General features: G+C 39.0%; 2 protein-coding genes, 1 long non-coding RNA gene and 2 pseudogenes across 3 annotated transcripts; 4 read left to right on the forward strand and 1 right to left on the reverse strand.

The window, feature by feature from the left end:
* Nucleotides 1–2,323: 2,323 nt before the first annotated feature.
* LOC138878756 (uncharacterized) lies at nucleotides 2,324–2,849 on the forward strand. The gene is made up of 2 exons (XM_070158449.1): nucleotides 2,324–2,456; nucleotides 2,506–2,849. Exons 1-2 carry the CDS (start codon nucleotides 2,324–2,326, stop codon nucleotides 2,847–2,849), a joined length of 477 nt encoding a protein of 158 aa, XP_070014550.1.
* A 36,616-nt stretch (nucleotides 2,850–39,465) lies between these two features.
* LOC138878757 (terpene synthase 9-like) lies at nucleotides 39,466–75,776 on the forward strand (annotated as a pseudogene).
* A 2,609-nt stretch (nucleotides 75,777–78,385) lies between these two features.
* LOC104245992 (transcription factor UNE12-like) lies at nucleotides 78,386–115,270 on the reverse strand (annotated as a pseudogene).
* A 10,154-nt stretch (nucleotides 115,271–125,424) lies between these two features.
* On the forward strand, nucleotides 125,425–126,081 carry LOC138878758 (zinc finger BED domain-containing protein RICESLEEPER 2-like). Its single transcript, XM_070158450.1, has one exon. It carries the CDS (start codon nucleotides 125,425–125,427, stop codon nucleotides 126,079–126,081), a length of 657 nt encoding a protein of 218 aa, XP_070014551.1.
* Nucleotides 126,082–126,130: 49 nt separating this feature from the next.
* LOC104225774 (uncharacterized) lies at nucleotides 126,131–126,445 on the forward strand. The gene is made up of 2 exons (XR_011402514.1): nucleotides 126,131–126,197; nucleotides 126,310–126,445. It is a non-coding gene; the product is annotated as an uncharacterized lncRNA (long non-coding RNA).
* Nucleotides 126,446–144,179: the final 17,734 nt, after the last annotated feature.

Raw genomic sequence — 144,179 nt, forward strand, 5'->3', positions numbered from 1 at the left:
AGCAACAAGCTAAATGATTACATGTTTATAGTGTGCAAAATTCAGAACAGGTAGAGGATTAACAAGTAATACATGAAACAAGTTAAACCTTAGGCTAACTCATGGGAGGATTCATATTATTCGAAACAAATTAGTCATAAGTTAACAGTGTTACTAAACGGAATCACATAATCATGTGAAGGACAAAATCATGCTGAGAATTGAAACAGGCTAGTCAAGCAAAGCATAGAGAATGAAATTGCAAAGGTTGGGGCATACCAGTTAAGTAAGAAAACCAGTAAGCCACGACAGTTAAGTCCTAAAATGATTTGGCCTTGGCCTTCAGCAGGCCAAACCAGTGATAACTTAGTGCAGAAATTAGAACAAGAGAGAACAAGAGAGAGCTTAAGTCTTTAGTTTTTAGTGAGAATCAGAGAGTTTGAGTCTTCTTTTTTAGGGGAAGTAGGGAAGGGGTTTAAATATTACTCAATGAAATAGACAAATAAGGTAATAGGTCAATCATAGACAAATAAGGATTGAGAATAATTCCAGAATCACTTTAAAGTCGGCTTCAATCAATTAACAGAACATAATAGCATAAAATCAGGCAAGTATTACTTAGATTGGGGATGGTATTATACAGAATCATTCAATATTAAAAAATGCCGGATCAAATAAGGTAGGGAGTAATGAGAACATGTAAATCAAACCAAATAAGGGAGTATCAGTATCGTACAGGAAAGGAAAGGTTGGAAACATAGCAAAGATTTCCAAACCCTAATTTGGGGTAAGTAAAATTAATCAACAATTAATGCCAGATTTTAAAATACATAGACAGAAACATTAAGAGAAATAATTAAATAATCGAAACCCTAAAATATAGCATAAATACAAAGACATATAGATGGAAATAATTAGGGTATGTGAAATCAGTCAAAAGTAATAACGGAAACCGTAATAGATACACAGAGATGAAACAACATATTTGGTTCGTTTTTGAAAATCAAAACCCTAATTTTAGGGTAAATAAAATTGGTCAGAAATAGTATAGAGACTATAGAACACAAATATAGAGATACCGAAACATTAAAGGAAAAATACTAAAAAAATAAAAATTGTTTTAGATCTAGAAAGATATAAACCCTAATTTTAGGGTAAGTAAAAGATTCAACCAAAAATAGATAGATTCAACGAGTAACAAGGTAAATAATAACATTAAAGTGAACCAAAAAATGAACCAAAATCTAGTTTGAACCAGAGATCCAAAAACCTAACTGAGGGATATGAAAAATATTCGTACTCACAGATATTGGGATGAACACGGATGAAAATAACCAAAAATATAAGAGATTTTGAACCAGATCTTGTTCAAATCACTCGAGATCAACTTGCTATTTGAGGGAAACCAGTCAAGTAACATAAAAATGAGTGGCTAGTAAAGAGGTAAGACCAGATATGGTAAGGAATCAAGGAATGATTCCATTTCTGGATCGGAATCACAGGGAAATAGTGACGGCGGGTTAGGGTTTGAGAGGGTGAGGGGTGAGAATATGAAAGGATTAGAGGACGACGGATGTGGGGAAATTATTTAGGGTTAGGGGTGTTTGGTATAATTAAAAAGGGTTGGGCAATTGGGAGTCGTTGATCTTCTGAGATCAATGGCTAGGATTGGAGATTATGGTCGGGTGGGTCTGGTTGGACGGGTATGGGTCTGGGGTAATTGGGTTAGGGTAATTGGGCTAGGTAAGTCCAAAATTAATTAGAAAAAGGGCTAGATTTTAAATACCCAATTAAATTAGTAAAATAATTAATAAATAATAATTACTTAACATTATAAAAATATAGAAAGTCATTTTTAATTAAATAATGTAATTCTGCATATATATGGGCTATTATTGCAAAATGTGCAATTCTAGCCATGAAAATGCAAATGTAATTATAAAAAATATGATTAAAATATTGAAGTACTATATGGGCGTAAATTATGAATTTAGATGATTAAATCATCATAAAAATAATATGAGGGATAATTGGGTATCAACAGGCGCCGGTATTGACCCTACCAGGGGGTACATATGAGTTTGTGGTATATTGCGATGCTTCAAGGAGTGGGCTTGGGTGTGTATTAATGTAACATGGAAAGGTTATAGCTTATGCTTCTAAGTAACTCAAGAATCATGAAAAGAACTATCTAACACACGACTTAGAACTTGCGGCGGTGGTTTTTGCATTGAAGATTTGGCGTCATTATTTGTATGGGATCCATGTGGATGTATTCATGGACCAAAAGAGCCTTCAATAAATTTTAAAATAGAAGTAATTGAATTTGAGGCAAAGACGATGGATGGAGTTACTCAAAGATTACGACATTGATATCCAATATCACCCGGGAAATGCCAGTGTTGTGGCGGATGCTCTTCGCAAGAAATTTATGGATAGTTTTGGTCACTTAGAGTCATGTCAAAGGCCGTTGGAAGGTTCATCAGTTGGCTAGTTTTGGAGTTCATCTTGCGGACTCTAGTGAAGGTGGGTTGATTGTGCAAAATAGGGCTGAATCATTGCTTGTGGGGGAGGTCAAGGAGAAGCAATACGACGACCCATTGTTGGTACAATTGAAGGAGGGGATTCATAAACATAAGACTACAGCTTTTTATCTTGGCATGGATGATGGTACACTATGGTACCAAGGGAAACTATGTGTCCCAAATGTAGATGGTCTTCGGGAAAGAATCATGGCTGAAGCTCACACTTCTAGGTATTTCGTGTACCCAGGTTCTACAAAGATGTATCATAATCTCAAGGAAGTCTATTGGTGGAATGAAATGAAGAGGAATGTAGAGGACTTTGTGGAAAAATGTCCAAATTATTAGCAAGTGAAGGTCGAGCATTAGATGCCTAGTGGATTTGCACAAAATATAGAAATTTGAATGTGGAAGTGGGAAATGATTAAGATGGACTTTGTGGTAGGTCTATCATGCACTCCGTGCAAGTTTGACTCAATTTGGGTGATTGTGGACCGACTCACAAAATTAGCACACTTCTTGCCAGTTAAATATACCGACACAGCGTAACATCATGCTCAGTTGTATATAAAGGAGATAGTCAGGTTACATGGAACTCTAGTTTCTATCATTTCTTCTCGAGGGGCACAGTTCACAGCTAACTTTTGGAAGAAATTTCAGCAAGGTTTGGGTACACAGGTGTATCTTAGTACAACCTTTCATCCTCATACTGACGGGAAAGCAGAGCGTTTTATTCAGACATTTGAGGATATGATGCGTGTTTGTGTTCTTGACTTCAAAGGTAGCTGGGATGACCATTTGTCACTCATAGAATTTGCCTACAACAATAGCTATCATGCTAGTATTCAGATGACACCATTTGAGGCATTATACGGTAAGTGATATAGATCTCCAATTGGGTGGTTTGAGATTGGGGAAGCTGAGTTGATAGGACCAGACCTCATGCATCAAGCTATGGAAAAGGTTAAGATCATTAAGGAGCGGTTGAAAGCTGCTCAAAGTCATCAAAAGTCTTATTCAAATGTTCGTCGCAGAGAGTTGGAGTTCAAAGAAGATGATTAGATATTCTTGAAGGTTTCCCCCATGAAGGGTATAATGTGGTTTAGAAAGAACGGGAAATTGAGTCCGAGGTATGTTGGGCCATACAGAATCATTTAGAGGATCGGTCAGGTGGCATACAAGCTTGATCTACCACCTGAGATGTCATTAGTGCACCCGGCATTTCATGTGTCTATGTTGAAAAAGGTAATCGGAGATCCGCCACTTATCGTACTAATCGAGATGATAGAGACTAATGAAGAATTGTCATATGAAGAAATTCCAGTTGTCATTCTTGATAGGCAAGTTTGAATGTTGACGAATAAAGAAATTGCTTCTGTGAAAGTGCTATGGCAAAACCAACAGATTGAAGAGGCTACCTGGGAGGCCGAGGAAGAGATGAAGAAGAAGAAGTATTCTTACTTGTTTGAATAGCTATGTAATCTTTTTATGCAATTGTCGCATATGAATTTTGTATCACTTGTTCAGTTGATGTAAAGGTGTTCCTTTTTTATTACATGTTGCTTATGAGGCCACAGTTGGTGTTATGTTTTGTTGAGTTACGTCATTGGATTATGGATATGTTGTTAGGATGTGTTTCTGGGGTTCTCTGATTGGTGGATAATCCCAGTTACAAAGGAAACTATAGCGAATATTTTGAAAATTTAGGGAGTTAGTCAAAATTTGGGACTGCTGGTGTGTAGTATGGCAGTTGAGTTGCATCGGATGCTAATAGTGAACTTTGACCCTCATTCAAGGACGAATGATCTTTAAGTAGGGGAAGATGTAAGGCCCCATAAAATTTTACCTAGAAACCTAGAATTTCGTGGTGCCGATATAGGATTAGGTGTTAAGAATAGTAGAGAATCTTTGCGTCTCGCAAGCTCACCGCGGTACGGACTTTTTGGGTTAAACAGTGAGCTGGGAAGTTGAAGGAAAATGTTTTGTAGAATTGGGCATTTCTGCGGCCCATTATGCGGTCGCATAATCACTCTGCGGGCCCCAGAATGGTCGTAGAGTGAGCCAGTCTTTTGGTCTATTTATGATGTCATTTTCGCGACCTATTATGCGGCCGCAAAACCATTTCGTGGGCTGCACTCTAATCGCATATCCAGCTTTGAAATGTTTTGGATAGAGGTTCTGCGGCGCATTATATGACCGCAGAACAGGTCTATGGGCCGCATAACGGCCACAGAGTGGGGCAGACTAGCCCAGTTCCGAAGGGCCATTTCGCGGCCAATTTCACGCATATGTGACCGCAGATTCTGTTCCAGGGCTTTATTTTTAGATTTTTATACCTGACCCTACTTCGTTAAAATAGATGCCATGGTCCATCTTGAGATAAAATCGGATACATTTAGAGTGAAAGAGAGTTCTTAGAATGAGGGAGTGATCTTCAACCAATTATCCATCAATTCTTGCTCAAATTGTTGAAGAATAACAAGGAAAAATTCACTAAGTCTTCATCCTAGAGGTAAGAATCTATACCTTAGCCCTTAATTTCGAAAATTAACTAAAAATGAGTAATTACCAAGACAATTCTTGGGTAGGGGAGATTTTTTTATCTTTCATGCATGTGTTATCAAAGAGTGTAGGAAGATTGTGAGATGAAAATGGTAAAGAATGGGTTGTGGGATGATGAAGTCTTTCATAAACGGACCTTAAAACCTTGATGCTCACCTAGTGGTTGATAAAATGCTCAAATGAGCTAGAATCATGATCACCTTCCTAATTTTTGTTCAATTTGTAATATTTCTATAATAGATTGATGTTTCTAAGAATTCCAGAATTTCTTAGAGTTAAAGAAGCTCAATTGAGGTATGTTGGATAAACCCCTTCTTCTTAGAATTGAATCCCACGGTGTTCATATAATTGGTGTAAGAACCAAATTGATCATTATAAAATTAGTTATTCCAAATATGCTTGTGTTGAAAGATATATGTCATTATGTATTCCAAATTATTTCATCATGTTATCTTATATTTTGAGGATGTGTTCAAAATATTGAAAATGCATTAAAAATGTTAAGACTTCAAGTCAAGTTCGAATGAAGGTTGTTATGCCAAATTGTATGAAAAGTCTCTATGTGCCTAAGATTCCCAATTTCTCATATGTGTATTTAAAGTCTTGAATGGAAAGCCTTATTGTTGTTGTTGATGATAATGATGTTTGAATGTGGAAAAGGCAACTTGAATTATGAAATACGGCCAAGAGCCAAGAATGACTTTAAAATTCTGGCCACTAGTCCCAATGAATTGAAAAGATGTGAAAGAAGTATGAAGTGAAATGATTGATAGAAAAAGGTAATGTCTCGGGTGAGACGGCCTAGCCGATCGGCCCGTGATCGGACCCATGCCACACACATGGTGGTGATTGTGCTGGAAATTGTAACTAAAATTGTGATTGCGGTTGATGTCTCAAATGAGATGGCCAAGCCGATTGGGTCGTGATCGGACTCCGTATAATAGTATGGTGGAATTGTGAATGATGGTATATTGGTACTAAAGATCTCCAAACCTAAAAACAAGGAAATTTACTAGAAAACTTATGTGGTTCTTAACATGATATTTTGGTATTGCTTGAGGCTTCTATTGATTCCATGAATGTTTCCGCCTGCATTATTATTCATTCTATTGAGATGGTGTTTAGTTATACATACTAACACTATTTGACAGTACTAACGTCCCTTTTGCCGGGGGCGCTGCATCTTTTAATGGATGCAGGTGGTTTTATAGCAGACAACATTGATCAGTGATAATAGCACATCCTCCTCCCAGCAGACTTGGTGAGCCCCACTTCATTCCGGGGTCATGTATTTTTTGTTCATTATATTATCACGTTTTGAGGTCTAGCCGGAGTCTGACTCTATCATTATACTCTTTTGTATCTATTAGAGGCTCCATAGACATATTGTGGGTTGGATGTCGGTGTTGGGAAGAGTCAAAAAATTCATGTTATGTGTAAATCACTTGTTCCACTTTGCACTATGAAAGTGTGTATTTTGAGGCATTAAAAATGAAGTAGATAATGAAAATGACTTGGTGTTGTATACTCGATCTCCCTATTGTCTAATTAATGAAAATATGTCTTCTCTTTGTTCATAAGTGAGTTTGGGTAGAAAGTATCTAACAGGCTTGCCTGGCCAGGTTTACTCGGTTGACCGTCAGTCGCGCTCCCCGAGTTTGGGGTGTGATACCATAACTAAGGAAAATCAACCATTCCACACCCCAATAACCATCTCGCTCGAATTTTGCTGTAAGGCCCAAATAGAACTGCACCGTCTGTACATATAACCAACGAATCACAACCCTTCATAGCATGGAAGATTAACACATAGAACATATCCAATACAAATAAAATCAAATCTAACCGAATGGCTCATCCCTCAACAATAGCAGTTCAGACTCAACAAATCCGACCCGATATAGAATACACATCCTCGTTAGACCTACCAATGAGCCCCCAAATCAACCCTAGTCATCCATAACTAGATAAATAACCCTTCTAAGGTCCGCAATGACCTAACCATAACACACTATCATCTGGCTAGCTTTCGCCGCATCTTCATAGTCCACAACCACGAAACAACCTGCTTTTGAGAACTCCCAGTCTCCAAATCCATAGAATGCATGAATCACCATATCTGATCCCAACTCCATCGCCCGGATTCCTAACACATCTCTCATGAATGATTATCCCATGAGGAATACTTATCTAATTCTACCGTGCCATATAGAAATATCTGAAAATCAACAATGGATCTACCAGGAGAGTTCCACAATACCAATGAAGTATCTATAAATCAAAATATGTGCACCTTTTAAAATACGCACCCTTCTTAGGCAATACCAAGTAGTAATATCATTCATCTAATCATCTGCAATCATCCATATTGCCTAATAATTCATGATCTTCCCTTCAAAACTGACCTGTGACCTTGCACATGCAAATATCGATTCCACACAACACACCACATCTACCACCATCATATGAAAACTATGAAAATCTCATAATCCACGCTGATTCATAGTGAACTACATACTCAATCAGTCAAAAACCTTCCATTTGATCTCATCTAGGAGAAAATCCCAATATGTAACATGTTACACACACCAGTAGGAAATATACATCTCGAACCGTGGTGGAAACCATTGAGAACACTTTGGAACCCATTTGTACATAGCCAAGTCATCAAAACTAAATCTCCCTAACTCAACCAAGCCATGCAGGTCACCAACTACCCAATGGCATTGTCACAAACTACCTATAGAGAATCACCACATCATAAGAACCAAAAGAGCCAATCACATCCATTACCATGCTGATCCAACCCATTACCAAGATGTCCTAATTCTCCGAATTCCTCCCGAATTGCCTTCAAATTGACACTTCTCCTTGCTAGAACACTACGATCCTTAACCAAAACTCGCCCCACATAATCTAGCATAGAACCACACCACCCTAAGGTTCAGAAGACCTCTTAAGCACCCCAAAAGTACCACAGCCGAGATACCCACTCTAAAAAGACCTTCCGTGAATCTAAAGTCGCTTTCTTCCCCTTCCTGATACTGAAATGTAGAAGCTATAATGATATAGAAATACCGCGAGTCTCGACACCCTCCAATGAAAATCTCAGTTTCTAGCCATATACAAATTCCCAATTGCTACATTTAAATCTTACATCCATTAGAACCATTATCGAGAGTCTTCCACTACGATCAAATCTCAATTAAACCGACCAAACAGACCGAACGACCTATGCCCCATTAGCACACCAACACCCAAAGAAGTAACCCAGCTTTAATGTAACCAAACAAATTCCTACTACATGCACACTACATCCTTCACGAATAACCACTCAATTTTCATATACCCCTAGAGTGTAATACAACCTGTATCCAAAAATTCCTTTACTCGAGTCATCCTCGACCTCAACCTCTGCAAGTCATAATTGATTCATAAGTATACCTCAAACCGAAACTAATACAACATAAAACCATGGAATCAACTCCCCGATAAAAGACTCCCCCACTTGGCTCAATGCCATGGAATAAAACATCTGATAACTTACAATAACCATACCTCATTACTGCTATAATACCGCAGTGAGATTCAACTATAATCCTTCTTAAGCTTATGTAACACAAACCATCTAATACCTCAAATCATCTGTAAATCTCACATTCATCCTCATGACAGTTAAGCCAACTTCCACAAGCGGACCAAACTCAAATTGGAACATATATACATCTCTGGCAAAGGATAACTCCCTACAAAAACAACATAGGGATCACGCAAACTCAGGACATCCCGCATGAGATAATCCACCTATTTTGTCTCAAACTGACATCTCTCTAATAACCTTCCACAGCCACAACTACTATGTCATCACTTAATCTTCCTGAGTTTGAACTCATAACACAACATAAAAATATACTTCACTCCACAATTAAACAACATGAAATATCCTTCAGCACACCCATAACTCGAGACTATACATCAAATCAAGACAGAAATCAAACACCCAATAGCCTTTTCTACATCTCAAGCAAACTCTTCTCGTAACATTAAATCCATCTAAAAACTTCCTGCAATCATAATATACTCACCATATAGCCATCAAACCACTCATCGAGCCATAAATTCCACTTGTAAGGTCACTATCGAACTAATAAGTCCAAAAGCACATCCTCACACAACCGAAATACCTGTGCTCAAGCTACAACCAAAACCCGACCTCAATTCCTCCAGACTAGCCCATTATCAGCACAGAGAAATCACATCTCGCACCTTATCCATGGAATCACAAGACGTCGAAGCACAGCTGATACCGCAAGGAGTTATGCTTCAAGCTGAATCAATACCGCAAGATAAGGAAAGAAAAATGGGTAGTTCATCCTAAATTCCCTGTAGCCTCTCGAAGATAGGTATGGACACCATCATACCGATCTGCAAGACTCTACTAGACACTTGTTCATGACTTGTAGAACCTATGAACCTAGAGCTCTGATACCAACTTATCACGACTGTGAGCACGTGATTTTGCCCTATGAGAACAACTCCCAAAAATTCAAAATAAAATGGTTTTGTGTTGTTTGTGATTTATTTGTATTTTTGTCTGTGCATGTTTATTTCTACTTTAGTTAAGAAAAATACAAAAATATGTGTTGCATGTGCATTTAGGATTTAGTGTTACAATTAGGAATTAATTAAAACTATTTTGTCTTTGCAAGAACGAAAATCACAAAATGATGTACTGTGCATTTTTAGCATATGATGTCCAATTGTGCGATTTTGTTTTCCCATTTGTTAGTCAATTATGTATGATAATTAATTAGCATTTTTTTTAAGTTAATTTGATTTATAAATCAATGTAGGATTTTTAATTTGGAAAATTAGTTTAAGAAGAAAAAGAAACAAATAAAACCAGAAAAAGAAAAAAAAGTCGGATTGGGCTTAGGCCCACCCTGTTTTACCCGTTCAAACAGGCCCAAACGCCCCGATCTAGTCCATCTCAAAGACACCCCAAACGACATCGTTTTGGGGAAGCCCTGATCAGGGTCGTTGATCTCACTTGATCAACAGTCCAGATCACCCCTTTCATAACCCGTTTTTGACCCATTCTCTATACCCGTTTTAACCCGACCCCAACACTAAACCAAACGACACCGTATTTGGTTAGCTCCTGGATCCTAGTCGTTGATCTTAATTGATCTAACGGCTGGGATTAAACTCCTCACATCGTATATATTCCTAAATCCTACCCAGCCCCCCCAAACGAAACCCCACCCTTCTTTGTCTCTGAGCTTCAAAGACCAAACAGATCCCCCGCCTTTTGCCACCGTGCACCGCCCACCGAAAATCGCCTCATGGCGGTTCCGGTGGTCCAAACGACCCCACCTTTTCACCATTGATTCCCCTTGACCTCCCCATTTCGAATCCCTAACGTTTATCCCTCGAATCCCAGCCATGTGCTTCGAATCTTAGATCGAAAATCAGGCCGGAACCCTATCTCGTCCAACAGCCTCCAATTTCACACCACAGCTTCCCCAAGACTTCCTTGTTCCAGTCTCATGCTCAGTTTCCTTCGAATCACCCCCGAGCTCCTCGAATCTTAGGTCAAAGGAATCGACCAAAACCCTAATCCATTCATATGACACCAAACTCACACCCTGCCACCCCCTGACCTCCCTCGTTCCTAAACCACCCTTAGTCTGCGTCGAATCACCCAGGGAAGTCTCGAATCAAGGGTTTCAGAATGGCGATCTGAAGCTAGTTCAGAGACTGAGGTAAAAATGGACCTTTGTCGAATGTGTTCTCGTTCAGGAACACTCGACTAGGGTCCGTCTTGGCCCCAAGTCCAAAAGGCATCGGATGTTCGAACCCAGGCCCCGTTTAATTGATAGGTTCGTTTTATTTTCTTTTTCTATTAGTTTTTGTTCAGTAAATTCATCCTCTACTCCTTTCTTATTTTTTGTTAAATTCGAATGTTTTGTGCTTACTCTGTATTTTGTTTTTTCTTTGTTTTCCTGAATGATTCGAATCCGTCAGTATTAGTAAGATTTGTATAAACTGTAGCTATTCCCGTAATTGCTCGCTATTACTATAAGTTTAAAGTATGTCATCTGTGATTGCCCATCACTTTGTATATGAATTCAGTGTTTTCATTTAATGTATTTATAGTGTTGTTCGTATTTAGGTTTAACATGGAATTATGTTTAGTTTATTCCCTGAATCACCATGTCCTTCATTTTGTTTCAATGTTGTTTTGATCTGGTTTGAATTCATTTGTTGTTTGAGTTTGCTGAGTTAAATAACAATGTTTGGAGTCTGATATGAATTGAACTTGAGTTCACCTTTGAGCCTTAGCTTAGTCAATGGTTAGGATTCTTAACTTAGTTGAATTGGTTATAACTGATGGATTTGGTACGGATTGAAAGGGGTTGGGGTAGGACAGTAATTTCAGGGCTTTAGGGGGTAATTTGGGAATTGAAAACATGAAGAAATAGGTAGTTTGAGTGTTCTGTCCACTAAGTATTAAAGTACCATTAAACTAATGAATTATTTAGTATTAGTAGGGAACAAAATATAAAAGCATGGGGGATTAATTGAATATTATGAGTTGTCCATACCTTTGGGCACATGACACTTGATAATGAGATGTAAGGGAATATCATGGGCAGAAAATCTGATAGGATAGAGGGGGCAGGGTCAGTGTTTGGTTATAAATAGAGTTACTTAGGATAGATTTAAGGGAGGATTCTAAAAAATCTGGAAAGAGGCCTGAAGCGAGGAAAAAGTGAATCTGAGCGGAATATTTTTGAGTCTTGAATTAGTTCTAGGAGAGAGTATAAGAGAAAATATACTATTCCATTGAGTTCTAGGAAGAATTTAGATTCCAAGCACTGGTTCTTGCCCTTTTTGATTGTTGAATCTATTTGGCAGTCTATTGATTCTGCTTATGAACTTATCCGAGCTCAGTTTGTTCTGTCTTGGGTGTTTGTATTGCTGTTGGTTGATAAACTCATTCTGGGTTGTGGTTGAGTGTTATTCTGGCTTTTTAAAACTGGTTTTGGAGCTGTTCTGAATCCCATTGTTGTTGTATTGTCTGCTGCTTACCTGCTGCTGACTTCTCCTTCTTCTTGTCCTCTTTTCCAATCCAGGTACATGTTGAATCTCCACATCATGTAGAGTTTGGTTGAAATAAAATGAAATGGAAACCTAACTTCATTGGAAAATTTCAGTAGCTACTATATCTTCCTTATAATTGAATGTAATGGTTTGAATTGTAATTAGGATTGTTTATTTAAGTAACTTGGAATGGCTGAATCTACAGCTTGTAATAAACTGCCTTTAAACTACTTCGAACCAATTCAAATCTGTGATTATCTACTACAATTCAGTACAATGGGTGTATGTGTGGTTTAGTGTTCATTTGTGTTTAAAAAAGAAAAGTCAGAAACAGTTGGATTTGAAATCGAGTTTGATGTCCAGTTGAGCATGTATTGTATTGCAGTAACTCATATCATGCAAATTAGTTCTTAATATATAGGTGTTAACTAGCGTTGGTATAAGTGTATGACCAATAGTCTAATTCTTGAAGGCTTGATATGCAATCTTGTTGTCGAACTCAAAGCTACCTCTTAATTTGCTCTTTTACCTTTAGTAAAAACGGACCAGTAGTTAAGTAGTTAAAATAATCTAATCTTCAAACCATGTTCTGTTCATTTGAGTAAAAGGGCGCAGTAATTTCGATGGGTACTTGATGTGATTCAACTGAAGCTGCGTCGGTCTAGTGGTCAGCCTAATTCCAGGCCATCTGAGCTTTAGCGCTTTAAGGAATGGCCCGAGTTTTACCTTATTTGTATACTCGCAGGGGCCTCAGCCGAAGATTACGTCAGGCCGGCTTTTGGTTGTGCCAATTCATATTTTTCGGGCTTATCCTCGAGCCCTAAGACATATATGGTTTGCAATTATTGTTTTAGGCCCTTGACAAAATCGATTAGGATTTTTCCATATTTTAGAGACAAATTAATTAGAAAATCTTAGTTCGCTTTAAAATGGACCTATAAATGAAATGAGAAGATCCTCGCTAAAATAGAACACATAAGTCGCGGGGCCCTCATCAAATGTATATTTGAAATACTTAGTTTTCGGGGTGAGCCGTTTAGCGAATTGCATTGTCTTCCCCAAAATAATCACGTGTTAGTCTCTTTAGGTGCGTACTTTAAAAACACTACCTTCTTAAACCCGGGTGGACATTTATGTGACCCAAATCCAAATCTCAACGAAGTCGAAATATGTCGATAATCACGGGTACATTGATTGTGACGTGGTTCGAGATGCATTTCCATGACGTTGCAATTATTTTTTTAAACAATGAATGAGACGAGCCTCAACAAACAAAATACATAAGCTGTGGGGCCCTCTATAAGTGTTTGTAAAATTCCTTAGACTTCGGGATGGGCCGTTTAGTAAAAGTTCACGGCCTTCCCCAAAATGATGATACGCTAGTCGCTTTAGGCGCGCCTTTAATAATTTACTTTCTTAAACTCGGGTGCACATTTATGTGACCCAAATCCAAATTTAAACGGAGCCGAAATCTGTCGATAACCACGGGTACATTGATGTGACGTGGTTCGAGATACATTTTCACAACGTTGTAATTCTCTGTTAAAATAATAATAATAATAAAAACGGTTAAAAGTTAAAATTTGTACATAGGTTCATAATTGTATAAAAATCAGATAATTAAGCCGAATATGACAATTGAGCGACCGTGCTAGAACCACGGAACTCGGGAATGCCTAACACCTTCTCCCGGGTTAACAGAATTCCTTATCCGGATTTCTGGTGAGTAGACTGTTAAATAGAGTTAATCTTTTCCTCGATTCGGGATTCTACCGGTGACTTGCGACACCATAAATCTCCCAAGTGGCGACTCTGAATTAAATAATAAATCTCGTTTCGATTGTCCTTTAATTGGAAAAACTCCCTTTACGTCCCTTCACGGTAGCGCGGGTGAAAAAGAAGGTGTGACAACGACCACAAAATCCAACTAATCGTGATAGCACCTAACCCAATCCGCTATGTAATCCAATTACAATGAAATTAATAAGACAATTAAATAAAAGAAAATATCTAAATCGAATACGTTCCCCAAGGACTGGTAGTACAAATCATGAGCTTCTAAAAGTAGAATTTACAAAGGCTATTATTAATAAGAGGCAGATACAACTAGATCACATGTACGTCTTCAATTCCAGCTCACGTCGATCACAACAACATCTGCATCCAACATATGCACGCAAGGTACAAAAGTGTAGTATAAGTACAATCGACCCCATGTACTCAATAAGCAACAAACCTAACCTTAGGTTGAAAGTAGTGACGAGTTGAAACATAGGCCGGAGTCCAAAACCAATAGCAAACAACAATTCAAAACCATATAACAAAAGCAGAGATAAAATGCTCAGTTGGTTCACAGTTTCAGAAAATAGGTCTACTTTTCAAGTAAATTAGTGAAAATCCAAATCTTTTATTGAAATTGTCAAAAATATGAGTAAGTTTGAAAACTGTAATTTTTCCCAAAATCTTTCAACAAGTAAATGTTTCATGTTCAAATGGCATGAGGAAATACATCTCTATGCCTATATGCCAACATGTGTTAGAAGTCAGGAAAGATGTGATACCGTACAACATGAGGAGAATGTATCTCTATTATTGTATGTCGTGTATGCATATCAATGCAATGTATCTCAAAGATGAACTCATGTACGCATACTCTTAGAGTACTCAATTTCACTATCTCACACTTCCCTCTTATCATGCTCAATCACTCAGTACTGTATATGGCCAATCCGGTCCATGGAAGATCCATCCCAGAATATATACATCAACTAACCATTAGTCACTCAGTACTGAGTAGGGCCAAATCCAGCATGTGGGGAAGATCCATCCTTAGGTATTTAAATGCTTCGAATAAGATCCATGTCTAGGGAAGATCGATCCCTCAATATAATCAATCGCGCTCACTAGGGGTGTGTGCAGGCTCCGGAGGGGCTCCTTCAGCCTATGTGCTATCATAAATCAATATAATTGTTGTAGCGTGCAGCTCGATCCCATAAATGTCACTCATAATCAAGCCCTCGGCCTCACTCAGTCATCAATTTCTCTAGTCTTTTGTGCTCACAATGCCATGAAACTTGCCCAAAATGATGATATGATGTGTCAATAAATGGTAGCAGAGACTGAGATATGATATGCATATGAATGCGTATACTAAGTATATAAAGCAATGAAAGCAGATAACTCAACAACAGAAATGATCTCAGTGGGTCCCAACAGGATAAGCATGTAGCCTAGAAATGGTTTCTAATATGGAACACAGCTCAATGGCTCAAGTACGTAGAAATTTCATGATTACAGGTAAGATCAGGTAACTACACAATACCACAGAAATAACGCAGTCACAATTCACATAGTGCACTCTCACACGACCGTCACCTACCATGTGAGTCACCTCAACACCAATCATATAGTATGTAATTCGGGGTTTCATACTCTCAGCATCAAGTTTAGAAGTGTTACTTACCTCGAACAAGCTAATTCCAATACCGAGCAAGCCAAAAATGCTACCCCACGCGTACCGACCTCTGAATGGCTCGACACTAGCCAAAAGCTACTCAAATAAATCAAATAATACCAAAGGAAACAAACTCAATCGATAAAGGTCGAATCTTTAATCAAAATTCGAAAATTGACCAAAACGTCAAACTCAGGCCCGCACCTCAGAACTCGACAAAATTCATAATATCTCATAACCCATTTAATTACGAGTCCAACCATACTAGTTTCACTCAAATATGACTCTAAATCGGTGTTCAAAATTCAAATATTCATTTTATGAATTGTTAGACAAAACCCCCAAATTTCACTTTGAAATCATCAATCAAATGCCAAAGACGAAGATGGATTCATGAAATATAACCAAAATTGAGTATCGAACACTTACCCCAATCCATATGGTAAAAATCGCCTCCAAAAATTGCCTAAATCAGAGCTTTCTAACTAAAAATATGTTAAATGAATAAAACTCTCGATTTAACATTGTTCTGCCTCGTTTATTATTCCTAACGATCCTGAAACTTGCTATTGATCCGTACAATGGATTCCTTGTAAAATTCTGGTCAAGTTAAGCTCTTGAATCGCTCCATTTGACCTTATATTGAAGGAGATATGTTGGTTTCAATATTTGGAAATGGTGCAGATTTTTAAATACGAAGTGAGTGAAAATTTTGTAATTAATCTGAAAAATCTGCCAATCCAATTCTTGGTAAAATGACCATAAAATCCTCATACAATGTTCAAATTTGACGATTCTTTTGTTATGGCTCCGTAATTACGATACAGACCTAATACTTCAATCAAAATATAAAACGGAGCTCATTTGTTCAATGTGGTACCATTTATGCTTGAAGAAACGACGTCGAAATATAAGAAAAAACGAGCGCAACACAATCCAAACCTATCCGAAACTCACCCGAGCCTCTTGGGACCGTGTACGAACATACCAATAAGTCCCATAACATAACATGGACCTACTTGATGACTCAAATCACGCATAACAACATCGAAACGATGAAACGCACCTCAAATCAACCTTAATGAATTTTCGAACTTTCAACTTCCAAAAACGCACGCCGAAACATATCAAATCAACTCGAAATGAACTCAAATATTGTAAAAAAGTTCTAATACATTATACGGAGCTACTCGTGCCCCCAAACTACCGAGCGAAGTGCAAATATTCAAAACGACCAGTCGGGTCGTTACAAGGATCTAGCACGAAAATTCCTTATCAAATTCTTTCCCACAAAGAAAACAAAGTCACTGAAAAGCCAAATCTGGGGTTTTAAGAAAAATATGCTGAGACTCCACGCCAAGCCTAGGAGAGATATAAAAAGCTACACAGATATTGCACACATCACTGTCAGACTGATGAAGTCACGGGTCATACTTTTGTTGATGGGTTAGATGAAGCATCCAAGATGAATATTGATTCAGCATATGGAGGTAGTTGAATGGCTAGGCCGTACACTGAAATCCAAATCCTGCTGAACAATTTCACAGCTAACGATAACAATTGGCAAAGAGACGGGGAACCATAGAGAGCACTTACACAGAAGGCGGCAAGTGTTATTGAGCTTGATTATCTCTCAACCATGAGAGAAGATAGAACAAAGTTAGCCAAGCAGGTAAATAAGATGATGATGAAACAAGCACAGCAAATGCAGCAGGTGCAACAAATGTATACATATTGTGAGATGTGTAGAAAAAGCCACACGAGTAACTATTGTCCATTGAATCTTGAATCCATTTATCATGTGGGGAAGCACAACAAGGGTTTGATTAACCAGAATACTCAGTATCGGGACACTTACAATTAAAACTAGGAAATCGTCCCAACTTCTCTTGGGGTTGAAATCAGGCTAGTCACAATCAATATAGACCCCCAAGGAAACTACAATCAGCCCAAAAGGCCACCACAACAGTGTCACGACCCTAAATCCGGATCCTATCGTGATGGCGCCTATCGTGAAACAAGTCCAGATGACACAAACCCCCAATATAAATTTAACAATTATAACAATAATTCAAGTCATTAACATGCTATAAAACATAAAATATAAGTGGAATAGAACAATTTGCGGAAACAACACAGTCCGACAACGGGGTGACACCAGTCATGAGCTTCTAACATAAGAGTATGAAAAAGGTTATATAGTCTATTACAAACCTAGAACAAGGAAAAGTAACATAGGAGGGAGAAACAGTAGGTTGCGAATGGTGAAGAGCTACCTAGTGGGCTCCGAATAGCCTGCTAGGAGCAATCCGCCCTCACTGGCGTGACCCAAGGCTCCTGAATCTACACACATGGTACAGAGAGTAATGTGAATATGCCAACTCGGTGAGTAATAAAAGTAAATGCAGCTGAGCAATAAGAAAATATGTAAAACACATCAAGATGCTACACATAGGCAGTATAAAATCAACATAGTACAATAAAATAGTGAAACTTGTAAGAAAATACCTTATTTCAGTGAAAACCTCTTTAAAGCATCTTTTAACAGTTAAACAAGTGAATGATAAAACAACGAGAACAAATAAACACAAAAAATCATCCCCTCGGGCACAATATAAACAGAATCAGCCCCTCGGGCAATAACACGGAACAACATCAGCCCCTCGGGCTATATCACATATCACAGTGGGTACCCGCGGTCACTGGGGGTGTATAGACTCCGGGAGGGTCCTCTTACGGTCCAAGCGCAAAATCATGCCATCTTGTGGCATAATAAAATAGGTTCTTGGCCTCATATCAAGCCACCTCGTGGCATAACAACTCAGACTCTCGTCCTCATAATCATAAATCCGTACAATACTGTTGCGGCATACAGCCCGATCCATAATAATCCTCACAACACAGTCCCTCGGCCCTACTCAGTCAGATGTCTCTAAAAGTCACTCGGCCACAGTAAAATATGATGCTTAGCCCAAAATATCATTTAAAGTATTAAAATAGAGTAAACATGGCTGAGTTATGAAAACAATAGAACATAGCATGACTAAGTACAAATATAAAAATCAAAACAGTGAGGAAATTGCAGTAAAGATCCCCTAAGGGTCTAAACAATTGGCGCGAGTCTCAAATATGGCATTCAGCCCAAAACATGATAATAACAAACAGTTTTCAATCAAATACGCAGTTAAAACAGTCATTTGGGATGGACTAAGTCATAATCCCCAACGGTGCATGACCCCACGCTCATCATCTAGCGTGTGTGTCACCTCAAAATAGCACAACGATGTGTACTCCGGGGTTTCATACCCTCGGGACAACATTTGCAATCATTACTCACCTCAATCCGGTCCAATCTCTTGCTCGCCATGCCTTTGCCCCTAGAATCGGCCTACGGGTGCTCCAAATCTAGCCAAAATTAGTACACAACCATCAAAATATGCTAAGGGAACAAAGCCCACTCAAAAGTAATCAAAATACCACGCAAATCCCAAAATTAACCAAACCCGACCCCCGGGCCCATGTCTCGGAATTTGACAAAATTTACATCAATAGATTCCTTATCTCCACGAGTTCATACATATCAAAAGTACTAAACTCCAACCACAAATGCCCCTCAAACCCTTGCTCAAAGGTCTCACATCTCAAGCCCTAGTTTTCCTAATTTTTAACCCTTAACTTCCAACAATTTTCAAGTCAAATCAATGAAATAACACCATAGAAACGAGTTTAGGGTCTAAAATCCTTACCTCAATGAAATCCCTCTTCAAATAGCTCCCTCAAGCTCAAACTCGTATGAAAATGATGAAGAATAACTCAAAAATCGCGAAGGAAATCTTATATACCTTCTGGCCCAGGCATTTCGCACCTACGGTCCCCTTACCGCTTCTGTTGTCCCGCTTCTGCGATCCAAGACACCGCATCTGCGGTTTTCACTTAATGTCCCAAGTTCCGCATCTGCGATCGAATAACCGCACATGCGCCATCGTAAGTGCGCTCTGTCTGCCGCATCTGTGGCTCTTGCCCTTCGCGCACTTGACCTTATCTGTGGTTCGTTCTTCACATCTGCGGCGTCGCACCTGCGGTCCCCAATCCGCAGGTGCAGAAATATCATTAAGCAGAAAATTCTGCAACTTCTCCAATACTCCAAACTCTCCGTCAACCATCCGAAATCATCCTGAGGCCCCCGAACCTCAACCAAATGCACAAACAAGCCATATGACACTATTCAAACTTATATCAATCCTCAAAACATCTCAAACAACATCGAATCAACCAAAACACATTGGATTCAAGCCTAAGGTTCCAAAATCTTCCGAATTACACTTTTGATCAAAAAGTCTATCAAACCACGTCTGAATGACCTGAAATTTTGCACACTCATCCCGAATGACAGAACAGACCTACTGCAACTTCCGAAATTCCATTCTGATCCATATATCAAAATCTCACCTATCAACTGGAAAGTGCCAAAATTCCAATTTCGCCAATTCAAACCTAAATCTACCACGGACCTCCAAAACATGTTCCAATCACACTCCTAAGTCTCAAATCATCTTTCGAAGCTATCCGAACCATCCGATCTCACATCCAAGCTCTCTTCCACACAAGTCAACTTCCGGTTGGCTTTTCCAACTTAAGCTTACTCAAAAAAAGACTGAGTGTCTCAAACCTTACCAAAACCATTCTGGATTCGAATCGACTAACCTGATACCACATAACATGGATAAACAAAGCATAAAGAAGCAAAATTGGGGGAAACGGAGCGGTAACTCATGAAACGACCGGTCAGGTCGTTATATCCTCCCCCTCTTAAACAAACGTTCATCCTCGAACAGTTTAAGAAACATACATGAAACCTCAAATAGGTGAGGATATCTTCTTTGTATCTCCTACTTGGTCTCCCAGGTAGCCTCCTCCATGGGCCGACCTCTTCACTGCACTTTCACTGATGCTCATATTTCACCTGCTAATAATTAAGACATCGAGCTACAAATCCCATAATGTCCTTCTTCATTCATCTCCACCAATAATGTTGTCTCAGAACCTGATACATCTTTGCCGCACCCGGATGAATGGAATACCGCGAGCTATGGGCCTCCTCCAAAATCAACTCCCGAAGCCCATCTACATTAGGCACAAATATTCGGCCATGCATCATCAATACCCCATCATCACCAACAGTCACACCTCTGGCATCATCGTGCTGAACTCTGTCCTTAAGGACAAGCAAATGAGGATCATCATACTGGCTCTCACTGATGCGATCAAATAACGAAGATCGAGAAATGACACAAGCCAATACCCGATTGGGCTCCGAAATATCTAACCTCACAAACCGATTGGCCAAGTCCTGAACATCAACTACAAGATGTCTCTCCCCAACAAGAATATATGCTGAACTCCCCATACTCACCGTCTTTTGGCTCAAAGCATCGGCCACCACATTGGCCTTCCCCGGATGGTACAAAATAGTAATACCATAATCATTTAGCAACTCCAACCATCTCCACTACGTCAAATTAAGTTCCTTCTGCTTGAATAAGTGTTGGAGGCTACGATGATCTGTAAATAACTCACAAGACACACCATACAAATAATGCCTCCAAATCTTCAACGCGTGAACAATGGCAGCCAACTCCAACTCATAAACAGGATAGTTTTTCTCATGAGGCTTCAACTGATGAGAAGCATAAGCAATAACTCTACCCTGGTGTATCAACATACACCCAATACCAACTTTTAAAGCATCACAATACACGGTATATGAACCTGAAGCTGATGGCAATACTAACATTGGAGTTGTGGTCAAGGCAGTCTTGAGCTTCTGAAAGCTCTCCTCACACTCATTCGACCACATAAAAGGAGCACCCTTCTGAGTCAACTTGGTCAAGGGCGATGCGATAGATGAAAATCCCTGAACAAACCGGCGATAATTACCCGCCAAACCAAGAAAACTGTAAATATCTGTGGCTGAGGACGATTTGGGCCAACTTTGAGCAGCCTCAATCTTCTTCGGATCAACTTGATTATCCTCGCTGGACACCACATGCCCCAAGAATGCCACTAAACTGAGCCAAAACTCACACTTGGAGAACTTTGCATAAAGCTTCTTCTCCCTCAATCTCTGCAACACAACTCTCAAATGCTCTGCATGCTCCTCCTGACTACGCGAATACACAAGAATATCATCAATGAAAACTATGACAAACGAGTCGAGATATGGCCAGATCATGTTGTTCATCAAATGCATGAATGTTGTTGGGGCATTGGTCAGCCCAAAAGACATCACCGGGAACTCATAATGACCATATCGGGTCCTGAAAGTTGTCTTAAGTATATCTGATTCCCTAATCTTCAACTAGTGATAACCTGAACGAAGATCAATCTTAGAGAACACTCTCGCTCCCTGAAGCTAGTCAAACAAATCATCAATACGAAAGGATACTTGTTCTTGATTGTTACTTTGTTCAAGTGCCTGTAATCAATGTACATCCTCATCGTGCCATCCTTCTTCTTCACAAATATAACTGGTTCACCCCAAGGCGACACACTAGGCCAAATAAACCCCTTATCAAGGAGCTCCTGAAGCTTCTCCTTCAACTCCGTTGGTGCCATACGATACGGTGAAATAGAAATAGGTTGAGTGGCCGCCACCAGGTCAATACCAAAATCAATATCCCTGTCCAGTGGCATGCCTGGCAGGTATGCAAGAAACACATTGGGAAAATCCCTCACAACTGGAACAAAAAATCAATACTGGGAGTCTCTACACCGACATCCCTCACAAATGCTAAGTATGAAATACAACCCTTCCCAACCATACCCTGGGCATCAAAAAAGAAATCACCCTACTGGGAACATAATCGGTCAAACCTCGCCACTCAATCCGTGGCACACCCGGCATAGCCAAAGTCACGGTCTTAGCATGACAGTCCAAAATAGCATGACACAGATATATCCAATCCATGCCAAATATCACATCAAAGTCTACCATACATAACAACAACAAATCCACTCGGGTCTCCAGACCCCTAATAGTCATCATACATGATCGGTACACATGGTTTACAACAATAGTATCGCCCACCAGAGTAGATACACAAACAAATGAAACAAGACACTTACAGGGCGTATCCAAATAACGAGCAACGTATGATGACACATAAGAATAAGTGGAACTGGGATCAAATAATACAGATACATCTCTGTGGCATACTAAGATAATACATGTGATCACAGCATCTGAAGCAATAGCATCGGGTCTAACTGGAAGTGCATAGAAACGGGTCTGACCGCCACTTGATCGACCCCTAGATGACTGACCTCTACCCCTAGCTGGCTAGATGGGTGGTGGTGAAGTAACTGGCGCTGAAGCCGATGGCTAACTCCTCTGCTGAGATGAACCCCCAAGATGACGAGGACACTACCTCCACATATGACCTAACTCTCCACACTTATAGCAACTCCTAGGTGCTGGACACGGGGACTGAAGGGAACCCCTAGCATCAGAATGACTAGAAAATGCACCTAGCATAGAAGAAACTTGAACTGTTGGAGCACGGGACGAACTCTACGCTAGAAAGGGCACTGAGTAATCACTGGCACTGATGAGAACTGTGAGAACCATGACCTGAAGACGCCCATTGATAACTTGGGCGAGCTGACTGAGCATGTCTAAATGGATGGACTCTATCATGCTGAAACTGACCTCTCGAAGGAGAACCACCATAACTACCAAATCCCCGAGGCCTCTTGGCCTCCGTCTCATCTCGCTCCTAGCGACGAACTGACTCAATCTCGCAAGCAATGTCAACAACCTCCTCAAAATTAGCACCAGACACCCTCACCATGGTCATGAGAATACAAAGCTGATATGTGACGCCATCAACGAACCTTCTGATCCTCTCTCTCTCCGTAGGAACCAACCAAACAGCATGACGAGCTAACTCCGAGAACCTCATCTCATACTACATCACAGTTATCTCTCCCTGTCGCAACCACTCGAACTGCCTACGCAGCTCCTCTTTACAAGACTGTGGCACATACTTCTCTAAAAAGAGAACGGATAACTGCTGCCAGGTAATGGGTGCTGCACCAACAGGCCTACACCTCTCATAAGTATCCCACCAAGTAAAGGCAGCTCCAAAAAACTAAAAAGTAGTGAAAGCGACCCCGTAGGTCTCCATAATACCCATTATACGAAGAATCCTCTGACACTTGTCCAAGAAACCCTGGGAATTCTCGGCCTCTGCACCACTGAAAGTTGAAGGTTGAAGTCTACCAAACCTCTCCAACATGCGATGCTCATCCTCTGGCATAATAGGAGCTATATAGTCCTGAACAGCTGTAACTGGTTGGGATGGATGCACCTCCAATGTCTGAAGTCTCTACATGACCTGCTCAAGTGTGTGAGCGGGGGGAGTCTGAGTGCCTCCCCCGGCCTGAGAAATAGCTATGGATGTAGTACTAAGACCGCCAGAGCTAGGCCAGTGCATACTGATAGAATCTGAGCAAAGGCCTCCTGAAGACCCAGAATCACAATGGGCACAGCTGGTGCTGCTGGATCATCCACAATAGCGACCTGATCCTGAAATGGGGCGGTTGGTAGATCTGCAAGTGCTGCACTAGCTGCTGTGTGGGACACACCCCTGCCCCTACCATGGCCTAGACCACGTCCTCGGCCTCTAGTGGCCATAGCTGGTGGTACTGGTGGTCATCCATCCTGACCGGTCGCTCGTGTCCTCACCATCTGTGAGAGAATAGAATAATAGAAGTTTAGTACTTGGATCAATAGATTTGCACGACAAGAATTTCATGAATATGAAGTTTCCTAAAGGTTCTATAGCCTCCCGAGGATAAATACAGACGTCTCCATACCGATCCACGAGACTCTACAAAACCTGGTCATGACTCGTGAGACCTATGTAACCTAGGCTTTGATACCAACTTGTCACGACCCTAAATCCGGACACGATCGTGATGGCACCTATTGTGAAACAAAGCTACCCAACACAAACCCCCAATATTAATTTAACAGCTATAATAATAATTCAAGTCATTAACATGCAATAAAACCCAAAATATACGTGGAATAGAACAATTTGCGGAAACAACACAGCCCAACATCGGGTGTCACCAGTCATGAGCTTCAAACTTAAGTCTAAGAGTATGAAAAAGGGTATACAGTCCATTACAGAACTAGAACAAGGAAAAGTAACATATAAGGGAGAAACACTGGGCTGCGAACGACGAGCAGCTACCTAGTGGGCTCCGAATAGCTTGTTGGAAGCAATCAACCCTCACTAGCGTAGCCCCAGGCTCCTGAATCTGCACACAGGGTGCAGGGAGTAATGTGAGTACACCAACTTAGTGAGTAATAAAAGTAAAGGTAGCTGAGTAATAAGAAAACACGTAAAATACAACAAGATGCTACACAGAGGTAGTATAAAATCAATACAGTACAATAAAACAGTGAAACTTGTAAGAAAACACCTTATTTTAGTGAAAACCTCTTTAAAGAATCTTTTAACAGTTAAACAAGTGAATGATAAAACAACGAGAACATATAAACACATAAAATCAGCCCATCGGGCATAATATCAATAGAATCACCCCCTCGGGCAATAACATGGAACAACATCAGCACCTCGGGCTATATCACATATCACAGTGGGTACCCGTGCTCACTAGGGGTGTACAGACTCAAGGTGGGGCCCCTTACGACCCAAGAGCAATATCAATCCATCTCGTGGTATAATTAAATAGGCTTTTGGCCTCATATCAAGCCACCTCATGGCATAACAACTCAGGCCCTTGACCTCATAATCATAAATTCATACAATATTGTTGTGGCGTACAACCCCATCCATAATAATCCTCACAACACAGGCCCTCAGCCCTACTTAGTGAGAAATCTCTAAAAGCCACTCGAGCATAGTAAAATATGATTCTAAACCCAAAATATCACTTAAGGTGTTAAAACAGAGTAAACATGGCTGAGTTATGAAAACTGTAGAACATAGCATGACTAAGTACAAATACAAAAATTAAAACAGTGAGAAAATAGCAATAAAGATCCCCTAAGGGACCAAACAGTTGGCGCGAGGCCCAAATATGGCATTCATCCCAAAACATGATGATAGCAAACAGTTTTAAATCAAATACTTAGTTAAAACAGTCATTCGGGATGGACTAAGTCACAATCCCCAACGTTGCATGACCCCACGCTCGTCATCTAGTGTGTGTGTCACCTCCAAATAGCACAACGATGTATAATCTGGGGTTTCATACTCTCTGGACAACATTTGCAACCATTACTCACCTTAATCCGGTCCAAGCTCTAGCTCGCAGCGGCTTTGCCCCTCGAATCGTCATCCAGATGCTACAAATCTAGCCAAAATTAGTACATAACCATCAAAATATCCTAAGTGAACAAATCCCACTCAAAAGTAATCAAAATACCACACAAATCCCAAAATTAACCAAACCCGACCCCCGGGCTCAAGTCTGGGAATTTGACAAAATTTACATCAATAGACTCCTTCTCTCTCCACGAGTTCATACATATCAAAAGTTTTAAAATCCAACCACAAATAACCCCCCAAACCCTTGCTCAAAGGTGTCCAATATCAAGCCCTAGTTTTACCAATATTTAACCCTTAATTTTCAAGTCAAATCAGTGAAATAACATCATACAAACGAGTTTAGGGTCCAAAATCCTTGCCTCAATAAAATCCCTCTTCAAACAACTCCCTCAAGCTCAAACACGTATGAAAATAATGAAGAATAACTAAAAAATAATGAAGGAAGTCTTTTATACCTTCTAGCCCAGGCTTTTAGCACCTGCGATCCCCTTACTGCTTCTGTGACCCAAGACACCGCATCTGCGATTTTCACTTAACGTCCCAAGTTCCGCATCTGCGATCGAATAACCGCACTTGCGCCATCGCATGTGCACTTAGCCTGCCGCATCTGCGGCTCCTGCCCTTTGAGTCCTTGACCTTATCTGCGGTCCTTTATTCGCATCTGCGGTATCGCACTTGCGGTCCCCAATCCGCAGGTGCGGAAATATCAGAATCAAAAAATTCTGCAACTTCTCCAAAACTTCAAACTCTCCGTCAACCATCCGAAATCACCCCGAGGCCCCCGGGACCTCAATCAAAAGTATAAACAAGCCATATACTACTATTCAAACTTATACCAACCCTCCAAACACCTCAAACAACACCGAATCAACCAAAACACATCGGATTCAAGCCTAAGGTTCCAAAATCTTCCGAATTACACTTTTGATCAAAAAGTCTATCAAACCACGTCTGAATGACCTGAAATTTTGCACACGCATCCTAGATGACACAACGTACCTACTACAACATTCGAAATTCTATTCCGACCCATATATCAAAATCTCACCTATCAACCAGAAAATGTCAAAATTCTAATTTCGTCAATTCAAGCCTAAATCTACTACGGACCTCCAAAACACGTTCTGATCACACTCCTAAGTCCCAAATCATCTCCTGAAGCTATCTGAACCATCGTATCTCTCATCCGAGCCCTCCTCCACACAAGTTAACTTCCGGTTGACTTTCCAACTTAAGCTTACTCAAAAGAGACTAAGTGTCTCAAACCTTACCAAAATCATTCCGGATTTGAATCGACTAACCCTATACCACATAACACGGATAAACAAAGAATAAAGAAGCAGAATTAGGGGAAATGGAGCATTAACTCATGAAACGACCGGTTGGGTCGTTACATATGTTGAAAAAGTCGTTACTTGATAATCAACAACTTCGAATAGATAATCAGTAATTGAGGACTGAATTTTGAAATATATTGAGGCAGATTGGGCAGTTGGTTGCGCAACAAAATACTTCACCTATAGGTTCCCTTCCTAGCGATACAGACAATAATCCTCAGGTAAATATTATAACTTTGAGAAATGACAGAAAATTAGAAAAAAGTGCCAAAAAGAAAGAAAGAAAAAGTCACTTGTAAGGGTGAACTGCTCCCCAAAACAATGGGAGAAGCTGAGAAAGAAATTGAAGAAAGTGAAAAGACTCTAATTGCAAGGCCACTACCTCCTCTCCCACAAATATTAAAGAAGAAAAGTGATGACTGGATGTTCAACAAATTTCTTGATATGCTGAGCCAAAGTCAATTGAATCCCCCATTGGTTGATGTGTTACGTGAAATCGCAAAATATGCTAAGTAAATCAAAGATATTGTGGATAACAAAGAGGTTGACAGAGTTTAAGACAATGACACTTATTAAGGAGTATAGTGCTAGGGTACAGAATAAGCTCCCGCCTAAGTTAAAGGATCTCAGTTGTTTTACAATCCCCTTAGAGATTGGAAAACATGAGGTCAGTAGAGCCTTGTGCGATTTGGGAGCAAGCATTAATTTGATGTCACTATCAATGTTATCCCCCACACCTACTACTATAACTCTAAAGCTAGCATATCGGTCATTAGTAGTGCCTTAAGAAATTATTGAAGATGTTCTGGTGCGAGTAGGGAAGTTCATCTTTCCCGCAGATTTCATTATTCTTGACTACATGGCCGATGAGGAGGTTCCAATTATTTTGGGGTGGCCATTATTGGCCATTGGAGGAGCAATTATTGATGTAAGGGAGGGCAAGCTAAAGATGAGAGTGCGTGATGAAGAAATCACATTTAATGTGTACAAGGAGCTCAACCTTCCTAAGCATTATAAGGATTTGTGCATGATCTCCATGGTAGAATCAAAGTTGATAGAGCAAGGTTCTTATATGGATCCTACTGGCATGGAAAAGAATATCGAGTTAGAAGAGGTGGTCTTGCAAGCTGAATGTGTAAAGGTAAAAGAGAAATGGATAATAGAGGAAAGAGGAGATCCTCCTAGATCCCGCAAGAAGGCAAAACTCCATGGAAAGATAAGGAAGCAAAAGCGCCCAGTCTGAGAAGAGTAGCAGAGTCATTCCACGACTATAAATAAGATTCTTGTTAGGAGGCAACCTAGCATGCATTAATTTTAGTGTTGTGTTTTGTTTGTTTTTATTATGCAGATTAGGGGAAATCTGAGTACTGGAAGTTGAAGCTGAGGAGCAAGTTGAGCTTAAGTGTGGGGTCATCCTGACCCTTAATATTCAGGATCATGTTCTAGCTAGGCCCTAGAGGGTCTCATGGAGTATTTTTTATCCTTGTTTTAATATTTTTCTATGTGATCATGCATCGAGGACTATGCATATCATAATTGTGGGTGGGTTTCTGACTAGTAATTGTATAAAACTGTTTTTTATTAGTTTTATTTTAGAACCCATAGTTAGAAATAGTCTAGTTTAGAGTAGAAGACATAAAAACGAAAATAAAATAAAAAAATCAGAAAAAGCTCAGACTTTTTCCGATGATGGATCTTTTGGATAGTTTTCTTGAGGGATTAAAGTCCGATTAGAAATACCAAAAAGATTTTCTTTTATTTTTTTGGATAGTTAGGTAGTATCCCTTGGTTTTTCTTTGGACGTCAGCTCTTTTCCAATGGTGTAGCTTGAATTGGATATTTTCTTTTTGGGAGTAGGATAGGAAGAAAATGGAGTTTCTCTGAGATACATGTTGACATATTTGGTGTTGGTACATTAGGCTATGGCATGTGCTCTGTTTTCCTGTTATATTTGATTTGAATTGTGATGCTTAAGTAAAACAAATAGCCTACTTTGTGATACCTTTTTTCTCAGTTGTTTCACTTATATGTCACTTAGTTCATTATTGCTTAAAAGTTATCAACTATATGTGCTTACTTGACTTGAGATTTGAATAGAACCGTCTTGATTGAGTCATATGCAATGTGTGTGTGTGAGAGAGAATTTGTGTTGTTCTGTACTATTCTATGTAGTCTAGAACTTGCCCTATGTGCTAATCGTAGTGAAATCGTTAATTTGTGTTAGTCTAGGAGATGACGTAGGCATTTCTTGCTTGATCGTAGATGTTCTTATCACTTACAAATAAAATTTTCCCGTTTCTAGCCCCTTTGAGCCTATAGACCTTTTCTTTGGCACCCATACACAAGTCGTATCCCTATTTTATTCTTAATTTGAGATTGTTGAACCTTTACCTCCGAAGGGACTTAGGCGCTAAAAGAAGTAAGGTGAGAAATTTGGGAAATAGCTTTTGAGTGGAACCATGGAAGCGCCCATAAGGTACACTAAAGTTGTAAAAAAATATCACTAGTCGATGAACCTTAATGTATGGAGTGTGTGTAGAAAAAAAGAGAGAAAAAAAATTACTAGAAAAAAAAATAGACAAATAATGTTGATAGTCAAAAAGAAGAAAAACGCATACCTCCTAATCTTACTAATTTGTGCCAATGGGGATGTAGAAGTGCTTAATTGAAGAAAGGACTATATTTTGTATGGTTTGTGGCGAATGAATTGATTGAGAAGAATACGTGTTCGATTATTGACTGTAGTGTATTAAAGTTCTTAGGAGGGTTAGTCATTATTCCTAATTGTGTCTAACTCATCCCTTAGCCTACATTACAACCCAAAAAAGTCCTAATTGATTCTAGACTTGGCTAGCTTAGATTAGTAGAGATGTACGCTATGGGAAAGCTTATGGTACGACCACGGAAGCGCACGCTTTTTTTGTGAGAGTGAGCGACTTTTGTTCAATTGTGTGATGTCCTTAATTTATGTTCAAAGTCATATTTGAGTGTGTTGACTATTTCTATATTCACTCTCTTGTTTGTTGGTGAGGTAACATGATCTCATGACGGATTGGTAATGTTGTGAACTTCTCTTGTTTGGTGAGTGCGTGAATTGAGGGTGTTTAGTAGTACAAGTCGGCTCTTGAGGTAGGGTGGTTGTGGATAGGTTGTTTGAATTGTTTAAATTGCATTGTGTATACTTGGGCATGTTTAAAATGGGAAGAATGTGAATTTTGTGTGCCCATGCTTTATTGTCGATATCGATTATCGTCAAAGGTAGAGTGTATGATTGAAAAATTGAATTGCTATTCCCTAGTTGAGATGTACGTTGTTTGGGCATAGCTTATAGTTTCATTTCTCGAGGGCGAGCAAGTTAAGTGTGGGGTGTTAATATTCGGCTTAAAATATGTATATTTATGTGTATATTGCCTCATATTTTACTCGTGTTTCGTAAAACTAGAATGTGTATTGTAATAATTTGTGCTAATTCATGGTATTTTTATGTGTAGGAATCATCCGGAGGTAATGTGGGACAGAAGTACATGATTTGAAGCAAAAAGGGAACAAAATAGAAAATTGGCACATTGTAGCGCCCAGGCTAGCATGGGGCGCTAACTATGGCCCAAATTCCAGCATCTCAAAATTCCCAGCACCAAGGCTAGCGCCTCATGTTACCCTGGGCGCTGGTAATGGGAACTTGTCCTATTTCACCCGGGACTTGGTTATTTTGACCCAAGACGGTTTCAACTCATATAAAAGGGGTGCTAAACCTATTTTTGGGGGAGAGGACGTTTTTAAGAGTAACTTTTGACGAGAAGAGAATACGAAGCCGCCGTGGAGGCCGGAATTCATCAGATTCTATCTTTACTCCACCAATCTTAGTAATTTTTATATTTATTTGTATGATTTGTTGTTTGGCTAGCCTGTCTATGTGAAGTTAAACTTGACGTACTAGGGTTGTGGTTCTTTCATGACTATTTTATTTGTATATTGATTTTGATTTATCATATTAGGTTTAATATAATCAGATTAGAGCCATATATTTCTAGGTTTAATTCTTGCTTATCTAATTTAGTTAATAGTTAGTCACAAGTCCTCATATGTTCGACATTCAACTTTTAGTCACTTTATTACTTGACGACTGTGTATACTTGTGTGTGCGTTTGGACCCAACACAACTTTCAGGGAACGGTAGAAATTTGGGGGGAATGAGGTCTTCGGTGTTACATATTGCGTTTTCGTACGTTAAAAGTTTCATCTTCACTTAATTAATGTAGACTCAGGTATGAGATTATCTTGATGTTAACGCATTTACGCTATTTATAACAAGTGATAAAGAAGTGTTATGAAGGATAAAGGGGTACACGAATTTAAAAAATGAGTTTCGTTGAAAGTGACAAATTTCAGATAAAATACGAGTCGAGTGATATACCCGATAATTATGGACTAGCATCATGCAAGGTACTATATGACCACGGTAGTATGATGTATAAAGTATATTAAAAATAAATAGAATTTTAAGTAATTTGACATAATTTTTAAATTATGCGGGTAATTGATTAATTACCGGGTAACAAGATATTATCTCGTTAACTAAAAAGTGGATAAAAATTTATAAAATATACTAATCTAAAATGTGGCAAAAAGCCACCATGACAAAAAATGACTGATTAGTCATTATGCCATGTGGCCATGTAAGGAGTCATTAAAAACCCAACCAAGCAAGACTTGATTATAAGTCTTACTAGTTAAGATAAGAACGTGGATAACATTGGTGATATATCATTTCTCTTCAAAAACGTTCATTTCAAAAAAGGCTTCATCAGAAGCAATTTCGTTCAAATTTCAAAGAATCAAAAGCAAGATTTCGTTCATCAATTTCAAAATACAGAAGCTTAATCTGATTTTTGGGTTCTAAGTTCAATCCACGAAGGTTTCTAACGGAATATTATACGAAGTTTTCCCTACTCGGGGTATGTTAAGGCCATCCTTTTTTTCTTTTAGCATGGTCCAAAATATACTGAAGAAACGAGCAAACGCATAGTTTTCATAAAGTACTTTATTCATAGAGATATTAGGGTTGTATATATTCTTGATTTCCCAGGAGAATTTTTATTATCTTCTGTTTATGGGTCTCAAAATAATACGCAATTGAAAAAGTTTATCTGAAAGGAATATTGGGATTATTACATATTTTTCATGCATTTCACCCATTTATACATATGCAATGACCTATGACCAGATGGCATTATATTCGCGTATATATGTAAATATATGTATATGGGATATGGTAAAAGGTTACGCGTTAAATACGCACCACTACCTGATCAGTTGGTATATGTTGATGATGTTACCCATAGTGACTGAGACGATATGATGGGAAGCCCTCAGTGGCTTGATGATGTTATGTTCACCCATACCTATGCATGGCACGACATTTATACGCACGTGCATGACATTATAAATGTTTCAGAATTTACAAAGTTATTCAGATTTAAATACGTGTTTCTTTATTCTATGTTTCATCTATGTCTTTTACGTACTAATTTTCGTGCCTTACATACTCAATACATTTTTTGTACTGATGTCCTATTTCACAGGGCCTGCATTTCGTGCCCGCAGGTGCAGGTAGGCAAGCTGATGGTCCCCCTTCTTAGGATCCCTGATCAGCGAGAGTTGGCGTGCTCTACTTGATCTGGGGCTGCTTTTGATTTTGGTACAATATGTTTATATATATATATATATATATATATATATATATGGCTGAGTCTCGCCTTTGTACAATGATGTTTCTATTAGAGGTCTGTAGACATTATGTCTAGTTGGATAGTATATGGCCTTGCCGGCTTCCAGTTTTGAGATGTATAATTGTCTATAGCAGCCTTGTCGGCTCGCCCTACGTATGTTGTATGTATATGTATGTATGCCTTTTGGGCAGATTTCCTTTATGTACATTATTATGGTAATTCAACAGATGTTATTCAGGTTTATATCTTAGACGCATGCTTAAGAGTATTTGACAGGTAGCACTCGGGCACCCGTCGTGGTCCACCGATTTGGATCATGACAAAAGTCGTATCAGAGCAGTTCTATTCTAGGGATGTCTACAAACCGTGTCTAGTAGAGTCTTATTTATGGGTGTGTAGTGCACCACACTTATAGATAAGAGGCTACAAGACATATAGGATATTATCCTATCTTTTTATCTCAGATCGTGAGATACAAGAATTGATGTTCCAAACGATATGTTATATTTTCAGCGATGCCTCCAAAGAGTACGACCGCCCAGAAGGGAAAGTCCGTGGCTGGTGAGACTACTAGTCGAGCGCCACGAGTTACTAGGCCTTTCAGAGAGTCTCATGTTGAGGTTCTATCTCAGACTTCACATACCCCACCTTTTCCAGAAGAGCTCCGAGGGGCACCAGCTCCAGCGCCCGCTCATGTACATTCAGCACCTCAGCCGGATGCACTGGGTCAGGAGATGATAGTTGTTATTCAGCTATTAACCCGATTAGTAGTCGAGCAGGCTCGGTATCAAGAAATAGGTATTGGTCATGCAGATAGGTCCTTCAGTGCGAAGATTTATGACTTCATTATTTAGACCCCCCAGTATTCACTGGGGAAGATCCGAACGAGGACCCTCAAGTATTTGTTGATAGAGTGCAGAGGACGTTAATGAAGGACACTATGACTGAGTCGGTTGAGCTAGCTTCCTATAAACTCCGAGATGTTGCAGTTAATTGGTACGAGTCTTGGGAATTGTCCAGAGGTGAGGATGCCCTCCAGTAGTATGGCAAGAGTTTACAAAAGCATTTCTTCGTAATTATCTACCCCCAAAGCTTAGACGGGCCAGAGTTTATAGGTTCTTGATCCTTTGGCAGGGTAACATGAGTGTTCGGGAGTATAGTCTTCAGTTTGATTCGTTGGTTAGGTATGTACCCACTAATGTATCTAAGATGGATAATCGGGTTCACCGGTTCGTGATGGGATTAGAGCCTCACTTGCTTAACAATTGTATGTCAGTCTCACTTTAGCCAGACATGGATATTTCTCGTATTCAGGCATACGCTTAGGGTGTAGAGGAGCATAAACAGAAATAGAGGGTCGATCGTGAGCATGATAGGGCCCAGAATAAGAGAGCGAGGTCTTCGGGTTTTTCTGGTGAATTTCGAGGTGGTCAGAGGCAGCAGTACCCGAGGTATCCAGCCCATCCATTCGCTAGCTCACCCCCTTAGTTTGGCAGTAAGAGATTTGATCGTTCCACATATTCAGGGTCTGGTCAGAATTTCAGGGTCTCAGGTTCTCAGTATAGGGGTGAGTCAAATCAGATGAGGTCGCCCTTGCCATGATGTGCTCAATGTGGTAAGCAGAATACCGGGCAATTCCATATGGGATTAGGTGTTTGTTATACTTGTGGTTACCCACGCCACGTGATGAGGGATTGTCCGATGAGAGGTGATGCAAGCATAGCTCAGCCAGCGGGATCTGCAGCTGGTTCGTCATCATCAATATGCCCCCCAGGGCAAGGTCCACAAGCATCAATGAGTCGTGATAGAGGTAGAGGCGGAGCATCTAGCTCGAGCAATCCTCAGAATCGATGTTGTTACAGGTATATTATCCGTCTCCTTATATGATGTATATGCATTGATTGACCCAGGTTCCACATTATCATACATTACTCCGTTAGTTGCTCGTAAGTTTGAAATAAACTTGAATTGGTTAAACCTTTTGAGGTGTCTACTCTTGTGGGGGACTAAGTGATAGCTAAACAAGTATATAGGGGTTGTATAATAGTAGTTCATGATCGATCTACCGTAGAAGAATTAATCGAGTTAGATATGGTAAAATTTGATGTTATAATGGGTATGTATTGGTTGGCTTCTTGTCATGCCAACATTGATTGTAGATCAAAGATAGTCCGATTTCAATTTCCAGGGGAGCCACTTTTGGAGTGGAAAGGTAATACGGCATCGCCGAGAGGAAGATTCATTTACCATATCAAGTCAAGAAAGATGATTAGAAAGGTCTATAGCAGATTATAAGAGGCAGATATGTCTAGCACCTGGAATTCGACGTCAAACCAAGTCGGGCCCATCTGCAGGCAGAGGCTAATATCCCTAATTGTGACCCTTTGAGACCCATCGAATGCTTTCACGTTCATACTCCCTGCTTGTATCTTATGGAAACCTTTGCCCAACCAGTTCAGAGTGGTCAGTGGACAAACATTGAGGCTTGAACCCCCTTCTATTAAGATCCTAGAAATGAATTTATCTTTAAACTGCACTGTGATGTGCAGTGCCCTATTGTGGCTTAATCCTTTAGGTGGCAGTTCATCCTCGTGGAAGGTGATTTTGTGAGACTCTAGTACCTGCCCTACCATATTGGCCATTTTTCCACTGGTGATATTGTTGGGTACATAAGCTTCGCTCAATACCTTCATCAGACCACTCATATGCATCTCAGAATTATTTAATAGTGACAGGATGGATATCTGAGTGGGAGTCTTGTTCAAATGATCGATGACATAGTATTCTCTCGCTTGTACTTTCCTCCAAAAGTCATATGGACTAGTTTCAATGACAAGCTATTTGGTAGCGGTCTCCTTGATTGATCCTCCCAAATTTTCAGGTTTATAGACCCTTCCAATTCTGGTCATCCCCTGTGCAGCATCAAATTCTTCCATCTTTGCTTTTCCCTTTCTCCTGGCTTCGGCAACATAGTTCCAGGATATGGTGTTGGACTGGAAAGAGGGTGTGGTCGCTACTGTTATTATGAAATGTGTGGCCACTTCTAACTCAAATGGAATAGGTGTGGCTGTAGGTGGTGTTACTTCTACCTCAAATGGAACCAAAGCAGTTACCTCAACCTCAGCTGGAGGATGTACCTGCACCACGATAGGATTGAGCGTGACTGTAGGTTTATGGTTGTCACCCTCTTTGATAAATCCAATTAATCCCTCGGGATCCTACTCTTCGACAGTTTCTATCACATGTACTCCTTCACCCTATGATCTAGGAGGGAGTTATTGTGTACATTGGGTATAGCTTCCTTCGCCTGAATGACCTTGTTATCAATCAATGTCAGAATCGTATCTTTCAAAGTCCGGCACACATCAACGGTGTGCTCCTTCATATCGGAATGATATGCACATGTTTGTTTGGGTTGACCCATTGTGATGGGTTTTCCATGACCACAACGATAATAGGGTTGACATAGCCACCAGCCTTTAATCTTTCGTACAACTAGTCGATGGGTTCACTAATGGCAGTGTATTTTCTGGGAGGTTTGCGATCAAAGTTGGGTCTGGGTTTCTGGTAATTTGGATGGGTTGGAGGTGAATGATAGTAGGCTAGTTGGGTGTTATAGGTGTGATAGGCGGTGGTGGGTTGAGAATGTCTGGGAGGTGAGGTTTGGTATGTTGGTGGGGGGGTTTGGTATGTGAGTGGAGATTTTGGGCATTGGGCCACCATTACTGCCCCTACGTCTTTTTTCTTTGATATACCCCCTGACTGCAATGCTTTATTCGTGGCCTGCAATGCCTCAAAATTTGTTACCATCCCACTTTTAATGCCTTTTTCAATCATTTCTTTGAGTTTAATGATGTCGGAGAACTTATGAATGTCAATAACCATTAGCCTTTCGTAATACTGTAGGTTCTATTCCTGGATGAAGAACTTAATCATCTGTTCCTTGTCTAATGTTGTTCTGACCTTGGCTGCTTCTGACCTCCATTGAGTAGCATAGTTCGGGTTCAGGGCCTTATGTGCTTATGTGGCACGCACATAACTAGTGTTCCTTCCAATAAGGTAACCCCTTTATCACTTAGTTCAGGTTCAGGGCGTGGAAGTGGAGTTACCAACCATTCAGTCCATCCTAGTGGTTAATGAGTTTCTTAATGTTTTTCCCGATGAACTTTCAGATCTTCCGCCAGAGCGAGAAATTGAGTTTGCCATTGACCTACTACTAGATACTCATCCAATATCTATTCACCCCTATAGAATGGCCCCTAAAGAGCTGAAAGAGTTAAAGGAACAACTAAGAGACTTGCTTGAAAAAGGTTTTATCAGACCTAGTACGTCACTGTGGGGAGCACCTATATTGTTTGTGAGAAAGAAAGATGGTTCCTTACGAATGTGTATTGAATATAGGCAACTAAATAAGGTGACGGTCAAGAGTAAGTACCCGCTCCCTAGAATTGATGATTTATTTGATCAGTTACAAGGTTCCAAGTGTTTTTCAAAGATAGACTTGAGGTCCGGGTACCATCATGTAAGGGTTAAGGATGAAGATATTCCGAAGACAACATTCAGGACTAGATATGGGGACTTTGAGTTTCGGGTTATGTCATTCGGTTTGACCAATGCCCCAGCGGTATTCATGGATTTGATGAACCGTGTGTTCAATCCCTTTTTAGATCTGTTCATAATTGTATTTATCGACGATATATTGGTGTATTCTCATTCAGAGGCTGAACATGCAGATCATTTGCGTACTTTGCTCACAGCTCTAAAAAAAGGGAAGTTGTATGCAAAATTCTCTAAATAAGAATTCTGGTTAAACTCTGTAGCTTTCCTTAGGCATATCATTTCGAGTGAAAGCATCTGGGTGGATACACAAAAGATTGAGGCAGTGAAGACTTGACCTAGACCCATAACACCGATGGAGATTCGTAACTTCCTCAGTTTGGCAGGTTATTACAGGAGATTTGTAGATGGATTTTCTTCCTTTTCGGCACCTTTGACAAAGTTGACTCAGAAGGGAGCAAAGTTTTAATGGACTGATTCTTGCGAACGGAGTTTCCAGGCATTAAAAGAAAGATTAATGTCAGCACCAATTCCAACGCTTCAAGAAGGGACCGATGATTACGTTATCTATTGTGATGCTTCAGGTGTTGGGTTGGGTTGTGTGCTGATGTAGCATGGTAAGGTTGTGGCTTATTCTTCTAGACAACTAAGGAAGCACGAGAAGAACTACCTGACCCACGATTTAGAGTTAGCCGCGGTAATTCATGCACTAAAGATGTGGAGGCACTACTTGTATGGAATTCATGTTGATATCTATATGGATCATAAGAGCCTCTAGTACATCTTCAAGCAAAAGGAATTGAATCTACATCAAAGCAGATGGTTGCATCTACTTAAAGACTGTGACGTTGATATTTTATACCATCCGGGGAAGGCGAATGTAGTAGCTGATGCCCTCAGCCGTAAATCTTGGGTAGCCTATCATATTTACAGCTAGAAAAGAGGGAAATATCCCATGAGGTTCACCATCTAGCTAGTCTTGGAGTTCGGTTACTGGACTCAGGTGATATGAGAATCACTATTCAGGATACGGCAACATTCGCTTTAGTAACTGAAGTAAAGGAACTCCAGTACGAGGATCTTGTATTAGTTCATTATAGGGATACCACCCTTTAGAAGGAGAAAACACCATTTAAAACTACAGAAGATGGGGTCCTTAGATATCAAGGGCGATTATATGTACCTAATGTTGTAGGGCTGCGGCGGCAGGTTATGGGAGAAACTCACTATTCTCATTATTCTATCCATCCAGGAGCAACAAAGATATATCATGATATCAGAGAAGTGTATTGGTGAGATGGAATGAAAAAGGATATAGCGGAGTTTGTTGCTCAGTGTCCTAACTATCAGCAGGTTAAGATTGAGCATCAGAAACCTGGTGGGTTATTGCAAGCTATGGAGATTCCAACTTGAAAATAGGAAGTAATCAATATGGATTTCATCATAGTCTTACCTCGTACCTAGTGTAAGTTCGATTCAATATGAGTGATTGTTGATAGGCTTACAAAGTCAGCCCATTTTCTGCCCGTTAGAACTACATATTCCTCAGAAGATTATGTAAGGCTTTATATTAAGGAGATAGTCTGACTGCATGGTGTCCCATTATCTATTATCTCGGATAAAGGAGCTCAATTTACAGCTAACTTTTGGAGGTCCTTCCAAAAAGGATTGGGGACCAAGTAAGTCTTAATACAGCATTTCATCCCCAGACAGACAGACAGACAGGCTGAGCGTACTATTCAGACACTGGAGGATATGTTACGAGCTTATGTAATAGACTTCAAAGGTAGCTAGGATGATCATCTGCCGCTTATTGAGTTTACATATAATAATAGCTACCATTCCAGCATTCAGATGGCTCCATACGAAGCTCATTATGGACGGAAGTGTAGGTCTCCTATAGGGTGGTTCGATGTTGGAGAATCTGAATTACATGGGTCAGACCTAATTCAGCGAGCCATAGAAAAAGTGAAGTTGATCCGGGATCGACTATTGACAGCTCAGAGTCGTCAGAAGTCATATTCTGATGTACGGCGACAACATTTAGAGTTTGGGGTTGATGACTGGGTATTCTTAAAGGTGTCACCTATGAAGGGTGTGATGAGATTTGGCAAGAAAGGCAAACTTAGCCCACAGTATATTAGGCCTTATAGGATCATTCGGAGAGTGGTCCAAGTAGCTTATGAGTTAGAATTTCCCTTGGAGTTGGAGTATGTCCATCCATTTTTTCACGTATCTATGTTACGAAAGCATATTGGAAATCCTACCCGAGTGGTGCCCACAGATAATGTACAGATTACAGAGGACTTGTCATATGAGGAAATTCAGGTTTCCATCATAGACCGACAAATCTGCAAGCTACGAAATAAAGAGGTAGCCTATGGAAAGTACTTTGGAGGAACAACAATGTGGAAGAAATGACTTGGGAGGCCGAGGAATACATGAGCTCTAGATATCCCTACGTATTTCCTCTTCGAGAAAAGGGTCCAACCGAGACATTATAACCATAAGGTACGTGTACAAATTCTTTTATTGTTATTGTCGTTGGTCGTGTGAGGCCATTGTCATTATTGATAATTGTGGTCCTGTATGGCGTAGGATTATTAAGCTTCTATAGGGAGAGTTAGTAGTAGTGTTGTTACAAAGGCGACCCTACCAAAGTTATATAGATCACGGGGAGTTGAACATTCGAGGACAAATGTTTCTAAAGGGGGAAGGATGTTACATCTCGCATTTTCATAAAGGGGGAAGGATGTTACCCTACCAAAAGTTTCTTCTTCAATTAATTGACGTAGACTTAGGGATGAGATTATCTTGACATTAAAACATTTACTCTATTTATAACAAGCGAAGAAGTGTCATGAAGGATAAAGGGATTAAAGAAAACGAGTTTCGTTGAAAGTGGCCAATTTGATATAAAATATGAGTTGAGCGATATATCCGATAATTATTGACTAGCACCATGCAAGGTACTATATGACCACGGTAGTATGATGTATAAAGTATATTAAAAATAAATAGAATTTTAAGTAATTTGAGACAATTTTTAAATTATGCGGGTAATTGATTAATTACCGGGTAATAAGACATTACCCAATTAACTAATAAATGGATAAAAATTTGTAAAATATACCCATCTAAAATATGGCAAAAAGCCACCATGACAAAAAAATGATTCATTAGTCATTATGCCATGTGGCCATGTAAGGGTTCATTAAAAACCCAACCAAGTAAGGCTTGATTATAAGTCTTACTAGTTAAGATAAGAACGTGGATAATATTCGTGATATATCATTTCTCTTCAAAAAACGTTTGAAGCTGAAGCAAGATTTCGTTTCACAAAAAGCTTCATCAGAAGCAATTTCGTTCAAATTTCAAAGAATCAAAAGCAAGATTTCGTTCATCAATTTCAAAACGCAGAAGCTTAATCCATTTTTTGGTTCTAAGTGCAATCCACGAAGGTTTCCAACGAAATATTGTATGGAGTTTTTCCTACTCCGGGTATGTTAAGGTCATCCCTTCTTTCTTTTGGCATGGTCAAAAATATACTGAAGAAACGAGCAAACACATAGTTTCCATAAATTACTCTACTCATAGAGATATTAGGGGTGTCTATATTCTTGATTCCCCATGAGAAGTTTTATTATCTTCTCTTCATGGGTCTCAGAATAATACGCAGTTGAAAAAGTTTATCCGAAAGAAATATTGGGATTATTACGTATTTTTCATGCATTTCACCCATTTATACATATGCATTAACCCATGACCAGATGGCGTTATATATGCGTATATATGTAAATATATGCACATGGGATATGGGAAAAGGTTACGGCGTTATATACACACCACCACCTGATCAGTTAGTATATGTTGATGATGTTGCCCACAGTGGCCGAGACGATATGATGGGAAGCCCTCAGTAGCTTGACGATGTTATGTACACCCATACCTATGCATGGCAAGACATTTATATGCACGTGCTTGACATTATAAATGTTTCAGAATTTACAAAGTTATTCAGATTTAAAGACGTGTTTCTTTATTCCATGTTTCATCTATGTCTTTTACGTACTAATTTTTGTGCTTTACATACTCAGTACATTTTTTGTACTGATGCCCTATTTCATGGGGCCTGCATTTCGTGCCTGCAGGTGCAGGTAGGCAAGATAACGATCCCCCTTGTTAGGATCCCTAATCAGTGAGAGTTGGTGTGTTCCACTTGATCTGGAGTTTTTTTTTATTTTAGTACGATATGTTTATATATGGATATTACGTGGCTCATTCCCGTCTTTGTACAGTGATGTTACTATTAGAGGTCTGTAGACATTATGTCTAGTTGGATAGTATGTGGCCTTGCCGGCTTCCAGTTTTGAGATGTATAGTTTTCTATAGCAGCCTTGTCGGCTCGCCCTACGTATGTTGTACGTATATGTATGTATGCCTTTTTGGACAGATTTCTTTCATGTACATTATTCTCGTAATTCAGTAGATGTTATTCAAGTTTATATCTTAGACGCATACTTAGGGGTGTTTGACAGGTAGGACTGGGGCACCCGTCACGGCCCACCAGTTTGGGTCGTGACATTCGGTTCTCACCCGAACAAACCTCCCCTGCCAATCTCGATCTCGATCTTCATGGATGCTCGAGAAAGGAGCTTTACTTGCTCGACGAACGAGCTTGATGAGCCCCCCTGGGAAGATTCAAGGAATGTAAAGATGAAGCTGGTGGTCAAGGGTGAACTGAGGTGCTTCGGTGTTGTTTACGAAGTGAGGGAAGAGATTTACGATCCTCCAAAAGGACGGGTGAATTTTCCAAGAAAAACATTGTACCTTTTGTAGAAGCCAAGGATTATAGGGTCCACCGGGGCGAGCGCGAAGGGATAAGTGTAAACACTTAGATGTCTTCTTTGGGTCTGGGAACGACCACCTCCTTTCCCTCCCAGTTGTAGTCCACCCAAATTGTTAGGAGTGTGTCCTCAGTAATGGAGCATATGTACCTTCATACTCCCTGGCCTCAGTCCAGTTGATTGGAGGACTTCTCGATTTTGAAGTCGTTTTCAATAGAACAGCCCCAGGGAACGAAACTCTTTAAATGAGGCTTGAGGACTACCTCAGAAGCGGTCATCTCTGCATCTGTGGCCGGGTTGGAAGTTGGATAGGCGTTTTGTTGTGGCACGAATTTGGAAGTTTTTGCCATCAGATTCTGGAAAATATGAAATTTTAATGAATAATAAGGAGGTTTGATGATGAGGATGAAGATTTTTGAAGGTGGGGATGAAGGTATGAAGGTCACATTTGAAGAAGAAATATGCAGATTTGAAGATGAAGATATGAAGATCTAGAAAGCAATGTATGAAGATTTGAAGGGGTTAGAGTTAAGTGGAGAATTCGAGGGTAAATCAAAGAGCTCTGGAGTCAGAAATTAAAATGTGAAAAAGAGGTCGGAGCTTTTATAGAGGAAAGATAATCAATACGTGACATTTTGCATTCAAGGACAGTCAATCGGCGGCTGACACGTGTCCAAAGTCAGAACAACACATCTGATGTGATGTTTCGATGACCCATCAACTGAGTTGTAACGTACGGAAGAAGAAATCGGGGTTAATTTGTCGCTTCCTGTCACTTTATAAATCTACTTTCCGAAAAATGAGAGGACTATCTGTGTACGGGTAAAATCAGGGGTAAAGTTTTTCCCGATTTTTCGATGAGAGAACGAAGAGGAAGCATGGATCGTCGTGATTATAACCGAGGCCAGGAACCCCTCATATCGAAACCCAGGAAGAAGGAAATATATATATATATATATATATATATATATATAATAATAATAATAATAATAATAATAATAATAATAATAATAATAATAATAAAGTCTGACAAAATAGGATAAATAGGTGGTACTAAATGTAATAGAATGCAAAAATAAATCAATACAAATCCCCCGGGAACTAATAAAATTAATCATGAGCTTCTAAGATAGAATAAACAATATAGTTGTCTGCATCACAATACAAATACTGTCGGAATTGAAGTAATAATAGACAAAAGATAGAGGAGACTCCATGATACTGCGAATTTACTGCATAAATATAGGATATGTGACCCATAGTCTCTCCGTTAAACTAAATATTTTATGTATATAATTAAAATTGATATATACATATTTTATAAAATTAATCTAATATTATTTGTTGGTCCTCTGCTCTAAAAAGATTGAATGGTGCACTTGGTTGAATACAAAATTGTTTACCTAGAGGAACACGGATCAATTCTCCCTTAATATTTTTTTTCTCATTTCTTCAGTGGTAAACCCATACTACAGAAATCTTAGATCGGTATTTGTCTCTGAGGCTAAGCTCCCTCCTGAATGTCGTTTGTAATAGGGTAAATCTGCAAAAAATATGTAAATATATAACAGAGAAAAAATACAAAAACAACTTTAATTATATACGGTCGAAGCAGGACTCTTCTATTGTATGGAAGATTAGGACTGAAACGTAAAGGATTGAAGATCGACCCCGAGTTCCATCGAATCAAGGTACGAGGTTAGAACATACGTCTTTAATATCATCGAGTCTGTGAATAAGGAACCGACCCTGATTCCGAATGAGCTCGAGAAAATATTGTTAGACCAAATAACGGAAGGCCGAAATATCTGTAACTGGTCGAATATCACGGAAGCACGTATCAATGAGAGACCGGCTGATTAGCTAATCATGGGATTTTCTACCTTTTATAAAATTCTACCTAAAGTAGGACTCCCCTACTATATAAAGGGGGTCTAATAATTTTCAAAACACATTGTAACACGCATCCCAAAGTATTATAATATTATTTTCTTTCTGCGGGCTACTGTTCTTCTGTATTTGACATCATTTGAATCAAATCGAGTTCGAGTGAGACTTATTTTCCAAGGTTATAACTATTTAAGTCACACAGTTTGGATTTACTTTATTATTGTTTGCTTTATTTATAATTCAATCTGTCGTTTTGTGTCAAATTAATCCACAAATCTTTAAAACCACTTATAAATTCAATTGCTATCTGATTTCGAGGGTAAACAGTTTGGCGTCCAGCGTAGGTCTAAGGATAATAGTGGTTATTTGATACAAATTTTCATAACACACACTATTTTACACTTGTTCTTTGAAGTGTTCTGATTTCAGGTTAAAGCTCAAAATGTCAAACTCACAATTTTCACTCCTACCTGTTGACAATGAGTCTGATCATTACGGTGAAAATAACAACATAGCGCCCATTAACGAGGTACTTCCCGTAGATCCCATCAGAACTCCAGTCGCAGACCTGTTGGACACCAACTCGCATATGGCTATCGATACAAACCTGGCTACCGACCCCGAGAATAGCATCTGTGGTTGAACCCAATCGACAGCGCAAAATACTCAAAACAATAGAGAAGACTGGATCAGTCTATGGATGATCTTTAAAATATTACAGGCTCAACATGCATCGTTAGCTCAGTTACAAAACCAAAATTACACACTGAGCAGAATTGAACCCAATTCATCCCGGGAAATCACCCGCAGGGAAGAACCGGTAGGGAGAGGTCGAATGGAGATGAGTCAGGGACTAACCCCGAGATTATAAAAATGCTCGATGAGTTGACGAGACAGATAGAATTAGGGGAGAAGAAAGTCGAAGCAAATGACAAAAAGGTGGAAACCTACAATTCCTGGGTCAACCAGATCCTCGGAGCATCGCCGATACGAAAAGGCTTGGATTCCAAGAAGTTAGTGCAAAAACCTTTCCCTTCAAGTGCGGCTCCAAAGTCGATCCCTAAAAGATTTTGCATGCCCGAGATCCCTAAGTACAACAAAATGACTGACCCGAACGAGCATGTCACTTCATACATATGCACCATCAAAGGAAACAATTTGGAAAATGATGAGATCAAGTCTGTCTTGCTAAAGAAATTCGAAGAAACACTGTCAAAGGGACAATGATATGGTATCACAACTTACCTCTTAATTCAATTGACTCATTTGCTATGCTTGCAAACTCTTTCATGAAAGCGCACACTGGGGCCATCAAGGTCAAGACCAGGAAGTCTGACCTCTTCAAAGTAATACAAAAGGATAATGAAATGCTCAGAGAGTTCGTGTCTCATTTTAAATGGAATGGATGGACCTACCACTGGTCGCCGATGATTAGGCTGTTCAAGTTTTCACCCAAGGACTCAATGTTCGAAGTTCGGTGGCTATGTAATAGCAGTTAAAGCAGAACCTGATAGAATATCCGGTTGTTACCTGGGTTGCTGTGCATAATCGATATCAATCGAAAATTAGAGTCGAAGATGATTAATTGGGGGCTCCTTCTAGGTTCGTTTATGCTGTTAGATCTGCCGATAGAGTCAAGAGAGATATCAACCGTGAACCAAGGTCGAACAAGTACCAGTATCAGCCTTACAATGAAGATCGAAGAAGCAATGGATCCAGGCAAAATTTTGTGTGAAGTGAAAGGAGAAGTGATCGTGGTCAAAATAGCCGGGGACTCATGAGCAATAATGGTTTTGACAGGCCTATCGGGTCTAAGGAAGCACCAAGGTTATCGGAATATAACTTTAACGTCGATGTTGCATCCATTGTATAAGCTATCGGATGCATCAAAGACACCAAATGGCCTTGACCTCTACAATCTGACCCAGCCCAAAGGGATCCGAAATGGATGTGCAAATATTATGGAACTCACGACCACAAAATCGAGGATTTTCGATAGTTAAGGGAGGAAGTATCCCGATTATTCAACAACGGGCATCTTCGAGAGTTCCTTGCTTTCATCAAAGACGAGGTATCTAAACTACTTAAAATAGGGTCCATTCGGGAGGTGAAATACCCAGAATGTTTAGCAAATGTAGTGGTAGTCCCAAAAAAGGGGAACACATTAAGAATATGCGTAGACTATCAGAATTTAAATAATGTGTGTCCCAAGAACTCTTTCCTTTTGCCCAATATCGATCGCATGATCGATGCCACGGCCGGTCACGAGATCCTCAGTTTTCTTGATTCCTACTCCGGGTAAAACCAAATACGGATGAACCCGGATGATCAGGAAAAAACCTCTTTCATCACTAAATATGGCACATACTGTTATAACATGATGCCATTTGGGTTAAAGAACGCCGCACCAGCGCCTAGTAAACCGGATGTTCAAAGAACAAATAGGGAAATCCATGGAAGTTTACATTGACGATATGTTGGTTAAGTCCTTGAGAGCAGAGGATCATTTAAAGCATTTGCAGGAAATCTTCAGTATATTGAAGAAGTACAACATGAAGTTGAATCCGGAAATATGAACCTTCGAAATCGGATTAGGTAAATTTCTTGGGTTCATGATAACCAACTGAGGAATCAAGATCAACCCCGATAAGATCAAAGCTATCGAGGATATCATGGTCGTGGACAATGTAAAGGTCATGCAAAGGCTAATCGGACGCATTACCACCTTGGGGCGATTCATCTCGAGGTCCTATTATAAGAGCCACCAATTTTTCTCGTTACTAAAAAAGAAAAACAACTTCTCATGGACCCTGGAATGCCAACGGGCCTTAGAAGGACTCAAGCAATATTTACCAAGCCTGCCCTTGCTTTACACGCCGAAGGCAGACAAACAACTATACATGTACTTGGCAGTATCGGAGATAGCGGTAAGAGGAGTCCTGGTTTGGGAAGAGCACGGTATGCAAGTTCCAATTTACTATGTTAGCAGGATCTAGGTGAGGCCGAAACTAGATACCCTCACCCAGAAAAATTAGCGCTCACTTTGCTAAGCGCCTCTAGGAAACTGAAACCATATTTTCAGTGTCATCTTATATGTGTTGTGACTACTTAACCATTGTGAAATATAACGCACAAACCTGAACTCTCAGGACAGTTAGCCAAGTAGGTCATAGAAATGAGCGGGTATGATATTGAATATCAATCCCGAACAACCAATAAATCTTAAATTTTGGAAGACTTCGTGGTTGACTTTACGTCGGTCCTAATACCCGAGGTTGAAAGAGAATTGTTGGTAAACTTGGGGACATTTTCGGGAATACAGACACTCTTTACGGAGGTACCTTGAATGCAAAAGAGTCCGGACTTGGTATCGTATTGAAACTACCCATAGGTAATATAGTTAGACAATCTATTAGAGTTGTAAAATTGACTAACGACGAGGCCGAGTATGAGGTTATGATTGCAGGTCTCGAACTAGCCAAAAGCTTGGGGGCGGAGGTCGGTACAACTCATGAGCTCAACTAAGTGTGACTCCCTCTTTGTGGTAAACCAAGTTAATGGGACATTCGAAGTCAGAGAAGAACGAATGCAAAGGTAACTAGATAACTTGCAGGTGACGTTACATCGGTTCAAGGAGTGGACTTTATAGCACGTACCTTGGGATAAAAATAGCAAGGTCGATGCCCTTGCATACTTAGGGTCATCAGTCAAATATGATGAGCTCAACTCAGGGGCAGTCGTACAACTCATGAGGTCGGTAGTGAAAGAAGGTCACGCCGAAATAAACTCTACAAGCTTGACTTGGGATTGGAGAAACAAATATGTAGAATATTTGAAGATTAGGAAACTACCCTCGGATCCAAAAGAATCGAGGACCCTGCGCACAAAGGCAGCCCGATTCAGCTTGTCCGAAGACGAAACCTTATTTAGAAGAATGTTCGATAGCCCACTAACAATATGTCTGGTGTTGATACCCAATTTTTCGTCACATATTTTAAACACATATATATACTTTCAAAATAGCACATATGCAGTTATAAGCATGCATAAGTATTTTTATAATTTTTCTCTATAGTTTTAAAAGCTCCAAATCAATTTATTTCTTCTCTTTTTATTATATAAACGTCCAATAATTATCCTTCAAATTACTTTTGTGGTGATTTAGCCATTTAAATTTATTATTTATGCCAACATAGTGCTTAAATATTTTTAGTGCATCTTTTGTAATTATATTTACATTTTTAAAGCTAAATTGTAAATCTTTGCAATAATAGCCCTTACTAATGTATAATTACATTATTTATGCACAAAATGGTATTTTATATTTTTAAAATATTAAATAACTATTTTAAATTATTTTAGTACCCAAAGATATTTTTTTTACTCATTTATTATTTTTTATAAATTATTTACTTATTAAAAGTGACTATTTAAAATCTGGCCTTATTTTATTTCAATTTTGGCCTTAATTTTGACCCAATACCCAACCCAATCTCAACCTAAACCTACCTAGCCCAAACCATAATGTCCGACCCGGCCGCAATCTCATTTAATCTTGGTCGTGATCATAGAGATCAACGGCCACAATTAGCCCCTTCCTATTTTAGTCCCAAACCCTCTCATTCCACACCATCCGCCGCCCTGAAATCCCTTTCCTCTCCAAAAGCTCTCAAGCCCTAACCATAATTTACCCCCATTGTCGGACGATTGCTGCCTTTCATGGTGTTTCCCCACCACCACCAGGCCTCTAATGGCCTCCCCCACGCTGGTATTGCCATCTCTAAGGTCCTCGAGGAACCAGGGTCAGTCCGCTTGCATCTATGGCCCTTTCTCTCCTGTTTCAGGTTGTTCTGGTTTGGTTCCGAGTAAGATCTTCCTATATCGTCATGAATCTAGGGGTTTCTAAGTTTATTTCTTCATATATGTGATTGTTCTTCTCGAAACTCTAATTTCTTCAGTCTGAACATCTTAGATCTGTACAGATCTAAGATGGTTTGGACCTATTTCGTATGAGTTTTACAATAACCTTTTGATGTTTTACGATAATCGCCTGATTTTTTAACGATCTCTCATTTTTCTCTAAACTAGGGTTTTCAGAAATTCCTTTTTCCAAAAACATTTGATGATTTGGGTGTTTAATCTTCTATTTCTATATGTTTTAACCGATTTCGTTAGGTTTGCACTAACTTCAACTCGTTAGGTTTGCCCTAACTTCAACTCGTTTATACTAAAAAACCCTGATGTTTTCGACTCTTTTGTTTGGTTTCTGAGTTACTTCTCCGTACTGCCTTTGTTCTTGCCTTGGTTCTGGTGATTTCTCTTTAGCCATTTAGATGTCTCGTGATTTTCTTATCCTAAGTTCTTGGTTCAACTTTTCTACTGATTCTATATGTTTATGTTCATTCTGCCTATTTTTTCTTGCTTTATTTAAGTTGTCTGCGATATTTGCTTACTCTTTACGTGATTTTCTCTTTAGTTAGACCCTTGATTATTCTGAAGTTCTTATTTTCGGTTTGAATTGAGCCTTTTTCCCTAACAAAGTCCTTGATTCTTACTACTTTACTCGGTTTGATTGAACTCCTTGTCTTAATTAGCTTTTCCCTTGCCTTATTTGTTATTTGTTGATTCTTATTGATTGTTTCCTTAATTGAAAATTCTGTTCATTTACCCCTAATTACCTACTCTATACCCAAACCTTACTTGATTCTTTCCCTTAAATATCTATCATGCTTTTACCATTGATTTGATTACCCCTTGATTAAGGGGAAGACTTACTGATTTTACGTATGTGACTGATTCTGTGAATTTCCCTAATTGCTACATAATTGATCCCTTGACTTATTTTGTTTAACTCTTGGTTACTATATAAACTCCCTTTTATTTTAACTGCAAGACAAGAACAATAGTTCAAAAACTATCACTTTACAAACTAAAAGGCTCTCTATTTGCTATCTCTGCTCTCTTTGCTACTTGTGATCCCTGTTATTCTAGCCGGCTTCAAGCCAAGGCTAGGAATTGCACAATACCTTGCTCACATCTTGTGTTTCTTTTTTTAAACTATGTATGCTTCTGATTAATTTTAAGAATCAAAACCTATGTGTTTACTTACTACTTTAGTTCATGTGGCCTGAGTCCATTCTTGATTTTTTATTTACAGCCTACCTAGCATGCCTAATACTGCCTATTCAAATTTGTAATTAGCATGTTTCCACTTTAATTGCATGTTTTCTATGTCTACTTATGAAACTAAGCTTGTTTGACTAACTTCTGTCTATATAACATCCCTAGACTCTGCCTTTGTGTAATTAGCATGCCTTCACCTGTTAATACTTGCCTAGCACCTAAGTCTTTGCATGTTATGCCTCACTCCTGCTAAGTTAATTACTCTCCCTAGAATGGCTTCAACATGTTTCTGTAGTGATCTTTGCTGCATGACCCGCATTCTACCTACTGGTTCTATAGAACCACCTCAAAACTCTATGTATTTTATTGTCTGTGTGCTCCAATAAGGTGTACTCTCTATGTTCCTAATCTCTCTTCCCTTGTGTGAAAGCTGCTTGCCAAAGTTACTTCCTAAAGTTTATTTGTTCTCTGTCTTGTGTTCTGATTGCAAAATTATTTCTTTACAATTTCCCTCAAACTGTTTTATCACTAATGGTTTTCAGAAGTTATTTTTAGTCCTAAGACCTTTCTATTAAACTCTTTCAAACTATCATGCACTTCTACTTACTCTTAGAATACTAGGTCCTGCCCCTTTGATATGTGTACTGCCTTGAGACCCTTGAGATCTCTCTGAACTCTGGCATGTTAGGGCAGGCATTTCCACACTGCAACTAAATCAGTTATTATTTGAGAAAGGTCTAGGTGTGAGCACTGCCTGGGATCCTTGAGGTCCTTAGGGAACTCTGACACACCTATACATAAAATTGGCTATGAACTTTGGGCATTTGAGACTAATGGAGTATTGGAAATTATTTGGGCCTACTTCAGGCTCCCTATAGATTAATTTCTGTTCGGTTTATGTAATTTTTATTCAATTCATCGATCTGTAATAATTATTATAAACAAATAATAGGGTGATTAGTGAAAAGGGGAGGGTAGTTATATATTGTAAAATTGGATAGATACCATGCCTATAGGATCCATGTTGATTCAAATGTGTTTGTTAGATAACATGCATATAGGATCTGCTTTAGTTTAAAATAAGTTCAGTTTGCTTTACTTCCACACAATTAGAAGTCATGCCTATAGGATCTAAATCAGCTTTTAATAACTAGAAATCATGCCTATAGGAGTTCAAATCAGCTTTAATAGAAATCATGCCTATAGGGGTTTCACTTTGATTAAATGAATGTTGTTTGTTCCACCTTATGCTCAAATAGATATCATGCCTATAGGAGTTAAAATCAACTTTAATAGAAATCATGCCTATAGGGGTTTCACTTTGATTAACTGAATGTTGTTTGTTTCACCTTATGCTCAATTAGAAATCATGCTGTAGGAGTTCAAATCAGCTTTAATAGAAATCATGCCTATAGGGGTTTCACTTTGATTAAATGAATATTGTTTGTTTCACCTTATTCTCAATTAGAAATCATGCATATAGGAGTTCAAATCAGCTTTAATAGAAATCATGCCTACAGGGGTTTCACTTTGATTAAATGAATGTTGTTTATTCCACCTTATGTTTATCTAGGAATCATCCCTATAGGGCTAAAATTAGTTTTGTTAAAAAATCAGTTTAATTCATGTTTATTTATTCTGAATTGGTTTAATCAACTAATCTGACCAATTCTTTAATAAGTTTCAACGTTGCCTTAAATAATATTGCTAGAAAGCATACCTATAGGACCCAAACTGCCGTCTAAAACTGTTTGTTGTTTAGTTACATTCTTAATCAATAATAGATATCATGCTTATAGGACATTACTGTTATACTCCTAGGCAAGCCTGTTGGGCAATTAAAATTTTGCAAACTATAAAACTGCACCTTGTTATTTGAGACAACTCACATTCAACAGGTTTAAAGGAATCAGTAGGCAAGTAGGATTTAGTTTTTGACACTTTGGCCTAATTCAATAATGTCTACTTTCTGTTTACCTAGATATTATGTTCTAAAGTTTTCTCTTAAATACCTAAAACTGTTGTTTGAGACATGTACTTATTTGTTCTGTTTGTGGAGGTAAAATGTGAGCCTTTAATTGTTCCCTCATTGATGCTTATACTTTTCTCCTTTAAATACCTCAGGATAGTCTAGAACTACCTAAATTGGAGGTCCTAAATACCTTCAGGACCACAAGGAAGGGATGGATAGTGCACGCATAAGATATCTTTCAAGGTTGCTAAAACGCTTTAGGCTATGACCAAGGGAGGGGATTGGATAGTAAGGAATATGATGACTACGCGCTAATGTCACGTGTAGACCCTCGTTGAGGAGTGTTTACCATACATTGTGTGGGTATGATCTTGTAGGCTAATCAACCTAAGACCCATTTTTCCCAACTCCCATTGTTTAAATGAATTTACTTTTCTTTATATATGTGAAATTTTTTCAAACCTTTTTCCTTGTTTAATTATTTGAATCATACATGTGCTTAGAATGTCAAGACATGTCTTTACTTGCTAGTATGTGTTTATTTGTTAAAATGACTAATTCACATAGTTTAAGTTTGGTCGGAACCCACCATTATGGACCGCGGGGGGTGCCTAACACCTTTCCTTCAAGGTTATTTCTAGCCCTCACCCTAGATCTCTGGTAATGCAAACTAGTCCACGAGTTAATTGCTCAAGGTGCCCTAACGCACCATAATCCGTTAGGTGGCGACTCTTTAAATACCCAATTCCCAAAAGGAAACGAGTTATTCTCCCCATGAATCGAAACCCGAAATTCCCATCAAAAAGGGTTAAAAGGGGGTGAGACATCTAGGACCAGGAGATACCGAGTACATTCTGAGGGAAGTCCATGGGGGCACCTACGGAAATCATTAAGGTGCCGAATCATTGGTTCGAAAGATAATCAGAGCCGGCTATTACTGGATTGATATGGGAAAACACGGAAAGGAGTTTGTACGTAAATGTGATGAATGCCAAAGACATGCTTCGATGATTCACCAATCCGATGAGCTACTGCATTCGGTCTTGTCACCATGGTCATTCATGAAGTGGGGAATGGACATCGTTGTCCCTCTTCCATGGGCACCCGGTAAGGCTCAATTTATATTGTTTATGATTGACTATTTTTCTAAGTGATTTGAAGCCAAGGCATATGAGAAAGTCAGGGAAAAGGAAGTCATCGACTTAATTTGGGACCACATCATATGTCGATTCGGAATGCCGTCCGAAATATTATGTGACAATGGGAAACAATTTGTCGACAGCAAAGTGACCAGACCATAATATCTAAAGGATCATGTCAATACATTATCATCCTAGTGGGAAAGAAAAAGCAAAATAGACCAACAAAACCATACTCCACAACCTCAAAAAGAGGTTAACCGACGCTAAAGGAAAATGGAAGGAAATTCTACCCGAAGTCCTATGGGCATATCGCATGACCTCAAAGTCCAGCATCGGGGCCATCCTGTTCTCGCTAGTTTACGGTGCCGAAGCTCTAATACAGGTCGAAGTCGGTGAACCAAGTATCAGACTCTAATATGCAACAAAGGAAACGAATGACGAGGCCATGAGTACGATCCTGGAGCTATTAGATGAAAGGCGTGAATCCTCCTCGTCCAGTTGGCCGCCCAAAAATACAGATCGAGCGGTATTACAATTAAAGGGCCAACCTTTGACATTTCAATATTGGGGACTTAGCACTAAGGAAGGTCACACTAAACACCCAGAACCCGAATGAAGGGAAGTTAGGGCCTAACTGTGAAGGACCGTACTAAATTCTTGAGATCGCCGAAAAAAAATCGTACAAACTCGAAGCAACGAACAGTGAAAGGCTACTGAATAACTAGAACATAAATCACTTGAAGCGATACTATTGATAAGGTACGAGCCCATTCATTTCCTTTTTACTTATTTTTAAACTAACACTTGCAGGTAACCAACAAGAAGCGGTACATATTTTTAGGTCTGAAAGCACGTGTTGCACTCTTTTTCCCTTGAACCGGTTTTGTCCCAAATGGGTTTTCTAGCAAGGTTTTTAACGAGGCAATAATGGATCGTGCTAACTTCGAATAGAAGGCCGATCATGAATCAGTGTTAAGGATCGCATCAATAGTATCTGAGGCTTCTCTCTATGATCAACCTTGAATACTGGGGGCATTACCCTCGGATATCGGCTATAGCAAGGAAAGAAACTTTGTAATGGAAGCATCTCGATAGGTAGAATATATTGTAAGGGTCAAGCGGTCAAAAGAACTGTGTCCGTGTAGATTGCTTGAGCCATAGCACAAAGCATGTACGCATGTATATCTATTTTATACAAGAATAAAAAGAAGTCTTTCCCTTGCGGATAAATGTTTTGTCCTTTTAAAATATTTTTTACATTTATCAAGGAATTTCCTATATCCAATGCCCTAAAGGTATCGAGCCCAAGGGCCACCTTAATCTGAGTTCGAACAATCACTCCCACTCAGGGACTACCGTCGGAAAACAAACTCGGATGGTCTGGGCTATCAGAGCTCGATGGCATAAGACCTATCAGGCAATGCCCGAATCTTAAAGGCCACGGCCATCCCCACTCGGGAACTTTTATCCTAGGAAATCCCGGATAACTCGTGGCAACACCGAAACTAAAAGGGCTGCAGCCAAATTATGGCTCAGAGGCGTCTGAGGACCCTTAACAAAGACAACAAGGCCTTAAAATTTCTAAATCGGTTGTAAAGTCTACCCTCGGCAGACTACGACTTAAAAAAGTCTCTGTACTTTGGGGAAAAAACTATCGGTCACACCGAACCTCCACAATGCCTTAAAACAAAATAAAGTTGAAGGCAAGGTTTCTTCGAGTCTCTGACAAAACACATCTATTTCATCTTAAGGCATTTAGATCTTTACAAATAAAAGTAAATAAGGCAAAGAGAAAATTCGAAGGTTGTTGAAGGGAAAAGGCCTTATATTCACGATCAAAAATTTCTTTTTACAAGGGCCAAACAGCTCGAAGAAAATTTTTACAAAGGCCAGAAGGCCTCAACAAAAATAGAAAAAACGAAAACACCTAAAGGCCTAAGTGTCCTGGTCTTCGTTAAGAGAAACATCATCACCTCCGAGGTCTCTACCGCCCTCGAACTCGCCCAAATCTTCGAACTCCTCGTCGTCTTTGGAATAGGCCAGTTTTTTGGCCTCGGCTTTGATCTCTTTGGCACTCTTGATCTCAACCGACAAGTCGAGACCTCGAGCGTGAATTTCCTCGAGGGACTCCCTTCCAGACTACCACTTAGCATGCTCAATGATGACCTTTGCCCGGACCTGAGCTGCCTCAGCGTCGGTCTTATAAACGGCCACCATTTCCTCAGCATCAACTTTAATAACTTTGGCCTCTAACTTGACCGTTTAGAGATCCTTGGATAGATTTTCCTGATCAGAGATGGCCGAGTTCAGCTGGGACTGGAGCTCCCCGATCTTCTTGGCCCGTGTCAAGGACTTCTCCTTTACACCTCAAGTTGAACCTCAGCCGAAGCCAGTTGTGCTCGGGCGGTCTCCTTTTCTGAGGCTATGTGGTCCATGTTCTTTTTCCATTCTTCTGCCTCATCCTTTACCGAGTCTACCTCTACCTGAATTTGTCCGATCTGGTCAAGCGTTTGTTGGACTTGTATGTTCGAGCCATTAGCCACCATATCTGACTCATCGTCACTATCCTCAAAGACTATTCATACCTACCTGACTAGGTCAGCATGCTCCTTCCGGGCCGCCTCCAGCTCAGCTTGGAGTTTCTTGACATCCCCCTCATGTTGTTTACTGAAAAGCTTGTATGTGTCCCTCTTCTTGATGAGCTCCCGAATCTTGGCCTAGTGGTGGTTTAATTTCTCTCGGTATCGAAGAAAAGGTTCATGATAGAGCATCGAGGCCTACAAGCACAAAGGAAAGGGTCATGATTCTTTATGACTTAATCTAAGTACATAATTAAAAACATCCATGTTTAACGCATGTTGGGCTTCATTAAATAGGTAGGCGCTTCCACCCCGTTCATCTTCACTTGATCCTCTTCGGTTACCAAGCACTAAAGGTAACTTGCAACCCTCACAGGGGCTGAGAGGACTCGGGCATCCTCCAGAATGGACATAATAATTGTTCACTTCCGGCCAGGGTCTGCATTGGGAGCTGGGAATCAGCTTATTAGTTTCGGACTCGGAGAAAGCCCACTGGTTCTCGAAGATGGACTCTTCTTTGGTACCGGTAAGTCCGCCAGCCCGATGTCGTCCTCCGAAGCGGTAGAGTCTACATCATTGAAAAACATTTCCACCCCATGGGGCCCATCGCTAGGGAGAGGTTTCCCTGCCTGAGCCTCGTTGATCATTGACTCAGTGAATAAAGGCGACTCGGTGATGTTTATCACACCGAGTACATCTTTCGAGGCTCTGCCCTCATCCCGAGAGGCCCCGACCCCGGCCTCCGCATCGGCCTCAATCATGGACTCAACACCGGCCTTGGCCACAATCTCCTTGTTGATGTCCCTAGCTCGAGGCAGATTGTCCCCACCTCTCTCTAACTCGGAAGCCCCTCATACCTCAAACCCTAACCGCATGCGGGCCACCAGTTTGGAGGTTTCTTCTTCTTCTAACTCATCCCTCAGCCGAAGAAGTGAGTGCTAAGAGGGTGCCCGAGCATTGGTGCTACCCTTAGATTTTCGCACCAGGCTTCTTCTTGTTCTCTTCTTTTCCGAGCTCGGGGAACTCGGGGCCCTCTTCCTTTTCTTCTCATCACCCTAACTCGGAGTAGGGGACTCGGCGGGTACGTCTTTGTCACCAAATGGAGGCCTCATAACAACATCCTTGGAAAGACCTGCAAAGAAAAAAAGTAAGAACTCAACATCATAAAGGGGACCCGAGTGTTGCTCACTCAAGAAAGTAATCTCACAGTGAGAACGGGTAATAGAAACTAAGAGTCCACTAGACTGTATAGAGAACCAGATTCTCTATCAGTTCCCGCTGTAAGCAATAGACTGTAAAACCAACCAGTATAGGGAATCAGGTTCTCTAATTGTTCTCATAGTAACTCGGCAGTAAATAAAGAACACAGAGAATTTTTACGTGGAAAAATCCCAACTCAAGGGGACAAAAACCACGACCTACACTTGTAGGCTTTCAACTTCACTAACTTGTAAACACACTATTACAAGCCAGTTTGTAATGACTCTATTAAAAAGACTTCAACTCAACTAACTTGTGATACACTTACCACAAGTCACTTTGTCACTCACTAGTTACAAAGATTTCAACTTAACTAACTTGTGATGCACTTACCACAAGCCACTTTTCACTCACTAGTTACAAAGACTTCAACTTATGACTAACTCTAGTCACAACACAAACTCAAAAAATTTATGGCTTTACAAAGGGGTTCCTACACAATGCTTCTAACTAAGCTAAGTAGGAGTTACAAATGAAGAACAAATAACAAAGACTCAACAAACTAAGGACTTAAGATATCTTCAATCTTTGGATCTGGTCCTTGAGGTTGCAACAACTTTGTTCTTGAGAGAGGTTGTGGCTAGCACTTGAGAGAATATTTTCTTTTTTTGCAAGTGTTAGAGAGATGAAATCCCTTACCTCATGTTAATAATATATGTGTGTGATGTCACAAAGGATGATGCAATAAAGGTGCCCTTTAATTTGGCCTTAGTAAGCTACAGTTGTGCTGCTGTACTACTACTGGACTGTACAATGCAGCAGTCTGCCAGAAGGTACAGTGCAACAGCTTTTACAGCTGTAGAGTTGACTGTACAATGATGAGATAAATTGATTCCTATATGGTCCCTCTGCTATTTTCTTGTCTGATTTAATTGAGAATTAAACCAGACACATCTGACTAGTTATTCGGAATGCAAGGGAACTTAATTGTATCAGATTGCTTATCTTGTTCTCTAATGAAGTAAGTTGTTTTACCTTCCTTGATTGTATTTATACATGTGTGACATCACTTACAATGATGTAGGCAAGGTAGGTAAAAAGTCTTTCACAGAAAATTGACTGCTGCATTGTTCTTGTACAGTAGTATGTACAGGCAGCAACTTTCTAGCTGGAGAGTTGACTTCATACAGTCTCCTCAGGAACTGCTAGGGACCTGTTCCCTCAGCTGTTCCTTCCACTCTTAAAAGTTGAGTTATATCCCACGCTGGATCCCAACCTGGAACTTTGTGATCTAAAGGTCCATGTAAATGTGTAACAGGATCTGTATCTAGTTCTACATGGTAAGTTTGTTAGATCATCAAAACATAAATTAAAGTACGTATACCCAAAGTACTTGTAACCTATCAACGGGCCTCCCACCGGCCCTTCGAAAGTTTATGCCAAGCATGCTCGGAATATGTTTTCTATGAAATAATGTCCTTAACACATTCCTTGAGTTGAGGAACCGTATTTGGAACCCGAGCAACAACTGTATCAACATCGAACATCGATTAGAAAGGGGAAAAGAGAGTAAAAATAAAATTCTAGGAAAAAACGGAACTTTACTTTCGTTTTGTGTTCCATTCCTCGAGGAACGACATGTCTTTGGTCGGGATCAGGTTCGAGGTCCTCGCTCGAACAAAATTGGCCTAGCCAACCTCGGTCTCGATCTTCATCGATGCTCGAGAACGGGGCTATAGAGGCCCGGTGCGCAAGCTTAATCAGTCCCCCCGGAAGAATCGGGGACTGTACATGTGCATCAGATGGTCAACCGTGAATGAGCATCCGTTGATCTTGCTCACGAAGAATCGGAGGAGAATGACTATCCTCCAAAATGAGGGGTGGATCTGAACAAGGCATATCTCATACCTTTTGCAGAACTGGATGATCACTGGGTCCAACAAGCCCAACGTAAAGGGATAAGTGTAAGCACTTAAGTATCCCTTAACGTGGGTAGTGATATCTTCTTCGATGCCGGGCACCACCACGTCTTTTCCAGCCCAGTTGCAGTCCTTTACGACTGTAGGGAGGGTCTTTTAGGTGATCGAGCAAATATATCTCGATACCTTTTCACCCCGGGCCGGAACCAGTGAAAGTTTTTCAACTTTAAAATCGGCGGTCACCGAGCACCTGCCAGGAATAAATGCCTCAAGATGAGGCTCCGCTGTTGTTCCTCAATGGCCCACCATGATGAAGAAGCAGTTTCTTTTTTGAGGAACTATTTTAGAAGTCTTCACCATTTCTTGAATATAGATAAATAAGAAGGAGTTAAAAGAGTTTGCTTAATAGTTCAAACAAAGGACAATCCTTACAAAGCTCTCATAAAATTTGGGTATAAGTACTAGAAAATGCAAAGATTCTTTAAGAGAAAGAGTAGGAAAATATTGGATGTAAAGTTTGAATGAATGAAGGAAGAGGCATCTATAATTTTCAAACGATGGTTCAAAACTTGTAGTGGCTGACTAGTAACTGACGAACATTTAATGCCATTAAGACGTGACTGGCGATATTTTGTCCATTTTGTTGTTTCCGACACGAAGCATCGCGACGAGGATCGAAGGCTCATATCATTTCTCATCGTTTACTCTCTGAAAAATAAGGGGACTATCTGTATACAGTTGAAGTCGAGCTTTTCTATTGCATAGCAGATCGGGACTGAAACGTAAAGGATTGAAGATTGACCCCGAGTTCTATCGAACCAAGGTACGAGGTTAGAACATACGTCTTCAAGATCATCGAGTCTGTGACTCCGGAATCGACCCCAATTCCAAATGAGTTCGAGGAAACATTGTAAGAAAAAATAACGGAAGGCCGAAATATTCGTAACCGGTCGGATATCACAGTAGGAATCTCGGCACATATTAATGAGAGGCCGACTCATTAGCAAATCATGGGATTTTCTTCCTTTTATAGAATTGTACCTAAAGTAGGACTCCCCTACTATATAAAGCGTCTGATAATTTGCAAAACACAATGTAACACGCATCCCAAAGCATTATAATATTATTTTCTTTCTGCAAGCTACTGCTGTATTGTATTTGACGTCATTTGAATCATACCCAGTTCGAGTGAGACTTATCCAAGGTTATAAATGTTCAAGTCACACGGTTTGGATTTACTTTATTATTGTTTGCTTTATTTATAATTCAATTTATCGCTTTGTGTCAAATTAATTTATGTATCCTAAAACCACTTATAAATTCAATTGTTATCTAATTTTGAGGGTAAACAAACATAATAGAATATGTAGAGTCTTGATAGTGGTTAATTAACAGGTTAAGGTGAAAGTGTTGAGATAGTTTAAGTTCATCAAAGTGCGAGTTTGTATTTCAATATACTTTTAACGTTCGATAAGCTAGTGTTTGGCCATAAATTCCCAAATTTTGTTTTAAAAAATTTGATTTGGGTGAAGTTTGGTTTGAAGATGAAAATGTGTTTGGACATCAGTTTTCATAACATATATCACTTTTTTTTGCTGAAAAAAGATGAAACATATGTTATACCCACAAGTGCAAAAACTATCACAAATACCCAACAGTACCTTCATCAATAACATTTAGTATATTATCGTAAACCACAGTCTTGAACATAAATAAATTTGGTACAAAATTATCATTTTTATAATAAATTACATAATGCACTATCAGATGACCAAGAAAACGAAGCAGCATTATTACAAAATAATAAATGGTGGGCTCATTTATAAAATACAAAAATTTGGAGCAATTTTTAAAAAATGTAATAGTAATATTTTGGTCCAAAACCAGTTTAAGGTTTTGGGAAATTGCCAAAATATGGATAAAATTTGTGAACAAACATGTATTTACCCAAAACAAATCCAAATATATTTTGGCAAATCTATTGCCAAATAGGTCTTAAATATTTTATTTAACTTTATACTATGTGAATATCATAGTGTATCTTTTTTTTTATTGACAATATAATTAATTAAGAATTTGAATTAATTTGTGTGACGATGTTTTAGTCAAGAACAACATTGGCTCAATATTGACTACTCAATCACAAAGAAATGAAAAGAATTGTTAGGGATGATCTATAATCTTATAAAAAATTACTATATGCTCGATTTCATTTGGTTTCAAATATTTTGGGATGATATGAAACTGAATTATAGGGAGAGGGAAAAAAATGAGCCTGCAAATATTTTTTGTATTTTTTTTAAGTTTCTTTTTGTGTATCTCTTGGATGCACTAAAATAAAACTAAAAACAATAATGGCTCACCAACCAATTGACCCCTCATTTTATGAGTATTATGTCACGTCCTTAGTTGTTAACTAAGTACATGTGTGGCACTTGGCAACTCGCTCACGATCTAGTATAATTTGCTCATATTATTGCTATATCAAGTCAGTCTTACTATACTCAAGATCGCTAAGGGAATGTTAGAAACAACACAAGAGAATTGTTAAAAGAAGCTTTGTATTAGAGAGAACTTGAATTGTTTTGCTTGATGAGTTACGAATGAACTGCCCTCTTTATATACTAGTCTCCTGGGAGTAGTGAGTAAATAATTATTATTATACAAGGCCCTTATTATTTACAAGTAAGTCCATTCTCTAGAATTTTCCATATAGGTAGAATCTTTTGAGGACTTTCCTAACAATTACATAGGGTTCAAAGGTGTTCCATTAGAAATCTCCATATTTCTCTAGAACCTTCTTAAATTGTTAGTCTATTTCATAAGTAAGCTTTCCATATGGAAAATATATATGCTAAGTGGCACCTACGTGGCATCATGATGTGAAGGGCCATGACACTTCCCCCCACCTAATTTTTTACCGCCCTTGACACAAAGCATCGACACGTATATGTGCATCTCGCCTTGACATTGTTGGAGATCTTTGTCCATTAGCCATGATGTTGTACGAAGCGATTCATCTTCTCATGTCAGAAGGTACGGGTCACATTTCTTCCCGTCCCGTTTGTACTTTAGGCAGCTAGTAATGATGGCCTTGATCCTCCGCCCATCGGATGCCTCTCCTTGCTCTTGGACTGAATCTCCCGATGAGTCGACCAAGTCTAGCAGCTTCTAAAGCATCGAGCCCATGATTCCACTCCCTATTTGGCTGCCTTCTGTGGTCCCAGCCTTGCTAGCAAACTTGACCCCTCTGCTTGGTTCGTCATCTAAGTTCGATAGCATGCGATCACTTGTAACTCGCCATCCTCTTCAACTATGTTCACGCAACTTTTCTTGTTGCCACCAACTTCATTTGCATGTCGCCAAGATAGGCTTTGTAATCCTCTACTTTCAGCATAGATTCCAAATATATTCCACCAATGCAGGTGGTCCTTCCTATGTCACCCTTGTGGGCCTGAGCAATGTTCCCAAACATTGGTGTAAGCTTCCCCAACACTGGACACTCGGACGAACCTATATCGAGACTACTGTTTCATCGAATTTTCGAATGCCACTCGTCGCCTCCCTTTCACTCCTGCTGCTTTCGCTGTTGCTGCCCTCCCGTTGCAGCTATGTACGTGTGTGTTGTAGATGGAAAGCTATAACGATGGACGGCTTTCTTGGTCAGGGAGGTGTTTTTGGTTGGTGTTGCGACTGGAACTGGGGTTGTGAAGGAGATGGAATACAGGGGGGGTCGATTTTTGGTGTTAGACAGATGAAGAGTTAACTTCTTAAATCTTCATGAAGAAGATGATCGTTCCAGGTTAAAAAAAAGGGGGCTCGGGGTCGTTATCTGAAAACTGCGCAGCTTTTGTGCGTTTTTTTAGCCTCCTTCGTTATCCTCCATGCGCAGCTTTTGCTGCTTTTCGTTCCAACTTCTTAAACGAAGATGCTTTCTTCGTTGGTGAAGAAAGAGATCCGATGGGGGGGTCCTTTTGGCGCAGCTTTTTTTAGCCTTTTTTGTCCGTTTTTTTCTCTTCTTTAGTCTTAAGCCTTCTTTTTATATTGTAGGTTTTGGTAGGGTTTTTAGGTTAAGGGGTATGGGGTATGGGCCTAAGAATTATGGGCTTGGCAATTGTGGGCTAAGTCCAAAATTAAGCCTAAAAATAGGTTGCTCGAGCCTAAAGTCTATTCTTTCGCTGCGAACGAGAATAAAAATAAGATCCCATTTATTAATTATTCCTACTATTCAAATAATTATTAAAATAAAACTAACCATCAAAACAAATTTATTTTTGGTATTTTCAAATATCATATTAAAATAAAAATACGATACTATTTTTTCATAGATTTGTTTTAGAATTTTTTTAAGATAAAAAATGACTACAAAACATTAATGAACCTATTTTTGTGATTTTTTTGTTTTCTTGTAATAAAATAAAATAAAAGAGCCAAAATTACTTGAAATATCTATATTATGCCTAAATTAAATATTTACGCGCTAAAAAATGAAAAATCTTGGGGAGGGTCAAAAATCACATGTATACAGCTGCCTCTCTTTGACTGGAAACGTACAGAGTTTTCAGACAAAAACTAGCTAGACAGGTTTTTTGACCCGACCCTTATTTGGAGAGACTAAAACTAAGAGAAAAGGGGAATGTGACTGAGCCCTGGTATTTGAGCTGGCTACATATCTTTGGCTATAAAAGAATCAGGCCATGTGTAGTTCAGAGGTGGGTGAGATGATGGAGTATGCCGAGTTGAAGAGCCGGTTGAGGTGTCGTTCCGGCGAGGTTCCGGTCCGCAGTCCCATTATTACATCAAAAAAATCAAGAATTAGAAAAGACTAGCTAAGCCTACCAACTAAGAGTTACAAGATTTCTATCTATAAGTCTTCTGAAGCTTGATCTTGAGTTTTGAATGGTTCTTCATACGGACTTTGGATTTGAACCTTGACGCTTGCTAGTTGCATGTGCTAGTTCGTTCTTCTTCAACTTTTCAGACCAAAACGGGACATGCAGAGCTTGTGACCTCAGCCCTGTCTTGAGCAGCTCACCTTTTATTAACTTCTGCATTCGGATTCACTTCTTGTCTTTCTTTATTATTATTATTATTATTTTGGATTGTGACTAACTTATGTTGATCATCTTGGATTGTTGACTCGCATTCTTGCAGCGAGCTTCTGCTACTTCTAACTTGAGTTGAATTTTGAAATAACTTCCCTTGTTTTCCAGGCGGGCGTCTGATTGCTGAACTTTAACCGTCTTTTCTTGTTACTTGACATTGTTTTCTCTTGCACCCTTGAACCATTTTCCCTTGAAACTTGAACTGTCTTCCTTCGAAACTGCTTTCCCTTGAAACTCGAGTTGTCTTCCCTTGTTCTCCAGGTGGGCGCCTGATTACAACAAAACAGACAAAACAAAAGAGATTTTTTCTGCCCTAGTTTGCACTAGGAAGATTTGTGAGTTGTTAGCAAAATTGTAAACCACTTGTACTATTGATGCAATGGTGAGAGTAAACTAAAGAATAGACAAGGAAAACTATAAACTAAGCTTGACCAAAGTAAAGACTAACCCTATTCTCCAGGCGGGGCCCCTTGATTTTAGGAAAAGTAAACATTGATATTCTTAAGAAAACTAAAAAATTGACCCATTTTTCAAATCCAAACTTCCTCTTCTTTTTTTTTTCAAAATATCCTGGGAGAAAATGCATCAGACTAGGTTTTCTATCTTAGGAGAAAGATTCATCAGACTAAGACGTTAATCATTGGAGAAAATTCATCAAACTAGGTTTTCTATCTTTTTTTATTTTTTTTATTTTTGGTATCTTAGGAGAAAGATTCATCAGGCTAAGACGTTTACCCTACGGGAAAACTCATCAGACAAGTCTTCTATCTTAGGAGAAAGATTCATTAGACTAAAACGTTTATCCTAGGAGAAAATTCATCAGACTAGGTCCCTTTTGTTATCTTAGGAGAAAAATTCATCCGACTAAGATTTTTATTTATTATCTTAGGAGAAAGATTCATCCGACTAAGATTTGATACTAGGAGAAAGATTCATCAAACTAGGTTGTTTATCTTAGGAGAAAAGTTCATCAGACTAAGATTTTTATCCTAGGAGAAAGTTCATCAGACTAGGTCTTCTATCTTAGGAGAAAAATTCATCAGACTAAGATTTTATTGGGAGAAAAATCCATTAGACTAGGACTTTTTATCCTAGCAGGCAAAATGTGACGACCAAATGACAAAATTTTATGCACATGAGCAAGATAGAAAAAGGCAAAAATTTGAGAAACTTCCCTATGTCGGCTCCTCTCGTCTTCCCTTTTCTTCTCCTTTTTTTGTTTTTTTTTCTTTTTCATTTTTTCTCTTTTTGAATCACTTTCCTTGCACCGCTTTGTTCTTGTTTCATACAAAGAAAAATTTATCAGTTTTGAAAATGGTGTTCGGTTTGTGGCCTTGAGACTTGGGCAGCTTGGCTTCTGCTCAATCAGCTTGAGTCGGCCTCAAGAGACTTTTGCTATACATCAACCCTAATTGTTTCACAACTAGTATCATTTGTACTTGCGGCTCAATCAGCCTTATGTCAACTGGAGATCTTTGCCTAGGTGATCCTTTCCGATATCTTGAATGACTTTCTGCTTTTTGAGCAATTTGTCTGTCAAAGAGAATCACTATTCATCTTTGCTTGCGTCAAGTAGGCTGACAAGAGTCTTTTTAGGGGGAACCTTTGTATGAATCCTCAAGGCTCGTAGACAGTAACAACCGAGTGTGCTGGACAAATTTACTTTGTACAACTGAAAAGTTGTTAGCAGATTTTGAAATCTTTTCTTGCTTGTTTTGACAAGGACCGTCTCGGAGTGAAGGACAAAATGATGCAAAGAAACAATTATTAACAAAAAATGCCCCTGTTGGAAGGACAGAAGGAAGAGTTTTTCTTTTTCTTTTTTTCACTTTTTTTTTCACTAACTAGCCTTAATGGTCATGACATGCATATTGGACTTAGTGGCCAATCTATCAAACTAATTCACTCTTCCCTTTTACTATTCTTATGACCTTTGAAGTCGGGCCTATCCGTGCTAATCCTTTGCATCAGCTTCACGACTCACTTTTGACTAGTGGTGCCCCGAGGGGTTTTCACCAACGAGACTCTCTCATTTATTCATCTCTGCTCACCGTCGTCTTACTGTGCCCGTGAGGGTTTTCACTAATAAGACTCTCTCATTTTTCTTTTCTTTTTCTTTCTGTTGCTTTCTTGTGTGGGCAACTTGACAGTGTTCTACGTCATGTGACAACTGTTGCTCATTGCATGCTTCTCTTGTCATTCTTGAAGGCATATTGGGGGTCTTTATTTGGAAGGTTTCTGGATAGGGTTGGACAAAAAGGACAGCATGAAGGCTCAAAATAAACTCGGAACGAGGGGGTGTAGACTAACAACTCTTGGAATCGACTCTTTCAAAAATGAAATAAAATCTTTTCCCCAGTTTTAGATACTGGGGATGTTTGGATTATTTTTTTTTGGTCTTATTTGGTTGGACCGAACCGTGAGGTTGCCTACGTATCCTTTTTTTAAAGGAATCAGGTCTAACGTAGTTCAAACATCTGACCTAAACTATTTTTCATCTTTCTTTCTGTTTCTTTTTCTTTTTTCTCTTTTTTTTTTGCCCCAGCTTCTAGTTTTGAGGGCATGAACCTTTGACAGTTCTTTTTTCTTCTTCTTTCTTCTTTTTTTTTGCACTTGTACTTTCAAAGAGTTGCCCCAGTTTGTACACTTGGGACATAGACTTTTTTCTTTTTTCTTTTTTTTGACTCTAAACTTGATTCCAAAATAAGTTAGTCGAAGAAAATAACACAGGCTCAAAAGGGGTGACAAAGGGTATAAAGTGTTTGGGTAGATGAAAAAGGGTCTCCCAGCCTTGAGAACGCTAAACATAGTATCCTTCGCTATCACAGCATTGACGAACATGTATGTCCCTTTTGTGTGTCGTGGTCACAAGACATTTCTCCATACCTTAGTGACAAACATTCCAACAAACTTCAATTGATTAAACATCCTCAAGACCGATCTTCACAATAATTTGAAGGTGAATTTTACTCGACCTTAGTTCCAAAGTATTCCAACTCTTTATTCAGCCTCAAAAGTATTATTTTTTTTAGTTATCAAATTCTAGATTAAATCAGTTCATAAGATTTGGCCAAAATTTCCGCATGCATATCATGTCATTAAGACTAGCGGGAAAAGATCTAAGCATGGAATGACACAAAAGGACAACTATATTTCATTAAGTAAACAACAAGACAAACAATCTAAAATCTGAGTTGCAACCCTAAATAACCCGACTAATGAAAATAGCAAAAGAACGGAAAGACAAGACTAACACAAACAAAATGGAGGGATAGAAGGGTTTGACTCAATAACATAAATAAAATCTGGATCACAACCCTAAAATAACCCAGATAATAGAAAAAACATCAAAACAAACTACCAAGATTCCTTCCTAGTGAGGAGAGAATGACTTTTCAATTGCTTAGCTTGACATTTAGCCACAAATTTGCTCATCAGGATCAGCATAGCCTTCTCCAATTTCAAAATCATTAACTTCAGTTAGCAAATTCCCGAGAGGATTCTCATACTCCATGTCACCGCGCATCATCCCCACAAAGTGTGCATCATCATGTGCAGGTAAAGGATTCTGCACGATATTCTGGGCGCCACTGTCTTGGATCACAATCCGTTTTTCCTGGATCATCCTTTCTATTTCTCTTTTCAAATCCCGACAGCTTTCAACATTGTGCCCCTGGGCATTGGAATAGTATTCACACCTTTTAGAAGGGTCAAAGCTTCTTGCACGTGGGTCCACATGATTTGGAGGAATAGGTGCAATCATGTCATACTACTTTAATTTCTCAAACAAGTTTGCATAGGACTCTACTATTGGTGTAAAATTATCTTTTAACCTTTGTTCCCTTCTATACCCCTGGCTTGGATGTGGGTTATAGGGCGTTTGAAAATTTTGTAGAGGCTGGTGGAGATTTTGTGATGCTCGTGCTCGCCTTCTGGGGTGTTTTGGTGGCTAGACAACATACTGATGTGGAGCGACAGAGTATCGTGGGTTCTGAGGTGGATAAAAATGCTCAGGGGAGTCATGGAAAACTTGAGGAGGTTGCTCATACCTTCGAGATGTTCTCCTGGGACCTCTTCTCGACCCTGATGTCATCATGATTTCTTCAACCTTCTCATTTGTGTCGCTAAAAATATCAGATTCAACCCGGACAGCCTGAGTTGCGGCTTTAAAAACTGCTTGACTTATAATTTTGTCTGTCTTAAGACCATTCTCTACCATTTCTCCCATTTTGATTGCTTCCGAGAAGGATTTGCCAACTGCGGACATCATGTTTTGAAAGTAATTTGGCTCTTGCGCTTGAAGGAAGACAGTGATTAGCTCGTGGTCATCCATGGATGACTTAACTCGAGTTGCTTGCTCTCTCCATTTAATGGCATATTCCCTGAAACTTTCACTTGGTTTCTTCTTCAGGTTTGAAAGGAAAATGCGGTCTGGGGCAATGTCGATGTTGTATTGGAACTGTTTGACAAAGTCATGTGCCATGTCATCCCAGACATACCAGCGAGACGTGTCTTGATCCATAAACCATTCGGAGGCTACTCCCGTAAGGCTCTCCCCAAAATAAGCCATCAACAATTCTTCATTTCTTCCCACACCTCTCAGTTGATTGCAATACCTTTTCAGGTGGGCTATGGGGTCTCCATGTCTATCATACTTTTCAAATTTGGAAGTCTTGAAACCAGGTGGCAAGTGGACATCGGGGAACATACATAGATCTTTGAAGGCAACACTCTTTTGACCTGCCAACCCTTGCATGTTTTTTAACCGTTGTTCTAAGCTTTTCACTCTTTGGGTCATTTCTTCCTGTACCATCTTTCGGGCAGGCTTCTCAATGTTTGCAGGAAGATCAAACGAGTACGAGTGGTACTCAGGAGAGTGGTACTGCTCTTGCTGTGTAGCGAATTGTGACTCATGACGAGGCTGTCCTTGACCACCGGCCCATGCTTGACACATTTCGGTCATTTGCTGTTTCAGTATTCTATTTTTCTCAAACACAGTAGACTCTTGTTGAACCCTATCACCCTGAGTCTCTTGAGCACTTGTAATAGCTTCGATGTCAGTTATCATTTTTCCTTGGATCTTGTGTTTCCGGATTACCACAAACCGACCACCTCAACTTTCTTCACAATTCAAAACAAAACATGTTAGAATGGACTCAGTCGGTCCTTATTATAATCAATATTTTTTCATTTCTTCATTTTTTCACTTCTTTTTAATGGTGATCGACCCTGATGTGGGTTGCCTACTTATCATGTTGGAACATGAATCAGATCTTGCGTAGTTCGGGAAGATCGGGAATAAAGTGAATAAACTAACTCTTTCTTTGGATCTTGGACTTTTCGAAAGAAAGACTTAAAAAGAAGAAACAAAATATTTTTGGATTTCGATTTATTTATTTATTTTGGAAAGAAAAACTTCTAAATAAGAAAGAAAATATATATATATATATATATATATATATATATATATATATTTTTGAACTTCGACTCCTCTTTTTTTTCTAGAATTTCGAAAGAAAAACTTCTATAGAAGAAAGGAAATATTTTTGGATTTTCGGACTTTTATTTTGAATTTATGAAAGAAATACTTCTAAAGAAAAAAGAAAATATTTTTGAATCTTAAAATTTCTTTTCAATTATCGAAAGAAGAATGAAAATATTTTTGGATTTTGAGAGAGATTAAATAAAAATATTTTTGTATTTTTGTTTTTTTTAAAAAATTGGGGTATTAAAGAAAGACTTTTCTAAAGAATGAAGTAAAGGAAAATATTTTTGGATATTTTTTTTTTGAAAATGGTGGGCCGGAACCGATGAGATTTGCTTACGTATCTCACATCCGGTGAGAATCAGACTCGCGTAGTTCGCCATTTTTGACATAATTGGAAAAACATGATATTGTCTCCCTTTCATTTTTTTTTGAAATACATTTTCCTTTTCTTTTTTTTCAAACAATTTGGGCAAAGTTTCAAGGCATTTTCGAATACCGGGTTTTTCAGAACCAGGTGAATTCTCTATCCTACCTCACTCTTGTTTTTTTTCTGTTGTTTTTCTTTCCTTAGTCGGTTAACATGCAAGCCGAAACAAATAAATGTTCACATAGCACATAAAATGTATCAGGATGGTCTGTTATTTTGGGCACACCTGTCCTAAACGGACCCAACCCCTGTGTTGAGTCCCTAAGTCAAATGCACATGATACAAACAAACGTTCCTACTAGTAATCCAGCATGAGGCTGTATTTTTCTAGGTTTAAATCCTAGGGTTTTGGTCTAGACTTGGGGTACCCGAGCGGACAACTGGGGCCGAGGAGGTGGCGACGTAGCGGGAGCACTGAAGTCTACCCGACCTTGTCGCTTGCCCAGCCTCGTTCTATTTGGTATAATTTCTACAGAAAAAGCGGGCTACGCGAACATATGCACCATTTCCAGAAGAGTCAGATGGGTGGCGTAAGAAGACAGTTATATACAATTCAAATAATATTAAAGTGGTAAACAGATAGCATTTAGCACAAAAACTTCACAGAATACAGAATAAATGAAGCTAAATAAAATCATATTAACAAGCTCGAATTCTGAACCCTGAACCAGAGATTCTGGGTTCGATCCCCAGCAGAGTCGCCAGAGCTGCCACACCTCCTTTTTACCACCCGAGGGGGTATAGGGGAGTTTTTCCAATTTAAGTGACAATCGAAACGAGATTATTTATTTATTATTCAGAGTCGCCACTTGAGAGATTTATGTTGTCCCAAGTCACCGGTTCAAATCCCGAATCGAGGAAAGAATGACTCTGTAATAATGTCTGCGAACACAGAAATCCGAGTAAGGAATTCTGTTAACCCGGGAGAAGGTGTTAAGCACTCCCGAGCTCCGTGGTTCTAGCAGGTCACTTTGATTATACTTGGCTTGACTAAATTGTCTAATTACTGATTTCGGAACCTATGTGCTTTTACCTTATACAACGCTTTAATAAAGAAAAATTATCTCGAAATGAGTCACGCGTATGTGTACCCATCCATTTCGCGCGTCAAAAAATCATGTCACGCGAACGTGTTCACAATTAATAACGCATTATTATTATTAAGAAAGTTTAGTCGAAGTTACACGAACGTATACTCCGATTTATTTTTAAAGAAATCATAATTGTGTCACGCGAACGTGTCCATAATTATAATAGTTTGATTAAACAACAAAAACTATAGTTCAGCCCATTTAATGCTCAAATCGGCACATCCATCACAACCCATTAACATGTGAATCAATCGGACCAAATACTTGAGGAATTAAAATTAACAAAATCGTTGAACAAGTATAAACACCTATTAAGACAAACATCAATCAAAACAGAAGGAACCAAAATGCCAAATAACTATCCAATGAAACGAAACAGAGGGAAAGAAACTTATAACTAAACTTCAATACCATACAAAGTCAATTGGAAACAGCAACTAATATCATGTATATATATCTTGCTCAATTACACGTGCCCTTTTTGATTTCAAAGGTTTTGAGCTTCAATTTAAACAAATATTCAAATTAATCCATGCCAGATTTCATTTTAGAAACAACAACAAGAAAGTATGATTATGAAACCAAAGAGAAATTTCAGCCAAAACACATGAGACTTTAAAGTCATGTAAATGAGATGAATCAAAACGGACCTTTCACGGTAGCCAAATGAAAGTGCAACGGCAAGCTCCGATGGAAATTTGTACGAAAATCGAACCATGACCGGCCCTCGATGAAACGACCTCGAGACTTCAATGACTGGCTCAGAGCAGATCTCACGAGCAAGTTCCAAAATGGACTCAAACCAACGAAATTCCAACAGCGAAACGAGGCTACGCAGCTTCGAAATCAATCTCAGATACTGAATTTTTTTTTTTCAAATTTTCTTCGAGTCTCAACACCAGAAAATACAATTGTCGAACAAATTTTATTGATGATCAAAGTCAACACGTACAAGAACAGAAAAGGATTCAACAGACCTAAAAACTGAATCTATGAGTTAGAGCTTCGACATCGAAGCCTCGCCGGAAACTTCGCCGGAAACGTGACAACATTCAGCGACGGACCTTGCATCGGCACCTCGGATTCGCAGACGGACAGCTTAGATGAACCTATATCGAGACTACTATTTCATCGAATTTTCGAACGCCACTCGTCGCCTCCCTTTCACTCCTGCTGCTTTCGCTGTTGCTGCCCTCCCGTTGCAGCTATGTGCGTGTGTGTTGTAGATGGGAAGCTACGACGATGGAGGGCTTTCTTGGTCAAGGAGGTGTTTTTGGTTGGCGTTGCGACTGGAACTAGGGTTGTGAAGGAGATGGAATACAAGGGGGGTCGTTTTTGGTGTTAGACAGATGAAGAGCTAACGTCTTCAATCTTCATGAAGAAGATGATCGTTCCAGGTTCAAAAAGGGGGCTCGGGGTTGTTCTCTGAAAACTGCGCAGCTTTTGTGCTTTTTTTTAGCCTCCTTCGTTATCCTCCATAGCAGCTTTTGCTGCTTTTCGTTCCAGCTTCTTAAACGAAGAAGCTTTCTTTGTTGGTGAAGAAAGAGATCCGATGGGGGGTCCTTTTGGCGCAGCCTTTTTTAGCCTTTTTTGTCCGTTTTTTTCTCTTCTTTAGTCTATCCTTCTTTTTATATTGTAGGTTTTGGTAGGGTTTTTAGGTTAAGGGGTATGAGCCTAGGAATTATGGGCTTGGCAATTGTGGGCTAGGTCCAAAATTAGGCCTAAAAATGGGTTGCTCGAGCCCAAGTTCTATTTTTTCGCTGCGAACAAGATTAAAAATTCGAGCACATTTATTAATTATTCCTACTATTCAAATAATTATTAAAATAAAACTAACCATCAAAACAAATATATTTTTGATATTTTCAAATATCATATTAAAATAAAAATACGATACTATTTTTGCATATATTGTTTTTAGATTTTCTTTTTAGATAAAAAATGACTACAAAACATTAATGAACCTATTTTTTGATTTTTGTTTCTTGTAATAAAATAAAGTAAAAGAGCCAAAATTACTTGAAATATCTATATTATGCCTAAATTAAATATTTACGCGCTAAAAAATGAAAAATCTTGGGGAGGGTCAAAAATCACATGTCTACATACACTATACTCCGCAGACCCACTTGTAGGATTTCATTGAATTTTTTTTTTTGTTGTTGTTGTTGTAATAACTTAGGGTTTAGTTTCTTGATGCTGATGAAATTCAGTTCTTTCAAACTATAAACATGGTGTTCAACCAGATGTGTTCAAGCAATTCACTAACCATGACGGAAAATTCAAGGAAAATCATATTAATGATATTCAAGGATTACTAAGTTTGTATGAAGCAACACATATGAGAGTGCACGACGAGGAAATTCTAGAGAAGCTCTTATCTTTACCACCACTCATCTCGAGTCCATGATCCCAAATTTGAGCAACTCGCTTAAGGTACAAGTTACTGAAGCCTTAAACCAACCTATTCGCAAAACTATACCGAGGGTGGGATCAAGGAAATACATATACATATATGAAAACATTGGAACACATAATGATTTGCTTTTGAAATTTGCAAAGTTGGACTTTAACATGTTACAAAAGCTTCATCGAAAAGAGCTTAACGAGCTAACAAGGTACATCTACTATTCTTATCATCTTCATAGTTATGGTACAGTCAGATCTCTCTATAAAATCCATCCTTTATAACAACGGTTCACCATAACGGTCATGTTTTCTTTAGAACTAATCTTTTATGTTACCAAAAAATTTCGAAACAATTGAGACTATTATAGAGATGTTTGATGGTAACTCGCGCTAATTAATAACACCTAAAGTTTAAGTATGTTAATGTTGTTGTGTTATCTATAGCTGGTGGAAAGATTTGGATTTTGCAAACAAATTTCCATATGCAAAGGGCAGATTGGTAGAAGCTTACTTTTGGATGGTGGGAATATATTTTGAACCTCAATATAGTCGTTCAAGAAGAATGATAACACAAGTAGTCAAAATGAACTCCATCATTGATGACACTTATGATGCTTTTGCAACTTTTGATGAGCTTATGCTTTTCACGGATGCGATCCAAAGGTAATCTTTCTATAACAACGTCATTTGTTCTGATAATTTTTTAAGATGCTATTTGAAGTGTTGTTATAGAGAAATATATTATGACAACTTAGACTTTGCAGATGGGATGTAGGTGCCATGGATTCATTACCGGCATATTTGAGACCTATTTATCAAGGCCTTCTCGACGTTTTCAATGAAATGGAAGAAGTAATGGCCAAAGAAGGTAAAGCAGATCGCATCTACTATGCAAAAAAAAAAAGAGGTAATCCTTGATTAAGTTACATTAATTACTACTTAATAAGTTAATTAAGTAAACCAAGTTGTAGGGAAGAATCACAATTTTGAACTATTAGTACTTTTTCTGTTACTTTTTTAGATGAAAAAGTTGGTGGCAGCCTATTTTAAGGAAGTTGAATGGTTGAATGCTAACTACATTCCAAAATGTGAGGAGTATATGAAAAATGGAGTTGTAAGTTGTACCGGTATGATGTATGGAACAATTTCTTTGGTTGTTATGGAGGAAATTATAACAAAAGAGACTTTTGAATGGTTGGCAAATGAACCTTTGATTCTTCGAGCTTCATCAACAATCCGCAGATTAATGGATGATATTGTTGATCATGAATTAAGTATAACAATATAATTTCCATTTTATATAACAATTAGTCATCCTAATTCGCAAATTTTGTCCCTAAATACAATACAAAAACAACTACAATAACAGAAACAACATATCCAGTGTATTCCTATAGTACGGGTCTGGGCAGAGAGATGTGTATGAAGATCTTACCCTATCTTGTGGAGGTAGAAAGGTTGTTCCCGATAGACCCTCGACTCAAAAAAACATTTCTCAATCTGATTTCGAGTCTAGGTGGCACTTTTGCATGATATAATAAATAGACATGCTTGATAAATTACAACTTCAATGAGCACATTTACATAAAGTGATTTATGGAACTTTAGAAACGACTGATTAAAATGGTAAAATATTGTATAATATTAATGAAGATATTGAAATATATTATGTTGTAGGTTGAACAACAAAGAGGACATGTTGCTTCATTTGTTGAGTACTACATGAAAGAATATGGAACTTCAAAGCAAGAAGCATATGTTGAGATGTGGAAAAAGATCACAAATGCGTGGAAAGACATAAATAAGGAACTCCTGCGCGCTCTACTGCAGTACCAATGTTTGTCCTCGAACGAACTTTAAATTATACAAGATTGGTTGATACATTTTTCAAAGATGATGATGGTTACACAAATCCCAAATCCAAAGTTAAAAACATGATTGCTTTGTTGTTTGTCGAATCTATCGACATATGATGATATATAACAATGCAGATGCACCTTCAACCGAGTATTCAGAGCAAATATGGAAGCATTTTGTATGGTTCTGTATGACCTATAGGTCATATGTTCGAGTCATGGAAGCATCCATTAATACTTGCATTAGGGTAGGCTGTCTATATCATACTTATTAGGGTGCGACCCTTCCCCTGACTCTGCATGAATGCAGGATGCTTTGTGCGCTCAGCTGCCTTTTTTTTACTATTTCGCTGTTAGTTATGTTGAGAAGGGACAATACTTGATTTGATTCATGAGTCTTGTTTCCAGGTTTGATTCCTATGTTATTTGACTTGACACATTTGACATTTAATTAGGCCAAAAGTGTGATTTTGAACGTTATTCTACCTACAGGGCAAGCGGGGTCAAATGTTAAAAACTACCCAAAAAGTATCATATTTCTGCAATTGTTTTGTTTTCCAAATTACACAATTGAGTTCCATCATTTTACTCAAACCTCCATGTGCTATTCGAATGCACCCGAGACAAAAAGCATAGCAGAGGCATAGATCGTACTTCATCCGATTCAAATTAGATGAGGTACTTTCCTTTTTAGTCTGGTCCATTTTTTTTGATAAGGTAAATTGTATTAATCAAAAAAGAGAAAACTTTTGTATACAGGAACAGGAAATAGGGGTGTACAAACCGAACCGGAAAACCGCACCAAACCGACTAAAAACCCGATTAGGTTTGGTCTGATTTGGTTTGGTATTGAGTAAAAAAATCTGAACCAAACTGACATATAAATATATACTTTTAAGATTTTATATAGAGTTTTCTTTAAAAAATGTCTAGAAATATTTGCAATTTTCTTGCGGGATATAATATTTAATAGTATATGAAGTGCTCCATATTTATTAACCTTAAATAATAGATTGAGTGATCACTTTCTCATCAAGTGTTACTGAAATGCGTCAATCTCTTTGTTCTTCCATATTCGTATCATATGTTAAGATCTACTAAATTGTTATATCTTTTTCGAATGTAAAATTATTATTATTATTATTATTATTATTATTATTATTATTATTATTATTATTATTATTATTATTATTATTATTATTATTATTATTATTATTATTATTATTATTATTATTATTATTATTATTATTATTATTATTATTATTATTATTATTATTATTATTATTATTATTATTATTATTATTCTTGAAAGAGTACATTAATGAAACATATTATCAGACGACTAAAAAAGATAACTAATATATGTTACTAAGAAAATTCTCTCATAAAATATTTTAATAGATAATTTTTGTCAATTTTTTATATTTTTACTAAACATATATTTACTTATCAAAAATTTAACAAAGTAAGATTGAAATAATATTTAAGTAACAAAAAATACGAAAAACTCGAAAAATTCGACAAAACCGAACCAATCCAAACCGAGATAGTTGGTTTGGTTTTGATAAAAACCGAACCAACTCGGCCCATGTACACCCCTAGCAGGAAGTATACAAAAGATGCACAATCTTCTATACAAGAAGGGACTATATGAGTGCACCAAAAAGCGATCAAAGATAAAATATTATTCTTAAGATGTGAAAAAGGAGAATCAATTGATGCTATGAAATGTTTCGCCGGGTTCAATCCTCCCGATTCATACCAGATCCTCTACCTTTACTTTTACCTTATCAGAAAAAAGGAGACTCAATCCCATCAAAAGCTCTCATATTTCTCTCCCCCCAAACTATCCACATGAAAGCTAACGGGGTGAACTTCCACGCATTTTGCTTTCTTCTTCTACGAAAACCTGCCCAGCTATATAACATCTCCTTTACAGTGCTTGGCATCACCCATTGAACACCAAAAAGATTCAGGATTGCCCTCCACAAAGCCGAGGACACAGGGCAATGCAACAAAAGATGATCAACTTCTTCCCCTGAGTTTTTACACATGTAGCACCAACTAACAAGTGTAATTCCTCTCTTTCGCAAATTTTCAGCAGTCAAAATCACTCCCCTCGCCGCTAGCCATGTAAAAAAACCACACCTTCATGGGTGCCTTAGGAATCCAGATCGAGGAGTATGGAAAAGTGGTCTCATCTCTCACCAACATACTCTGTAAAAGGACTTTACGGTGAACAAACTATCGCCACTTAGTCTGGTCCAAAATAAATGACATATTTCTAAATTTGTAAAAATAATTCAATTTTAAACTCTTCATTTTACCCTTAATGAGAAACTTTTATTATCGTGCAAATGTCATGCCCCCACAAAGCTTTTACCCCTTAAGTTTTTAAAACCACAAATTTCAAAAGTCTTTTTTTTCTTCTTAAATTCCGTGTCGAGTCAAACTACATTCGCCCTAAAATGTTACAAATGGACTGAATGCTTTCTTAAGTGCTGCCTTTGTTCAAGGTATGGCATCATGCCTTGGTTGACAAAACTCCAGAAAGTTGATAAAGGGGCCAATGGTTGAGGTAAAAGCAAAAATTGTGGCATCTGACTTTGATTTTATTTGCCATGGATTTTAGAGTGTAATACAAGAGATTATAGGTACAGATATAAAGGAGGGTTGGCCGCAAAGCCATAAGGAGTTCGCGATGGCACGTGCAATAAGTTTGGAGTCTATGGTAGGGCTGATGATTCCGGCTTGACCACTGATTGGTTATCCGTTTGCTGAGTAGGATAGATAAGTATGGCAAGTGAAATGGGCATGATGCAGAGTGATTTGGATTGAAGGTATTGCATGGCTGCTCCAACATCTTCCTCCATCAACTTTGCTACCTCTTCTTCTGTTTCGACATTGGACCACTTTTCCCAGACATGCTGGTTGGATCGACTTTCACCACTGTCCCCCATAGATATTGACGAAATAAATAAGTCTTGGAGCAAATGAAACAATCTTACAGTTGAGCTATCAGAGACTGTATAAAGGTATTTTCAATGATGTTCAGTAAGTAAGAAGCAAGAAAAAGTGATTGTGTTCACTCTGCTTCCTTCGTCATCATCACATTAAGACTCCAGAGACAATAGCAATCTTACTACAAGGGCCGATATCAAATCACCGGCAAAACTGAGTTCCATGCAAATATACTAGTGATTAATTCTTAACAGCTAATTTGGTCATTTTAACAAAAAAAATAGCTTATCAGCACTTTTCTACCAAACACATCAACTGTTTATTATCAATTTCAGCACGTCTATCCAAACACGTAAATGCTTATTTAAAAAATTAGTTTTAGCACTTAAAAATGTTTTTCACCCCTTCAAACTTATCAGTTATTTACAATCAGCTAATAATACTCTTAAACTAAAACAGTACTATTTTTTTACTGTATTTTGTTTTATTTATTTGTCGGGTGGGACTAGTGGCTTATTGTGTTTCCATGCCATTAGACCCGTTCCCATGATCCAAAACCAGAGCGGAATCACACAGGAAAGGGAAAAAAAAACTAGTTGACCGTCTTATTACCTTAACTTGAAGCCTTAGGAACTTCACATATATATCATCAAGCATCGCAGCCCTGTCGGTCTGGCAAGACAGAAAGAAATACATCAATACCGCAAGCTGCGACATGTTTTGAGTTGCATCAATTACAGAGGCATTCCTAAAAATACCAATTTCAATGAGGTTTCGTAACTACTAGTTTGAAAATCACAACTATTTCTAATAAATAGTAACTAGAATCCATTAGGCAACACTCAACTGCAACAGAAAGTTAGCATACAGAAGATTACTACTTTTTATTTTCAATTTGAAGCATTGGCATTTTAACATCATCATGAAGTGATGGGTCAGAATAAAGTTAATATTCCCATTATTTTGAGCATGCAACTTTAAGACTAATGTGCCTGAATTGTTATTTGTCGCAACAAAAAAATGAATCCTCATCAAAAGAATTTGTGGCAACAAGAAAATAGAACACACCTTATTGCAGCTGGGGACAAGTTCCTGCAAAGCCTTTATTCTTTCTGATATCCTTTCTCTTCTTAACTGTAAAAGAGACAATACATTACTCAGGCACTTGTTTCTAGAGCCTTTTCCACAGCCCTTGCATTTTACAACAGAATTTACAGTTGTCCTAACAAACTTATCTACTTATACCGATCATATTACCCGCTCAGCAATACTATGTGGATCCGTGGCCTGTCCTCTTCGTGCCCGAACCCTAGGACGAATTGCAGGTGGGTGTGGTACAGTTACCGCTGTGCTTGATGTTGGCTGGCCTTGAAATGGCTGCAAGTACCAAAGAGAAGTTAGGAGATCGATTAGTGAATAGGAGGTAGTAAATCCTTAATCTGACAAAGAGGCATTTTTTTCAAAAAAAAAAACATATCCACATAAGTTATATGAAGCCAGCGGCATGCAATTAAACTGGATTTTGAAATGATATACATAAAAATATTCAGAAACAGTATGCATTCTCAATGGGTTGATGTTAACCCATCTAACTACAGTTTTACTATGAGAGTTGGGCGAGTCAACCAATTTTGGGTTGAAGTTGCACCACTACTAAGATTATAAAAACTAGCATATGCGCAACAGCGAACAACAAAAGAATATGATAAAGGAAGGCGAAAAAAGATTCAGGAGCGAGTTGATGCTTGTTAAAGACAATTCCACCATTTCCATATTTGCCAAGTTATTATGTTGTTCAACTCACTCTGTTTCCTTCGTCATCATCGAATTAAAACGTCAGAAACAATAGTAATCTTACTACAAGGGCCTATATCAAATCACCGGCAAAACTGAGTTTCATGCAAATATACTAGGGATTAAATCTTAACAGTTACTTTAGATAAAGTATTTAAATCAAACTTATCAGGCTTGCTGGTATTATATGGAAATACTAGTGCGAGTCTAAAGGAATAACCATTATGAAACAATAGCTTAGTGAAAAAACAGGAATATGTAACCTGAACTCGGTGAACTTGGGAGACAGTGTGGCGAACTGCATGAGATTGCAAATGTTCTAGACCTGGATATAAATTTCCCATGTTCATTGCTTCTCGTTCCCGTAAATGAACATGAATACCAAAACGACCATATTACACTTCAAGCTTAGCCCCATTGACACAAATATCCAGTTCCTCGTTTCCCATCATACATACTACTCTTTCAGTCCCAATTTTGATTAGCACTTATTTCTTTTTAGTCCATCCAAAAAAATGATACTTTTCTTAAATTAGAACTATTTAGGTGACGTTTGCTTCAAAATTTGAAGAAGAGTTTCAGCCAAAAAAGTGATGCCAATTTTTTGCCAAAAACTGTTTTATAACCAAACAGTAGTTTTGCAAGAACGGAACTTCTATTCTGTTGGTTGTTGGTTGAAAAACAATTTATGTAAAAATCCCTAAATTCAGACAGAAAACTACATTCAAACTTTAGACTTGATCTCTGAAGTTAGGCAAGTTAGGCTTTGGCTGGGCGCTGTTTAACCAAAAATCTGAGTCTTTGGTCAAAACTAAAAAGAAATTCGGGTTACTGATAATCAGGAGACGAAAATAAAATAATTTTGAGAATGATGGTAAAGCAGTAAATAGTTTTGTATTTCAGTAAGATCTCAATAGTATTTCGTGTCCTTAGAGATGATGAGTTCTTCTCCTTTTATAGCTAATTCTAGGAGAAGATGTAATGTCTTTGTCTTAATGATGCAATTATGAGCAATAAATGACATTAAAAGAAACGTTACACAATCATTTCTTTTTAAATCAAATATTCTAACGTATTTGGTATTCAATGTTGTATTTAGACTCTTTTACGTCATCAGATTCATATCTTCAACTTCTTCCGATCTTTGGTCTTGGATAGGTACGAGACTCGTACCTATTTTAGTAACGGTCCGCACCTATGTTGCGTTCTTTTTCCCTTATCTGTTGTTGCCCGTGCCTCTTGGCTATGTACTATGTTTTGACCGTTTGACCAGTCCACGTGTCATGCCACGTCACCTACAATGTAAATTCAATTTTTTCCAATACAGATAGTCCCCCCACTTTCCATTTATTTATCAAGTAAATAATTGGGAAGTGGATTTTCATAAAAAGGGAATTTTGCCGTAATTAATATTATGACAAATACTGACGCTTCAATTGTCCCTTCCATTTAATGTTTTACATACGTGTCACCTTATGATTGATTCTGCAATTCTACCCCCTTTTTTGAGACTTCTTCATTTACACTATTCACGAAATGATAGTTGCCTTTATTATAAGCTTTCCTTCATTGCACTTCTAAGTTTGACGGTTGTCATTATAAGCATTTTTAACCCTCTTTCGTTTGCCTTCTTCTTCATAGAACGTCAACAAGCAATTTCTTACTTACTTGTATTTTCTCTCCCTTTTAGTACATCCTTCTTCAACAATGTCATCTCCAAACCCTAACCCTAGAAAAGTTCCAATTCTTGATCACTTCCCCAATGCCCCTACAAGACATAGGAGAGGCAGAGGAGGTAGGCTTTGGAGCTTGGGCCTAGGGTCTGCTCGTGATGGTTTATCTGGTCCTGCTTCTTCTTCTCCTAGTATCGGGAGTTCTATTCCGAAGACCCCTTCTTCTAAAGGTAAAGAAATCCTTGATTCTTCTCAAGAACCTTTAGTCGATGAAATTGTTCCTAGTGATTTATCTTTTGAGAGTGATAGAACGTCTCTTCAAAGGCAAATTGCAAATTTAGAAAAAGCTGACACTTATCCTTCATTAGTAACCGAGCTTACAATCCCTACCATCAGAAGGGATTGTAACTGGAGCAATAGTCTACGAATGTCAATTCCTTCCCCAAATCAAAGAATTTCTTCCTTTAGAAATGGTTATTCTTTCGTTTATACTTACCCATTTACTTTGGGTTTTAATCCTCCGGTTGACCCAGTCATTATTAACTTTTGCCGTTTCTTTAAAATCTGTTTGGCCCAAGTCGGTCCCCTAGTGTGGAGAGCAGTGGCTTGTCTGAGATACTTATCTGCCAAAGCCAATGTCGACTTCACCCTTTCTCACCTTATTCATTTATACCATCCCAATTTAATGCGCCATGGGGTTTTTACCTTAACTGTAAGAAGCAAAAAGGTTTTGGTAAACCCTGAAGATGACAGGGATCGTGGATGGTACACCCGTTACGTTGCTGTACGTACGGTGGACTTGCTTGGTGAAACAAATATTCCCTGAGAAGTGGAATTTTGCACGTAAGTTTCCTTTTATTTACCGCACCTATTTTTGAGAATTCTGATTCTTTTTCTCACTTCGTCTCTTTTTAGTTTTTTGTAGCAACCATGGGAGATGTGGAACTTATTCCTGGCTTCCGTGGTTGGGTAGATTCAATTTTGAAGATTGCTCCTAAGGATCAAAGAACTTGGAAATCGATTTCTTCTTTACATGGCTGGAAGGTGAAAACACATGGTATGTCCCTTTTTACATGTTTTTTTTTACATGCCAAGCACCTTTTTCTCAACGTTGATTATGTATCCTTCTTTTGATCAGGATTTGGTGTTAGAGGAATGGCAGCTGAAGTAGTTATGGCCATTCGCATGTCTGCTAATGCTGCACTTGATTTGAACAAGGCTCGAGCTTCGCTTCCCAAAAGGAAAACTATAGGAGAAAGTTCTGAGAATGAGGAAGAGGAAGATACCTCTTTAATTGCCAGGCCAAAAGTTAGGAGACGAGTCATTAATAGTGATGAAATTGAGGATACCCCTGCTCAAACTTCGTCTACCGAGCCTGTTTTGATTCATTCTGACGAGGACACTGTGCCAAAAGATACTAATGAATTAACTCAGCGTCTTTTTGATAGTGGTTTTGAGAGTGGCGAGCTCGGCCCTGTTTTTGATGAAGCTCCTCTCTCCTCATTCGTTCCTATTTCCTCCATTCCTTTGCCAGTTTCAACTGCACCTGCTTCCGTTACTGTGTCGGTTTCTTCATCTTCTCCTTCCATCCCTTCTTTGACTCCTATGGCTCCTGCTGTTGTGTTTTCCTTTTCTACTACTCCTCCTTCCATGGCTCCTCCTCCCTTCGTTCAGCATACAGAGGCGGGTTCTAGCAGTAGAACCATGGCTATGAGAAGTGTTACTCTTGAAGTTCCTGCCAACCATAGCCTTTTGAGAAAGACTGGTAGAGCTGATGTTTGGCTCGAGCCTCTAATCGGTGATATTGAGAAGAAGAAGATGGAGAGCCACAGCTGCCTGACTCTGATTAATGACATAGTTCATTCTACTTTGAAGGTATTTTTCCTTTACCAACAAGTTTTTTGTTTTTGATCTACAAATCCTCATTTCTATGAGTTGTCTTTGTAGGCTAACCTTATTGGTACCGAATTGATGGGAAGAATTTCCCTTCTGGAAAGAAAAACCCGTGAGTTTGAAATATCCATCCATGAGGCCAAGGAAATAGCCAGGGGAGCCCAGCTTGAAGCAACTAATTGGAAAGAACAGTTTGAGAATGCTCAGGGGACCATAGAGGAGTTCCAAGAAAGTAGAAATCACCTGGAGCAGAAAAAGCGTGGTTTGACTTCTGAACTAGCGACTGCCAATGCTTCTTCAAGCCAATTTAAAAGAGATAAAGAGCTTTTGGAGTGCTCAATGTCAGAACAATTATCAAAGGCTAGTGAAGAAGTCAGGGAGCTTAAGGCACTTTTAGCCAAGAAAGAAGAGTATGCAGGAGAATTAGTGCAAAGCTTGACTCAAGCTCAAGCTAACTTACAGACCTCCTCTGACGAGATTCGAGGTTTGAAGAGTTCTCATGCCTCCCTCGAAGCTTCCCTTGATTCCCATTTAGCTGAACATATAATATTGAAGAATGATATTGCTATGTGGGAAAGGGAATATGGACTTCTGGAGGTGAACTTCAACATAGAGGTAAGTTGGGCTTTCTTGAAATCTCGTCGTGATGCTTTGATGGAAGCTGCTCAGGAAAGCTTCGATTTGCAATCTGAATTAGCCAAAGTCTTAGACACTATTGAGAAAAGTCAACAACCCGTTGATACTCCTTCTCCTGCACTTGAAGCTCCTGGAACGGAAGAGCTTTTAAATGAAGAAGTGGCTACTGCAGCAATTGGAGTTGCAATTCCTGCTCCCGAGGGTGAAACTTCTATGACACAGTCCATAGAAGCTGAAGCTCCTGTGACTCTTGCGTCCCTCGGTGATTTCAACATTCCAAGCCCAATTAAAATTGTTCCTGAAAATGAAATTGCAACTTCTGATGTTCCAACCCCTTCAGTGACTAGCTAAAAATGAAATTGCTGTTTTTGTTTTTATAAATTAGTGGTTTTATCCCTTGGCAACTTTAAGGGATCTTTTGACGAAGTCCCCAGTTATCATAATAGGGCATTTGTAAAAACAAATATTTTGCTGACTAAGTTTGTACTTAGTCTTTTATACTAATAAGTTTTTATTTGTACTTCTGTATATTTTATTCTTGCCCATTTATCTAGGGCTTATAGAATAGCTTAGCATTTTTATCCTTTTAAAATGCTTTATGATTCTTCTCATGGATTATCAACATGACGCTTATAAAATAGGGCCGTTTTATTTTATCGACACTTAATGAAGAAGACGTCTCAACTTCATAATGGTGTTATAATACGATGAAAGAAATAGGAATACACATGTTTTGTATGAAACAACTTTGGCAAGTTTTTATTCATGAACTTTAACAAGTGTTTGACTATTACATGTATTACAATACATCTACAACTTTCTCGTAACTATTTTTCTTGTAACAGATTTGTACATAACATAGAATAAACAAGGTTTTTCTTCATAACTTGTTTCAGTACATAGTCATGACCCTATTTTTATATATTAAGAAGGGTTTGAGAGGTGACTTTGTTTATGAGTTTGAGAGATGACTCTGTTGTTCTCATGAATGCTGAAGACTTCGTAACTTTTTCTCAACACTTGCCTCTTTGTGGCTGACTTTTGTTCGATACTCGTATCTGTTTCTCTACACATATCTGTTTATAATATGTAGTCCCCCAAGTGTTTGAGCGATGAAGTATGAAGCCTCGAGCACTTGTTTATTTCTTTTACTTTGGCCCTTTTCCTGAAACATAAAGATATACGGGACTCGGAGGTGTGATTATAGATGAAGACTGCCTAACTCATGTGTATTTCCATCAAATTAATTGTAACCCTGGGCTAGGAAATTAAGAATACTCCATTTTGCCTTGCAGGTTGTGACTCATCATTTGGCACGAGTTAGGGTGTTTGCCTAGCATCTAAAATCATTAGTAAAACATTAATAATTCAAGAGAGAAATTTTAACATGGTGATACCTGACCGTGGGTACTTTCTCAGAAGTAATATCTTTTTAAATGGACGGCATTCCAATGTGAGGGTAAAACTTTGCCGTCCATTGTCTCCAACTCGTATGCTCCTTTTCCCGCAATGTCACAGACTTTGTATGGTCCTTCCCACATTGGACTTAGCTTTCCTGAATTAGTAGCCTTTGTCGATTGGAACACCTTTTTAAGCACGAAGTTCCCAATTTTGAAAAATCTGAGGCGTGCTTTCCTATTGTATATCGTTCAATTACTTGCTTTTGTGCTGCCATTCTTATCAATGCAGCTTCTCTTCTTCCTTCAAGCAAACCAAGGTTGACCCGCATCTCTTCATCATTAGATTCCTCCATTGCCCGATCGTACCATGTGCTTGTCTCTCCTATTTCAACTGGAATTAAGGCTTCCAGACCATAAACCATTGAAAATGGTATTTCTCCAGTGCTTGTTTTCGTCGTTGTACGATAAGCCCATAATACTTCAGGTAACACCTCAGGCCAATTACTTTTTGAATCTTGTAACCTCTTCTTAAAGTTGTTGATAATGACTTTGTTAGTGGATTCTGCTCGTCCATTACCCAATGGATGGTATGGCGTAGACGTTATCCTTTTAATCTGCCAACTTCGAAGAAATTATGTGATTTGAGCTCCAATGAATTGTCGTCCATTGTCACACACGATCTCCTTAGGTGCTCCAAAGCGGCATATTATATTTTGCCATATGAAGTCTTTAACTTCCTTCTCTCGTACCTATTTAAATGCCCCTGCTTCTACCCATTTAGTGAAATAATCTGTAAGTACAAGTAGAAACTTTACCTGACCTTTTGTTTGTGGAAGTGGACCACCGATATCCATTCCCCATTTCATAAAGGGCCACGGGGCTATAACAGGATGTAGTAACTCAGCTAGTCTGTGCATATTATTGCCGTATCTTTGACATTTATCACATTTGGACACGAAACTGGTTGCCTCTTCTTCCATCTTAGGCCAATAATATCCTGCGCGAATTAACGTTCTTACCAGTGACCTCCCCCTGCGTGATTTCCACAATGTCCTTCGTGCACTTCTCTCATCACATATTCTGTTTGAGAGGGTCCGAGACACCTTGCTAGTGGTCCACCGAACATCTTTCGATAAAGATTTCCTTGATATAAACAATATCGAGCAGCTTTTTGTGAAGCGCGTGAGCCTTTCCTTTGTCATTAGGCACGGTACCGTGCTGTAAAAAGTCAACAATTTCGTTTCTCCAATCCCATGTTAAATGATAAAAATTTACCTCGTTTTTATCAGGTTCGAGAACGGAATAAAATAAATGTATGACTGAAGCATTTGTATCGTTTGCTACGTCTGCTGCAGATGCGAGATTAGCTAAAGCATCTGCCTCTACATTCTCATCTCTTGGTATTTGTACTACTTTCCAAGTTTAGAATTGCTTTATTAACTCTCGTACCTTTGCGAGGTATTCTTGCATTCGTGTCTCCCTGCTGTATAAGTCCCCAGCATTTGATTGACCACGAGTTGAGAATCACTCTTGATTATAATCTGTATTATGCCGAGTTCTCGTGCCAATTCTAGACCTGCAATTACAGCCTCATACTCTACTTCATTTTTAGTTATAGAGTGATATTTTATAGCCTGTCTAATAGTCTCACCCGTAGGTGGTACGAGGACTATCCCTAGGTCTGCCCCTTTTACATTAGATGAACCATCAGTGAATAAAACTCAAGTCCCCGGGTTTGCACCATTAAAAACTAGTAATTCTTTTTCTGCTTCTAAATGCATCCCCTGACTAAAATCAGCCACGAAATCAGCTAGTACTTGAGATTTTATAGCGGTCCTGGGTTGATAAATGATTTCGTATTCACTTAGTTCTATAGCCCATTTTGCTAATCTTCCTGAAAGTTCATGTTTATGCAAAATATTTCGAAGCGGAAAAGCAGTAACTACAATAATGGGATGACATTGAAAATGAGGTCTTAATTTTCTATATGCCATGATCAAAGCTAATGCTAACTTTTCTAGCTGTGGGTATCGTGTCTTAGCATCCAATAAGGACTTACTTACATAATAAATAGGAGATTGTTTACCTTGGTCCTCACGGACTAAAACAGCACTCACCACGACTTCAGATACAGCCAGATAGATGAGAAGCTTTTCCCCACCTTTGGTTTTGCCAATAACGGTGGTTTTGACAAATAAGCTTTCAAATTTCTAAGGGCTTGTTAACAATATTCATTCCATTCAAAATGATCTTGCTTTTTGAGTGCAGAGAAAAACTTAAAACACTTTTCTGAGGATTTGGAAATAAATCTCCCCAAAGCTGCAATTCTTCCCGTTAATCTTTGGACTTCCTTTTTATTAGTAAGGATATCCGGGATTTCTTCTATTGCTTTGATCTGAGAAGGATTTACTTCAATACCACGGTTAGAAACAAGAAAACCTAAAAACTTACCTAATGCAACTCCAAATGCACATTTTTCTGGGTTGAGTTTCATATTAAATTTTCGCAAAATTTCAAAAGTAATAGATAGATGAGAAATATGATCATGAGATTGCTGGGTTTTGACGAGCATATCGTCTATATATACCTCCATTGTTTTCCCTAAATGTTCTTGGAACATTTTGGTGACCAACCTTTGATAGGTTGCCCCAGCATTTTTGAGACCAAAGGGCATTACTTTATAACAGTAAGTCCCCCTGTCTGTGATGAAAGAAGTTTTTTCTTCATCACCAGGATCCATTTTAATTTGATTATATCCCGAATATGCATCTAAAAAGCTTAAAAGTTCATGACCTGCGGTTGCATCAATTAGTTGGTCTATATGCGGTAAAGGAAAAGAATCTTTTGGACAGGCTTTGTTTAGATCGGTATAATCCACACAAACGCGCCACTTACCATTTTTCTTAGGTACGACCACCGTGTTAGCTAGCCAATTAGGATACTTTACCTCACGGATCGATCCGATTTTTAATAATTTTTGGACCTCATCTTGAATCACCTGGTTCTTGAAAGCACATTGCTTTCTTTTCTTTTGCTTTATTGGTGTGAAATAAGGGTCCTCATTAAGTTTGGAAGTCATCACATCCGGTGGTATCCCTGTCATATCAGCGTGGGACCAAGCAAAGCAGTTTATGTTAGCTTTTAAAAATTCAATAATCATACCTCGCATGTCTGAGCTTAAATTGGCTCCGACATAAACCTTCCGTTCAGGCCATTGCTCAAATAATATCACTGCCTCGAGCTCTTCAATTGTTGTTTTGATGCTTTCATTTTCTTCAGGTTCCTAAATTGTATCAGGCCTCGAGTCCAAATCTGTCTTTTCTTGTTCAGCTGAAGTTTGATTTTTTGCACCTTCAACTGTTTCCTATAATTGCTATTTTTCTTTATTTACGGTGCTCGTACCTGTTACAGCGTTGACACTTCTAGCCGTCTGCTGATCCCCACGAATTTGGCAAATTCCCCATGGTGATGAGAATTTAATAACTTGATATAGAGTTGATGGGACAACATCCATATCATGTATCCATGGTCTCCCCATGATCATATTGTAGGCCATTTCCATATCAACTACTTGAAATTTAGTTTCTTTAACAATACCCGTAGCAAAAGTTGTTAGAATTACCTCTCCTTTTGTTACCACACTTGAATTGTCGAAGCCTGACAAGGTGTGCGCCTTGGGTATCACTTTGTCTTCAGCTTGCATTTCACGTAATACCCTTAGTAGTATAATATTTACGGAACTCCCTGGATCAATCAAAACTCGTTTTACATTAGTATCGTGTACAAGTAAAGATATTACCAGAGCGTCATTATGTGGAGTTATCACTCCTTCGGTATCTGCATCATCGAACGAAATATTTTCATTTTTTAAGACCTGCCGCACCCGTTTCCCGTGTGTAATTGTTACCTTAGAAACCTTGTTGGAGGCTGTGTAGGTTTTGCCGTGAATATCTTCTCCCCACTTATCACATTCACTGTCCTCTTTGGTGAAGGAGGCTTTGGTGGCTCTTGCCTATTTTTCATATAGGCTTGTTTTCCTTTTTCACTAAATAACTCAGTGAGGTACCCTTGCTTCAATAGATGATCCACTTCACTCTGCAAGAATCTATATTCTGAAGTTTTGTGCCCGTGATCGTTGTGAAATTCGCACCAATAATCCGGATTGCGTCTATTTGGATTTGACCGCATCTCTTTTGGCCACCGTACCTTATCTCCCATGCTTCTTAAAACAGCCATGAGCTCGGAGGTAGAGACATTAAAATTATATCCACCGAATCGTGCCTTTAAACTTCTGTCATCATCTCGTGATTCTTGTATGTTCCGATCATTCCTGAATTTCGAAGAAGAACCAGAGTCACTGTTCCTCGATTTTTGATCATATTGCTGGCTATCTTGTTTTGACCGTGGGTCTTTTCCGGCAGGTCCCATATATGGATCGTACCTGTTTCTACCTGATCTTTTTTTCAGTTTCTAATCTTCGGGGACCACCCCTTTCTTCATGATGAAACTTAGGTACGGTATCTTCTTCAATTCGCAGCTTCGTACTATACCTGTTGTAAACATCATTCCACGTGGTTGCAGGAAATTCTCGAAGGTTTTCTTTGAGTCGTCTCGTGGCTTCAGAACTTTTGTCATTTAAATCACTTGCAAAGGCTATTGCAGCCCAGTTGTCAGGCACGCACACGTGGTAGAGTCATTCTTTCACGCTGGAATCTATCAACAAAATCTCTAAGCAACTCTGAATCCCCTTGTTTGATTTTGAAAATATCTTCCATTCTTTTTTCAACCTTTTGTGCTCCCGAATGTGGTTTAATAAAAGAAACTGCAAGCTTAGCAAAAGAATTTATAGAATTTTCAAATAAAAGAGAATACCAGGTTAATGTACCATTGGTGAGTGTTTCTCCAAATTTCTTGACCAGTACTGATTCAATTTCTTATTTGGTCAAGTCGTTGCCTTTCACGCCTGTTGTAAAGGCAGTCACGTGGTCACGTGGGTTTGTAGTACCATCATATTTCGGGATGTCAGGCATTTTGAACTTTTTCGAAATTGGAAGGGGAGCAGCACTTGGCTTCCAAGGTTGTTGTGAGTATTTGTCCATGTCTACTCCTTTTATTACAAGCGGAACTCCAGGGATTTGCTCAATACGCTCATTTTGTTCCTTAATCTGTTTCTGCAAGGTTAGTACTAATTTTTGCAAATATGAATTATTTGAATTACCTGGTCCCCCTTCCTGTGGTTCACTGGTGGTTGCTCCATTTCCAGAATTAACAAGACCAGAATGGGGATTCTCCAATGTATTATTATTAGGAGTTGGTGTGGGTGGTGCAGCAGGCAATCGACTAACTAGAGCCTGAAGAGCTTTGCCGACCTGAGCATCAATTAGCTTTTGTAAAGCTTCATTTATTCCTCCTTCAAAGTGTTCAGATTGGTCTTGTTGATCAGCAAGGGATTCAGTAACAGGAGTGCCTTCACGAGATTGACGTGGTGAATCTGGAGGGGAGTGAACCACGTCGCCTTGATTTTGATGGATTTGATTTTCATGGTTTCCCAACGTGTTATTACTATTATTGTCGGTGTTGTTGTTTGACATGGTGATAACAATGGACAAGATATAGCTTAAAAGAAAAGATTATCAGTTTTCCGGTAACGGGACCAATTTGTTTAACCAAAAATCTGAGTCTTTGGTCAAAACTAAAAAGAAATTTGGGTTACTGATAATCAGGAGACGAAAATAAAATAATTTTGAGAATGATGGAAAAGCAGTAAATAGTTTTGTATTTCAGTAAGATCTCAATAGTATTTCGTGTCCTTACAGATGGTGAGTTCTTCTCCTTTTATAGCTAATTCTAGGAGAATATGTAATGTCTTTGTCTTAATGAGGCAATTATGAGCAATAAATGACATTAAAAGAAACGTTACACAATCATTTCTTTTTAAATCAAATATTCTAACGTATTTGATATTCAATGTTGTATTTAGAATCTTCTACGTCATCAGATTCGTATCTTCAACTTCTTCCGATCTTTGGTCTTGGATAGGTACGAGACTCGTACCTATTTTAGTAACGGTCTGCACCTATGTTGCGTTATTTTTTCCTCATCTGTTGTTGCCTGTGCCTCTTGGCTATTTACTGTGTTTTGACCGTTTGACCGGTCCACATGTCATGCCACGTCACCTACAATGTAAATTCAGTTTTTTCCCAATACAGGCGCGATTTCAAATTTAGACCATCGAGTCTGAAGTTGATTATGCGGCAACTAAACTTTAAAGAATTTATAAATAAGGTTCTAAAACAGATATTTGTATACTTCACCAGACCTCAGGTCTGAAGTTAAAGTTTTATGTAGGTTCCTAAAATCAGCTAAGTACACCTGCCATACAGATTAGGATGGAAGAAGCATAAATTCTAAAACTCCACTAACAAATTAGTACTTACTACACTTACGTGCTTCACTGCAAAAGCTCCGGAGTTGATGACGTCATTGTCACACCTCCTTTTTGCGCGCCCCCACCCCGAAGGGTTAGATGCGCGGGTGGAGTTTTTCCAATTTATGTGACAATATTCGAAATGGGATTATTTATTTAATTTAGAGTCGCCACTTGGGAAAGGTTTGGCTTTTGGTGTCCCAAGTCACCGGTTTATCTTGAATCCCAAATCGAGGAAATTTTCGACTTTTCCGAATGAAGTCTGCGAACCAGAAATTCTAAGTAAGGAATTCTGTTGACCCGAGGGAAGGTGTTAGGCACCCTCGAATCCCGTGGTTCTAGCACGGTCGCTTAAATTGTTATAATGGCTAAATATCTGATTTAAATACATGTTATGACTTACGTGCTTTTATTAAGTTTAAACCGCTTTATTATTATTACTTATTTTTTATAGAATTGCAACGTCGTGAAAATGCATCTCGAACCACGTCACAATCAATGCACCCGTGATCGTCGACACATTTGGACTTCGTTGAGATTCGGATTTGGGTCACATCAATGTGCACCCGAATTTAAGAATGTGATTTAATTAAGCCGCGCCAACAGAGTCTAACGCGTTATTATCTTTGTAGAAGGCCATGAAATTTATTAAATGGCCTATCTTGAATTCTAAATAATTATCATGGTTATTTATTGAGGGCCCCACAATTTTGCATCTTTATTTGGCGAGGCTCATCTCTATTTTAGAAAAGGATATCCTAAAATGGCTACATTTCTAATGCATTTGTCTTTAAAACTAGAAGAAAAGGTGCATGCTAATTCAATTATAGGCTTTTGCCTAATCCGGATTTTTGTCAGTTTCTGATTAACTACTTATAAAGTAAAAACGCCATGCCTTGCGAGGACGTTTCAGTCGAACAAAAGACTACATATGAGATTGATGAAATGCAATACCTAATCCGAACATTTCTTGAGTTGAACTAAACTGAACTTATTTGGACTAGATTAAAGGATAACTGGCAAAGTAAAATACTTTAGTTTGGCAAGGAATCATGTACGAGCTAAACGAAATACAACACTTAATCCGAACACTTCTCGAGTTGAACTTAACTAAACTTATGTGGACTAGTCTTAACTAAACAAAAAAAAACTAAATGAAACAAGAACAGTATTGTATAAAGTCGAAATATACATGCCCCTACTGACAAACAACTACAGAGTTAAAATACAACAGGGTAAACTCAGTCAAATATCAATACATACTTTCGAACTGTTGAATCATAAACTAAATCAACTTTCACAGGCCTGCTAATGTATTATGAATATTACAACAAATACTTGAACTTCTTCAACCTTTTTTTCATTTCATGCTTTCCAACTGTTTTAATTACATCAATATGGGACTTGAAATGTGTACCTGGAAATGCTGAAAATGCAAAGGAGAAGAAGAAGAAGATGTGGAAATCAGCAGCAGAAAGAAGCAGGACTAGTAGTAGCAGCAGGACAGGGCAGCAACAACAGTGAGCAGAATAGCAACAACAATCAGAACAGCACAAAAGAAAAGGATTCTGATGCGAGGTGGAACTAGAGTTGAAGGAAAATAACAGCCAAACGCAATAGCACACAGTGTGATGGCAACAATGCTCCAGACAATCCAATTCCGGAATATACCAAATGCCACAAAACACTAACAATAATCTCGATTGAATTTGAGAAGAAGCAACACTGCCTAATGTATTGACAATAGATGAAATTCAGACAAACGAGACCAAATTTCTGATTTCCTAATATGTTTTATCTCTTTCTTGCTCTCTTTCTCTTTCTGTCAACTCTCTCTTTTCTTTTTATCCTCACAGTGTGTGTGTGTGTTTTTTTTTTAATCCCTCTGCCTCTAATTCTCTATCTCCCCTCCATTTCTCCCTCTTTATCTCCCAGGTCCTCCTCCTTTTATAAGCCTCAACACCATCTCTTTTAACAGCCTGTTTTTCAAAATGTCACAGTACCCCTCCCATGTGTCTTTTACCTTTTTAGATCCCAATTAGTTATTTAAGTATATAACTTCCATCAACATTCCCTGGAAGACTTACTTTTAAAGGGTTTAATACTTTTTAAACTTAAAGCAGGGTATGGGCAGTAGAATATGTTGACAGCATATGCTGTCAAACCATTTAAAATTAAACAAAGGACCTTTATGCAGGCCACAGGCTGTGCACAAAGCACATGAGATGCACCAATGCACATGCTGTGCACGAGTGCACATGCCTTCCAATTCAGAATCTAAACACAAACAATCCAACAGCTATAAGTGAACTAAACTGGCTCTTAATTGATTCAGGCAAATGTTCAATAGAAGCAAATCGATTTAACTTTGTTCAGACAGTTGAAACTAATTGACGACACATGTCGACTCGACTATATTAGCATTAACATACACAAACGTAGCCAAATCAGACATTCAAAAGCATGGGACACATGACTCGACTTATACTGATTAAGCAGGATTATACTTTGAGGAATCAGTTAGTCAGTACAAATTTGGAATACAACCAATACACATGTCTTATCAGAATAGGAGGGGTTCAAACAAAACACAGTGGTTCAGGCAAAGTGGTCAATCAGAAGGTGGTAAAATTTAAAGACACAAATTGAAACAAAACATGACCAGATATTTAAAACAAATCACACGGACTAAAACAAATAAAGGAAAGAAAACAAACTCACCTTAAAGCTTGCAAAGTTAAAAGTTTGAACTCGGATTTGGACAAACTTTTCTTAAGGCTGAATGGACTTTAATCGAAGTGTTTCTCAGATGAGAAACACTTTGATTAAAGTCCATTAGACCTTAATCTCTTCGGTTGAACCGGTATGAACCAGTGACGAAGGACACAAAACTTTCAAACTTAGATCTGGGATTCAGGCTTCCCTGATCAGATTCGGACCAAACCAAGTATGGTTTGGTCACGAGGGGGTCTGGGGAGTGTCTGGTGTGAAGCTTGGGTTGGTTGGTGTAGATTAGGTTCCGACTCGAATCTTCAAATGAAGATTCGAGCAGGTGGGGTAGGATTCGAAGTGTGTGGTTGGTAGATTTAGGTTCAGGATGGCATGGGGGTTCTATGGTGTTCAGGTGGAGGTCACCGGCGTTCAGGCCGCCGGGTTTCTGGTGAAGGTGTGCAGGGGCGGCTAGGGTTTGAAGGGGATGGGTTTGGTGAAGACGAAGGCGGGGGTGTTGGCTAGGGGGGCAGGGTATGGTGAATGGTTTATATAGTTAGTGGGTGGGTGAACCTCGACCGTTAGATCAATCTAGATCTACGGTCTGGATCTGAAGGCTTAAATGGAACGGTGTCGTTTTGAGGGTTGAGGGTTGGGGTCAGTCCGGGTGAGACGGGTCGGGTTTATTGGTGGGTTATAGGGAATTGATCTTGGTCGTTGATCAATCTGAGATCAACGGCCCAGATCAGGCATGACTCAAACGACGTCGTTTGGACGTCCTGGGCATCAGGTGGCCTGGACCGGGCAGGCTTGGTTTGAACGTTGTTTGTTTGGGCCAATTTATTAAAATTGGCCCAATCCGGAATAATTGCTGATTTTTTTCTTCTTTTTTTATTTTAAAAACAAAACTAAGCAAAAAATCAAAATTAAAAATTAAATACACACTCAATACAATTATTTGCACACACACTAAAATATTTCAAAACAGGTAAAATCAAACAAATCAAAATCACGGACGAAGATGCCTATTTATGATTTCTCTCTTTTTTTAACGACCGGATTACGGTTCGAATTACGCCTGACACACACATTTTGTATTTTAAATAAATAATTAAGAAAAAATAAAAATGGGTAAAAGTCATGAATAAATCAACAAAGTGCAGCACAGAAATCCGAAAATTGTACAGCAGGGCCAATTATTATTTTTTATTTCCTTTTGGAGCGATTGTCGTGCGAAACAAAAATCACGTGCTCACAGCTACCCCTCTTTGTTCGGAAAGAGCGATAAAGTGAGCGTGTATGAGCGATTTTTGCCTATAGACCACTCCGTATGAAGCATGTGTTTTTTTTTGAAAGATCTGACCGAATCTTGCTTCAAAGATTTCCTACATATCCTGGGCTAAACAGGAATCAGGTCAATGTAGTTCGAGAAGTTTTGGTAGCTGGGACTACCATGGGATTGCGATGCTTGCTGCTACTGCTGCTGCTGTTGTCACTGCTACGTTACTGACCGCCTTATTACAACCAAATGGAAATTGGAAACTGAGCTAACTACTTATGTGTATGTCAACTGCTAGTTACAAGATTCCTATCTATGATTCTTTTACGACTTGATCTTGGGTCTTAGCTGATTCTGCTTGTAGACTCCGATCTAAATCTTGATGCTTGCGAGTTGTGGTGACCTGTTTAATCTCTGGGATACTGAGTGAGGCGCGATTGGCAGGGTTCAAGACCTCAATTAAATGCTGGAGTCAATCCGCCTTCCATTTACTTCGAATCTTGGGACATTTCTTTTTCTTCTTTGATTTTGAGTTGAGACTCATCTCGTGGGTCATTTCGATCCGTGTGGCTCGAGGTTAGACCTGCGGGAAAAACAAACAAACGAACAAAATTTTCTGCCCCAGTTTCACTAGGAAAATTTCGTTAATTATTCACCAAGAAGTCCATAAAATTGATGAAAGAGGATATGCATGCTCAGTTCAGGGTTGGAGCCCTAACACCGGCTAGCTGGGGAGAGGTTCGGTTTGGGGTTTAAAACCCTAACGCCGAACAAAAGAAGAATTCAGTTTAGGGTTTAAAACCCTAATGCTGATTGCATGGAAAAGCTCAGTTTAGGGTTTAAAACCCTAATGCTGGCTGGAAGGAAAATTCAGTTTAGGGTTTAAAACCCTAATGCTGATTGCATGGAAAAGCTCAGTTTAGAGTTTAAAACTCTAATGCTGGCTGAAAGGAAAAAGTTCAGTTTAGGGTTTAAAACCCTAATGCTGATTAAAAGGAAAATTCAGTTTAGGGTTTAAAACCCTAATGCTGATTGCATGGAAAAGCTCAGTTTAGAGTTTAAAACTCTAATGCTGGCTGAAAGGAAAAAGTTCAGTTTAGGGTTTAAAACCCTAATGCTGACCAAAAGGAAAATTCAGTTTAGGGTTTAAAACCCTAATGCTGACTGCATGGAAAAGCTCAGTTTAGAGTTTAAAACTCTAATGCTGGCTGAAAAGAAAAAGTTCAGTTTAGGGTTTAAAACCCTAATGCTGACTAAAAGGAAAATTCAGTTTAGGGTTTAAAACCCTAATGCTGATTGCATGGAAAAGCTCAGTTTAGAGTTTAAAACTCTAATGCTGGCTGAAAGAAAAGAGTTCAGTTTAGGGTTTAAAACCCTAATGCTGACTGAAAGGAAAATTCAGTTTAGGGTTTAAAACCCTAATGCTGATTGCATGGAAAAGCTCAGTTTAGAGTTTAAAACTCTAATGCTGGCTGAAAAGAAAAAGTTCAGTTTAGGGTTTAAAACCCTAATGCTGACTAAAAGGAAAATTCAGTTTAGGGTTTAAAACCCTAATGCTGATTGCATGGAAAAGCTCAGTTTAGAGTTTAAAACTCTAATGCTGGCTGAAAAGAAAAAGTTCAGTTTAGGGTTTAAAACCCTAATGCTGACTAAAAGGAAAATTCAGTTTAGGGTTTAAAACCCTAATGCTGATTGCATGGAAAAGCTCAGTTTAGAGTTTAAAACTCTAATGCTGGCTGAAAAGAAAAAGTTCAGTTTAGGGTTTAAAACCCTAATGCTGACTAAAAGGAAAATTCAGTTTAGGGTTTAAAACCCTAATGCTGGTTGCATGGAAAAGCTCAGTTTAGAGTTTAAAACTCTAATGCTGGCTGAAAAGAAAAAGTTCAGTTTAGGGTTTAAAACCCTAATGCTGACTAAAAGGAAAACTCAGTTTAGGGTCTAAAACCCTAATGTTGATTGCATGGAAAAGCTCAGTTTAGAGTTTAAAACTCTAATGCTGGCTGAAAAGAAAAAGTTCAGTTTATGGTTTAAAACCCTAATGCTGACTAAAAGGAAAATTCAGTTTAGGGTTTAAAACCCTAATGCTGATTGCATGGAAAAGCTCAATTTAGAGTTTAAAACTCTAATGCTGGCTGAAAAGAAAAAGTTCAGTTTAGGGTTTAAAACCCTAATGCTGACTAAAAGGAAAATTCAGTTTAGGGTTTAAAACCCTAATGCTGGTTGCATGGAAAAGCTCAGTTTAGAGTTTAAAACTCTAATGCTGGCTGAAAAGAAAAAGTTCAGCTTAGGGTTTAAAACCCTAATGCTGACCAAAAGAAAAATTCAGTTTAGGGTTTAAAACCCTAATGCTGATTGCATGGAAAAGCTCAGTTTAGAGTTTAAAACTCTAATGCTGGCTAAAAGAAAAAAGTTCAGTTTAGGGTTTAAAACCCTAATGCTGACCAAAAGAAAAATTCAGTTTAGGGTTTAAAACCCTAATGCTGATTGGCTGGGGATAAAGCTCGAGAATACTACATGATCTATTTTTGAGTTTTCTTGTTTTAATAGAAGATAAAAGAGAGTTTTGCGGGAACTTACCTTTTGAGTGAATTCCTTATTGCCAAAATGTTTCGTATACCCGTGTACCTTCTTCTTTGGGCGACACCTGCTTCTTGCACGGTTGTCTTGGATTAAAACCTGTTTCAACTTCTCAGACAAAGAACAATTGTTAGTTCGGAAATGACGGTCGGTTCGGTGACCTTGATCGTTCCCAATTGCTTCGTTGCATCTTTACTTCTGTTGCGAAGTCCCGCCATTGATTTGATTCGAATGGTGAAACCTTTAGACTGCACAGGCTTGTATTTCCGGATTCTGTGATGACTTGCTTCGTAAGGAAGCTCTGTACAACAACGGAAGCTCTGTGGGGAATATTTTCAAAGTGGATTCTTTGTGTGGATTTTTTGTACAATGGGGCTGGGGATTTATTTCAAAAAATGAGTTTCCCAGGGTTTGTTGGGGTAAGCTTGTTGGGGAATATTTACAGAAGGACTCGCTGGGGATGTGCTGATGAAATTCCAACGGGGATTTTTATATATATATATATATATATATATATATATATATATATATATATATATATATATATATATATACCGGAGACTTTGTGGGAAATTGTACAAAAAGAGAAACTCTGTGGGGTTTTGTACAAGGGGAGACTCTGTGGGGATTTGTCCGAAGGTGGACTTGCTGGGGGAAGATTTCAAGATTCCTCTCTTTCTTCTTTACTCCGGAACACCATCAAACGTCATGATTCATCATGCTTGGGTAATCATATCAACGAGATGAGGTGCTTTCCTTCATGAGACGGGATTCCGTGCAAACAAACCTGCCACCTGTCCTTTCCGGTGTGTCCTGAACTCGGGGTTAAAATGCAAAAGGGATTCGAAAAGAAACAAAGAAAGGGGAAAACAAATCAGAAAAGGAATACCCTTTTCGGGATGAGAAAGACTTATCTGAGGAAGATAACGCTGGCTTTAAATGACATGACATGCTTTTTGGACTGGACGTCTGACCTTCTAAGAGCTTGCGTTTTCCTGAACCAGAACGGATCTGTGATTCCAAACTGGTGGCACTCTGCCGAAACTTTCTTGGGATGGCGTCATTCTTTTCGGCCAACAGCGCCCTTTGCGGGTTTTCGCTGGCTGACCTCTCTCATTTCTCTTCCTGTCATCGCTTGATAGCACTCTTTGCGAGTTTTTACTAAACAAGCTCTCTCATTTTGGTTTCTCTTCTCCCGTCGCCTCGTGGTGCCCGAAGGTTTTCACCGCCGAGACTCTCTCATTTTATCTCTCTCAATTTCAGAGTGTGATGGTCTTCGTTTGTGACGCTTATTGATTCCCCACCATATTTGGTAATTGATTTGAAGGCTTGTGCTTGGTAAAGAGAGGTAGTGATACTAACTTCTCAACTGCTCGACGTGCCCCGGTTTTCAATTTCAGGGTGGATGGGATTTTATTGTTGGTGTGACTGAACCTCAGGGAGAGGCTGCCTACGTATCCTTTCGGAATCAAGTCAAACGTAGTTCAGGCCTCAATCAAATTTTGTTTTGTTTTTGTTTTCTCTTTTTTTTTTTTTTTATATATAGAGAGGATTGGGTAGTGTTTGGAAGTAGTGGGGAATAAAACCTTCGCCATTCTCGAATGTGTCAGGACCACTCAGAGTATGATCTAGACGTAGTATCTCTTGACTGCATCTGCATTCACTGCTGTGTCGGGGTCATTTCCTTCGATATCACCTAAATACAGTGCTCCTCTCGGCAATATCTTCCTTACGATGTATGGACCTTTCCAATTTGGGGGAAACTTTCCTTTTGCTTCTTCATGATGCGGCAGAATACACCTCAGTACTAGCTGACCTACTTCGAAATTTCGGGGTCGGACTTTCTTGTTGTAAGCACGGGCCATCCTTCGTTGGTATAACTGTCCGTGACAAACTGCGGCCATTCGCTTTTCATCAATCAACGTCAATTGCTCCAGTCGAGCCTTAACCCACTCGCTGTCTTCGATTTCTGCTTCGACAATGATTCGAAGCGAAGGAATCTCTACCTCTGCCGGTATTACAGCCTCGGTCCCATAAACCAAAAGATAAGGAGTCGCTCCCACCGATGTGCGTACTGTAGTGCGGTACCCCAACAATGCAAAAGGTAACTGCTCATGCCACTGTCGGGAACTTTGGATCGTTTTCCTCAGAATCTTCTTGATGTTTTTGTTTGCCGCTTCCACGGCACCATTGGCTTTTGGCCGATAAGGAGTGGAATTCCTGTGTGTTATCTTGAATTGCTCGCACACATCTCCCATCAAGTGACTGTTCAAGTTTGCTGCGTTATCTGTAATGATAGTCGCAGGAATACCGAAGCGACATATAAGATTTGAGTGTACAAAATCCACCACAGCTTTCTTAGTGACCGACTTGAGAGTGACAGCTTCTACCCATTTTGTGAAGTAATCGATGGCAACCAGTATAAACCTGTGTCCATTCGAAGCCTTTGGTTCAATTGGTCCAATGACGTCCATGCCCCAAGCGACAAATGGCCAAGGTGCGGACATGGGATGCAGTTCCGTGGGAGGTGCATGAATCAAATTACCGTGCACCTGACACTGATGACACTTCCGGACAAAGCTAAAGCAATCCTTTTCCATGGTCATCCAGTAATAACCTGCTCTAAGGATCTTCTTCTCTAAGACATACCCGTTCATGTGAGGTCCGCACACACCTGCGTGTACTTCGTGCATGATCTTTCTTGCTTCCTCGATATCGACACATCTTAAGAGATTGAGGTCCGGAGTCCTCTTATATAACAATTCACCGCTCAAAAAGAAACCACTTGCATGTCGCCTAATGGTCCTCTTTTGATCTCCAGTAGCGTGCTCGGGGTATTCTTGCGTCTTCAGGAACCTCTTGATGTCATGGTACCAAGGCTGCGTATTTGATCCCGCCTCGATTACACTGCAGTAACCGTGTCTTTCCTTGATTTGGATTTCCAAAGGATCGACGTGGGCGTTGCCCGGGTAGGGTAGCATAGAAGCCAGAGTAGCAAGTGCATCTGCCAGTTCATTGTGACACCTCGGAATATACCTGAACTCTATTGAGGTAAAGCGCTTGCTGAGGTCCTCCACATGTTGTCGGTATGGGATAAGTTTGACATCCCGAGTTTCCCATTCACCTTGGACTTGCCGGATGATCAGGTCAGAATCTCCCATAATCAGTAAGTCTTCGACATCCTGATCGATTGCCATATGCATGCCCATAATGCAGGCTTCATACTCAGCTGTATTATTTGTGCAGAAGAAACGAAGTCTAGCTGTGGCGGGATAATGCTGACCGGCAGGTGAGATCAAAATTGCCCCAATCCCTATACCCTTGGCGTTCACGGCTCCGTCAAAGAACATCTTCCAAACATGAGCTTCCTCCGAGATCACTTCTACGGTGTTTACCTCTTCATCTGGAAAGTAGGTATCCAATGGCTGGTATTCCTCATCGACCGGGTTTTCGGCTAAATGATCTGCTAACGCCTGGGCTTTCATTGCCGTGCGAGTGACATAAACTATGTCGAATTCCGTAAGCAAGATTTGCCATTTAGCCAGTCTCCCAGTAGGCATTGGTTTCTGAAATATATACTTCAAGGGATCCAACCTGCTTATGAGGAATGTAGTGTGGGCTTGGAGATAATGTCTCAGCTTTTGAGCAACCCATGTGAGAGCGCAGCATGTCCTTTCCAGCAGAGTGTATTTGGCCTCGTAGCTGGTGAATTTCTTGCTCAGGTAGTAGATTGCTTGTTCCTTCTTTCCGGTTATGTCGTGTTGCCCGAGGACGCAACCGAAAGAGTTCTCCAAGACTGTTAGATACAAGAAAAGTGGCCTCCCTGGTTCTGGAGGGACCAAGACTGGGGGATTCGAAAGGTATTCTTTGACTTTATCAAAGGCTTCTTGACACTCAGTTGTCCATTTAATCGCCGCATCTTTCCTTAACAGCTTGAATATGGGCTCACACGTGCTTGTCAGCTGGGCAATAAACCGACTGATGTAGTTCAACCTGCCCAACAGACTCATCACGTCTTTCTTTGTTCTCGGGGGAGGCAGATCTCTGATGGATTTTATCTTAGTTGGATCTAGCTCGATACCTCTCCTGCTTACGATGAAGCCCAAAAGTTTGCCCGACGGAACTCCGAAAGCGCATTTGGCTGGATTTAGCTTCAAGTCATACTTCCTTAGCCTCTCGAAGAATTTCCTCAAGTCTTGGATGTGATTATCCTGCGTCCTGGACTTGACTATCACATCGTCCACGTACACCTCTATTTCCTGGTGCATCATGTCATGGAAAATGGCAGTCATGGCCCTCATGTAAGTAGCCCCAGCATTCTTCAGACCAAATGGCATGACCCGGTAACAGTAGGTGCCCCAAGGCGTGGTGAAGGCGGTTTTCTCGGCGTCCTCTTCATCCATCAGTACCTGATGATACCCAGCATAACAATCTACAAAAGACTGTATCTCGTGTTTGGCACAATTATCAACGAGGATGTGGATGTTGGGCAGCGGGAAATTATCTTTAGGACTTGCTCTGTTCAGATCTCGGTAATCTACGCATACTCGAGTTTTCCCGTCCTTCTTTGGTACTGGAACCACATTCGCCAACCATGTTGTGTATTGGACTACCCGGATCACTCATGTTTTCAGTTGCTTGGTGATCTCCTCTTTAATCTTGTCACTGACCTCGGTTTTGAACTTTCGTTGCTTTTGTTGAACTGGAGGACAATCAGGATGAATCGGCAATTTGTGAACCACTAGATCGACACCTAGTCCCGGCATGTCATCATATGACCAAGCAAACACGTCTTTGAATTCAAAAAGAAGTTGAATTATCGCCTCTCTCGTTTTCTTGTCCGTGTGAATGCTTATCTTGGTCTCCCGGATTTCTTCCGGGGTTCCTAAATTTACCGGTTCAGTGTCATTCAGATTTGGCTTAGGTTTATTCTCGAAATATTCCAACTCTCGGTTTATCTCCCTAAAAGCCTCTTCCGCATCATATTCTGGTTCTGGGTTCATTAATTCGCAGTTAAATAACTCATTGTGATCTGGGCGTGAAGTCCGCAAGCATGTCATATTTAAAGCCGCATTATTAGGACTGAAAAGAAAGATAAGAGGAAAAGTAATAAAAATCAGAACAAAAGAAGGAATAGGAAAGCAATGATGATTTTTTTTTGTATTTTGTATATTTTCTTTGGAAAGTTGGAAGACAACTATGTTTACAACTAGGAATTCAAAACAACAATTTAAAAAGAAGAAAACGTTCAAGTTATGTCCCGGAGATAACTTGTGATACAGGAAAGGTGGCAGGACAGGTCTACCCGGACTTCCGTCTAGTCGGGAATGGCGTGGCCTCCCAGTTTTGGAGTTTGGCGTTTGGCCCCATGTACATCATCTCAGCAGTGCTTGTGCCTTCGCCTGGTTGAACCATGTGGACCTCGTAAAGCATTTCCCTCATTGCCCCACATATTTCCTCGATTTCCTCAGCTGTGAAGACCTCATCATCTTCTTCTTCAGCGTACCTTGGCCTGACGAAAGTCGCATATAAACCCGGCAGTGGTTGAGGCAACTTCCAGCCCTCATTTCTCCTTTTCTTTGCCCATTTTTCGTCTGTCGGAGTAGGTTTGAAACCTAGTCCAAAAGGTTTCTTGACGACTGGTAAAGTAATGGGCTCTGTTATTCCCTGAAGGGTTCGTCCAAGTCCCTTCCCTGGCCTAAATCCGTGCCGGATCATCTCTTTGGCCACCATTACCGAAGCGTTAGACAAGAAAGGCTGGGGGCAAGGCATTTCCTCTTCGTGCTGCTCTGCCAGCACCACCTCGAAAGCTTGATAGACCGTATGTTCGCTCCCTTCTCTCGGTTCAAGATACGGGATGGATGGGTCCCGGTAAATGGCATGTTCGTCTTCCCCATGGACCACGATTTCTTGGTCTTCGTACTCGAATTTCACCATCTGGTGAAGAGTGGAAGGCACGGCTCCTGCCGCATGGATCCAAGGTCTGCCAAGGAGGAAATTGTAGGATGTGTCCATGTCGATCACCTGGAAGGTTACTCGAAATTCGACTGGTCCTATGACCAACAACAGGTCTATTTCTCCCATGGTATCTCTCTTGATGCCGTCGAAAGCTCTCACGCAGACGTTGTTGGGTCGGATTCTTCCTGCCCCAATTTCCATTCTTTGTAGCGTGGAGAGCGGGCAAATGTCAACACCTGATCCCCCATCCAGCATTACCCGCTTGACATAGTAGTCCTCGCATTTCACTGTTAAGTGCAAGGCCTTGTTGTGTGCTGCTCCTTCCGGGGGTAAATCGTTCTTGTTGAAAGAGATTTGGTTGACGGCGAAGAATCTTTCTGTCATCCGCTCTAGTTGCTCCACCGAGGTTTCGACCGGTACATATGCTTCATTCAGGGTTTTCAGCAGGATCTTTTGATGCTCGGTTGACTTCATTAATAACGACAGCATGGATACTTGCTCAGGGTGCTTGCGCAGCTGATCTATCACTTCGTAATCCGGCATCTTCATTTGTTGGAAGAACACTTCCGCTTCTTCAACACTCACGGGCTTCTTTGGAGGGAAGCGCCTTTGCGTGGCGTTGTTCAGTTCTTGGGTATTTGAGTACCCTCTAACGAAAGTATTTTCTGGAAGTTCTTCCATGACCTCCTTACCTTTGTACATTACCAAAGTCTTTTGATAATTCCACGGCACTGTGGACGGGTTGGTCATTGGCTTTTGTGGCACGCGTCCGATAACCACTGGCTCATTCAGCCGAGGTGGTTGAATCGTCCCCCGGACCACATAGGCCCCTTTTGGCACGTACATAGGTTTTGTCTTTTTGATCCCGAAGTTCTGCGTCTTCTTGGCTTGACCTCGCGGTATGTAAAGAATTCCACCCTTTGCTGGTACCGCTTTCTTCTCCACCTTCTTTTCAGGCTTGCTCTCTGCAACCTTGGCCTCCTCCCCCTTTTCTGATTTCTGGTCTATTTCAGGCCTCTTCCCTGTGTCGACAATGGCAATTATGGCTTTCAAAGCAGGGTCGAACTCTTTGTCTTCACAAATCATGCCGATCAGCGGCCCATTATTGTGAGCGGGCAATGGATTGTTAGTCACATTCGGGATCTCTTCGTCCCTTAGCACTATTTTCCCCTGCTCTATCAAATTTTCGACCACTCTTTTCAATGACCAGCAGTCGTTTGTATCATGTCCCTCGGCCCCTGAATGATAGGCGCATCTGACTCCGGCTTTGTAAGAAGGAGATGTCGGGTTTTGCCTCGTTTGGGGAATTGGTTGCAAGAAACCCAACTGGACTAGCTTAGGGAACAATGTAGAGTATTGTTCACCGATGGGCGTGAAAGTCCGCCGTCGAGGTGGCTCCTGGGGGCGGTAGTTATTCTGCGGGGGTTGTGGGTTATAGTGGTTGCGGTAAGGAGGCTGATTTCTGGGAGGTGGAGCTGGGCCTCGGTTGGCTTGTTGTGGTGGATGGTTATAAGGTTGGGCATTCATGACCATATAAGGTTGATGAGCATATGCCAAATTTGAGTGGGGGTAGTAGTGGCGCGGGGCTCTTTCCGGAAAATGGGGCCTGGGATGACGATACTCCCTTGCTTCAGAGGCTGCCATAGTCGTTTCTTCTTTCTTCTTCCCCTTGTCGTTCCTCCAGACCCGCTTTGGACGGCCTGAGAGGTTGCCCTTATGGCTGCTTGACTCAAAATCCTTCCCGTCTTCAAACCATTTTCCACCATCTCTCCAATCTTGATCGCTTCCGCGAATGGCTTACCCATGGCCGACATCATGTTTTGGAAATAGTCAGACTCTTGAGCTTGGAGAAAGGTAGTGACCATTTCCACTTCATCCATGGGAGGCTTCACTCTCGACGCCTGTTCACGCCACTTAATAGCATACTCTCTAAAGCTTTCCGAAGGCTTTTTCTTCAAATTCGACAGAGAGTTTCGGTCTGGCGCAATGTCGATGTTATACTGGAATTGCTTTACAAAATCTCGAGCGAGATCATCCCATATATGCCATCGGGACATTTCCTGATCCATATACCATTCCGAAGCTATCCCTACTAAGCTTTCCCCAAAATATGCCATTAGCAGTTCTTCTTTTCTGCCGGCTCCCCGCAATTGGTTGCAGTATTTCTTAAGATGTGCGATGGGGTCACCGTGCCCATCGTATTTCTCAAACTTGGGGGTCTTGAAACCCATTGGCAGGTGCACGTGAGGAAACATGCACAGGTCGGCGTAAGAGACGCTCTTTTGCCCGCTCAATCCTTGCATATTCTTCAGACTTTGTTCAAGGCTTCTCATCCTTTTGGCAATCTCATTTTGTTCTGCAAATTTGGAGTTCTGATCCTGCCCGGGTGCAAGCTCGCACTGAGGCGGTAGAGGATTAGTGTTGGTAAGGAACCTGGTTGGTTCCATTGAGAACGATGGTGCTTGGAATGTAAAAGAGGATGAGTCAAAGCTTGGCTTGTATGTGGCAGGCTGTGCCGTAGCTGGGAAAGGCGATGCAGTAAAGATGTTCATGCTTGCATCAGTGGCCGACATTCGGGGATGAGGCTCAGAAGGTGATCCTGCGGAGAAAGCGAAGGTGGTTGGGTACCCAAATGGGGTAGCAGGGTAATTTATGGGGACATTAGAAGTCCCACTTGACCTGGAGAATAATTCAGGGAATCCGGGGACGACACTTGGCGGCTCTTTCCCATTGTTCCAGTCATCCAGCATTTCCAACATGCGGAGCCGTAGGATTCTATTTTCTTCCGCAGTCGTGGATTCAGGTGTGAGGATGGCTGAGATTGAGCTTTCCTCGGAGACGGGGACTGTTTGCAATGGAATTTCCGAAGACATTTCCACACTTCCTTTTGACCTGGTGAAGTAAGTGTGAGTACTGCTTCTGGTCCTAACAACAGGTAGTTGAACACCTTTCCTTGACCTCGTGAAGTATGAGTGCGAGGCCAGACTTTCACCAAACCAACCGTCTTTTCAAAAACCCTGGAAAAATGCTCAATGACCAACGCACGGTTAATTTGCAGCAAATAACAGATAGTTAATCTCACGTTGGGCATGATGCACCTATACAGTTAAGTGAATTACTATATGTCTGCTACGAGAGCATGCGTCATTCCGGTATTTTTCCTCTTATTTCTCTCTTTTTTTTCTTTTCTTTTCTTTTTCTCTTTTGTTTTCCTTTTATTTTATTTATTATTATTTTTTTATTTTTGTAGTAAAAGAAAATGCGTCCGAATCCGATGAGGATTGCCTACGTATCACGATGCTTACGTGAATCAGATCATTACGTAGTTCGAAAAACACAAATGAGCGTAAAAGAAGCAAACTCTTTATTATTGAAGCAGTCTATTACAAACTACATTTTGCAAAAGAAAAAGTAAACTTTGAAAATAAACCTAGACTCAAAAAATAGACTAAGAATCACCCTGATGAAAAAACAGGCAGAAGATGCTAAAATACAGATTTGACCTATGAATGCATTATGGTTTTAAAAATTGGTTTCCGCGGGGCATCGTTCGGCCTCGCCGCGGTCCTAGGCGTGAGATCCCTCTCAAGTTGCTCCAGCTCGTGCATAGTCTGCTTGACATAACCCATTACTGCCGAGAGGACGGTAGCGCTGGACATGTTCTCACATCGTAGACATCGTCTGGTGATGGCATGGGCAATGGCCTTGATCCTATCTCTGGTTTGCTTCTTCTCTATGAGTAGGTGCCTTATCTGATCACTGCACGTCTTGAATACCTGTGAGTCCTGTACGTGCTGATCCCTCAGCTGCCGCACTTCTTCCTTCATTTGGGCCAACAAGTCGTAACAGTATCTACTCTCCATTTGGAGATCCCTGGCCTGCTTAACTGCTTTAAACTCAAGTGTATGCATCTCCCTCTTTATTTTGGAAACAGCCTTCTCGTGGTCACGTTTCAATTGGTTCAGACATTGGCGATGCTTATCTACTCTTGTTTCCCACCGTGCCTTGAACTCTGTCATGACCTTTTCGGATTCTTCTAACCTGTCTCGCCATTCCGTGGTCTCTCTTTTCAAACCCTTTATCAACCGCTGGTCTGATTGACTTCTGGGTTGCTCATCAAGAGACAATCTCAATTTTTGGACTTGGGCCTTAAGTTCTTCATTCTCTTGGATCAACCTATTCTTTTCGCTTCGATCCGCCGCGATTTGTACGCTGTTATCGAATTTCAAACTATCTATTTGTAGCTTCAAATCGCCAATCTCTGCTCGATAACCCTTCTCTTTTGCTAACCAGTTCCATTGCCCTTGGGATGATTCTACGAAATCTTTGAGATGCGGCCTCTTAGCCGGTCTTTCGTAAGACAGGCTACCTCTAAACCAAGCGTGATATCCTGGGGCGACTTCCCCTTTTGCCGTATCGATCACACAAGTGTTTGCTGTCAGATGTTGGCATTCACTCCAGATTTGGCGAACTTCTTCTTCAGGGAACTGGCCGTTCGGACTGATTTCAATCACCTGGGTACTCAAATCTTCATCTTTCGGTACCACTTGGTACCTCCCAAGTTGCCTCAAAACTCGATACGGTGCATAGGGTTGGATACTTTTCAGTCCCATCAACAGAAAGTGAGGCCGGGTTGCCGGCATGTATATGATTTCCTCGATAGGTGACCATCCGAGCGTCCATTGGATTTGGCTGGCGGTGAGAGTTCGGAGAAATGAGGTCCATGATGTGACTCCCTCAGGTAAATTGAGCCCTTTGATTCTCGTGTAGAATTCTCCAATACAAGTTTTCTCTGGCGAACCATAACCCAAAAGTGAGGAGCGATGACATAAATGATCGGTCATCCACACTTGCAACAGTAGGTTACATCCTTCGAAAAAGTCACCCCTGGCTCGACAAACAGTGAGAGCCCGGAAAATGTCAGCCATAATCATAGGTGCCAGAGTACTTTTATCTTGGGTAAGCAAAGTACTGACAACCCCAGTTATTCTTAGATCGATGTGGCCGTCCTTCCTTGGGAACACTATAAGACCTAAGAAGGCCGTCATGAAAGCCGACTGCCTGTGTTCGTCCCATTTTTGTCGGTTGCCTTTACTACATAGTTTGAAATCCGGCTTATTGAACCCGCCCTCATGACCGTATCTAGCATACATGAGATGGAGACTGCAGAAACCTTTGGCAAGATCTGGATGGTGAAATGTTCGGGGTATTTTCAGAAAATCCAAAAATCGGTGTACCGTGACGGCCCTAGGTGCAATCAAGTACTTGAACCTTAACGGAGCTTCATCACCCCCAATGTATCCCGCTATTTCCTCCAACGTCGGGGTGAGTTCGAAGTCTGAAAAATGGAATACATTGTGCGCCGAATCCCAGTAAGTGACCAATGATCTGATAATATCACCCCGAGGCTGAATGTCTAGTAAATCCGGGAGATTTTTCAGATATTTCCTCACTTTGCCTTGCCCTTCTTTGCCTAAGTCGTTCCACCATAATCGCAACTCAAAAGGGATCTTGGTCATTATTGAAAACGATTCATTTTGTATCGTGCTCATCCTGCACATTTATTTAAGGCGATAAACTTTATTAGACTCAAAAATTAAAATTATCTAGATATTTTTTTTTTTTTTAAAATCAAACTAAAAGACGACTTTTGGTTTTATTTTTTTTTAGTTTTTTTTTAGAAAAATTCCGACGAGGTTTCGACAACTACTTGGACATTGGTTTTATTTTTCCAAAATAAGTAATTATCTCCCTACGCTTCTATTTTTCTTTTTTTTAGAAACCGGTCAGCATGCGGAACCGAAGCAAATAAATGCGCAAAACAAATAGGATGCAGCAGGGTGGTCTTTTCATTTCAGGTTGCTTGTCCTAGACGGACCCAACCCCTGTGTTGAGCCCCCTAAGTCAAATGCAACATGATGCAAATAAGCGTTCCTACTAGGGATCCGGCATGAAGTCGAGTTATACTAGGTTTAAACCTTGGTATTTGTTCTAGACTATGTACCCGAGCGGACAACTCGAGTCGAGGAGGGGCAACTTACCGGGAACCAAAAGGCCGTCCGGCTTCGTAACTTATCCGTCCTCTTTCTTATTTCGGGCATTGACACTAACAGAATAGGGAGTCTCGACCAGCGAGCTTCTCCCCGGAGGTAAGAAGAGAAGGGTTTCGGCACAGTTTATATACAGTTCAGATAATATCAAAGCGGTAAAAGACAACATTTAGCACGTTATGCAAAAACATGTAATAAAGATCAGATAATAAAGCCAAATATAACAATTATTCTAAGCTCGAATTCTTGAACCCTGAACCAGTGGTTCTGGGTTATGAAATATCCCCAGCAGAGTCGCCAGAGCTGTCACACCTCCTTTTTGCGCGCCCCCACCCCGAAGGGTTAGATGCGCGGGTGGAGTTTTTCCAATTTAAGTGACAATATTCGAAATGGGATTATTTATTTAATTCAGAGTCGCCACTTGGGAAAGGTTTGGCTTTTGGTGTCCCAAGTCACCGGTTTATCTTGAATCCCAAATCGAGGAAATTTTCGACTTTTCCGAATGAAGTCTGCGAACCAGAAATTCTAAGTAAGGAATTCTGTTGACCCGAGGGAAGGTGTTAGGCACCCTCGAATCCCGTGGTTCTAGCACGGTCGCTTAAATTGTTATAATGGCTAAATATCTGATTTAAATACATGTTATGACTTACGTGCTTTTATTAAGTTTAAACCGCTTTATTATTATTACTTATTTTTTATAGAATTGCAACGTCGTGAAAATGCATCTCGAACCACGTCACAATCAATGCACCCGTGATCGTCGACACATTTGGACTTCGTTGAGATTCGGATTTGGGTCACATCAATGTGCACCCGAATTTAAGAATGTGATTTAATTAAGCCGCGCCAACAGAGTCTAACGCGTTATTATCTTTGTAGAAGGCCATGAAATTTATTAAATGGCCTATCTTGAATTCTAAATAATTATCATGGTTATTTATTGAGGGCCCCACAATTTTGCATCTTTATTTGGCGAGGCTCATCTCTATTTTAGAAAAGGATATCCTAAAATGGCTACATTTCTAATGCATTTGTCTTTAAAACTAGAAGAAAAGGTGCATGCTAATTCAATTATAGGCTTTTGCCTAATCCGGATTTTTGTCAGTTTCTGATTAACTACTTATAAAGTAAAAACGCCATGCCTTGCGAGGACGTTTCAGTCGAACAAAAGACTACATATGAGATTGATGAAATGCAATACCTAATCCGAACATTTCTTGAGTTGAACTAAACTGACAAACAGTATTGTATAAAGTCGAAATATACATGCCCCTACTGACAAACAACTACAGAGTTAAAATACAACAGGGTAAACTCAGTCAAATATCAATACATACTTTCGAACTGTTGAATCATAAACTAAATCAACTTTCACAGGCCTGCTAATGTATTATGAATACTACAACAAATACTTGAACTTCTTCAACCTTTTTTTCATTTCATACTTTCCAACTGTTTTAATTACATCAATATGGGACTTGAAATGTGTACCTGGAAATGCTGAAAATGCAAAGGAGAAGAAGAAGAAGATGTGGAAATCAGCAGCAGAAAGAAGCAGGACTAGTAGTAGCAGCAGGACAGGGCAGCAACAACAGTGAGCAGAATAGCAACAACAATCAGAACAGCACAAAAGAAAAGGATTCTGATGCGAGGTGGAACTAGAGTTGAAGGAAAATAACAGCCAAACGCAATAGCACACAGTGTGATGGCAACAATGCTCCAGACAATCCAATTCCGGAATATACCAAATGCCACAAAACACTAACAATAATCTCGATTGAATTTGAGAAGAAGCAACACTGCCTAATGTATTGACAATAGATGAAATTCAGACAAACGAGACCAAATTTCTGATTTCCTAATCTGTTTTATCTCTTTCTTGCTCTCTTTCTCTTTCTGTCAACTCTCTCTTTTCTTTTTATCCTCACAGTGTGTGTGTGTTTTTTTTTTAATCCCTCTGCCTCTAATTCTCTATCTCCCCTCCATTTCTCCCTCTTTATCTCCCAGGTCCTCCTCCTTTTATAAGCCTCAACACCGTCTCTTTTAACAGCCTGTTTTTCAAAATGTCACAGTACCCCTCCCATGTGTCTTTTACCTTTTTAGATCCCAATTAGTTATTTAAGTATATAACTTCCATCAACATTCCCTGGCAGACTTACTTTTAAAGGGTTTAATACTTTTTAAACTTAAAGCAGGGTATGGGCAGTAGAATATATTGACAGCATATGCTGTCAAACCATTTAAAATTAAACAAAGGACCTTTATGCAGGCCACAGGCTGTGCACAAAGCACATGAGATGCACCAATGCACATGCTGTGCACGAGTGCACATGCCTTCCAATTCAGAATCTAAACACAAACAATCCAACAGCTATAAGTGAACTAAACTGGCTCTTAATTGATTCAGGCAAATGTTCAATAGAAGCAAATCGATTTAACTTTGTTCAGACAGTTGAAACTAATTGACGACACATGTCGACTCGACTATATTAGCATTAACATACACAAACGTAGCCAAATCAGACATTCAAAAGCATGGGACACATGACTCGACTTATACTGATTAAGCAGGATTATACTTTGAGGAATCAGTTAGTCAGTACAAATTTGGAATACAACCAATACACATGTCTTATCAGAATAGGAGGGGTTCAAACAAAACACAGTGGTTCAGGCAAAGTGGTCAATCAGAAGGTGGTAAAATTTAAAGACACAAATTGAAACAAAACATGACCAGATATTTAAAACAAATCACACGGACTAAAACAAATAAAGGAAAGAAAACAAACTCACCTTAAAGCTTGCAAAGTTAAAAGTTTGAACTCGGATTTGGACAAACTTTTCTTAAGGCTGAATGGACTTTAATCGAAGTGTTTCTCAGATGAGAAACACTTTGATTAAAGTCCATTAGACCTTAATCTCTTCGGTTGAACCGGTATGAACCAGTGACGAAGGACACAAAACTTTCAAACTTAGATCTGGGATTCAGGCTTCCCTGATCAGATTCGGACCAAACCAAGTATGGTTTGGTCACGAGGGGGTCTGGGGAGTGTCTGGTGTGAAGCTTGGGTTGGTTGGTGTAGATTAGGTTCCGACTCGAATCTTCAAATGAAGATTCGAGCAGGTGGGGTAGGATTCGAAGTGTGTGGTTGGTAGATTTAGGTTCAGGATGGCATGGGGGTTCTATGGTGTTCAGGTGGAGGTCACCGGCGTTCAGGCCGCCGGGTTTCTGGTGAAGGTGTGCAGGGGCGGCTAGGGTTTGAAGGGGATGGGTTTGGTGAAGACGAAGGCGGGGGTGTTGGCTAGGGGGCAGGGTATGGTGAATGGTTTATATAGTTAGTGGGTGGGTGAACCTCGACCGTTAGATCAATCTAGATCTACGGTCTGGATCTGAAGGCTTAAATGGAACGGTGTCGTTTTGAGGGTTGAGGGTTGGGGTCAGTCCGGGTGAGACGGGTCGGGTTTATTGGTGGGTTATGGGGAATTGATCTTGGCCATTGATCAATCTGAGATCAACGGCCCAGATCAGGCATGACTCAAACGACGTCGTTTGGACGTCCTGGGCATCAGGTGGCCTGGACCGGGCAGGCTTGGTTTGAACGTTGTTTGTTTGGGCCAATTTATTAAAATTGGCCCAATCCGGAATAATTGCTGATTTTTTTTCTTCTTTTTTTTATTTTAAAAACAAAACTAAGCAAAAAATCAAAATTAAAAATTAAATACACACTCAATACAATTATTTGCACACACACTAAAATATTTCAAAACAGGTAAAATCAAACAAATCAAAATCACGGACGAAGATGCCTATTTATGATTTCTCTTTTTTTTTAACGACCGGATTACGGTTCGAATTACGCCTGACACACACATTTTGTATTTTAAATAAATAAATAAGAAAAAATGAAAATGGGTAAAAGTCATGAATAAATCAACAAAGTGCAGCACAGAAATCCGAAAATTGTACAGCAGGGCCAATTATTATTTTTTATTTCCTTTTGGAGCGATTGTCGTGCGAAACAAAAATCACGTGCTCACAGTCATCACGGCCATTATCTAAGCTTAACCCCAACGGCTGCGGCGGCTGCTGGAGCTGAGAGGCACTAGATACTGAATCGGACGACGTCGTTTCCGATGAAGCACAGGCACCAATATCAGTTACCGGGAGGCTAGAGTAAGAAGGAATAGCCAGAATTTGCTCGAGAAAATTGTCGCCGGCGGCGCAGCCCTCCGGTGGATTGCCAGCCATGCCGGAGATTTCAGAGGAAACTAGAAAATGGAATTTATGTCTGTTATGGTCTTTCTTGCTTTTTGGCTTTTTGCTTCTTTTGTTTTTAAAAGTGATACGCTTTTTAGATAAATTTGTTTTTCTTCTTTTGCCCCACTAAAGTTTATTATAATGTTGTATTGTACTCCATAATTTTGTAATTGTTATAAATATATTATATTATGGATGTTCATTTAGTATTCCGTTGTAAATAAGCTTCCTGAAGAAACTTATCCATATGGGACTCCACCGTAAATATGTTTATCTGTTTAGTACTATATTGGAAATAAGCTTCCTGAAGAAGCTTATCACCTCGGTACCCGGTTATGGATAAACATTACCCCCAGTAGAGGTTTATCCATACCGGGTATAATAAGCTTATCTTTTCAGTACCTAGTTATGGATAAACATTACATCTGGTAGAAGATTATCCATACCGGGTATAATAAGCTTATATTTTCAGTACCCAGTTATGGATAAACATTACCCACGGTAGAAGATTATCCATACCGGATATAATAAGCTTATCCATTCAGTACCCCATTATGGATAAATATTGCTCTCAGTAGAAGATTATCCATATCTGGTACAGCAGCAGCTTGTAGCAGCTTACACAACAGCTTGTAGTAGCAGCTTACACAGCAGCTTATAGTAGCTTACATTACAGCTTGTAGTAGCAGCTTACAGAGTAGCTTCCTTTCTTCTATAAATAGAAGAGATTTCAGTTCATTATGTACATTAGTTTGAGTTCGAATAATATATAAGTTTCTCTCTATACTTGTATTTACTTTACAGTCTTTGTTTTATAACACGTTATCAGCACGAAGCTCTATCATCTCGAGCAAATATTTTGAAAGTATCTGAGGTAAGAACTTTCTTTTCCTAAATAATGTCAAATCTTTCTAAACTTGAATTTGTAGCCCTGGATATATCGGGCAAAAGCTACATGTCTTGGGTGCTTGATGCTGAAATTCATCTTGATGCGATGGGTCTGGCAGACACCATCAAGGATAAAAATCAGGCATCAAACCAAGACCGTGCCAAAGCAATGATATTCCTACGCCATCACCTTGATGAGGGCCTGAAAATGGAATATCTCACTATTAAAGATCCAGTCATACTGTGGAATAATTTGAAAGATAGATATGACCACCTGAAGATGGTCGTTCTTCCACAGGCACGTTATGATTGGACTCATCTAAGGCTACAAGATTTTAAATCTATCAGTGAGTATAATTCTGCTATGTTCAGAATTATTTCCCAATTAAAATTATGTGGTGATAATATTACTGATCATGATATGTTAGAGAAAACTTTCACCACTTTTCATGCCTCGAACATGCTCCTGCAGCAGCAATATCGAGAGATGGGATTTAAAAAGTATTCTGAACTTATCTCACATCTTCTTATAGTAGAGCAACATAATGGGCTATTAATGAAAAATCATGAAAGTCGATCTATTGGTTCTTGTCCATTCCCTGAAGTGAATGAGACGAACTTCCACCAAGCTAAACGTGGAAGAGGTCGTGGCCCCAGTCGTGGTCATGGTCGTGGTCGGGGAAGAAACCCAATCATGGTAATAATAATGCACCAAAGAAGCCTCCTCACCACCAGCAGTGGAAAAGGAAGGAACAAAAGCATGAAGCGGTGCAAACGCCAAATGTAGAAAATGCATGCTATAGATGTGGAGGAAAAGGGCACTGGTCACGTACTTGTCGTACGCCAAAGCACCTGGTTGAGCTTTATCAAGCTTCCCTGAAGAAGACATAGAAAAATGCTGAAGCAAATTTCATTTCTGAAGATAATTTAGACTTCATGCATTTGGATGTAGCTGATTACTTTGCACTCCTAGAAGGAGAAACAAATCATGTAATCGGTGGTGAATCTGTAGAAATGTAAATATTTTAATTTTTGTTATTTGTAATAGATAGTATGGTTATGTAATTGTTGTACATAAAGAAAAATTATGATTTGATATTGATGTTTACTATAATATATCTTATTTATGTCATTTTAAAGAATATGGATAATATTATTAGATCAACTTAAACTCTAGAAGAGTTTGCAAGAAATATACAACCACCAGAAGTAGTTATATTTCCTATATCTCATTGTAATTATATTTTGTTAACCACCAGAAGTGGTATATGTCTATGATCACCAAAAGTGATAATTTAGGCTTTCTATAGTTACAATTGAAGATAAGCTACATAAATATTCTCTATATTAAATGCACGCCTCGATTTGCTCCTGAAGTAGTAAATATTTTAGAAGAGGTTGAGGCATCACAATTTGATGTGATTAATGCGCATTCAGATAATTATGTTCGATTTCCTGAATGATGAGAACTTTTGATAACATTAATCCATTCCCTGAAGTGAATGTGACAATACTAATAAGTCGGGTAAATATGAACGCGCTCTTGATGTGAATACATTACAATTCACCTCCAGAAGAGTTAATAATATGTATGTGAGAAGTTACCTGCCTTATTCTTTAATTTGTACTATATCATGCATCACAGTAAACCAGAAGTTTACTAAAGCAAAAGTTTATGTCATAGTAAACCAGAAGTTTACTAAGAGATAGCACATGACATGATAAACTTGAAGTTTTCATTTGCCATTTTTAAATGAGCTATTTGAGAATTCAGATAAGCATATACTAAAGAACTAGAAGATTCTTCAGGAATTCTCATGTGTTGCTTGTTCTCATAATGAATTGATTATACCAGCTAAAGTTGGGACTAAGACCCCTGATTCTGAAATATATAAAAGGTGAATATGGGCCCGTTCACCTATCATGTGAACCACTTATAGGTGCATATATGAGATGGTTACATGTGTAATTATTGTCAACCTGCAGTTTGGCATTTGGAATTGCTTTTCTCGATTAAGAGCATAATTTTCAGATTATGAAATCAAGACAGTTCATCTTGATAATGCTGGTTTATATCCAAGCTGGTTTAGCATTGAATACCTCCTATTAATGTCTAAACCATTGCTTATGAGAACAAAGCTTCATGTGTTGGTCTAAGATTTTCTAAATTGCATATAGCAGCACTTGTATGCATCAGATCAACAATATATGATAAGTCCTCCCTTCACAATTGGTTTAGGATCAGAAACCAAATATTTTTACTATCTTTTGTTGCGTGGTATATGATTAATTTCTCTACCATAATACACAAAGATATGTTTCCCAAAGATGATTGGGGATATATGTTAGTTTTTCTAACATTTGGGGGATGGAATAAGCAGTTGAAAAATATGCTATATGAATCGAATTATCCTGATCCTCACTTAGAAGATAATTCAAGTTGAATGTCAGAAGCATTTGCTGATCTAAAATTAAATATCATATTTCAGCTGCAAATGCTCCTATTAAAATTAAAGTCCCTGAAGGATAGAGTTTACTTTACGCATGAAGCGTGGTAGACCAATCGGTTCCAAAGGTAACAATCCTTGAAAAATAGTAGGAGCTAATGATCAAAATGATCATAATGAGGAGGAAATATGCTCTAGAAGAGCCCACAACATAACATTTCATGAAACTCCCGGAAAAGTTCAGGTACCTGAAAATAAAGAAAGTGATGAGATCTCCACAAGTTATGTCACTTCGGAACTGACACAAAATGATCGTCGACGATACATTTAATACAATATAGTGCACAATATTGTAAACGATTATGAGGATCGGACTAGCAGTCCAGACACTTGAAGATATCGTACTATTTAGATACAAGTCTTAACCTATATGACTTATTTGGATAAATCTATATGAAGATCCTTGAAGGATTTAAAATTCCCGAAGCATATAATTCAAAGTCTTGAGAAATGTACTCGATCAAATTATAAAGATCTTTGTACGGTTTAAAGCAATCTGGGCGCAGGTGGTATAATCGCCTTAGTGAATATTTGCTAAAAGAAGGTTACATAAATGATGTTATTTGTCCATGTATTTTTATAAAGAAAATGGCATCAGAATTTGTTATACTTGCTGTTTATGTTGATGACATAAATCTTGTTGGAACTCCAGAAGAGCTCCAAAAGGCAATTGAATATCTTAAGAAAGAATTTGAGATGAAAGATCTTGGAAAGACAAAACTTTGTCTTGGTCTGCAAATTGAACATTTAGCAGACGGGATCTTTATCCATCAATCTGCCTATACAGAAAGGGTCTTAAAACGCTTTTACATGGACAAAGCGCACCCATTGAGTACACCAATGGTTGTTCGATCACTTGAAGTGAATAAGGATTTGTTCCGACCTCCAGAAGAGGACGAGGAACTCCTTGGTCCCGAAGTACCCTATCTCAGTGCAATTGGTGCACTAATGTATCTTGCTAATGCTACAAGGCCTGACATAGCATTCTCTGTTAATTTACTAGCAAGATATAGTTCTTCTCCTACACGGAGACATTGGAATGAGATTAAGCATATATTGTGATATTTAAAGGGAACTCTTGATATGGGTTTGTTTTATGCTAACAAAGATAGTGCAGACCTTGTTGGTTATGCAGATGCAGGTTATTTATCTGATCCCCATAAAGCTCAATCTCAAACCGGCTACGTATTTACATATGGAGGTACTATCATATCATGGTGCTCCACAAAGCAATATATTGTTGCTACTTCTTCAAATCACGCTGAGATAATAGCTATTCATGAAGCAAGTAGGGAATGCGTATGGTTGAGATCAATAATTCATTTTATTCGAGAAAAATATGGTTTGGAATGTGAGAAAAGACCCACAATTTTATACGAAGACAATGTTGCATGCATAGCCCAATTGAAGGGAGGATTTATAAAAGGAGATAGAACGAAGCACATTTCACCAAAATTATTCTACACACACGATCTTCAGAAAAGTGGTGACATTGATGTGCAACAAATCCGTTCAAGTAATAATCCAACAGATTTATTCACTAAATCTTTGCCAACTTCAACTTTTGAGAAGATGGTATACAAGATTGGAATGCGGAGACTCAAATATTTGAAACAAGATTTTCATCAGGGGGGTAAAATATGCGATGCACTCTTTTTCCCTTACTAAGGTTTTTCCCATGGGGTTTTTCTTATAAGGTTTTTAATGAGGCACCTAGCAATGCATCTTACTAAATATGTGTACTCTTTTTCCTTCACTGGATTTTTTTTCCCACGTGGTTTTTCCTAGTAAGGTTTTAATGAGGCACATTATCTTTTAATGAACAACCAAGAGGGAGTGTTATAAATATATTATATTATGGATGTTCATTTAGTACTCCGTTGTAAATAAGCTTCCTAAAGAAGCTTATCCATATGGGATTCCACCGTAAATATGTTTATCTATTTAGTACTATATTGGAAATAAGCTTCCTGAAAAAGCTTATCACTTCGGTACCCGGTTATGGATAAACATTACCCCCAGTAGACGTTTATCCATACCGGGTATAATAAGCTTATCTTTTTAGTACCCAGTTATGGATAAACATTACCCCCGGTAGAAGATTATCCATACAGGGTATAATAAGCTTATCTTTTCAGTACCCAGTTATGAATAAACATTACCCTCGGTAGAAGATTATCCATACCGGATATAATAATCTTATCCATTCAGTACTCTGTTATGGATAAATATTGCTCTCAGTAGAAGATTATCCATATCTGGTACAGCAGCAGCTTACACAGCAGCTTGTAGCAGCTTGTAGTAGCAGCTTACACAGCAGCTTGTAGTAGCAGCTTACACAGCAGCTTATAGTAGCTTAATTACACTGCAGCTTGTAGTAGCAGCTTACACAGCAGCTTGTAGTAGCAGCTTACAGAGTAGCTTCCTTTCTTCTATAAGTAGAAGAGATTTCAGTTCATTATGTACATTAGTTTGAGTTCGAATAATATATCAGTTTCTCTCTATACTTGTCTTTACTTTACAGTCTTTGTTTTATAACAGTAATTGGTATATTTGCCCCCGTCCCAGACTTGTATTTCTTGCAAAATCTCGTTTTCTCGTTTTACAACAACAACAAACCCGGTACTTTTCTCATTTTACAAAGGATAAAATTTTAAATCATCGTCCTCTAGTGAAGACAAGTTATGTTGAGACTAGTTTTGTTGAGATTACTTGTTGTGGCATTATTAGCATTATTTTTTATTGATTGTTTAATATGTTATATTAATTTTGAGATTGTCAATTTTATTGCTTTATCATGCGATTATTATTTCACCCTATGGCAGGTAAGTTATCCTAGTACAATTCCACCCAAGTATAACTTATTCCAAGATTAGTAACCAAACAAATGATAAAGTGGTACTAAATTTTTATCCCAATTTTTTTTATCCATCATAGAAAATAACCCTTAGGAGTATCTTTGACACATAAATGTATGCTCATACTAGAGGTGTCAAACGGGTCGGGTAGACCCAGGGCCGGCCCGACCCAGGCCGATTGAAACCCGGACCGGCCTGACACTTAGGGGCAGGGTGGGGTGGGTTACTGGGGTTAGGGGGTCAATCCGTTCACTTTAATTCATTCAGTTATTGGTCAACCAAAATCCCAGTAGAACCGGTTAACCGGCCCGGCCCAGTTTAAAGGCTAGATTTCAATTTTTTTTAAAGGTTCTAGTGTCTAAGGCAATGTAAAACCTTTGAATTTACTCTTTTCGTTAATTTACTTGTTGTTAAATATAAACATTTCAATTTGTAAGTTTGAATTTTATAATAAATGTAGCAATTGCAATTTATAAGTGCAAATATTTTTCATCTCTATTGTATTCTTTATATTTTTACTTTATATTAATATAAATTACAATAGTTATATAAAATATATAAAAAAACACTAACCCGGCCAATTGGACCCGTAACCCTTACGGTTTATTTTTTACCCGGATGAACCCAAACTCGTTAAGCCCATAACCCCTAACCCGTAACCAGCCCGGTTCGAAACTCAGACGGTTTTAACTTTTCCCTATCCAGCCCGGTCCGGCCCACCAATTAGACACCCTTAGTTCATACATACTTTCATCTCATATTTTTTCTTAGAAAAACCTACTAATTGTGGTAGATTTATTGGCAAACTACATTTAGGAACATAAAGTCAAAAGTCAAAAGTCAAAGAGCGTTCTACACGTCACAACTATCAGAAAAATGTGTGATTGGTCAATTTTAGGCTTATTATAGGTGTTCAATCCGAACAAGAGCTATTTAAGGTGTCTAAATGAAAATAGTAATGACTTTAGGTGTTTAATTATCTATTCAGCCAACATATATGTACCTTGAGTAGGGGTGGGCATAAAATCCGAAAAATCTAATTCCGAACCGAACCAAATTAATTTGGTATTTTGGTTTCGATTTTTTCGGTATTTCGGTCTAATTCGGTACTGGATTTTCGGTATTTCGGTTCGGTTCTCGGTATTATAATTTTACAATTTTGGTAAACCGAAATACCGAAAATTTGGTGAACCTATATAATATATATGACTATATCTAAGCCCAATTGCCTATATAATATATATTACTATATCTAAGCCCATACGGGCTACGGCCATACCGTCCCGGCGTCCCACTCAGCTCCCCCAACTCCCAAGCCCAATTACCCAAGTCAGTTAATACCCAAGCCCATTACTCTTCCTCTCTAAATCTAATAGTCTAATCTCTTCTCTTCTCTTCTCTTAGACCATCTGAATCAAATTAGGGCATTAGGGCTTAGGATATCATCGAGAATCGACTGCGAGTCTACGAGTTACTACTTACGAGTTACGACCAGTCAACAGTCAAGCTCGAGTCTCATCTCATCTTCACCGGTTAACTGACTACTATTGTAAGTTTTGTAAGTCTCATCTCATCTCATTTTCATCCCAGTACTCTCTGAGGTTTCTTCTGAGTTTTTATATTTTTAAGTTTTGAACTTTTTTAGTTCAGAGTTCAGACGCATAAATTTTTTGATATCTGATTTTTTGCATCAAACTAATTTAGGGTTATAGGCGGCGATTTCCAGCTCGATTTGATTCCTCACTCCTCACAAATTCCGGGAAAACGAAGTGTCGAAGACGCTGCTGTCCTGTTCCAGTGTTCCGAGCTCGATTCAATTTCAATTTCAAAGGTATGTTTCGTTTTCTTTTGGTTGTACTGCTGATTGAATGAACTGTTGTTTTGAGCTTTTCCCTTTAGTAGGAAAATATGATCTGTATCGCGTTCATGCTGTTTAATTCATTTGCTTGTATAATAACAGTTGTGAGTACACGACTATGTGTTAGGTTTACCATATGATTACTTTGTTTAGGTCTGATTTTTAGAACTTTCCTTGCATTTTTCTTGTGATAGACACTTTAGGATGATGACAGTTGAGTTAATTCACTGTTAGTCTTCTTTGTTGTGACATTCTTATGGTTGCTAGTTTGGAAAGATTTAAATAATTGTGGACTTGTCACTTGAGTAGTAATGGCCATGGTTTTTTATTTATTTATAGATGGCTAGAAAAGGATATTGTTAATGGCTTCTTTAGCCTTTTTAGCTTTTGCTTAGCTGCAGTTACATTAGACTGTTGCTGCATCTGTTGGAAAGATATTGTTAATTTGTTATAGCAGAAACATGGTAGTTGAAGCTACTTATAGCTAGTTTGAAATAACTAAAATTTAAAAGTGCACTCTCATATTTACATTCTCTCAGCATTACTGATAGCAAGGTAGTTAATTTGTTGATTGTTAATTTATGTTTATATTTGTTTAATTTTGTATAGATGGAAGATACAAGTAAAGTAAGTGATGTTGGTTCTAGTGAAAGTTTACCTATTACGGTAGATAGTAACACCAACACCATTGATACTCAAGATTCCAAGAAAAGGAAAGCCATGCAACCTAGGTATGACGTTTGGAACCATTTTAATAAATTTGAGGTTAATGGGGTTGGGAAAGCACGGTGTCAATATTGTAAACAAGCTTATGCTGCTAATTTATCTAAGAATGGAACAACAGGATTGAAGAATCATTTTCTTAGATGCAAAGAATACCCACTTAAAATTGCAGAAGATAATAGTCAAACAAAGATAAATTTTCAATCTTGCCAAAATGATGAAGGAACAATTTGGAAATTTGATCAAAAAGTGGTTAGGAGGGCCTTAATTGATATGATAGTTACTGATGAACTACCATTTAGCTTTGTAAAAAATGAAGGCTTTATGAAGTTTATGAGAAAAACTCAACCACTATTTCGTCTTCCTTCTCGTAGAACAATAACAAGGAATTGTTATGAAGTTTATGGTGAATTGAGGCAAAATCTAAGAAGTTCTTTTAGAGAAGCACAATCAAAAATTTGCCTAACAACAGACACTTGGACTTCATTACAAAGAATAAATTATATGTGTTTGACAGCCCACTTCATTGATAGGGATTGGAAGTTGCATAAAAGAATACTAAATTTTTGCCCTATCACTAGTCATAAGGGTGAAGAGATGGCTAAAGTTATTAGGGATTGTTTGCTTGAATGGAAATTAGACAAGGTTTTCACTATTACTGTGGACAATGCTTCTTCAAATGATGTCACTGTCAAAGAATTGTCTAAACAGTTAGATATGTGGAAAACTAATATGATGAGTGGTAAACATCTTCATGTGAGATGCATGGCTCATATACTAAATCTAATTGTGCAAGATGGTTTGAAAGAACTTGATGCTTCTGTGACACGTGTTAGAAATATTGTGAGGTATGTGAGATCTTCGCCTGCAAGGACCTTAAAGTTTAAACAGTGTTGTGCACATGTAAAGGTAGAATGTACCAAAACGTTGTGTTTGGATGTTCCTACCAGGTGGAATTCCACCTATTTGATGTTGGATACAGCTCAACACTTTGAAAAAGCCTTTGACAAGTTGCATATGATGGATTTTCTGCTTATCAATGTTCTCATCTTTGTGAAGATGGTGGTAATGCAGGTCCTCTTGAATCTGATGATTGGGTGAATGTGAGGAATGTGATAGAGTTTCTTGCAAGATTTCACGAGCTAACTAAAAAAGTTTCAGGTTCACGTTATGTCACTTGTAATTCTCATTTTGAGGATGTATCTGAACTTTATTGTCATTTGAAAATGTGTTTAGCTAGTGAGGATGAGCATTTGAGAAAAATGGCTCAGCAAATGCAAGAAAAGTTCAAGAAGTAATGGGGTGAGCCTGAAAAGATGAATAAAATGATTTTTATTGCTTCCGTCATGGATCCACGTAACAAATTTGAATATGTTGAGGGAGCACTTGAAGAACTTTTTGGGGAGGAAAAAGGGAAGAAAATAAATGCTGAGGTATATGCTTATATGAATTCTTTGTTTGGAGAGTATCTAAAAAAGTATTCAACCGAATCTTGTCCTCAATCTCCATCTAGTTCTACTTCATCTAACAACACATCTAATACACCTAGTGGGAGTGTTATAAGTGCATCAAAAATAAGGACTAAGCTTAGCTTGAAGAAACAAAAGGAAGACAATGGAAGTGGGGGTGCTAAATCGGAGTTGGATAAATACATTAGTGAAGAACAAGAGCCTTTTAGTGAAGAATTTGATATCTTGAGTTGGTGGAAAACACATGCTCCTAGATTTCCTATTCTTTCGGAGTTGGCTCGTGATGTGTTGGCAATTCCAATTTCTAGTGTGGCGTCGGAATGCGCGTTTAGCACTGGTGGCCGTATTCTTGATTCATTTAGGAGTTCATTGACTCCTAAATGTGTGCAAGCTCTTATTTGTGTTCAAGATTGGCTTAGAGAAGAGAAGAATCCTATTAGTGTTGAAGAAGACTTGAAGTATCTTGAAGAACTCGAGCTTGGTAAGCTTTTTAATTCAAAATAATATATCATGTTTTTTCATTTGTATGACATATTTGGTCGTATTATCTTTAGATATGGAAAATAATGGAAGCACTACTAGCATTGTTTGATGTATAGTTGCAACTTGCATCTTGAGTGGTAAGTTTAATACTCTATTTGTTTGGTGATAATGATATACTTAATATTTTGTAGTTTTGTTTTATTATCATCAAAATATAATATTCTAACTTATGATTTATATTTTTTTTAGGTTCAAGTGCAATCATGCCCCGTGCTACTGCTCAACGCTCCGATATTTGGGAATACTTTGTGGTGAAAGAAGATAACGGAGAAGTTCGCAAAGTAGAGTGCAAACATTGTGGTCAAGTATATAATGTTAATCCAAAGAGGAATGGAACAATTGGTTTAAGGAAGCATATTAAGTGTTGTCTTGCGTGTCTTCCTGGAATTCATGTTTAAGAATTAAGACTGTTTGTTGAGGGATGCCCTCTCTGTTTTTTTGCACTATGTTTAACTGTTTAAGTGTTAAGACTGTTAAGACTATTGTAGTTGGCCAGTTTCACTGTGTTTAAGTGTTAAGACTGTTTTTGTTGCACTGTGTTTTTATTGCAGTGTGTTTAAGTGTTAAGTTGTGTAATGTATAGTTGTGTACAGATTCAATTGTGCACTGTGTTAAGTGTTAAGTTGTGTAATGTGTTGTGTAGTTGTGTACAGATTCAATTGTGTACTGTGTTAAGTGTTAAGTTGTGTAATGTGCAGTTGGCCAGTTGATTGCAGTATTGCACTGTGTTTAAGTTGTTTAATATAGTTGTGTAATGTGCATTGTGCAGTTGGCCAGCTTTTGCTTTTCACTTGTATACTAATACTGGCGTGCAGAATGCAGATTGTAATATTGTATAATATGATATACTGGCGTGCAACTGCATATTGTAAAGAAGTTGTTGTCTTGTTCAGCTTTTGCTTTTCACTTATTCAATTGTGCATGTGCCATCAAATCAGCCATGTGCATTGTTATATATTGGAAAACAGATTCTTTTAGAGTAAAAATTTCAATTGTGCATGTGCACTGTTAGCATTTATTATTCATTGATTGTTAAACCGAAACCGTACTAAACCAAAATAAGAAATACCGAACCGTACCGAAATATTTTGGTATGGTATTTGGTATACACAATTGATAAACCGAATACCGAAATACCGAACCGAAATTCTTAAATACCGAATCGAAATACCAAACGCCCACCCCTAACCTTGAGTCTCATTAAAAGGGACCAATCTGAAAAAAATTAACTTAAAAAAAGGGAGCCAATCTGATTGAATAGTAAAAATCATATTCTATGACGAATAATATATTTCTTCCCTTAGCTGCAAAACACACCTACTTCATCGGCTCAGTGCCATTACTGTATTGGGAAAAAACTGAATTTACATTGTAGGTGATGTGGTATGACACGTGGGCTGGTCAAATGGTCAAAACACAGTAAATAGCCAAGAGGCACGGGCAACAACAGATAAGGGAAAAAGAACGCAACATAGGTGCGGACCGTTACTAAAATAGGTACGAGTCTCGTACTTATCCAAGGCCAAAGATTGGAAGAAGTTGAAGATACGAATCTGATGACATAAAAGAGTCTAAATACAGCATTGAATATCAAATACGTTAGAATATTTTATTTAAAAAGAAATGATTGTGTAACGTTTCTTTTAATGTCATTTATTGCTCATAATTGCCTCATTAAGACAAAGGCATTACATTTTCTCCTAGAATTAGCTATAAAAGGAGAAGAACTCGCCATCTGTAAACACACGAAATACTATTAAGATCTTACTGAAATACAAAACTATTTACTGTTTTACCATCATTCTCAAAATTATTTTATTTTCGTCTCCTGATTATCAGTAACCCGAATTTCTTTTTAGTTTTGACCAAAGACTCAGATTTTTGTTTAAACAAATTAGTTTCGTTACCGGGAAACTGATAATCTTTTCTTTTAAGCTATATCCTATCCATTGTTATCACCATGTCAAACAACAACACCGACAATAACAGTAATAACACGTTGGGAAACCATGAAAATCAAATCCATCAAAATCAAGGTGACGTGGTTCCCTCCCCTCCAGATTCACCACGTCAATCTCGTGAAGGCACTATTGTTACTGAATCTCGTGCTGATCAACAAGACCAATCTGAACACTTTGAAGGAGGAATAAATGAAGCTTTACAAAAGCTAATTGATGCTCAGGTCGGCAAAGCTCTTCAGCCTCTAGTTAGTCGATTGCCTGCTGCACCACCCACACCAACTCCTAATAATAATACATTGGAGAATCCCCGTTCTGGTCTTGTTAATTCTGGAAATGGAGAAACCACCAGTGAACCACAGGAAGGGGGACCAGGTAATTCAAATAATTCATATTTGCAAAATTTAGTACTAACCTTGCAGAAACAGATTAAGGAACAAAATGAGCGTATTGAGCAAATCCCTGGAGTTCCGCCTGTAATAAAAGGAGTAGACATAGACAAATACTCACAACAACCTTGGAAGCCAAGTGCTGCTCCCCTTCCAATTCCTAAAAAGTTCAAAATGCCTAACATCCCGAAATATGATGGTACTACAGATCCACGTGACCACGTGACTGCCTTTACAATAGGCGTGAAAGGCAACGACTTGACCAAACAAGAAATTGAATCAGTACTGGTCAAGAAATTTGGAGAAACACTCCCCAAGGGTGCATTAACCTGGTATTCTCTTTTATCTGAAAATTCTATAAATTCTTTTGCTGAGCTTGCAGATTCTTTTATTAAAGCACATTTGGGAGCACAAAAGGTTGAAAAAAGAATGGATGATATTTTCAAAATCAAACAAGGGGATTCGGAGTTGCTTAGAGATTTTGTTGATCGATTCCAGCGTGAAAGAATGACTCTACCCCATGTGCCTGACAATTGGGCTGCAATAGCCTTTGCAAGTAATTTAAATGACGAAAGTTCTGAAGCCACGAGATGACTCAAAGAAAGCCTTCAAGAATTTCCTGCAACCACGTGGAATGATGTTTATAACAGGTATAGTACGAAGCTGCGAATTGAAGAAGATACCGTACCTAAGTTTCATCATGAAGAAAGGGGTGGTCCCCGAAGATCAAAAGCCGAAAAAAGATCAGGTAAAAACTGGGACCTGCCGGAAAAGACCCATGGTCAAAACAGATAGCCAGCAATATGATCAAAAATCGAGGAACAGGGACTCTGGTTCTTCTTCGAAATTCAGGAATGATCGGAACATACAAGAATCACGAGATGATGACAGAAGTTTAAAGGCACGATTCGGTGGATATAATTTTAATGTCTCTACCTCCGAGATCGTGGCTGTTTTAAGAAGCATGGGAGATAAGGTACGGTGGCCAAAAGAGATGCGGTCAAATCCACATAGACGCAATCTGGATCATTGGTGCGAATTTCACAACGATCACGGGCACAAAACTTTAGAATGTAGATTCTTGCAGAGTGAAGTGGATCATCTATTGAAGCAGGGTACCTCACTGAGTTATTTAGTGAAAAAGGAAAACAAACCTATATGAAAAATAGGCAAGAGCCACCAAAGCCTCCTTCACCAAAGAGGACAGTGAATGTGATAAGTGGGGGAGAAGATATTCACGGCATAACCTACACAGCCTCCAACAAGGTTTCTAAGGTAACAATTACACACGGGAAACGGGTGCGGCAGGTCTTAAAAAATGAAAATATTTCGTTCGATGATGCAGATACCGAAGGAGTGATAACTCCACATAATGATGCTCTGGTAATATCTTTACTTGTACACGATACTAATGTAAAACGAGTTTTGATTGATCCAGGGAGTTCCGTAAATATTATACTACTAAGGGCTCGAGGCAGTGATATTATTTGAGCAATGGCCTGAACGGAAGGTTTATGTCGGAGCCAATTTAAGCTCAGACATGCGAGGTATTATAATTGAATTTTTAAAAGCTAACATAAACTGCTTTGCTTGGTCCCACGTTGATATGACAGGGATACCACCGGATGTGATGACTCACAAACTTAATGAGGACCCTTCTTTCACACCAATAAAGAAAAAGAAAAGAAAGCAATGTGCTTTCAAGAACCAGGTAATTCAAGATGAGGTCCAAAAATTATTAAAAATCGGATCGATCCGTGAGGTAAAGTATCCTAATTGGTTAGCTAACACGGTGGTCGTACCTAAGAAAAATGGTAAGTGGCGCGTTTGTGTGGATTATACCGATCTAAACAAAGCCTGTCCAAAATATTCTTTTCCTTTACCGCATATAGACCAACTAGTTGATGCAACTGCATGTCATGAACTTTTAATCTTTTTAGATGCATATTCGGGATATAATCAAATTAAAATGGATCCTGGTGATGAAGAAAAAACTTCTTTCATCACAAACAGAGGGACTTACTATAATAAAGTAATGCCCTTTGGTCTCAAAAATGCTGGGGGAACCTATCAAAGGTTGGTCACCAAAATGTTCCAAGAACATTTAGGGAAAACAATGGAGGTATATATAGACGATACGCTCATGAAAACCCAGCAGTCTCATGATCATATTTCTCATCTATCTGTTACATTTGAAATTTTGCGAAAATTTAATATGAAACTCAACCCAGAAAATGTGCATTTGGAGTTGCATCAGGTAAGTTTTTGGGTTTTCTTGTTTCTAACCGTGGTATTGAAGTAAATCCTTCTCAGATCAAAGCAATAGAAGAAATCCTGGATATTCTTACTAATAAAAAGGAAGTCCAAAGATTAACGGGAAGAATTGCAGCTTTAAGGAGATTTATTTCCAAATCCTCAGAAAAGTGTTTTAAGTTTTTCTCTGCACTCAAAAAGCAAGATCATTTTGAATGGGATGAAGATTGTCAACAAGCCCTTAGAAATTTGAAAGCTTATTTGTCAAAACCACCGTTATTGGCAAAACCAAAGGTGGGGGAAAAGCTTCTCATCTATCTAGCTGTATCTGAAGTCGCGGTGAGTGTTGTTTTAGTCCGTGAGGACCAAGGTAAACAATCTCCTATTTATTATGTAAGTAAGTCCTTATTGGATGCTGAGACACGATACCCACAGCTAGAAAAGTTAGCATTAGCTTTGATCATGACATCTAGAAAATTAAGACCTTATTTTCAATGTCATCCCATTATTGTAGTTACTGCTTTTCTGCTTCGAAATATTTTGCATAAACACGAACTTTCAGGAAGATTAGCAAAATGGGCTATAGAACTAAGTGAATACGAAATCATTTATCAACCCAGGACCGCTATAAAATCTCAAGTACTAGCTGATTTCGTGGCTGATTTTAGTCAGGGGATGCATTTAGAAGCAGAAAAAGAATTACTAGTTTTTAATGGTGCAAACCCGGGGACTTGGGTTTTATTCACTGATGGTTCATCTAATGTAAAAGGGGCAGGCCTAGGGATAGTCCTCGTACCACCTACGGGTGAGACTATTAGACAGGCTATAAAATGTCACTCTATAACTAACAATGAAGCAGAGTATGAGGCTGTAATTGCAGGTCTAGAATTGGCACGAGAACTCGGCATAACACAGATTATAATCAAGAGTGATTCTTAACTCGTGGTCAATCAAATGATGGGGACTTATACAGCCAGGGAGACGCGAATGCAAGAATACCTTGCAAAGGTACGGGAGTTGATAAAGCAATTCCAAACTTGGAAAGTAGTACACATACCAAGAGATGAGAATGTAGAGGTAGATGTTTTAGCTAATCTCGCATCTACAGCAGACGTAGCAAACGATACAAATGCTTCAGTCATACATTTATTTCAATCCGTTCTCAAACCTGATAAAAATGAGGTAAATTTTAATCATTTAACATGGGATTGGAGAAACGAAATTGTTGACTTTTTACAGCATGGTACCGCGCCTAATGACAAAGGAAAGGCTCACGCGCTTTGCAAAAAAGCTGCTCGATATTGTTTATATCAAGGAAATATTTATCGAAAGATGTTCGGTGGACCACTAGCAAGGTGTCTCAGACCCTCTCAAACAGAATATGTGATGAGATAAGTGCACGAAGGACATTGTGGAAATCACGCAGGGGGGAGGTCACTGGTAAGAACGTTAATTTGCGCAAGATATTATTGGCCTAAGATGGAAGAAGAGGCAACCAGTTTCGTGTCCAAATGTGATAAATGTCAAAGATACGGCAATAATATGCACAGACCAGCTGAGTTACTACATCCTGTTATAGCCCTGTGGACCTTTATGAAATGGGGAATGGATATCGTAGGTCCACTTCCACAAGCAAAAGGTCAGGTAAAGTTTCTACTTATACTTACAGATCATTTCACTAAATCGGTAGAAGCAGGGGCATTTAAACAGGTACGAGAGAAGGAAGTTAAAGACTTCATATGGCGAAATATAATATGCCGCTTTGGAGCACCTAAGGAGATCGTGTGTGATAATGGACCACAATTTATTAGAGCTCAAATCACAGAATTTCTTCGAAGTTGGTAGATTAAAAGGATAACGTCTACGCCATACCATCCAGTGGGTAATGGACAAGCGGAATCCACTAACAAAGTCATTATCAACAACTTGATGAAGAGGTTACAGGATTCAAAAGGTAATTGGCATGAGGTGTTACCTGGAGTATTATGGGCTTATCGTACAACGACGAAAACAAGCACTGGAGAAACACCATTTTCAATGGTTTATGGTGCGGAAGCCTTAATTCCAGTTGAAATAGGAGAGCCAAGCACACGGTACGATCGGGCAACGGAGGAATCTAATGATGAAGAGATGCGGGTCAACCTTGATTTGCTTGAAGGAAGAAGAGAAGCTGCATTGATAAGAATGGCAGCACAAAAGCAAGTAATTGAACGATATTACAATAGGAAAGCACGCCTCAGATTTTTCAAAATTGGGGACTTCGTGCTTAAAAAGGTGTTCCAATCTGCAAAGGCTGCTAATTCAGGAAAGCTAAGTCCAACGTGGGAAGGACCATACAAAGTTCGTGACATTGCGGGAAAAGGAGCATACGAGTTGGAGACAATGGACGACAAAGTTTTACCCTCACATTGGAATGTCGTCCATTTAAAAAGATATTACTTCTGAGAAAGTACCCACGGTCAGGTATCACCATGTTAAAATTTCTCTCTTGAATTATTAATGTTTTACTAATGATTTTAGATGCTAGGCAAACACCCTAACTCGTGCCAAATGATGAGTCACAACCTACAAGGCAAAATGGAGTATTCTTAATTTCCTAGCCCAGGGTTACAATTAATCTGATGGAAATACACACGAGTTAGGCAGTCTTCATCTATAATCGCACCTCTGAGTCCCGTATATCTTTCTGTTTCAGGAAAAGGGCCAAAGTAAAAGAAATAAACAAGTGCTCGAGGCTTCATACTTCACCGCTCAAACACTTGGGGGACTACATATTATACACAGATATGTGTAGAGAAACAGATACGAGTATCGAACAAAAGTCGGCCACAAAGAGGCAAGTGTTGAAAAAAAGTTACGAAGTCTTCAGCATTCATGAGAACAACAGAGTCATCTCTCAAACTCATAAACAAAGTCACCTCTCAAACCCTTCTTAATATATAAAGATAGGGTCATGACTATGTACTGAAACAGGTTATGAAGAAAAACCTTGTTTATTCTATGTTATGTACAAATCTGTTACAAGAAAAACAGTTACGAGAAAGTTGTAGATGTATTGTAATACATGTAATAGTCAAACACTTGTTAAAGTTCATGAATAAAAACTTGCCAAAGTTGTTTCATACAAAACATGTGTATTCCTATTTCTTTCATCGTATTATAACACCATTATGAAGTTGAGACGTCTTCTTCATTAAGTGTCGATAAAATAAAAGGGCCCTCTTTTATAAGCCTCATGTTGATAATCCATGAGAAGAATCATAAAGCATTTTAAAAGGATAAAAATGCTAAGCTATCTTATATGCCCTAGATAAATGGGCAAGAATAAAATATACAGAAGTACCAATAAAAACTTCTTAGTATAAAAGACTAAGTACAAACTTAGTCAACAAAATATTTGTTTTTACAAATGCCCCATTATGATAACTGGGGACTTCGTCAAAAGATCCCTTAAAGTTGCCAAGGGATAACACCACTAATTAATAAAAACAAAAACAGCAATTTCATTTTCAGCTAGTCACTGAAGGGGTTGGAACATCAGAAGTTGCAATTTCATTTTCAGGAGCAATTTTAATTGGGCTTGGAATGTTGAAATCACCGAGGGAAGCAAGAGTCACAGGAGCTTCAGCTTCTATGGACTGTGTCATAGAAGTTTCACCCTCGGGAGCAGGAATTGCAACTCCAATTGCTGCAATAGCCACTTCTTCATTTAAAAGCTCTTCCGTTCTAGGAGCTTCAAGTGCAGGAGAAGGAGTATCAACAGGTTGTTGACTTTTCTCGATAGTGTCTAAGACTTTGGCTAATTCAGATTGCAAATCGAAGCTTTCCTGAGAAGCTTCCATCAAAGCATCACGGCGAGATTTCAGGAAAGCCCAACATACCTCTATGTTGAAGTTCTCGTCCAGAAGTCCATACTCCCTTTCCCACATAGCAATATCATTCTTCAATATTTGATGTTCAACTAAATGGGAATCAAGGGAAGCTTCGAGGGAGGCATGAGAACTCTTCAAAGCTCGAATCTCGTCAGAGGAGGTCTGTAAGTCAGCTTGAGCTTGAGTCAAGCTTTGCACTAATTCTCCTGCATACTCTTCTTTCTTGGCTAAAAGTGCCTTAAGCTCCCTGACTTCTTCACTAGCCTTTGATAATTGTTCTGACATTGAGCACTCCAAAAGCTCTTTATCTCTTTTAAATTGGCTTGAAGAAGCCTTGGCAGTCGTTAGTTCAGAAGTCAAACCACGCTTTTGCTGCTCCAGGAGATTTCTACTTTCTTGCAACTCCTCTATGGTCCCCTGAGCATTCTCAAACTGTTCTTTCCAATTAGCTGCTTCAAGCTGGGCTCCCCTGGCTATTTCCTCGGCCTCATGGATGGTTTTTTCAGACTCACGGGTTTTTCTTTCTAGAAGGGGAATTCTTCCCATCAATTCGGTACAAATAAGGTTAGCCTACAAAGACAACTCATAGAAATGAGGATTTGTAGATCAAAAACAAAAAACTTGTTGGTAAAGGAAAAATACCTTCAAAGTAGAATGAACTATGTCATTCATCAGAGTTAGGCAGTTGTGGCTCTCCATCTTCTTCTTCTCAATATCACCGATTAGAGGTTCGAGCCAAACATCAGCTCTACCAGTTTTTCTCAAAAGGCTATGGTTGGCAGGAACTTCAAGAGTAACACTTCTCATAGCCATGGTTCTACTGCTAGAACCCGCCTCTGTATGCTGAATGAAGGGAGGAGGAGCCATGGAAGGAGGAGTAGTAGAAAAGGAAAACACAGCAGCAGGAGCCATAGGAGTCAAAGAAGGGATGGAAGGAGAAGATGAAGAAACCGACACAGGAACGGAAGCATGTGCAGTTGAAACTGGCAAATGAATGGAGGAAATAGGAACGAATGAGGAGAGAGGAGCTTCATCAAAAACAGGGCCAAGCTCGCCACTCTTAAAACCACTATCAAAAAGACGCTGAGTTAATTCATTAGTATCTTTTGGCACGGTGTCCTCGTCAGAATGAATCAAAACAGGCTCGGTGGACGAAGTTTGAGCAGGGGTATCCTCAATTTCATCACTATCAATGACTCGTCTCCTAACTCTTGGCCTGGCAATTAAAGAGGTATCTTCCTCTTCCTCATTCTCAAAACTTTCTCCTATAGTTTTCCTTTTGGGAAGCGAAGCTCGAGCCTTGTTCAAATCAAGTGCAGCATTAGCAGACATGCGAATGGCCATATCTACTTCAGCTGCCATTCCTCTAACACCAAATCCTGAACAAAAGAAGGATACATAATCAACGTTGAGAAAAAGGTGCTTGGCATGTAAAAAAAACGTGTAAAAAGGGACATACCATGTGTTTTCAACTTCCAGCCATGTAAAGAAGAAATCGATTTCCAAGTTCTTTGATCCTTAGGAGCAATCTTCAAAATTGAATCTACCCAACCATGAAAGTCAGGAATAAGTTCCACATCTCCCATGGTTGCTACAAAAAACCAAAAAGAGACGAAGTGAGAAAAAGAATCAGAATTCTCAAAAATAGGTGCGGTAAATAAAAGGAAACTTACGTGGAAAATTCCACTTCTCAGGGAAAGGAATATTTGTTTCACCAAGAAAGTCCACCGTACGTACAGCAACGTAACGGGCGTACCATCCACGATCCCTGTCATCTTCAGGGTTTACCAAAACCTTTTTGCTTCTTGCAGTTAAGGTAAGAACCTCATGGCGCATTAAATTGGGATGGTATAAATGAATAAGGTGAGAAAGGGTAAAGTCGACATTGGCTTTGGCAGATAAGTATCTCAGACAAGCCACTGCTCTCCACACTAGGGGACCGACTTGGGCCAAACAGATTTTAAAGAAACGACAAAAGTTAATAATGACTGGGTCAACTGGAGGATTAAAAACCAAAGTAAATGGGTAAGTATAAACGAAAGAATAACCATTTCTAAAGGAAGAAATTCTTTGATTCGGGGAAGGAATTGACATTCGTAGACTATTGCTCCAGTTACAATCCCTTCTGATGGTAGGGATTGTAAGCTCGGTTACTAATGAAGGATAAGTGTCAGCTTTTTCTAAATTTGCAATTTGCCTTTGAAGAGACGTTCTATCACTCCCAAAAGACAAATCACTGGGAACAATTTCATCGACTAAAGGTTCTTGAGAAGAATCAAGGATTTCTTTACCTTTAGAAGAAGGGGTCTTCGGAATAGAACTCCTGATACTAAGAGAAGAAGAAGCAGGACCAGATAAACCATCACGAGCGGACCCTAGGCCCAAGCTCCGAAGCCTACCTCCTCTGCCTCTCCTATGTCTTGTAGGGGCATTGGGGAAGTGATCAAGAATTGGAACTTTTCTAGGGTTAAGGTTTGGAGATGACATTGTTGAAGAAGAATGTACTAAAAGGGAGAGAAAATACAAGTAAGTAAGAAATTGCTTGTTGAAGATCTATGAAGAAGAAGGTAAATGAAAGAGGGTTAAAAATGCTTATAATGACAACCGTCAAACTTAGAAGTGCAATGAAGGAAAGCCTATAATAAAGGCAACTATCATTTCGTGAATAGTGTGAATGAAGAAGTCTCAGAAAAAGGGGGTAGAATTGCAGAATCAATCATAAGGTGACACGTATGTAAAGCATTAAATGGAAGGGACAATTGAAGCGTCAGTATTTGTCATAATATTAATTACGGCAAAAATTCCCTTTTTATGAAAATCCACTTCCCAATTATTTACTTGATAAATAAATGGAAAGTGGGGGGACTATCTGTATTGGGAAATAACTGAATTTACATTGTAGGTGATGTGGCATGACACGTGGACTGGTCAAACGGTCAAAACACAGTAAATAGCCAAGAGGCACGGGCAACAACAGATAAGGGAAAAAGAACGCAACATAGGTGCGGACCGTTACTAAAATAGGTACGAGTCTCGTACCTATCCAAGGCCAAAGATTGGAAGAAATTGAAGATACGAATTTGATGACGTAAAAGAGTCTAAATACAGCATTGAATATCAAATACGTTAGAATATTTTATTTAAAAAGAAATGATTGTGTAACGTTTCTTTTAATGTCATTTATTGCTCATAATTGCCTCATTTAGACAAAGGCATTACATCTTCTCCTAGAATTAGCTATAAAAGGAGAAGAACTCACCATCTGTAAACACACGAAATACTATTGAGATCTTACTGAAATACAAAACTATTTACTGCTTTACCATCATTCTCAAAATTATTTTATTTTCGTCTCCTGATTATCAGTAACCAGAATTTCTTTTTAGTTTTGACCAAAGACTCAAATTTTTGGTTAAACAACTACGCCCTTTCTCCTCTGTAAAAAAATGCTTTTCCAAGCAGCCCAAGTCTCTTTCATTATCTGTCCTAATTTTGCAAATTTATGCTTCTAACTTTGTATAGTACTGTAAATTACATTCAGATAGCACTTATTTAAGCCTAATTAATTTTTTTTTTTTGCAAGTTTTCATTTGCAGAAATGTGTTACTTTGAATTTGTGCATATTTTGTTTCATATGGTACAAAGATCGGATTTATACTTTGATAAGTATTACTCCCTCAGTCTGAATTTATGTAGCGATGTTTGACCAGCCACGAAGTTAAAAATAAGACTTTTGAAACTTGTGATCTAAAATAAATCATAAATATGTGTGTGGCTAGGAATAATCTCATTTAGGGTAATTTGAGATGTTTAAGTTAAATTATCATTCATTTTTAGATATATGGAGTTAATGAGAGAAATAAGACTTTTTGAAATTTGTGATCTAAAAAAAATTAGACTTGTGGCTATACATTTTCTCATTAAAAGTTAACTGAAAAGTTTAAAGTTATAGATCAGAAGTAGTTCTATTGTTCAAATATTTGTTTCCTGAATTAATAATGTTAAATATGACAGTATATGGACTACAACTCCCTTTTTGCTTTTCTTTAACACAATTGCTTTTATTTATCAAAAAGAAGGAAAAAAAATCTTGGACCTGATAACCATTTGAATCTGTGTAATACCAGACTATTTGCAGATCAATAGTTGCTTGGGTCCTTCCAGATTACTAATCTCTGCTATATTTCTACTTTAATCTTCAATGTGTTTTATTAATGTAAGGTGCCAGCAAACCGTATGAGGCTATCTTTGTATCATCCAAGTCTCAGAGCCGTAATGTGTGTGATCCGCTGATTGTGGTCCTTCGCGGGGTCCTCATTCTGTTTTACTGTCAAGCTTCTCAAAGTCCTTAGCTTTCCTTTCCTCGCTATAGCTTGTTGATTGTAAATTACAGGTAAGAAACAGAACTGACTTCTTTCTTCATGCCTCTGTTACTTTAAATGGTTGCTGAAATTCATGATAACTCCGGCTGTGAAATACTAGTAACGTATATGAGATGCTAGACGGATATTATAGGTCGTGAGATATCCCTTCCTTTTGTAATTTTTTATTTGGACATCTGTGTATTTATTCTAAGGTCTTTCATGAGAAATCTCCATATTTCTGTAGAACCTTCCCACATGTGTTAGTCTATTTCATATGTAACCTTTCCATATGGAAATATATATGCCAAGTGGCATGATGATGTGGCGGGCCATGACAATAAGCTACAAAACTCGGGATGCTTCGTGCAGCATTTCTCGGATCCTGCTTGAACGCAAGATATTTTGTATGTAAGATTACTAATTAGCAACCATAGTAAAGACTAAAACACCATCCACAATCAATCTCAAATTAGAGTCTAAGAAAGTGTACCGTTCAACTCCATTGACACATGTACAACCCGAAGAACTTGATTGATGGGACGTCTACCGCTACCATGTATTCAAGAGGCAGAGATTTCCTAATATGAGTAACACCCCACCTTGAGGAAGTTACGAAGTATTATTTACGTTGCACGGGGTGATCCTTTAGGCTAAAAAACTTAGGATCCCCCATCTTTGTTTAAAATCAATCCTTTATTTGTCATTCCACTTAGACTAATTCATATAATTCAAGTTCGGTCGGGACTCATCGGTGTGGACCTCGAAGAGTGCCTCACACCTTCACTTCAAGTTAATTTGAGCTCTTACCCGATCTTTGATGATGCAACTAGTTAATCCAAAGTTATCTGCAAATAGGTGCCCTAACTCACCTTAATCTGTTAGGTGGCGACTCTCTCTTTTAAAACCCTTCCTTAAAATGGTTGTCAATATCGAAACCCGATTTTGCGAGAAAAAGGAGCGCGACATTGGATACTCTCAATCTCCTTAAGAGTGTGTCCCTTAGGAGCACTTAGGGTGTCTTCTACCTTCCCCGAGCATTGGCCAAAGATCTCAACGGCGTCCATCCTTGCGTTCACCTTCATTACCCATCCTTTACCGACCGAGACGTCCTCCGGCAGGACCTCCACTTCATCCTCGCTCGCCTCAGTGGCAGATGGTTCTTGGGATGTAAGCCTTTCGTTTGGCATAACCTCGGGAGGTACCTCTTGGCTCTTGTTAGTGGCATTCCTTTTTTTGTTACGTCCGTTCTTGCCAACAACATCCAAGATTATATTGGCTTGGGTGTTAGCAGCATTAATTTCTCTATCGTTCATCATTCCCTTAGTTGCAACCTTTGCTTTGATACCACATTGTTACGTCCTTCGTTGTTAACTAAGTACATGTATGGCTCTTGGGAACTCGCTCACGATCTTGCACAACTAGCTTACGTTCTTGCTATGTCAATTCAGCCTTACTACACTCAAGATCGCTAAGGGAATATTAGAAAAAACACACGAGAATTATTAAAAGAAGCTTTGCATTAGAGAGAACTTGAATTGTTTTGCTTGATGAGTTACAAATAAATAGCCCCCATTATATACTAGTCTCCTATGGGATGGTGAGTAAATATTAATTACTCCCTCCGTTTTAATTTATGTGAACCTATTTTATTTTTAGTCCATACCAAAAAGAATGACTTATTTCCCTAATTTGGAAACAATTTACCTTTATGCAATGATTTATAGCCACATAAATATATGTACCTTATTTTACACCACAAATTCAAAAGTTTTCTCTTTTCTTCAACTTCGTGCCCAATCAAATGGGTTCTTATAAATTAAAATGGAAGGAGTATTATACAAGACCTTATTATTTATAAGTAAGTCCATTCTCTAGAATTTTCTACATAGCTAGAATCTTCTAAGTACTTTCCTAGCAATTCCATAGGGTTCTAAGGTCTTTCATGAGAAATCTCCATATTCCTCTAGAATCCTACCATATGTTAGTCTATTTCATATGTACGCTTTCAATATATATATATATATATATATGCCAAGTGTCACCTACGCAGCATGATGATGTAGCGGACCATGACAATTAGCTACAAAACTCGGGATTCTTTGTGACGCATTTCTCGGATCCCACTTGAACGCGGGATATTTTGTATGTAAGATTATTAATTAGCAGCCCTAGTAAAGACTAAAACACCATCCACAATCAATCTTGAGTTAGAGTCTAAGGAAGCATACCGTTCAACTCCATTGACACATGTACAACCCGAAGAATTGGATTGATGGGACGTCTATCGCTACCATGTATTCAAGAGGCAGAGGTTTTCTAATAGTTAGGGAAAAGGGGATTGACCTCTATTTATCAAGAATACATTCCCATCACATGCCAATTGTTATTCGGTCTCACTTATCATTACACATAATATTTAATATTTGATCTTATATTTATCTACCACTTGGACCACGTCATAGTCTTTTTAAGCTACTAGCTTTAGTGTACGTGCGTTGCACATATTTTTTGCGCCTCTTCATAAAAAATGTATACAATTTGGAATAAGAATAAATTATGTGTATTTAGAAAGTAACCAAGAGATACATAATTCAACATTCATTTAAATTTAAAAATAAATATTACATTGATAAAATGGTCAAATGCAGAGCTATTGAAATCTATCTTTAGAGGGTAAAAAAAGCGAACGATATTTCGCTAAAGGCTTCAGGCCAAAAATCTCTCCAAAGAAGTCGTGATGGCACCTAGTATCTAAACTAGGTAAGCCTAACATTTACTATAATAATATGGATATTTACTAACTTTAAATTAAATTACTCTGAAAAATTACAATTCCCAAAACCGGTAGTACAAGTCATAAGCCTTTCTAGGAGTAGTTATACAACATAAATACATCACTGTCTCTAGAAATACATGAAAGAATCATGAATAGTAGATAGAAGGAGACGCCAAGGCCTGCAGGCGCCTGCAGGACTACCTCGGGTCGCCTGATGAACAAGAAACAGCAATCTCACTGCGGTCCGAAATCTACAGCACTGGGATCTGCACAAAAGAGTGCAGAGTGTAGTATCAGCACAATCGACCCCACGTGTTGGTAAATGCCTAGCCTACCCTCGGCGAAGTAGTGACGAGGCTAGGACCAGACTACCAAATAAACCTGTGCAATATAGCGTACAAAAATAATAGGAAATAGATAACAATGATGGCAACAATGATCAACCAGTGATATAAAAAAAACAGGTAACAAGAACACCATAAATATTTCTCAACAAATAATAAATACAAGTGCAATCAATTAATCAAGTCCTTCAAATAAAATTCTTTCAAATAAGAATCTTTCGAATATAATTCTTTCGAGTAAAAGTCACCTTGTGACGCCTCATTTCATAATCATAAATAATATAGGCCTCAACCCACTTTCATATTTTCACGGCACATCATACCCATATTTATATCACAACCGCACGGACAACTCACGTGCCATTAAATAAAATCATAATATTTTCCCCGTCACCTTGTGCCCACCTATTTCTGTCTCACATTGCACAACAATATTCTCATGTTACTCAGTTTATAGGTTCCACAACCCAATACAATTAATAACGTTCAAGGAGCCTCATTCAGTTAACATAAAGTAGAGTACAACTTCCAACCCAATTAGGAAATCAACAAGAAAAGATAAAGTTATTTTTAGAAATCATTTGATTAAGAAAATACCTTTTTCAATTAAAGTACAATATCGAATGAATCATTACCTTTATTACGAGAAATCAATAAATCAAAACATAGTAGAAATTTCTTTTTAAGTAAAGTACAACCTCAAACGGTTTAAGGGGATATAATTGAGAAACTAATTGAATTAAGGATGTAACAATTATTAAAATTTGAAGTATTGGAATGTATATATATGTATAAATGCGGTGAGATATTGCAAACACTGTAGGTTCTAACATGAAGGATTACAACAATAAAGGAATTCAAACAGTTTAAACACTTGAATTGATAACAACAAATAAACACAACAGTAGAAAGTGCACGGCATCACCCTTCGTGCTATTACTCTCTCTCACCAAAACAATACACGGCATCACCCTTCGTGCTTTAACACTCTCTCGCCAAAGCAATGCACGGCATCACCCTTCGTTTTTTACGCTCTTCCTCACTCAAACAACAATCACAAGGTAAATAGGGTAAGAGAATCTATAATCTCGAAATAAAATCAAGTAACAACAGAAAATCAGTAAATAAACTTAAAGGACAACATAACTTAATTATCAGCAAGAATCAGGGAAAATCAAGGACCAATGCACGACATCACCCTTTGTGTTTTTACTCTCGTCCTCACCATAAGAATCAATACAATAGGCACAAAATGGTGCACCATGCGGCACCAGCATCACCCTTCGTGCTTTACACTCTTCCTCACAAAATCATACACGACATCACCCTTCATGCTTTACAATCTTCCTCACAAAATCATACATGGCATCACCCTTCATGTTTTAACACTCTTCCTCTCCCAAGCAACAATCACAAGAAATAAGGTCAAGAAAATAAATGAAAACTCAATAAAATCCCGATATGGGAACAATAGTGCAACAATCAAATCCGGGCAAGGGAAACAATATCAAAACAATAACATCAACATCCCGGCAAGGGAGACAACATCAAAAGCAACAATATCCCGGCAAGGGAGATGATATAATGATTCTCTTCTCTTTCTCACTTTTACTTCACAACTAAATTCTCAACTTGAGCCAATGCTCTACAATGTTCAACAATTCAATTCTCAACTTGAGCCAACGCTCTACCATGTTCAATTAACAATATTACTTCCACAAGTCATATTCCTCAATAGAAATTATCATATAGAGCATATACAATATGAAACGGAGTCACATTAATCAAAGTATAAGACTCACGGGCATGCTTGACACCAACGTATAGATACTCGTCACCATGCCTATACGTCGTACTCAACAAATAACACATAACAAATAGGACACAACTCCTAATCCTCAAGATAAGGTTAGACCAAACACTTATCTCGCTTTGCAACCAATTCAAAATTTCCAATAAGTCTTTGCCTTGCGAATTCGTGCCCGAAATCCTCAAATCTAGTCATATACAATTCAAAATACTCAACACGAATCATAGGAACTAAATCTATATGAATTTACAAATTTTCCAGATTAAAATCCGACTCAAAAATTGCCCGTGGGG

This window comes from Nicotiana sylvestris, chromosome 9 (genome assembly GCF_000393655.2).
Source record: "Nicotiana sylvestris chromosome 9, ASM39365v2, whole genome shotgun sequence".
In the NCBI taxonomy this organism is placed as follows: Eukaryota; Viridiplantae; Streptophyta; class Magnoliopsida; order Solanales; family Solanaceae; genus Nicotiana; species Nicotiana sylvestris.

Bases quoted from the DNA above. Each gene is read 5' to 3' on its own strand.
- LOC138878756 (XM_070158449.1), top strand. From the start codon at position 2,324: ATGGAGTTACTCAAAGATTACGACATTGATATCCAATATCACCCGGGA. The intron at 2,457-2,505 runs GTTCATCAGTTG...ACTCTAGTGAAG, and splicing joins ATGTCAAAGGCCGTTGGAAG to GTGGGTTGATTGTGCAAAAT.
- LOC138878758 (XM_070158450.1), top strand. From the start codon at position 125,425: ATGAATAAAATGATTTTTATTGCTTCCGTCATGGATCCACGTAACAAA.